The 124,859-nt window shown below is 32.2% G+C and overlaps 8 protein-coding genes and 1 pseudogene across 15 annotated transcripts; 1 reads left to right on the plus strand and 8 right to left on the minus strand.

The window, feature by feature from the left end:
• Positions 1–5,850: 5,850 nt before the first annotated feature.
• Positions 5,851–7,418, minus strand: LOC123213974 (protein COFACTOR ASSEMBLY OF COMPLEX C SUBUNIT B CCB3, chloroplastic). Its single transcript, XM_044633633.1, has 3 exons — positions 7,204–7,418; positions 7,079–7,122; positions 5,851–6,436 (listed from the first exon to the last, which is right to left on the minus strand). Exons 1-3 carry the CDS (start codon positions 7,244–7,246, stop codon positions 5,918–5,920), a joined length of 606 nt encoding a protein of 201 aa, XP_044489568.1. The 5' UTR covers positions 7,247–7,418; the 3' UTR covers positions 5,851–5,917.
• Positions 7,419–13,982: 6,564 nt separating this feature from the next.
• LOC123213975 lies at positions 13,983–19,912 on the minus strand. 2 transcript variants are annotated; one of them, XM_044633634.1, is made up of 6 exons: positions 19,689–19,909; positions 18,748–19,014; positions 17,687–17,821; positions 16,372–16,428; positions 14,991–15,125; positions 13,983–14,308 (listed from the first exon to the last, which is right to left on the minus strand). In XM_044633634.1, the coding sequence occupies exons 2-6, from the start codon at positions 19,009–19,011 to the stop codon at positions 14,243–14,245; spliced, it is 657 nt and encodes a 218-aa protein (XP_044489569.1). In that variant the 5' UTR covers positions 19,012–19,014; positions 19,689–19,909; the 3' UTR covers positions 13,983–14,242. The 2 variants fall into 2 exon arrangements, with proteins under 2 accessions (XP_044489569.1, XP_044489570.1); XM_044633635.1 differs by lacking the exon at positions 16,372–16,428 and having other exon boundaries at positions 19,689–19,912.
• Positions 19,913–21,747: 1,835 nt separating this feature from the next.
• On the minus strand, positions 21,748–30,711 carry LOC123213976. Of its 4 annotated transcripts, none has more exons than XM_044633637.1 (11): positions 30,562–30,711; positions 30,436–30,479; positions 29,477–29,740; positions 27,546–27,680; positions 26,696–26,751; positions 25,947–26,109; positions 25,599–25,666; positions 24,362–24,494; positions 23,837–23,929; positions 23,003–23,105; positions 21,748–22,383 (listed from the first exon to the last, which is right to left on the minus strand). In XM_044633637.1, the coding sequence occupies exons 1-11, from the start codon at positions 30,602–30,604 to the stop codon at positions 21,974–21,976; spliced, it is 1,512 nt and encodes a 503-aa protein (XP_044489572.1). In that variant the 5' UTR covers positions 30,605–30,711; the 3' UTR covers positions 21,748–21,973. The 4 variants fall into 4 exon arrangements, with proteins under 4 accessions (XP_044489572.1, XP_044489571.1, XP_044489573.1 ...); XM_044633636.1 differs by having other exon boundaries at positions 25,599–25,687; positions 30,562–30,710; XM_044633638.1 differs by lacking the exon at positions 29,477–29,740 and having other exon boundaries at positions 25,599–25,687; positions 30,562–30,710.
• A 3,267-nt stretch (positions 30,712–33,978) lies between these two features.
• LOC123213979 (large ribosomal RNA subunit accumulation protein YCED homolog 2, chloroplastic) lies at positions 33,979–35,732 on the minus strand. The gene is made up of 7 exons (XM_044633641.1): positions 35,325–35,732; positions 35,024–35,203; positions 34,775–34,864; positions 34,587–34,691; positions 34,415–34,495; positions 34,288–34,333; positions 33,979–34,210 (listed from the first exon to the last, which is right to left on the minus strand). The coding sequence occupies exons 1-7, from the start codon at positions 35,454–35,456 to the stop codon at positions 34,134–34,136; spliced, it is 711 nt and encodes a 236-aa protein (XP_044489576.1). The 5' UTR covers positions 35,457–35,732; the 3' UTR covers positions 33,979–34,133.
• Positions 35,733–36,596: 864 nt separating this feature from the next.
• LOC123213978 lies at positions 36,597–43,321 on the minus strand. The gene is made up of 13 exons (XM_044633640.1): positions 43,161–43,321; positions 43,018–43,079; positions 42,555–42,632; positions 42,349–42,424; positions 42,025–42,098; positions 41,761–41,862; positions 40,399–40,488; positions 40,196–40,270; positions 39,917–39,949; positions 38,754–38,831; positions 38,040–38,096; positions 37,295–37,383; positions 36,597–36,855 (listed from the first exon to the last, which is right to left on the minus strand). The coding sequence occupies exons 1-13, from the start codon at positions 43,213–43,215 to the stop codon at positions 36,840–36,842; spliced, it is 885 nt and encodes a 294-aa protein (XP_044489575.1). The 5' UTR covers positions 43,216–43,321; the 3' UTR covers positions 36,597–36,839.
• Positions 43,322–46,835: 3,514 nt separating this feature from the next.
• LOC123212821 (single-stranded DNA-binding protein WHY1, chloroplastic-like) lies at positions 46,836–55,683 on the minus strand. 2 transcript variants are annotated; one of them, XM_044632026.1, is made up of 7 exons: positions 55,357–55,675; positions 55,072–55,172; positions 54,616–54,708; positions 53,835–53,929; positions 52,715–52,788; positions 47,738–47,826; positions 46,836–47,232 (listed from the first exon to the last, which is right to left on the minus strand). In XM_044632026.1, exons 1-7 carry the CDS (start codon positions 55,595–55,597, stop codon positions 47,113–47,115), a joined length of 813 nt encoding a protein of 270 aa, XP_044487961.1. In that variant the 5' UTR covers positions 55,598–55,675; the 3' UTR covers positions 46,836–47,112. The 2 variants fall into 2 exon arrangements, with proteins under 2 accessions (XP_044487961.1, XP_044487962.1); XM_044632027.1 differs by lacking the exon at positions 47,738–47,826 and having other exon boundaries at positions 55,357–55,683.
• A 513-nt stretch (positions 55,684–56,196) lies between these two features.
• On the plus strand, positions 56,197–58,504 carry LOC123212926 (SNF1-related protein kinase regulatory subunit gamma-1-like). Of its 2 annotated transcripts, none has more exons than XM_044632169.1 (6): positions 56,197–56,352; positions 56,510–56,680; positions 56,780–57,222; positions 57,492–57,758; positions 57,834–58,006; positions 58,097–58,504. In XM_044632169.1, the coding sequence occupies exons 2-6, from the start codon at positions 56,512–56,514 to the stop codon at positions 58,377–58,379; spliced, it is 1,335 nt and encodes a 444-aa protein (XP_044488104.1). In that variant the 5' UTR covers positions 56,197–56,352; positions 56,510–56,511; the 3' UTR covers positions 58,380–58,504. The 2 variants fall into 2 exon arrangements, with proteins under 2 accessions (XP_044488104.1, XP_044488105.1); XM_044632170.1 differs by having other exon boundaries at positions 56,870–57,222.
• Positions 58,427–86,149, minus strand: LOC123213680 (annotated as a pseudogene).
• A 32,465-nt stretch (positions 86,150–118,614) lies between these two features.
• Positions 118,615–121,702, minus strand: LOC123213400 (probable LRR receptor-like serine/threonine-protein kinase At1g14390). 2 transcript variants are annotated; one of them, XM_044632834.1, is made up of 7 exons: positions 120,254–121,702; positions 120,035–120,165; positions 119,683–119,929; positions 119,400–119,596; positions 119,258–119,310; positions 119,068–119,179; positions 118,615–118,971 (listed from the first exon to the last, which is right to left on the minus strand). In XM_044632834.1, the coding sequence occupies exons 1-7, from the start codon at positions 121,518–121,520 to the stop codon at positions 118,738–118,740; spliced, it is 2,241 nt and encodes a 746-aa protein (XP_044488769.1). In that variant the 5' UTR covers positions 121,521–121,702; the 3' UTR covers positions 118,615–118,737. The 2 variants fall into 2 exon arrangements, with proteins under 2 accessions (XP_044488769.1, XP_044488768.1); XM_044632833.1 differs by having other exon boundaries at positions 119,683–119,926; positions 120,017–120,165.
• Between the last annotated feature and the right edge of the window lie 3,157 nt (positions 121,703–124,859).

A 124,859-nucleotide genomic window follows, 5' to 3' on the forward strand; every position in this document is an offset into this window, starting at 1 on the left:
ATAGTTACGCCTAAATAACATTCAAATTAGAATATTATGATTTATCTTATAAATACTAGAAATATCAATCAAATATTGTAGTTTCAAACAATTGCAAACTATAATTTTTCTAACATGTTTACATATATAATTTATTAGGGAAAAAAAAAACCACATATCATTTACCTCCAAAAATATGAAATAAATTAATTGATTTATTAAATAAACGAGCAAAATAAAAAATAATAAAATATTACAACTTGTAACAATCATATCCTTCACACATTTTCAATATGAGGTATGTTGAATTCCACTTAGTTTTAATATGTGCTTTTAATTTTTTTCTTCTCAACTCCATTGATTGACATAATTAATGATATGCTTGTACCATGATAGAGATGATGAAATATATGCAATGACATATTTAATTACTTGCATATGTTTGTTAGCCAAGCTCAAACTAGGGGTGGATACGAGCCGAGCCGAGCCCGAACATGGTTCAGCTCGTTTTCGGCTCGTTTTCAGTTAAGCTCAGCTCGGGCTCGTTTCGGGCTCGCCGAGCTCATTAAAACATATGTTCGTGTTCGGCTCGTTTTATAATTTAAATGTTCGTGCTCGGTTCGCCCTAACTCGTGTTCGTATCTACTAGCTCGGGTTCGCTCGGCTCGGCTTTAAGCTCGGGTTCTAGGTTCGTCAACAGTTAATATACAAAATAGAATGGGAAATTCTAGTACCTTTGAAATATAGAGGAGAGGAGATTTGCAAAAGATTTCTCTAGTTAGGATTTGAACTTTTCAACACTCCAATCTTTAACGTAATTCTCATGGAAACAAAAGGACCAAAACACCACAACGAACGACAAACGAGTCAGTAGCAACTTTTATTTCTCTTCTCTACCACCAGCAAATCAAATCAAAACGGCAAAAACATCAAAGCCAATGCCAAACTCGCAACAAAAAGATTGAACACCAGCAACAACAAAGAAATTGAAAATAAAAAAGAAATTCAGAATTGCGAACTTCATAAGATCCAAAAAAATTTTGCTGAATCCTTACTGAAACCCCCTTCTCTGGAGATTAACAGAAGACTTTATAATCAGAAATGATCATATATTACTCAATTTCTAAGTGTTTTAACAACTTCACAACCAACTATGAACCTTTAAAAAAAAAGTTCAAAAATGAAACAAAGAAGAAACCAACTCAATAATAGAAAGATGAAAGAATATTCAGCTGAGAAATTAACCAAAAACTATCAGGAAGTTTCCGTAGCTGTCGGCGGCTGAACGGTTTAAACTGTCAGCGAATGTAGGAGTCTGAACGGCAGCAACAGTTCTGGAGAAATGGGAAGAAGAAGAGAAGAAAATGTTAGGTTTTTTTGGGGTTTAATTAGAAGAAGAGAAGAAAACTATCAGGAAGTCTCCGTAGCTGTCGGCGGCTGAACGGTGTTGCAATCATGGTGGCTGAACGACGGTTTAAACTGTCAGCGAATGTAGGAGTCTGAACGGCAGCAACAGCTCTGGAGAAATGGGAAGAAGAAGAGAAGAAAATGTTAGGTTTTTTTGGGGTTTAGTGTAGTTTAATTAGTCTCAAACGGTGGCGTTTTTTAATGTAATATAAGGCCATCAAAAGCAAACTTTTCAACAGCTGTTACTGTGGATAATAGAAGCCCAACTCAACATAATGAAGGCCAGCTTAATAGCGAGCCCAACTCAGCTCGCCGAGCCGACCGAGCCGAGTACTACCCTGTTCGGGTTCGGGCTCGTGTTCGTTTTCTGATTTTTGCTTAAGCTCGTGTTCGTGTTCGTGCTCGTTTATAATAGGCTCGTTTCGGGCTCGTTCGAGCCAAGCTCGTTTCGAGCCCGAAAAAGCTCGCCTCGAATCCAGCCCTAGCTCAAACCTTGTTAAACTATTAAATTAATAATACGATATGCACACCTAATATGAAATAATTTTTCATTAAATGGAAGACATAAATGATTATACATATATTCAACAAATTTATCATTCTTGTTGGCATTATCAAAAGTAATTGAAAAAATAGGATTATTAATTTTATATTCCTAAAAAAATATTTGCTAATTCATTATAAATTGTAAGACCATCATATGGATATTCTAAATTTCTAAATGATTATAAATATATTTAACAAATTTATCATTATTTTTGGTATTATCAAAAATAATTGAAAAAATAGAATTATTAATTTTATATTCCTAAAAAATATTTGCTAATGCATGATAAATTATAAAAGCATCATGTGGGTATTCTAAATTTCTAAATGCAATAACTTTTTTGCATAACTATCAATCAGAATTAATATCATAAACAGTTACACAAAGATATCCTATATCTTAATTTGTAACAGTCCATAAATAAGAAATAATTGAAATAACATCATTAAAATTACTTAATTCTCCAATAACTTTTAATTTCGTTAATTCATAATTTTTCAAGATGTTTGACCTAAAAGTTGACCTGAAAATTCTTCTAATGTCAGTTAAACATTATTTTGCATCACCTATCCTTAAATTTCATTTTCTGCATAACTAAAATGTTTATCAGAAGCAACTACATATCTGATCATGTAGTCTCACATCTTCATTTGATCATAAATGAAGTTGACATTTCTCTCATGTGTCCGAAACTACTTGGACCTCCTGCTAAAGTGGCACTTAGAACAACGAACCGAGATCGGATGAATGCAATTTGTTTTCGTCCTTTGAGCTCATATGAAATTTTTTTACAGTAATTAGTAAAATGTCGATGAAGATGTCCTGTGCCACTTATACTTGCATATGTTAAACAAGAACCATAATGTTTACATACTGCTCGATGAATTAACTTTCCTTTTATCATTTCCTCTATTCAATCAAAATGCTCTCACACCATTGACGTTTGTTTTCTTTTTCTTTCTATTGAATAATGTGAACCTGTATCTATACTACTTTCACTTGTTGGTGCTTCACCTATTCCATCTTGTGCATAATCAATAATATCATCAATACAAATATGATAATATTTAAATGGATTGAATTCATTTGACATTGGATTCATTTGTAATATTTTGTAATGATAAAATTGAAATAAAAATGAAATTATAAATATAAAGAATTATTATTGATAAATTCAGATAGTTTTTAAAAGAGAGTTGATGAGAGAAAATGAGATTGAAAATGTAATGAAAGAATTGAGATTGAGAAAAAAAGAGGAGTTGAAGAAGAGTTGGATTGCTTTAATGGAGAAAAATAAATAAATTAAAAAATTAAAAAAAAAATAACGGCTATTGGTCGGAGGCTAGCAGACGGAAGGGCAGAAGCCTCAAGCAACTGAGTTTCTTTACAGAAGGAATTTTTTTAATTTTTATTTTTTTAAATAGTGACAAGTCGGGCCCCCCATGGCTTAATATTAAAGCCTATGGGCCGGCTCGAAAAGGGCCATGGGCTAGGCATGACACATTATAATGTCGGGTTAGGCCTTTTTCCATCAAACTTCAAATTTGTGTTTTGGGTCGGGCCTCTATTTGGCTTGACCGAATTGACATGTCTAGTCTAGTTCAATAAATATTATATGCAAAATGTCTCTATTTGAATAGGCCAAAGGACTATTTTCCACCCAAGTTTTAATGTGTTTCCAAAATCACACTCATGAGATTTGAAAAATTCAAAATCTCATTCATAGAGCAACTACCATTAGAATTTTTTGTTAAAGATAGAGGTAGAATCATAATTTTATTAATAATATTAAAAATATATAAAATTTAATATAGTTCCCCCCAAAGTTTTAAAAACTAACAACTTCACCCTTCCCAAAGTTTTCTAACTTTCAAAACTAACATTTTCCCCCTCCTTAAAACCTAAAGTTTATTTTCTAGTTGCTCTCTAGGTATCGACAACAACGCTTCAACCCATCATCTCCGACTATCAAATCTTCACTCTCTAACTTAAGAAGACATGATGAAAATACGTCTTCGTTGATTTTAAACGAATTAATGAAACTTCATCGATTCTAGATGAATTGACAAAGATAAGCGTCTTTGTTGATTCTTCTGGAATCAACAAAGATGCGTATTCGTCGCATCTTCTAGAATCACCAAAGAGATGAAGAGTGGTAAGAGATTTGTGGCTTGAAGCATCGTCTTTGGTGGCCAGAGAGCGTCTAGAAAATAAACCCAAGGTTTTGGGGGGAAAATGATACTTTTGAAAGTTAGAAAACTTTAAGCAGATGTGAAGTTGTTAGTTTTTAAAACTTTAGAAGAAAAACATAATGAATTTTATATTTTTTAATATTATTAGTAAAATGATGATTTTACTCTTATCTCTAACAGAAAATTTTAATAATAATTAGCCTATAGGTGGGACTTTAGATTTTTCAAACTTTGTGGGTATGATTTTAGCAATGCATCAAAACTTGAATGGAAAATAATCCTTCGGCCATTTGAATATCCACTCATTTACCCTCAAGGCGACAAACAACACAACAATTATATTAAAATGATTTCAAGCTATGATAAAATCTTGTGTTTCTCATATATGATTGATTCATATAAATGTGAATCTTATCTTATATAGTAGCACACTGTAATCCTTACATTATCACGCAAGCATCTTCTCTAAGTATTTTGTTTTTCTATCATCTATTGGATTTCATTGTTAATGTGTTTTAAATCAATACAATCAATTTTGCTGGCAATGCTGTTATGTGTGCATCCGTGTGTAGCTTGTGTTTAAGTGGCCATCCCACCTAAATGCTTAATGATGGCAACTTAAGATGGTATCAGAAGTTTAAAGTTTCAGCTATTCTCATCTGCATAGGATTTGTGCAAATTGTTCAGTATGAGGCGGAGACTCCACTTTAGATGGCTGCTGAGGTTCTGAGAACTAAAGTGTTGGATTTTCCTTCAGATATTTGGTCCCTGGTTATTGAAATGGTCAGCGGGGGCCTTTATGGGAAGACAAAATTTCGAATCTATTGGCTGCGGTTTTGAAGACTGTTGTCTTGTTTGTAGCTATTCTTTCGAACCAATGGTGGATTCAGAGCGTTGTGCAATGCTATGAGCTCCAACTAGGCCAAAACCACAAAGTAAATAAAGAATCTCTGTAGAGACACCAAAGCTGCTCACCTTCTAAAGGTCCCAGATGAGAAATTGAGTGAATGTGTTTTACAGCCACTGCTTGATCACAGTTCTTATTTGACGTCATTTGTATAGAAAATTGCAAAAACTTCAACCAGTTGCTGAAATGCTCTGTTTTTGTCTCCGGGGCAAGAACGTTCAGTTATACACTTTCTTGCTTCTTTCTCTCTGGAGAATCAATCAATCTTCACATGTTTGAAAATAATAATAATAATAAAAGGGGTTCCTAACAGATATCTTCAGGGTTGGTCAATTCTTGGTGGAACTGCTTCAGCAATTTATAACCCATGACTGACTGTAGACCCTGAAATATTTGTAATCCTTGTTATTTATTGTAAGTTTCACTATAAAAACTTCTTCTTCTTGTCTCCTATGGTTAAAAAATATGTGTACATTATCTCAAATGGACCCAACCTTTGAATTGGAGCCAGTCACTAGTTGGTTCCACTCCAATTTGAACGAGAACCTAGCTGAGGTAAGCCAGTTCTGTGATGCCAGCCGGCTCTGCTTCCAGACGGGATTTTGGCACACCGGTAACCCTGTCAAGAAACTTTTTGTAGCATCATTTAAATATTAAGTTGCAGGTAGTGCTTTGTATCTTGTGGTTCTGGGCTCGTCATCCTTAACAATAGTTAATTATACAAATATTGAACAAGAAATCAGGGTCAACAAATAACACGCCTTTTCAATATCTAAACATATCATTACAAATCTACATAAGAAGAGTGGACATGTAGATGAAATGAAATAAAAATAATTCAATCTCTCCTCCGAAAAATGAACACCACAACAAAAATATTAGCTATTAGTTAATTTGTTGAGAGGCAAGAACAAGAAGCCCTTGTCGTCCAACCAATATTTCACTAAGAAAATTAACCAATCCAACCCAAACAACAGGAGTAATGTCCACCCCTGCAAGGGGTGGAATCAACTTTCGGGTAGGGACAAGAAAGGGTTCAGTAGGGGCATAAACTAATACATATGGAAACTTCCCCAAAGGAAGCTTTGGGTACCAGGACATAATTACTCGCAATATAAATAGAAATGAAAATGCCGAGAGGACAGGACCTATAATACCGATAGCCAGCTTTGCTGTAGACGGGTCTAAATCTGCCAAAGCCAACTTCTCAATACTATTTAAGCAGCCTCCTGAGATGTCTGTCACAACCTCTAAAACATTATGAGAGTTTCTTGAAATAACAGCATTGGATGGTGAAGGTTCAACGCTCAGGAAACCTGCACTTCCCATGGAACAGCACGTGCGAAAAAGCGAGATTTTGTGGTCTCTATTTGGATTTCTTCTGATAGAACTTGCAAACCTTTCCTGCCACGAGAAGAACACTTAAAAGGCACAGCAGGGATGGGAAGCATTGTTTATTGAGTGTATTTATATCTATTATACTCTTTTAACACAGCTATTCTGAAGCACAGCAAAGCCCCAACTGTTATACAAGCAATAAGAATTTTTGGCACAAATAAGAAACCTTGTTTCCCCAATAACTTTTACCAGTGAATTCTATTTACATGATTGTTCTAATTCAGAGAGAACCTTAAGCAAATTTGCAACAAGATAACATTGGATGCTAATACTTGATATGAAAATCAAACCTGACAAATAAAATTACTGGTGTTTGGGAAAATGAACTACCTCAAGGTCCTTTTTTTATTATTATCATCAAAATTTGATATTCGAAACTTTGATATGCACCCAATTCTTCTAAACTCAAAATCATGATGAGATTAAGATTATCAAGATAATTTTCAATACTATCATTCAAGACAGAGAAGTTAAACTGGCATCATTATTAAGCTTACAGAGAATATAAAACAAAAAAAGCAATCATAAATTCCTCATTAAGGTAACTGGGAATGTAAATCTTAAGAGAAAATAATAATAATAAAATGTGGAGAAAGATTTACTCTTCAATTTAGAGAAAGAAAAGGAAAAACGCAGCTGGGTACTCACAGAGAGAGTGAAATTGTGTTGGCTGGGTATGGGTGACCAACATCCTACAAAACAAAATACTGTGAAATGGGAAGCCAAAACCAACGAAAAGGCTAACCGAATTCAGCTTATTAAATCAAAACTACCTTTACTATGAATCATGCTACCGAGAAAAACAGAGGTGGCCATTGGAGTCTGTCTGCCTCAGTTTTGTCCTTCCAAATCTTATCCCATATAAATTCAGAGATAAATATTCATTCGTCCCTAAAGTTCGGAGAAATTTTATGTCATCTTGTAAAATCGGAAAGTAGCATTACAGCCCCTATGACTAGGGATGGCAACAAAGAGAGGAGAGGAGATGACTATCCCTGTACTCATCCCCTTATAGGGTGGGACACATCCTCGTCCTCTCCCCGTAATGCTATGAAGTTATGAAAAATCTTTGTCCTGATCATAATAGATATTTTTGTTAATTATACTTTAGAAATAGGTACAGGACAAAGATGATATAGGGTGGGGAAATATTTACCCTATCTATGCTTTCTGGGATTAATTTTATCTGTGTCCCTATCCTCGTCAAGTGGTAGGGGTCCTTGGTGTTGAGATGGTTGCAACAGTGATAATAGTTCACAATACGACCACACCCTTCCCTTTGTTTTGTTTCTTCTTCCTATGCTTCTCTTTTTTTTTTTTGGTGATGTGGCCAATCACAGCTTGACCAACATCGTCATGTCGTGATTGGTCAGACTGTGAAATCTCTCACTTCTCTTTTTTTTCTTTGGTGATAGGAGTTGTGGTTGTTGAGATTATTGCGAGGGTGATGACAATACAAAAGTTATAGGGGGCTCTCGTTTTGAGATGGTTGCATGGTGGTAACGGTTTTGCTTTATTAAGTTTTGTGGGGGTGATAATGTTGCGAAAGCTGAAATTCATATGTTAAAATTCTGGGTGGCCCCAAATTTTGACATCTACAAGTTATGGTAAGATGTCTTGTGAATGTGTGACTAAACCTTAAATTTGCAACGAAGGTAATATTGTAAATTTTCTGGCGTCTACAGATTCAATTTCCAATGCACAGAGTTTGTTTTGTTTCTTCTTCCTATGCTTCTCCTTTTTTTTTTTGGTGATGTGGCCAATCACAGCTTGACCAACATCGTCATATCGTGATTGGTCAGACTGTGAAATCTCTCACTTCCCTTTTTTTTCTTTGGTGATAGGAGTTGTGGTTGTTGAGATTATTGCGAGGGTGATAACAATACAAAAGTTATAGGGGGCTCTCGTTTTGAGATGGTTGCATGGTGGTAATGGTTTTGCTTTATTAAGTTTTGTGAGGGTGATAATGTTGCGAAAGCTGAAATTCATATGTTAAAATTCTGGGTGGCCCCAAATTTTGACATCTACAAGTTATGGTAAGATGTCTTGTGAATGTGTGACTAAACCTTAAATTTGCAACGAAGGTAATATTGTAAATTTTCTGGCGTCTACAGATTCAATTTCCAATGCACAGAGTTTGTTTTGTTTCTTCTTCCTATGCTTCTCCTTTTTTTTTTTTGGTGATGTGGCCAATCACAGCTTGACCAACATCGTCATATCGTGATTGGTCAGACTGTGAAATCTCTCACTTCCCTTTTTTTTCTTTGGTGATAGGAGTTGTGGTTGTTGAGATTATTGCGAGGGTGATAACAATACAAAAGTTATAGGGGGCTCTCGTTTTGAGATGGTTGCATGGTGGTAATGGTTTTGCTTTATTAAGTTTTGTGAGGGTGATAATGTTGCGAAAGCTGAAATTCATATGTTAAAATTCTGGGTGGCCCCAAATTTTGACATCTACAAGTTATGGTAAGATGTCTTGTGAATGTGTGACTAAACCTTAAATTTGCAACGAAGGTAATATTGTAAATTTTCTGGCGTTTACAGATTCAATTTCCAATGCACAGAGTTTGTTTTGTTTCTTCTTCCTATGCTTCTCCTTTTTTTTTTTTTGGTGATGTGGCCAATCACAGCTTGACCAACATCGTCATGTCGTGATTGGTCAGACTGTGAAATCTCTCACTTCCCTTTTTTTTCTTTGGTGATAGGAGTTGTGGTTGTTGAGATTATTGCGAGGGTGATAACAATACAAAAGTTATAGGGGGCTCTCATTTTGAGATGGTTGCATGGTGGTAATGGTTTTGCGTTATTAAGTTTTGTGGGGGTGATAATGTTGCGAAAGCCGAAATTCATATGTTAAAATTCTGGGTAGCCCCAAATTTTGACATCTACAAGTTATGGTAAGATGTCTTGTGAATGTGTGACTAAACCTTAAATTTGCAACGAAGGTAATATTGTAAATTTTCTGGCGTTTACAGATTCAATTTCCAATGCACAGAGTTTGTTTTGTTTCTTCTTCCTATGCTTCTCCTTTTTTTTTTTGGTGATGTGGCCAATCACAGCTTGACCAACATCGTCATATCGTGATTGGTCAGACTGTGAAATCTCTCACTTCCCTTTTTTTTCTTTGGTGATAGGAGTTGTGGTTGTTGAGATTATTGCGAGGGTGATAACAATACAAAAGTTATAGGGGGCTCTCATTTTGAGATGGTTGCATGGTGGTAATGGTTTTGCGTTATTAAGTTTTGTGGGGGTGATAATGTTGCGAAAGCCGAAATTCATATGTTAAAATTCTGGGTAGCCCCAAATTTTGACATCTACAAGTTATGGTAAGATGTCTTGTGAATGTGTGACTAAACCTTAGATTTGCAATGAAGGTAATATTGTAAATTTTCTGGCGTCTACAGATTCAATTTCCAATGCACAGAAAATTGATAGTTTTGCCCTCTCAATCTTGCTTTTGCATTAATGGGGATACACCTTGGGTAAGAAAATGTGATTTATGTATGAGTTAAAAAAATATTTTAAGGTCAAACCTTGAATGAAAATATGTAAATTAGTCAAAATAAAATAAAACAACATAGTTTTAAGGTTAAAAGTTGTAACACATTTAATCTGAGCCATGACTATCAAAATCATCCAAAGTCACACAAAATGTATGACGAAAGTCTGGATTTAATATAATGATTAAAAATAAAAAAATTTAATGAATGGTGAAAATATAATCTTACCATTAAAGGTGACAACATATTAAATTGAATTCTGTGATTTTGTTTTATTGCTTGGAAATTCATTTTGATGTTCTTCATCTCATTTTTTAGGGAAATTAATTAAAATAAGCAGCCAGTTTGTCGCGTAAACATTTTTTGGTGAGAATTCTTAGCTTTTATTTTTTTAAACAAATCATATTTTTTATTCCAAAAATACCCCTCATCTTACGTCTCAGCGTTTACAGTAGCTTTCACAGTAGTTTTCACAGATTAATCTTTTATATTTTAGAGGATACGTATTAAGCTTAATTTTTCTATAATGAATAAGATTGATTTTTTATATGACAATTGATTCTTATATACTTTTATACAATTATAAAATAATGGATATACTGGACATTTTCTCTAAATGGTATGTTTTTTCAAGCGGATACGAAAATATGTGTAATGGTGTGTGAAATGGTGCGACAATGCTGAAGGGGTGTGTGGAAGGTGCGACACGTTTAAAAGGGTGCAGGTGCGTGGAAGTGTGCGACAATTTAGAAAGGGTGCATAAAGGGGTGCAGGTGCATGAAAGGATGTGACAATTTGGAAATGATGTGTGAAGGGGGGTGCGGCAATTTAGAAAAGGTGTGTGAAGGGGTACGGGCGCATGAAATATAAAATATATATATATATATAAAGGGGTGCATCCCTTTGCATTTCTCGCCCCTTTATATATAATATATTATATATTAATAATATAATATATTATATAAAAAATATATTATATAACCTTTATTTATAATATATTATTTATTAATAATATATATATATATATATATATTATATAATATATTATTATTATTATGCACCATTTTATATTTTCACGCACTCCTTTACATTTTTACGCATCCCTTCACATTTTCGTGCACCCCTTTATACTTTCACGCACCCTTTTATACTTTCACACACCCCTTCACAATTTTACGCACCCCTTTAAAATTTCAGGCACCCCTTCATAGTTTCACGCACCTCTTCATAGTTTCACGCATCCCTTTATACTTTCATATACCTCTTTAGCGTTGTTGCACCTTTTCACGCACCCCTTCAGGTTATTACGCACCCTTTCAAAATGCCACACCCTTTCATGCACCCCTTTCAGAAGCTGACGCACCATTTTAAGATTTCATGCACCCCTTAAGAGAATGATGCGCCATTCTAAGATTTCACGTACCTCTTAAGAGAATGACGCACCCTTTTACGATTTTATGCACCCCTTCAGATTTGATGCACCATTTTATGATTTCACGCACCCTTTTACGATTTCACACACCCTTTCAGAGTTGATGCACCTTTTTACGATTTCATGCACCCCTTCGAGTTGACGCACCTCTTTCATATTTTCACACACTCCTTCAGATTTTCATGCCCCCCTTCGCACCTTTACATTTTCTCATATTTTTGCACTCGCTTGAAAAAACGCACCGTTTTATGTTCATCATTATGTAAAGGTATAAAAGATATATAAATATCAATTATTACATCCTAAATTAATCTGTTTTTCATCTGTAAATTTTATTCATTACAGAAAAATTAAGCTTAATCCGTATACTCTGAAATATAAAAGTTTAATCTATGAAAATTGCTGTAAATAAAAAGAAATAGGATGAAGAGTATTTTTGAAATGAAAAATACCATTTGCTCAAAAAGGTAAAAGTTGAGAAATCTTGCTGAAAAAGGTTTAAGCGGTAAATCCGGTGCCTATTTTAATTAATTTCTCCATTTTCCAAAACATTCACTTGTCCTTTCAATTATTTCGCTTTTCATTATTCTCTAAATAAACATGTTCATTGTATTGTAAGCTCAATGAGCCAGTTACACATCAATGGGTTGGGCTGGGTCAACTCTGGCTCAGCCCATCTAGCTTTGGGTCAGGTTGGACCCTAAATGCCTACAGTAATGAGCCTTTGGGCTGATCGACCCATGAGTTTTTGAAGGTCCAAGGCTCGACCCTATATATATAGGGTTGGCCTGGGATGCACCGAGTTGGGCCGACCCATAATTTTTTTAAAATTTTAATTAAAATTTTAAAATACAAATTATTTTTCAATTATTAAAACCGAGGACAGTACTCCGAATATTTTATTTATAATCTCTCACTTGTGACGGAGGAATATCGTGGTTACATGATAAAAAATATTATAAGTTTATAACATAGTACAAATAAATTAATTCACATACTATATAATTACAAACATAAATAAAATATATATATATACACACACACACACACCATTTATTTACTTGTTCTTAACATCCAAAATTTTGAAGTCATTTAACATTAGATTTATTTGATATTAAATCAATTTGTAATATTTTGTAATGATAAAATTGAAATGAAAATAAAATTTTAAACACAAAAAATTGTTATTTGCAAATTCAGATAGTTTCCGAAAGAGAGTTGATGAGAGAAAATGAGATTGAGAAATTTATAAATAAAATTAGAAATAAAAAAGATTTGAATTGGTTTATATAGAAAAAATTAAAAAATTAAAAAAAAAATAAAGCCTTGCTTTTGCCATTTTCTTTTTTTTTTAAAATTTTTTAAATAGTACTGGCCAGGCAGACAACCCAAGCGCTTAATATTAAAGCCCACAATCTGGCTCGAAAGGCCCATGGGTCAAATCCATGGTGCTACAGAATCAGATCAGGTCTGAATTTCGAGTTTCGCGCTAGCCCACCAATTAGCTTGGCATAATTGACATGTCTATGCCAATATATGTGTCTTCATATTTTGGGCTAGCACCTAATCCTAAATCATGTCCATAGAGTAATCTCTTTGGGGCCGTTTGATTTCAGAATTTAAAGACTGTTTTGGTAATCTATCTTTTATTACCTTATTTGGTTTGTCAGTAATAAAATATTATAGTAATCTTCTATTACCAATGTTGACGTGACAGGTAATATAGACGGTAATCTGATTACTACATTCATCTTAGGTATTAAAAGATTACCAAGGTAATCTTGATTTTATTATAATTATATTATTATTTATTAATTTTTTGAGACAAAAATAAATTTATTTTTAATTAATATAACAAATAATATAAAAATATTTAAAAATAATTATACTTAAAGATATTTAAGTAATTTACTAGTATTTTTTTATTACTTTTAATCAAACACAATAATTATTTATACTTCCCAAATTTTATTAAACTTAGTAATCATTTATACCCTGTAATCTTTTAAGTAATCTATCTTCAAAATAATCTTTTTATTTTAGTAATAAAACATTACTCAAACTAAACACCTATTTTATGTATTTCTTGTTTTTGGAAACTAGCATTTCTTCCATTAGTAGAAAAACTTATCAATAAAACTATATACACCCACTATTAAGTATACAAATAGGTACGCTGATGATATGTTATCATATAATTAAATGATATTAAATTAAAAATACTCATATGATAACGCATCATATGTATACTAATTTGTGTAATTAAAGGTGTATACTTATAGTATTGCTCAAAACTTATTTGTTTACATTTGATATGAATAAAGAGCAATGTTTATACACCCAATTTTGAGTATTTAATTGAATACCCAAATAATATGTTATCATCTAATTGTGTAATTAAGTATTATTTCATTATTAATTCAAACTTATTTAATCATATGATAACTTTTACGTGAGATGACCTGTTGGAATAAAAATTAATAATTATCCTAATTATTAATTTTTATTCCAACAGGTCATCTCACGTAAAACCTTGATTTTTCTGGTGTCCCTACAAACCTATGCACTCCAAAGATTTTATCCACAAATTTGTAAAATGAAGAAGGCCGCAACTCCAATATTAAAAAGTTTAGAAGAAACTTTAATCTTACATTCTATAGAATGTATATACATCATTCTCATTCATTTACAGAACATACATACGAGGCAGTAGTAATATTGGGTGACTTCTAAATCATTGCCATAAGAAAACATCTAAAACTTTTTTTTTTTTTTTTCTGGAATTTCTTACAATGGAATTGCAACTATGATCAGATTTCTTACGCTTCTTTAAGGCAGAGAGAGCTGGTAAGAACATTTTTCCTTGTCCCACACGACAATCTATTTGTAAATCCATTCATTTGCACGGCCGCCAGATTCATCCATGTCTATGAAAATGCTAACCGCCTGCAGGGAATTTTAAGTACAAATGTCATTATAAACTAAAGAAAATCTCATATGTTATGACTTAAGTAATTAGTTCCTACAAATGTTTGATAAAATGATTGAGGATTACCGAGGTTGACTGAATATTTACCTATTTAATATGCAGTTTTTGGTAGGGGAAGATCATCAGTTACTTTTAGAACATTGCTGGCAAAGGAGCTTAATTATGGCAGGTGAAACACCTTCATTCTAATTTAGGTGTAGCATCTGGATTTTTTTATTTTTTTTGATTAAGTATCAATAAATATTCTTCCTGTTATTTGTTGAATGCATCTTTGGGTCCTAAGAGACAATGCAACATATATGTATTAGCCTAAAATAAAATTATAATATGATACATTTCACCATCACGAGTGTAAGCAACAAATATTCTAATATCTGGTTAATGTCAAATGATCAAATTTATCTTAGTGCATGACCTGCTAGAAAAATGGATAAATTTTACCAAGGGTCACATTTTATTACTCTCATTAAAAGCTCTATTTTCTCAAAACATGACTAATCAACAGTTTCTCCTCTTACCAAGAAGTTTTAAGGTTAAATGTTTCATTGAAATCACATTGTTGAACCTGAATCATTAATGAAACATTTAATGATTACAAATGAAAACATATATTATCTAATCAACATATCATAGTGTTACCTTCCCAATTCGAGGTCTTTCTTTTAGCTTTGCAAGGCTATTTCGAATATGTGAGACAGCTCCCCAACATTTTAGTGCATTTGCCACATCATCAAGCCTCAAAATATATTCTTCTTCCGTTAGCGGAAAAGATCTCTAAACAAAGAATAAAGAACTAAGATGAGTTTAAACTTTAATATACATGAACAAACTAGAAGTTTAATAGTTTTTCTATTGTTATTATGATTTTTGATAACTGGATATGTCCAAGTTAATTAATGATGATCATAGCAAGACTAGAAGTCTTTAACACTAAGGGAAAAAAGTAGAAAAATACATTGTCCATTTTTATTTATAGATTTATGAGTTTGGTCATTCCCACTAATTTTACCTTTTGAGTCAAATGTCTCCCTGTGTGTGTGTGTGTGAGATTCTAACTGACATCATCACTTCTAGCTAAATTACTGGCTCCAACATTGTTGTACCGAAGAATTGTCCACAAAGTAATCATAAACTATTATTTCCCCTTTGTTATTTTTCATTATTATTACTATCATCATTTTTTTTTTCTTCATGTGCAGACAATTTTAAGGATCCATTTGTTTTGTTTTTTGAAAATAATTTGCAAACATTTAAGATAAAATAAATAAATAAACAAATAAAGAGAGAGCATTGTATATCAACATTTTTTACATTTGGGCTAATTTTGATAGCCTCCAATAATCTTTGGTGCAATCTTAACCATACCTCCTATGGTTGTAAAATTATTTATAACCTCTCTTGTATCCATCACCCACTCCTCCAAAGCAACCACCCAACAATTGTTCCACATAAACCTTTTTGGTAAACCTCAATATGAAAAAACATTTTTAGCTTTTGAAGGCCAATTGAAAACTTCTATAAAGGACACAAGAACTTTGATCAAATTACTACAAGCCACTATATCAAATATCACAAGATAGTCAACTGCATGTGTATGTATATCCTTCAACTGACAACTAAGCTTTCAACCACGCCGCCAGATAGTCAAATCATTTGACAGAATTTTACAAAAGCCTCCCCTTTTTTTTTTTTAAAAAAATTGAATGCTGAAGTTAACGTTTGCGATTAGATTTAGCACACCTTTTCAACAAATTATGAAATCAAATGTTTATTTCTAGATTCAAGTTGCCCTATAAAATATTATCTTTTAAACCTTAATCAAATCCCATAGCTTAAATCCCTTACCGCAAGCATCTAAGTTCTTAAATAACTATTAAAGCTACCCTATATCAAAAGCTATGAAATTTATTAAAAACTCAAATTTTGTGATATTTCTGATACTTGGTCCTGTTACAAGTATATAGAGACATCAATTCAGTTCAATCTAGAATGAAATGCAAAACAGAGAAAATCTTCTCACCTGTTCCATGTATTTCCACATGACATTTAAAGCAAGAAGATTTTTTCCCATGAACTCCTACAATGGGCGTGCAAAGAGTAAAATGTGAAATAGAAAAATATTTACACTATCTGATAAAGATAACAACACACAAGATAAACAATCAAAAAGGCAAGTCAAAGAAAAAGGTAAAGCAATAAACAAGCTGAATGCTAGGCATGGAAAAGCAGTTTGATATATATTTGCCAACACGGGAAGGCTGGCTTGTTCTTTTAGCACTTTCCTTTCTCATACAAAATCATCATTCAATCAAGCTGAGCAATGTACAATTTCAGTTCTAGGAGAAAGACAAGTCCAATAAAGAATTATAGAAGAACTCTACACATGTTGACGGAGAAGTTATATATGAAACAATTTTTTCTTTAATTTATCCCCAAATAATGCAACCTCGGAGGTTTCAATTGTCAGTTCTAGTATTGAGGGGCAGATTACACCTATGGATTTGGTATTGTAGGTCAACCCTACCTACTCAAGTACCAAGAGTTAGGAGACTGTAAGAGGTGTTATGCTTAGGAATCAACAAGAAAACTTTTTCTACAACCACCGGTAGCATTTCTGCATACACTTCATCCTCATATGTGAAAATTAATTAACATAGAAGCAAACACTGCCCAAGTTTATCCATATCATCTTAATATTCCAAATAAGTTCCTAAGTGATTTAGTTTTAGCTGAGGCAAAGTACCAGTTTTCTTAAACATGTTTCTTTCAATAAACTTCTTGTTCAAAGTAATAATTTCAAAAATAAATACAATATTTCCAAGCATATAGTACTGAGCAAGTAGGGTTGGATTTGAGCCAAACTTTATAGAGTTCGAGCTCGAGATTTACGGGTGTTCAGTTTGTCAAGCTCACGAGCTTAAAAAATTCAATACAAAACGACGTCGTTTTAACCAATATACATTAAAAAGATGTGTTTTAGTAACAAGCTGAGCTCAAACCTCAATTGGAGCTCAGCTCTTTTGAAGCGAGCTCAAGCTCGACTCCGTTCGAATCCAACTCTATGAGCAAGAATGGTATAAAATGTACCAAGGAATATCCAAAAATCCTTACTAAACATTCAAGCAAAACTTTTTACATAAACGTGATAAAATGCATATCTATGCCATGCACATGCCAATTATCAACCTTAGGAAAAGATCACTAGCACAAATTTAAGTGAAAACTATGTACACATGTATATACAAAATAAATGACATAGTCATTTATACTGGGCATTAGGTGCAGCAAGAGCAATATGTTGATAACACATCCATCATCAACAATAGGGCACATACCTTTTTTATTAATTGAACATCATAAGACCTTCCATACTTGTTTCTAATAAGAGTTGCGAGATCCATCCCGCTAAAGGTAGAATCATCTACACCAACAATTTTTTCAAGATTCGCTCTTAGTGCTTCGCTATTCACCTACAAAATGGTAATTACTGCTCAACATTACAAAGGAATTGCATTACCACATTTATTGTACACAAACATGAATATCTTGCATATTAGCAAACCTTGACACAAAAATTGCCATAAGTAACCTTCCTGATTGCCCATCTTTTTTAGGTAGTCAAAACAAAAGGAAAGATCATTGGGAAGAAAGTCCCCACAGTTTAATCCTCATTGTAAAGTTTAAATCTTATTTTCAATAGATTTCTTGTTTAATCAACTTCATTAATCAATTAATTTGAAATGCTTACCCTCTCAATGGATATATAAAACTTTTGCTATTTACTGACCTAACTCTTAATCAAAGACCTGCAACATGGAATCTGTACCTGGTTAGTGAAGAAAAGAAAGGCAACTATTCTTTTTTCTTTTCTTAACCAGAAAAAAAAAAAGAAAGAAAGAAAGAAAGAAAGAAAGAAAAGCACGTGATACACGTATAAGATGTACGAGTGGTATGTTAAACAAGATGCAAGAGTTGATATGGATTATGCCTAACAAAAACTTCCATTGGTTTGATTTCTACTATCCCACCATAGATCAAAATCCATCCAAATTACCCAAAACAAACAACAAATTTCAACTAAAAAGGGAAATTTATAACTTTTCTCATTCTTTAATCTAGAGTAACAGTTTTTGTCACAAGAGTTCTAACTTTAAAGCTAATTTGAAACTCAGTAAATATGAAAAACATATGGAGGCCATTAAATCCAATGGTGGGTTTTTAAGGTTAGTCCTTCTATAAAATGTTATTGTAACAAAGTCAATCTATTCATACATCAAATTCACATAGGGAACTGTCATATGAGCATGTAATTTTTAAACTTTAGTGTTCTAGTTTGAGTTCAGATTTTACTGCAACAGAAAAAATTATTAACCTCAAAAGGGGAAACAACACATACCCCGTCTATTTTGGCTTCGGGTAATTCTTCCTCACTTGTCTTATCTTCTTCTGAGTCATCTGGTTCCTTCTCATCATCAATGGAACTAGAAAAGATTGGCCAACATCTCCTAAAACAGTAATAAATACCAGAAAGGTTTTGATTCTGGAAAGAAGTCAATCTTTTGGAAGGTAAATAGGTAATCTTATGAAATCTCCCTTTATAAAGATGATTCCCAATTCCAAGTGACCATTTGAAATGGTGGCTTGATATAATGCTTGTCATATCCTGTATTTGCAGAGTCATTACGTGAATTCATGAAAAACCAAGATAATAAGAACGCTATCAGTTTTTTGTGCTATACAATTCTGTCCCAAGTAGCTAAAATGATGATAATATTCTTTGTTAGTCTCGGATTTCTTAAGGGTTTGTAAGGAATTGCATAAAAAAATATTGCCAACAATTGTTTCAATTTTGCCAAGCTGTCAGAATACAGTTTATCACTCTCGATTTCTGATAAATTTATCCCTGGTGTATGAGTATCAATCTATTTATCACAAACTACCTTTAATTCAATTCATATGAATACAATTTCTAGAAAAATGACTGCAGGAATCCTCATTGTCAGCTGATAAAGATACATATGGATAGAACTTAACAAAAGAATGTTCAGGCAAATCCATAACCATCGTAAATCTAATAGGGCCATACTACCACGATGAAATTCTCAATAGATTATATAAGGGTTTCTACTATAAATGTTTCAGTTGAAGGTAGTTCTAAAGATTCTTCCATATATAGCCAAGCTGTGATTGAACAGATGAAACACATAGTTCAACAAACAGCTGAAATGACTCGGAGGATTTGGCACCTTACTTGCCCTTATTTATATTATCCATAGAAAAAGAATAATATTAAAAAAAAAAAAAAAACAGACAGCAAAGCTAACACAGAGCAATAACCTGGTGGCTTGGCAGGAAAAACTCTGACTGGCCAACTTATTCACAGAAAGAAATGGCTGTTTTGATTTCAGATAGAGCACGTTGGCAGAGGATTCAATCGGCTCTAGAAACGGTGGTGTCATTGATTTGGTTTATAGGATAAAATCAACATTCAACTGCCAAATTCGATACGCTTGATAGAGATCCCATGGCTAAGAAAATTAAGTTATAATATTTACTCGTGCAATCCATTAATTTTAATCGCGCGCTCCTTATCTACAAAAACTACGGGTTTTAACCTCCCAAAGTTTGGTCCTATTCTGCAAAAGCCCATCAGTTATAAATAATAACGCAGAACCCCTTCCTGTCAACAATGTTCGTATTTGTAATGGTGTTTGTGTCGCGTCTTGACTCAAAGTATTTACACATACTCAATGCATTGGGCAACGTTCAAAAATAATTCGAGTAGCTCTAAAAGGTTCTGAAAATAATACAATAGAAAGCTTTGGAATACTCTAAAAGCTTGTAGAAGTTGAGTGTTGAAGGTTTTAGAATCTCATTGTCCCTACACAATTTCACACCATCCTTGAACAATCTAGCTTCTTGTAGGGCTTCATCTCTCATAACTAGGATAGAGATATTATTTTTAGAGGGAATCTGGTATAGGCTAACATTTTCAACTTGTCCGCACTATATTTTTAATACTGTCTTCTAAAAGATCAATTTTATATACGTTTACATTATGACTTAAAGTTATTAGTTTCATTTTATCTTAAACTCATCAAGGGAGTGATTTTACCTTCTGACTAGATTGTGTAGGTATGACCTAATCCCCTTTCAATGCATCTCCTAGCTACATTGGACCCGTCTCATAGTTAGAGTGTCATTACAAGCGATAGCATACCCACGAAACCAATAACTATGCATACTCACACTTAAGAGCGTCATCAATCATGTTTACCCACACCCTTCTCATACCCACTAACCTTGGGCCATAACAATATTCTCTAGGATGTCATGATATGCTTACATCTCTTGAGATTGACAAATCTAGGTCACATTTTGTGCTTGGGGGCCAAACATTCAATTTTAGCCACAAGTTCAAAAGGTGGCAAATATCTCTAAATAGGTGTAGGATCTTTTTGTGCAAAACATTATACACGAGTGATATTGAAAGTGAGGATCAAATGAGAGTAAGTGTGAAGGTCTTGTACTTTCTTTCTTGTGACAATATAAATTCTCTTTAATCACTTTCTTTTTTATTTGATTATTCTCATTTATGATTGAGAATACAAAAAGACTAAGATACTTTAAAATTGAAGATAAACATTATGCAAGAAGTTTAAACTAGGTTAGGATAGTTGGTATTAGAATAAGGTTCATGGTGAACCAAATTGGATCAAAGTCGAGTTGGTACAAAATGAGATTTTGGGGTTACATTGAGGTTCTAAAGACAAGTAAAAGAGGATGTCAAGGGTGACGCATGTGACCAAGTATTTCAAGGGTTGTGAGTACATCAAGGAATTCTCAACACTCTTGTACTTAAGCTCTACCTACTTAAACACATTATTTATTGATAAAATTATGAGTTAAAAAAAAATGTTATATACCTTAAATAAAAAACACATAATATGGATGAAACGAAAGGTTGATTTAAAAAAAATCCGCTCGATTTGGGCAAAAAGCAGCTAAATTCTGAAAAATAAAATGAAATCACAAAGTGAAGATGGAGTTACTTTGCTAGGGTTAAGGGTAATTCAATGCTATTTCAACAAGCCTATTAATTGATGTGAAAAAAAATGCTAGCTTTCAATTAAGGAATTAGAATAGTATTATTTAATGAATTTCTTATAATTTTATTATTTCCTATAAATAAATTCTACATAAAATTATTCAAAGTTAGGAAGGGAACTGGAATGGACAGAAAAATTATGAAGTACACGTCATTTACATTGATGAAGCTTAAGTGGCAATCCTCTTCATGCCTTAAAAACTTCGTAAAAAAGAGATGTGTAAGGTTATATGGATACATTTGATGTGTTATCATGTGATTAGATATTACTTTATACTTAATTCAAAATACTACACAACATCTGTATATCTAATTGTATACTTAAAATATGTGTACATAATGTTATTGAAAGGAGAATGTACAATGATATTCCATTAATGGCACATTCTAAAACTGGCTCTGATTATAAAGAAATTTTTACACATGCTGAACCTGATCACAGACACGTTATATACAGAGAGAAATTGAGATATTAAAAGAATGGGAATCACTGCGGCCAACAATGTTTCCTAGTTCATTCTTCAATTTGAGGTTTCAACTTCAGTGGCTCCATGTTTCTAATAGGACATGTTCTTATATTGTGTCCTTTGTCTCGGCATAGCCGGCAAGTGCATGTCCTGCTTCTGGAAGGCAAAATATGTTCTTGTTCTTTGGTGCCATTACCATCATGTAACTTTACCCTACTCACTTGAGGGCATGTCCTACAGTTATGGCCTCTTTGATGACATATCTTGCATCTCTGATCATTTGTTAATATACCTTCATGATTGCTCGACCTTGTCTTTGGACAGGTTCTTCTGTTATGACCCTTTTCCCCGCATAACCTACATCTAAATCGCCTATCTGTCACACTATCCTTGAGTTCCGGACAATAGAATCTCCTGTGCCCCTCGCGTCCACAGTTTTTGCAGTAAAATCTCACTCCTGCATCGAAAAGATGAAAAGTAGACAATTAACAAGAAAATTGAATCATGAAAAAGGTACAATACAACTACACAAACTGCTCGTGCTTGTTCCTTCAGAATGAGAAATTCTTTTACATCCATTTGGTTTCACTACAGCTACAGAACTCACATAATTGGTCTAAATTGAGGTGGCTGCTAAAGAAATCATATGAGACAACTGTAGCAAATCTCAAATAATTGCTACAGAAATTAACATGTTTTCAACTACATATTAAGACAGAAAAATCCACAATCACAGCATACTTTATAGGCCATTGCTGGTAATTGAATATCAATGATATCTTAATCATTATTGCCAGTAACCATACTTCATTAAATTCTTTCCGTTACAACATTGCTAATTGTATTTCTGAAGGTAGCAGATAGCTTGGCAAAAAGTGGATGCCAGAAAAGATGGAGAAGTAAAATTGACAACCAAGAAGTTAGGTTCTAGTATAATTCAAGATCACTGTGGCAAACAAACGCTTAAAGTTAATTGGTCAATATAGTCATCTTATTAAGCTCTGGCAAACAAGGACAGAAAATCCAGTTTGACTAAATATTGTCACTGTAAATCTTAATGGAACATGAGAACTCACCTTTCATGGCAAGGCTTCGTTTGCGACGATTTTCTGGATCACTAAAGAAAGCTTTTAAAGCTTCAGAAGCATGTTTCCTTGCTGCTGCAGTTCCTTTTGCTTTCTGGATGGTAAGATATCTTGATCATTAAAATATATATATTTTTTGTCTCTGTTAATTTCAATAGTTTTGGAAATTAATGATTCGATATGCATTGCTTTTCATTTATCATAAATATAAATTAATTTCTAACATCATTTTTTTGTCGCTCAATGAAGAAATAGATGCCCTTAAGTTCCATTAACTTGAAGGGAAATCTGAAACTTCCTAATCATTTTAATTTTCTCTTATAACCAAACAAAGATATCTCATTAAATTTTATGCCACCAAACTCTATAGGGTTCAAATTTCTAATATTAAAATGAATTTTGAAATTTACATATAACCCAAATAAATACCTAGGCCTTTCCCCTTCTTTAGATATGAGGTCACCTTAATTACCTCTGTTATGTTTTAGAAGCTATATGATCCTCGACAAAGATCTTACAGTGCAGACAACACTATAGCATTAACTTTTTATGACCCAAACTCCAGATTATTCATCACCAAAAAGAATCTTTAGAAGCTTAAGAAGTATTCATATATTACCACATTTACTATTCAGAACAACTTAAGGCAAAACCATATATAAACACCACATTTACTATTCAGAACAACTTAAGGCAAAACCATATGTAAACATGATGTCAACTAGCTAACGTACATAATTAAAGATGTCAACACAAATGAATTTTCACTCATTGACTCATGTATAACCATAAAGCTCAAACTATGACAAATCTTAAAATTCATACCTTAATTGCAGCAACTCTCTGAGCATGAAGCTTAGGATCACGGTGGATAATCTTCATCCTCTTACTAAGTAACCCAGTTTTGGCGTTGAGGCTCTGCAATCAACTAAATAAGGAAGATTAATTCATGAATTGGCCAAAAGATGTAACTTTCTTCCTAGTTTATCAAGATTAGATATGAAAATAAACATGTCCAGACTATATCCAGTATGTCACTTTCAAAAGTTACAAAATGGTGTCTTCAGTTCATAGAAATTCATCTCAGCTGGCACTGGAAGAAATAATACAATTTGCAGGCCTATTAGTGAATCACATGCAATTTTTTATTGAAAATGGTTCATGGCCACATGAAAAATTTACAGATCTAGTCCTACTGGACTTCAAATGTAGACTATGCCAAATAATCATGTATGTAAACCAAATCGTATTGAATTATGTAAAGTACTATAGTGCATTTAATTTGCAAAATACGTCTATTGAATTTTATTGTGCTGAATTTGTTCAATTTAATTAAAGCAACCAACTTACTTTTAGTGATCGGCTTATCTTCAGTCCAACTTCTGGAGAAGGAGAATGGTAGACTCGCTTTGATTTTTTCTTCACATACACCTTTATATCTAAATTGTCCACTTTGTCATCATCCTTCACTTTGAGGGGAGAACTGAAAATAATGAGTAAGGGAAGACCTTAAAGTATCTATTTAATTATATATAAAAAATAAAATTATAGAGAGAATGAAAGAATAGAGAAAATTGGCTTTGGACTTTTAAAACACACAAACAAAATCAAGAAACATAGGATACCGCACACATACATATAGGTATCATCAAGTATTCTAGTACATAATATGTTTCACTGCTAGCCAAATTTCTTACAATGGATATTCATTCATAGAAATGCAAGCACGAGTTTATGAAAAAATGGCTGCAGAAGTAGGATGAGTTTATTAAATAATATATCTAACAGAAGTATTAGTGATTAAAACATGACAAAAATCCTGCCCAATCATTGCCTAGGGCTTAAATACATTGACTCAATAAGAAGTACAAAAACAACTAAATATGCTTTCTATATTATATGATCTTTTAGTTTGAAATGTGTTTGCATGATGAAAAGAAAGAAGCTACATACCAGATCTGCCTTAAAGCAAGGATGGATCTAGCTAACAGTGAGGGGAGGCTGATGACACCGCTAAACTAAAATTTTCCATCAATTTTCCTTAAATATCATTACATTCAATGATATACTCTGATTCAAATTTGTCAGTTCCACTTAACCAGTTGTTCATTTGTCAATGCTATTAACTATTTTATGTAAGTACTGAATTTCAGATGAAAATAGATTAATTTAATTAAGAATGGTATCCCCTGGAGGTAGGCTAATTTTTTAGATCTCTTGTGATGATACGTTAATCACTAACAATAATATTTAGGACTTCTTTCTATAATTTAATAATATAAAATTCAACATACAAGTTCAACTTGTATAATTATAGAAAAACATCTCAAAAGAAAACCATAATTGTCATTCGATAGGAAAAAAGATAATGTAAAAAATAATTTCTTAAATAATCAATTTATTTTATGCAATCCCCAAGCAAAATTATCCTAAAGGAATGAAAATTTTAAGTGTTTGTAGCTAGATGTTCATTTTCTCTGACAATATGAGAGTGAAACTACTGATATAATAAAAGAAGCAGACGGTAAGAACATGAATTTGGTAAACCAAGACGTATGCAAGATAAAAGCAGGATATAAGAAATTACATTGAGTGGGCCTTCTCCCATGGTTGCTCATCAATTGACTCTTCCCATATTACGCAATCCCCCAAGCACTGACGGCAGGTCATTAGACCCTTTTATGATTGATTTATGTCAATAGCAAGCATAACAATAGTAATACTGATATAATAAAAAGTTGACGAAAAGGATGGTGTTAACCATGGAGATACATCATTTTTTTTCTTCAAGATCAACACAAATAATGGGGAATAATACACACAATAAGACCATATAATTAGTTAAGGGGAACACAAAAAATTAAAGGAACTCACTGGCAAAATTTCCATGTTTATTTTGACATAGAACTAATAATGGGATTGCAAAAGCATGTACCTTTCCATTACATAAAGAACAGTCTAACCGGGATCTTTCTATTCCGCATTCTGTACAAGGATTGTACCCTCTCCCCCTGCAACTTGGGCAGGGAAACTCTCTAATATACTGACCATTTGGACCAAACCATGACCTTGGTTCTGGTGAACTAGAAGCTATATTCCTGAATGAGATTTTGTATATCAGAAGTCAGCACCACTTTCTAGGACAGAAGGCCAGTGAAAGCAAAGAGTAAAAGAGAGATGAAGCTACCATGAGCAGACCTCTCATTTTATGAAGCAGAGCAAAAACTCTAGTTTAAATTCAATATTTTTAACAAATAATGTGATAAGGTATTGCAAACGTAGATGGTCAATGTTTTATATCATATATTTGTATCACTTCACGGGGAAGCAGAGAGGAATTGGAAGAAAAAGTAAATTAAATAAGATATTTTACATCTAAATTATCTTTATTCTTAACCAGATTTATCATGCTAAATCAAGACAATTGGCCAAACTATCAATCATAGAAATATAACTCTTCTTATCCTTCATTGTCTCTAAATAAAACTTAATACATAACAAAACCCCAGAATCAGCATACATTTTGCCTAATCATTTTTTAAGAAACCAAACATGTAACCATAACAAGGATGTAAGCTTCCTATCAAGAAAGCAAGAATTTACCCACATGTGAGATAAAAGATTCAAACTTTGAAGGCATAAAATTAAATTAGAAAATGAAATTGCCAAATAAAAAGAAAGAACCTTGGTTTTAGATCAACCCCGAGCCCAAGTAACTCCTCAGAAGGATCATAGCCCAACTGTCAATAGAAAAACCCAGCAGAATAAGCAGAGACTTGATCAATTGGAAGATACAACACCACGTCCAAGTTGGTAATGACCAAGCATTGTTTCGGTAATAAAAATGGATCGTCATCTTTTACACAATACACTGTGCAAGTAATGAAGTTTATTCTCATCTTGGAGTGAAGAAAAAATCAAGAATGTTTTGTTCTTCGGGCTATTTTGAGGCACAGAAAGTCCAAAAGAGTGAAGTATCAATGATATTGTATGTTAATTCTTTAACGATGAAACAGTTGAGTAGAAATTTACCAAGTGAAAGATTATATAGCAGTGAATACTGCCCAAGTGTAGCCATAACATCTTAAATTGCCAAATAAGTTCCAAACTGATGCAGTGTTGGCTGAGGCAAGTTGAAGTTTTTCTTAAACATTTTTCTTTCAAAAAGAACCTTGCTCGCATATAACTTAAAATAATAAGTCCACACATAAATATGATTTTTAAGCATAGAGTTCATGAGCAAGAATGGTAAAAAATGTTCGGGGAATGTCCAATAATCCCTACTGAACATTCAAGCAAAATTTTTTACATATACATACACATGATAATGCACATCCATGGCTTGTGCACATGCTTATTATCACAACAAGATCATGAGAATGAATTCAAGAGAGAGCTATGTATGTTCACTTAGAATGTGGCGATGCATCTGGATAAGGTGATCTGAAAAATAATGTTATTATTTATATTAGGAAGTTGGTGCAACAAGCCCAAAATGTTGATATGACAGCCATCATTAACTTCATAGCAATACCTTTTTTATTAATTGAAAATCATAAGAGCTTCCATACTTCTTTCTAATAAGAGTTGCAAGATCCATGCCACCAATGGTAGAATCATCTGAACCACCAATTCTTTCAAGATTCTCTCTTAGAACTTCGCTATTCACCTACAAAAATGTAAATTACCGCTCAAAATTAGACTTGAAAGCACATTACCACAATTGTTGTACTCAAGCATGAAAATCTTGCATATTAGCAAACCCGAAAACAAAATTGGTCATTACTAATCTTTCTCATGCCATAAGTTCTTCCTTGGGGAGTGAAAACAGAAGGAAATGTTTACAATTAGATCTTTGGGAAGAGAAGTCCCACCAGTCTTTGCATGTTCTTTGTATTGGTATCAACGCATAAATGCTCATCTCTATCTGTATATGTTGTTTGATTAAGTGAATCTTCCTTCTAACACTTGAACTGGAGTCCGAGCACCAGCAAGAGCAAGAAAAGAAGGATGTCTCATTTTACTTCCTCTCTTCACCCTCCATATTTCAATCTGTAACTTGGTTTTTGGAAACTAAACACGTAAATGTTATTCAAGCTAAATATGCTAGTACAAATCTCTCCCATTCTTGGAGTGCTATGTGCCGGGAAGATGAAGAAACATCCCAACACTTCTACCATTGATCAGTGGCATCATTTTGTTGGGATAAACATAACATTGAAACAAAAATTCAGCGGGGTACTCCAAAAGATTGCTTTTCTTTTCTTATAGAGAATATTGAAACTTATGATAAAGTAAGGAAAGAAAAAACTCCATGATAATGTGTAGTCATAGCTCTTTTGTGGATGATTTGGCATGAGAGGAAAAACCAGGTCTTTAAAGAGAATAAAGGAGAGACATTGGCATTTTGTGGGAAAAATTAGATTTTTAACCACTCTATGAGCATCTAGTGCAAACGGAAAAAAAAAAAAATCTAAGATACCTCATTCTTCTTCAGTTTTTCACAACTAGCTAGGACTTTTAGTTGACATATTTTACATTTTTGAGGCATTGTGGGCTCATGTACTGAATAAATTACACATGATCTTTTAGTTTTTCTTGTAAAGATTCAGCGTTCTTACCATGGACACCTGGCACACCATTGTAAACTTTAATTCTCATTTTCAATATACTTGCTGTTTAGTTGTTTCAGAAAAAAAAAAAATCGATCATAAGGAACAACTCACTAGAAGTTAGTGGAAGTTAATATTGAAAATGGACTCCTCAAAAAAGAACAAATGCAATTTCTTCAACAAAACAACCACTAAAAAATAAAGGTTAAAGCAAGTTCACTGAAAAAATTAAATTAAAAATGCAGCCCTTGAAATAGATGCATGAAACTTTCGCTGTTTAGTGATCTAATTTATCAAAGACTAGTAGAAGCTACACCTGGCTGGTGAAGAAAATAAAGGCAACAAGTTTTTTTTTCTACAAAAGAAAGAAAGAAATAAAAGAGCATGGCATGGTATAAGGTCTGAGGGATATGTTAATTATGATGCAAAAGTTGACATGGATTACACCTATCAAGAACTTCCCATAGGTTAATTTTCTGCTAATCCTACCTTAAATCAAAATCCCTTCAAAATTACCAAAACAAACAACAAATTTCAACTAATAGAGCAAATTTACAATTTTTCACATGGTTTAATCTATAGTAGTAACATTTTGACAACATGAATTTTAATTGCAAGGCTAATCTGAAACTTGGTAGAGATGATTATCATATGAAGGTCATTAAATCCAATGTTATGCTTTTAAGCCTAATCCTTTTATCAAATGTTGACACAATGTCAATCCATTCATACATCAAATTTACAAAGGGAAACTGCAATACGAGCATGAAAGTACTAACTTTGGTGTAGTTGAAGTTCATGTTTTACTGCAACAAATGAAATTATAACTTCAAAAGGGGAAAACAAAACATACTCCTTCTATTTTGCCTCTGGGTAATTCTTTCTCACTCATCTCTTCTCCTGAGTAATCTGGTTCCTTGTCATTGCCAATAGCACAAGAAAAGATAGTCCTACATCTTCTAATGCAGCAATATTTACTGCAAAGGTTTTGATTGTGGAAAGAAGTCAATATTTTGTAAGGTATATAGGTAATCTTATAAAATCTCCCCTTAGAAAGATGATTCCCGATTCCAAGTGACCACTGAAAATGGTGGCCTGATGTAATGCTCGTCATCTCCTATATGTGTAGTGTCATTGTTTGAATTCATAAAATCCAAAAAGAAAAAAGCTGTCAGCTAAATTTCAACATATACAAAATAACATCAAATGGACAAATAAGTATTAACAAAAGTAAATAAGGTTTTCTTGGCAAGAGTGGAGACAAATAAGAAAGCTTGCAAGCAAAGTTCCCCAATAAGTGTCACCAGTGAGTTCTAGGTACATGATTGTTTTAATTAAGGTAAAGTCCTAATTCAGAGAGGACCTTAAGAAAAGTAGCAACAGGATAATTTTGGATGCTACTATTTAATATGAAAACCATACCCAACAAATAAAATTCCTGGTATTTGGCTTGCTCAAAGGGTCATTTTATTGTTATCTTCAACATTTGATATGCTAGTCTTATAGAAACACAATTTCGAATCTAAGCGGCTTTCAGCTTGTTTGGAGCTTCAAACACACACACTTTGAATGCACCCAATTCTTGAAAACTCAAAAGCACGATGACATCCAATATTTTCATTTAAGATAGAGGAGTTAAACGGGCATTCATTTTCTTAAACAGAGACTAAAAAAGACCCAAAGCAATCATAAAATCCCAAGCTGGATGAGTCATTAATAAGAATTAGGATTTTTTTAAGAAAAATTTACTACTGTTTTTCTACAGACAGGTAATTTAGAGAGAGATAGGGAAAAAAGCAGCCGAGTACTCACAGCGAGAGTGAAATTGTGTTGAACAGGTATAAGAGGCCACCATCCTACAAAACCAAAAACGCTATAAAATATGAACCAAAACCAGCCAAATGTCTAACCGAGTTCAGCTTGTTAAATCAAAATTACCTTTACTATGAACCATGCTACCGAGATAAACAGAAATCACCATTGGAGACGGTCAGAAATGTCCCTCTGTCTCAAGCTTGTCTGTCCATCTAAGTCTTATCCCATTAAATTTCAGGAAAAATAACACAGTAGTCCCTGATTTAGGAGAAAGTCAATATGGCCCATAAAAAGGGGAAAGTATCCTTATACTCCCTGTTCTTGCATGACCCTGGCTAGGGATAATACCATTTCGCTCCTTGTAACTTGTAAAACTGACACTAGGATTATGGAAGCATCATAAGATTGAAAAAGTGACTTGAGAACAACAAAGAAGATATGCGAATTCAGTATATAGATTTATTCCAATCAAGTTTGTAAATTGAGTAATACTATGTACACAAATAATAAACACAAATCTATGCACATAAGTTATTTTTATAAATTTAGATGAAGAAATTTTTTAAAGATTGTAACACCCCATTTACATAGTGTTTGCAAGCTTTAGACAATTGATTTATTATTTTTTTTAAAGTATGATGTAACAATAAGAAATTAATGGGCTAATGTGCAGATATTATTTCATAAGTGTGCAATAATAAAAAATTACCATAAAAACAGATTATTTGTTAGCTTATTTGTTATAAATTATTATTATATTTGATAAAAAGTGACAAGTACAAATAATTAGGTTAAAAGTCTTATTGCCACTCAAGGTATAGTAAAATCTCAAATTCCCACCTTTCAATTTTTAAAAACCCAAACACTCGTTTATAAATAAATTTTTGTTAAAAATATTTGTTAAGGTTAAAAGTAAAACTATTATTTATTAAAAAATTAAAGTATTATCACATTTTCCTTTTTAGGTTTAAAAAATTTACAATTTCCCCTAACCCAAAGTTTGAAAACTGACAAATATCCCCTAGAGTTTGTTCTCCTTCTCTTTGGCTCAGATTTGCAGTCTTCATGGGAGAGATAAAGTGGGAGGGAGAATGGTCGATGACCAAAGATGGCAAATTGGCGTTAGAGAGAAGATAAACAAACCCTAAGGGGGTATTTTTTTAGTTTTCAAACTTTAGGTGGGGGAAAAATTATAAAATTTCTAAACTTGGGGAAAAAATGTGTTAAAACTTTAATTTTTTAAATTTTTAGTAAATAACGGTTATATCCTAACCTTAATTGAGATTTTTAATAGAAATTTACTACTTGGGGGGTGTTTGAGTTTTTGAAAGTTAAAAAGTGAGAGTTTAAGATGTTACTATACCTTGGGTGGAAATAAGTCTATTGGCCAAATAATTATTATTTTGGTTAGAGATAATAAAAAAAATTATTTTATTTAAATATCCTTGAATATACTTATTTAAAATTATTCTTTATGTTATTATATTAATTAAAAGCAATGACATTTTGTTACTAAAAAATAATAGAAATAAAATTGTAATAAAGTCAAGATTACTTTAATAGATAATCAAATTACTTTTTTATTATTTATTATATCATTATTACTAATAGAAAATTATTAAAATAATTTATTATTTAATAAATTAAATAAGGGAATACTAATAATAAAAAATAAATTATGAAAATAGTATTTGTTACCCAAAAGAAGATGTGGAAAAATCAATCAATATATGGCGCAACTAAATATTGTGAGAAGGTTTACTTAAGACTAGGGCTGGATTCGAACCGAGTCTATTCGAGTTCGAGCTCGAGCTCGGCTCAAACGAGCTCAAAACAAGCTAGTCCTAAGCCAGCTCAAGCGAGCTTGAGCCAATGTTTTCGAGCTCAAGCTTAATTGTCAAAATTTGTAAATTAAAATTTTTGATATAAAACGACGTCTTTTTTGTGTAAATCTTTTTAGGTAAACGTACAACGGTTTTATCTTTATAGGCAAATTTATTTTTAATTCCAAAAATATTCTCTATCGACTTATTACGTCACTCAGCGATTTATGTCACATTCGGTTGCTTAAAATTTTCTTAACAGATTTAATAATTTTCTATTTGAACTATCACTAATTCACGTTCTAAGGATTAAAAATTGACAAATTTTTGTTTAGGTTTCAAATATAGATAGTAACGAAAAAATAGCATAGATGAGAAGAATTATAAGTATGAACTGACAATGTATCACAGTGCATATGAGACGTAAATGGTGCGTATAAGGTACATATAAGGTGCGTACATGGTGTATAGAGTGTGTACAAGGTGCGAAGGTGCATAGAGTGCCGGGTAAGTAAAGGATGCGGAGTGCATAAAACTCATTTTAAAATCTAACACACGGGGGTGCGAAGAGGGTGTGCACTCTCATCACACCTCTGTTATATATGTATTTATATATAATAATATAATATAATATTTAAAAAATGTAATAAATATATATAACAATATAATATATATTTAAAAATTATTATTATTATTTATATATATTATATTAATATTAAAATATTTAAATATTAAATAATAATATATAAATATATAATATATAATATTATAATATATATAAATCAGAGGTGCAATGAGGGTGTACACTCTCTTCGCACCCCATATATATATATATATATATATATATATAGAGAGAGAGAGAGAGAGAGAGAGAGAGAGAGAGAGAGAGAGAGAGAGAGAGAGAGAGAGAGAGAGAGAGAGATTTTAAAATGAGTTTTATGTATCACACACCCTTTACGCACCTTGTACGCACTCTGTACGCACCTTGTATACACCCTACACGCACCCTGTACGCATCCTGCACACATCCTATACGCATCATACGCACCCTGTATGCACTTTACACACACTATTTATGCTCCATACGCACTGTGATACAACGTCGGTTCTCACTTATCATTCTTCTCATCTATGCTATTTTTTCGTTATTATCTATATTTGAAACCTAAACAAAAATTTATCAATTTTTAGGTATGTTTTTAATTCTTAGAACGTGAATTAGTGATAGTTTGAATAAGAAATTATCGAATCTGTTAAGAGAATTTTAGGTAGCCAAACGTGACGTAAATCGTTGAGAGTGACGTAATAAGCTGGGAGAGAAGGTATTTTTGAAATTAAAAGTAAATTTGTGTATAAAAATGAAACCATTATATGTTTGCCTAAAAAGGTTTATGCAAAAAATTTTTTATCGATTTTAATTAATATCCCTAATTGAAATGGCATGCGAAATAAGGTTATCTTGGTAATTTTGAAAAAAAAAACCGAATTTGAGAAGAAAGAATATATACATGAGGTTTAATTTAAAGGATTTGAAAGAATGAGGACTAAAGAGTTATTACAATTAAATTTTAGACTTTGCATGCACAATTCAGGGTGGATTCAAGGTTAGTTGGCTCTTCGCGTGTGTCTGATTATTTAGCTTGGTTCGATCAAACTTAAAAAGAGTTTCATTTAAATAAGTTTGAATTTAAAGATTTTGTATTATTAAACTCAAGTGTGGAGGTGTTCAATTTGTTAAATTTAGAATGGGATGAAATGGCGTTATTTTAATCATTATTACACTTATAAGATATAGTAACATTATACTGGGACCATAACAGAAACAGGTTCCATAAAACATGCACATGATTGACATGAATAGTTAAATTCAGCCTAAAGATTTGCATCCCTCAACTCCAAAAGTCTTCCCCATCTCTTATCAACGGAAGCAGAATTTTGTGCACCAATATCTGCAAACACAAGTGTATGAGTCTAATAATAATGGTTTCTAGGTGTTACGAAATTGAGATCAAAAGCATGCACTCACATTGAATTTTAGGTTCAGATTTCTCACACGACTCTGAGCAGGTATCCTGAAGCAACACAGAAAAGCTAATTACTGAGCACACGAATTAGAATTTCACAGCAGTGGGCAAGTTTGTTCGAGGTCTTGCCTTAACTAAGGTGGCAAGGCGGATTGTATCCTGCACCAGTGAATCTAGTTCGGCTTTATATCCTGGTTTAACGTATATAACCTGCGCAAGTATCAGGTGTAATATTGTTAAAACATAAAGAAGAAGAAAAAGGAGATTCTGAAAATTAATGAGAGAGAGTTTGGAGACTTACTGAAGGATCATCGCCACCAATTTCAGGTAGCTCAAAATTATTATTATGGCGCTTATTGTTGTCTCTACTTGATAGTAAAACCCAAACGTTAAAGCTTGTATCTATCTGTTACACAAACAATTAGCTAGCCCATTTAAATACAAATAATATGATAAGAAAGCCAAGGGGTAATTGTATTCTTTAGTTACCTCTCTGCAATATGGGGAAGAACAGTTACTGCATATTCGAGTGAAGGAAGAGATGATCCTTCCATCTACTGATAAGCCAAAGCTGGCATGCTGGAAGAAGAAGAAGAAGAAGATATTAATAAATTAATGAATAAAAAACATATGATCAGTTTTACAGTATTCTCACAATTAATGGGAAAAATAGCTTCAGATGTGAATGTGCTATCAGCTATGATATAATTTTGACATAATGAAAAAAAATAAAAAGACCTTTTGGATGGTGAGGTTGATGGAAACATTTGCATTCTTGTCTTCAGCTTCAACCAAATCCTGCAATTGCAAATCCCGCAGAGATACAAAATACTCACAATTCCAATTCGTATGCCATCTTCCATCCGATGTTGATATGGTGATCAAAGGAGGCGGCCTTTTGCAACTCCTTTTCGTGATCTGTCAGCAGCCAGCACAACAAAATTCTATCTATAAGCAGGAACCGATGTAGGGTTAATTCGCCAAACTGAAAAGGTCGACGCCATGAACAGCGTCGGCCAAAGAGTTTAGTAAGTATTACCAGTGAGAAGTCATTTTTCTTGAAAGCAGCTGCGCAGAATCTGGATGTCTGAAGCTTGGGGGATTTGGTTGGGCATGTTTTGAAAACTTGGTTTATATTTCCAGCTGACGTAAAATGGATGGCTTCTGCCATTTCTCTCACTCAATGTAATATCTCTTATCTTCTTCAGCTACTGGCTCTTTGAAGATAGATATTAGATATATGGATTCCGCCCATCAACATATGTGAGGTATGGATTTCTGTCTTACAATTTAATCCAATAGAATGATATAATTTAAGGATGGTCCCCATTAGAGTACCATTGTTGCTTCTCGTAAAACAATTGTTGGTAGTCTTTTGTATTAAAACAAAAAAGTACACGCGTGATGATTCTGAGAGGACATCTGCACATTTACAATATTGAAGCTTAACCTAATTCCATAAAATTTTGGCCATGAAAATTAGGTTTAACAATTTGAAAGGTTGTTTTGATACTCTCTACGCTACCAGAGGACCTTTTTTCAGTTGATAGAAATCCGGAAGATCGACTATTTAACGCCTAAATTAAATCAAAATGACGAATTTTTACTTTGAAAGTTGAAAAATAACAAATTTAAATCGAATTCAAATTAAAATATTCAACTTCTTTTGAAAACAACTCAAACTCAAATTATAACAAGTTTAAGTCAATTTAACTTACAAACAAGATAAATAACTCGATTCAATTTAAACTTAACTCATGATTCGATTCAAATTATATTAAGTAATTGTTAAGCAACATCATTTTGTTAACAAGTCACGAATTCAAACTATAAATCTAAACCATATATTTAAATTATAGATTCAAATTATAAATTTAAATTAAATTTAAACCAAACTTGAATCGAATCATTTTCATTTTAACCGAACTCAAACTATCCTTAATGTTGACTCGACGAACTCAACTTGGACTCACACCAAGCTATTTTTCATTCGAACCAAACTTGATTCAAGAGGTATTCATACTAGACTCAGTTTGTACCCACCCCTAGTCACCATCCTCCAAACACCACTGCAACTCTTCTTTCTTCTGCTTCTCCAATCTTAAATTACAAAATAATGACAGAATGAAATCCGTCTCCAAGAAACTATTCCCACATCTTCTCCAATTCAAGAACTTTCTCGTTCTCCTGTGTGTTTGCAGCCTCTAATAACTCGATTGTTGTGTGATTAAATCCATAGTTTTATGAGCATCAACAATCCAATGGGTGAGAGGCAGGAAATTCACTTTCAAAATCTCACACAACTTGAGGATATAGAATGGTAGTACTGAATTTATAATAGCAATTTTTTTGACAGCAAAGGGTCCGCTGCAGCAACTACCACTAAACAACATTCTTAATTTTTCTTTCTCTAAATACAGCAATAGCCTGGTCATGCACGACATCCATTTAAAAAATAATACATCGAAAAAGAGAGAATTACAACTAATTACCATTTTTATTTCATATGATATATATTGTCTCATTATGAAGCTGTCCCCCTCTTTCTTCAATGCTATGCTGAAGTGATCCTGCATCATATTATCTTTAACAAGGTAAATAAACCAACTGATACATAAATTTTAGACTTCTATAAAATGGCACCACAGAATTTAAACACCAACATACACATGTATCATATTAATAATATAAAGCTTTAGAAGGTGAATAAAATTTAATCTTGAGGAATGCAATGGTTGTTGTGGGAGATCGGCACCCCCTTGGACAGCCAAATATATTATCATGTATTTTCATTCTTTTCCAAAAATTTTCTCAGCAATCAGGCAAACCATGGACACCTCTGACTTTAAGGCTAAAGTAAACACAATGTCAGAATAGAAATATGCGGTGAATAGCAATTGGTAACAACTCATTGAATCAAATGAGGCAACGTGCTAGCTGCCCATAAACATGTATGCATACACAGTTGTACATGCAATTTCAGATAAAGAAAATATTTACAATTCAAACCTTGAGAGTAGTCTTCGCTGGGGATCAATATTATCTGTAATTTTGTCATTGATAGTTTCATACATAGAATCTGAAATTCCCTTAAGTCCCTGAAATATGGTAGTACAAAATATTCATGCTGTGGCTGAGAATAAATATGAAATTTACAAGAATAAAATTATGTATACCCATTTTAGGTACACACTTATATGTGTCATTATATAATTAGGTAAGTTTAAATTAACGATAAAACAATACTCAATTATATGATGACATACATAAGTGCATACATATTTATATACCCAAAATGAATATGCATAGTATTGCTCATTTACAAAAGTGAACTAGCCTGAATCTGTAGTGGTTAAAAGTTTTTTAGTTCTACCACAAAGATGTCCAGTAAAACATCTAACAGTCACTAGCAAAATCTTTTTAAGATAAATAAGCACTTGCTTGCTTGGGGCAACACTATATATGGCTTTGAATTCACCGTTAAAAGGTCTCGTTAAGAGGCTTATCCATGGCATTTAATGATGGAAGTAGTTAACCACGGTTTAAGCCATCATATATTAATCTCCTTAAAACCTTTTAACATTTAATTTTTATTGGATTAAGAAAACCATTGTCTATCTATTAGCTAAAGTTTCAGTAGTTGCATAAAATTCCTCTATTCCCCCTCCTCAAAACCATCAATCTATAGGTGTTAAAGCATAAAATACTTGTATTCAAATAGAATTAAATGAATTCCTTAAATTTCAATAGATACCTTTAAGCGTGGAGCTTTGAGTAAAAGACGAGCCTTCTCACCAAGTTTAAACTTATCCTGCAAGAAAACGCCAATCAAACAGTTTCAATGCACAAAATTGCTATTTGGTTTATCAAGAAACAGTACAAGATGCAATTTTTAATACAACCAGCATTTGTGACCACAGCATGTTTAATAGAAGAAATGATCCATTATCTGCCAACAGGATGTCTACTAGGGTAGATTCATCACATACCCTTTACTGAACATCTATGAAACCTAAATCCTTACACTTGATCAGACTTCTGAGAACTTTCACTAAAAAGGTTGACAATTTCTACTATAGGTTTACATTATGGAGCTTCTGGAAATATAATTCTTAAATATGATTATATGGAAACAATTCACCTTATTCAGTATGCTCTATTAGATTGAGAATCAAATTTCTGATTAGAAGAATCTGTAACCAAATTCTCTAAATACAGAACTACTGTTATGCAGACTTAACATGGTTCCATAGTTTCCCAATTGTACACTCAGAGACACTTGACACATCAGATAAAGATGAAAATTTGACACAGATAGATTGCAGAACCCACCCAAGACATGATGCTTTTATTTCAATAAGCATGCATAACTTCGACAAGATATATCCAACTAGAATCTTAAGGTGAACACTTAAGAAATCAAAGACAACCATAAAGTTAAAATCAATATAACTACTATAGAACAAACCTGTATACTCTCAGGCATTTTCCCTTCTCTCCCATCAACAAGGCTACAAAGGTAGTACATACCAACATTCGTTACATCCTGTCACAAAGGAATTAACTACACCCTCAACACACAGATACAGTATTCAAATACAAGCAATAGTCAATGTCACTTGAAAATATAAACATAAAACTCAAAATTTATACTGACGATAATATGCACCAGATACCAATTGTCACATCAACATTAAATACCACAAAAACCTAAGAAAATTTAAAAATCATCCTGCAAAATGAAAAACAATAGCATACTTCACCAGTCTGCAAAACAAAACTAAAAAAATTACTAACTCATAATTAGTTAACTTTAATAATCAAACTGATCCACTGTAACCAGTAAATTATTTAAACTTCCATGCCATGATAACTGTCTAATAGAAAAATTTTCAGATATTAAGAATATAGGAGTGATATTCTTCAAATAATTCGAGCAGGGCTAGGAAATAGATACCTAAAAGGAAAAACTTAAAGTAGATTGTCAAAAACATATGCTACTCTGGAACAAACCCAAAAAATCCCAGTGTCAGCATCTTAGCAAAATGTGGTTTTCCTTCTCTTTTTCCTTTTCTTCGTTTACTAGCATTGCATATTAGTAATGCTTTTTTATTTTCATGCCCTATAGTAAGGTTTGGGACGTTTTGTTCAACTGAAAAAAGTGATTTAGGTATTTAATAGAAAATGAATAATCTAACAAGGAATAGAGAGTCATTATTTCAGTTCCTATTAAAAAAAGGTAGCCAAATTCCCAAATCCTAACGGCGGATGTCAATTTGGAAAACAGATGTCAACCAAAGAGAAATAAATGACCGAATTCAACATTTTTATTTCTATGAAAAATTAAAACAACCAAAAAAAAAAACACTTGGCAAACTAATCAATAATATCAATCAAATTTCTACTTACCAACCTGCTATTCATATAGATAATTAAAAGTAGATCATGTCTCTTATGTGATAATCTATATCACTTAACATAATGATCCCATATAATTCCATAACTGGCCAATATCAGTAATTGGGAAAATTAAAACTTAGAGCTATAGGTAGATATGTTTTCCTGCGCTCACTAGATTAAATTAGTTTTAACATACAAATAGAAAAAATAAAAATAAAACAAAAATTTCACCTGCTTGTATCCCAATGAATCTATCTTCCCATCCTGCAACATGAAAATAATTATTGCATTGAGAAAAGGGAAAATGGATACATGAATGCAAGCATGTAAGGAATTGCTCAGCACCTCAGGCAGTGTTGGCTGAAATTCAATGAAAAATATGATCTCAACTCTCTTTTGGTCTTGCCAGAAAATAAAGAAAATTTTAAGGAAAAAGAATCTGAAATGTGGGGACTAAATCAGAGACACAGCATGGCAAGTTAGATTGGATAACATCAAGAAATAACTCACCAAACCGTAAATCATGCTTTGCAAGTCCTTCAAACTATCTTCAACCTTAAAAAGATCATCACAAGCCTCCTTTACCTGTATCAACACCAAGCAATGCATAGTGTTACCTCATACGCCTGTCCAAAACACAATCACACATGTACAAAGCATGTGCACTCTCAAATGTTTGAACTACATGACTTCAATAAGAAAGAAAAGCTCACATTCTTTTGAATATCCTTTGAGATCTCATTCTGCTTTTCCACTTTATCATTCAGAGCCTGAATTCGCTGAGTCAAATGCTTCTTTGCCACCTTTTCAACAAAAGAATGCAATAAAAACATGTGAGCATATTCCATGATCGTGTTGGTAGCCTGGTACATGTAGCAAGTTAATAAAGTACTAAATAAGTTCCTCTTAGAAAATGTGTGTTGCCCGCTCAAACAAAACGTGGCACTAACATAAGTGTAAAACTCATATATCTGCTGAATATTTTAAAATCAAATTTAGCAAAACTGATATTACCAAAAGCTTTTTATGCCACAAGAAAAACAGACCATGGGTGCCATTTTTGGTTTTTACAAAAAGATCGTGGGAATCTTTCTTTCTACCACAGTTGTATGAATCTTTTTTTTTTTTTTTCCATATTGAACAAATCACGCAGAATTTTTTAGTATTTTGGTAAGTATCCCTGCCATTGTGCAACAGAACCTAGTTGCCACCATTAAACTATTAATGTCTCTTAATTCTCCTTAATATACTACTTATCTTCATATTAAGAATATATATATATATTCTGTCTGTTCATAACTACTGCTCATGTTGATTCTTTCAATTCTTTTCTACAAAGTATCAATGTTTTTATTGATTTCATATAAGATACAACTGTGATTGTTTGTTTTAGTTTCTGAAGTGGAGTTTAGATCTAGGTTTAATATGTAAGATCTAACTGACTTCTCAAGCTAACCTAGAAATTCAAAACACAAACATTCATTGACATAAAAAATAGTTTATGCCATCAATGAATTCTCTGATTGTGGAAGTTTATTATTAAAAAGGGAAAAAACTACTCAATAGTTATGCAGCAATTTATTTAGAAAATATTTTATTAGCCCAGTCTAGTATGAAAACTGCCTATGCCCATACATATGACAATAGCAAATTGAACCCACAAAAAGAAAAAAGCTTTTTATTTTTTTATTATTCAATAAGAAATAAAGAGCCTAAAGTAGAAGTCATTGAAGCACATATGTCCAGAGTTCAAAAATCCAAAATTCCAACCTCTGGTTGGAGAAGACCGTGCACTTACCAAAAACCAAACAGACTCATTATCAATAGATCAAATCCCAAGGAGCTCAGCAATACAAAAAAATATTTGTAAGGTAATTAGAACAGGCAACAAATAGGGAAAGCAATACTTCTGAACCATGAATCTACGCAATTGAAAAATGCTTTGAATGAGTCATTAGTGTTTATTCTTCATGATCATCTACTTATTTTACCAGAAATGCCCTCCAAAGCACACCCGAACTGATAAAAACTCTAGTCAAAATATATGTAAATGGAAGGAATGAAACTGAACTTACAGAAAGAGCTTCTGTAACATTTTCCAGATGGTTTGTCAAGTTTGAAACAGCAGCTGTCATACTTTTTTTAGTTACCCACATGAGATCAGAGAATGAAATACCCTAACAACAAAACATAATGGACAAAATCAGTCTCCTCAAAGTACACAGATCAAAAATCAAAAAAGTGAAAAAAGATACGCAACTCTGAAAAATGTTTAAAAAAAATCTGAATTGTTCACACAAGAACTGAGGACCATGTTAACAACAGCCTAAAGTAGGTACCTTCCACCACATGTAACCATAACCTAACGCCCCCAAAGTTGCAGCTGGAATTATAAGAGAAGTAGCACTATTACCTACACAAACACAAGTTGAGGAATAAAAAAACATCAATTAAGTATGGTTAAAACCAAAGAGAAACAATAGAACCAAAAAAATAAATAAATCACTTGATTGGTATTATTCAAAAACAGAATGCAATTAGATTTCCTTATGGTGAAGCCTTTCTAATATCTACTTACAATTAAATTTAAGCAATTGGGTACATCAATCAATTAACTGTTTAACCAATTTTTCATAAACACAGAAAGACATGTAAGGCAGTACCACCAGAAGTCCCATTAAGCACAGTAATCTGTCTAGTTGAGGCTATCTGCTGAAACTCCATTTTAATGCGCCGTATCTATAAGGAATTTCAAAAACATTGAATTATTACACAGTCTTCATATAAAACACACAGAACACAGAAAAAAAAAAAAAGAAAATATAAATTTATTAAGGATTCAAGCAAGCAAGAATTCTGTCCTGATTACCTGGGCAGCGATAGCATCAGAGGAGAGGTCAGAATCACCATCATGTCCAGCAGAATTTTCTAATCCCCTCACCAATTCCTGTCCAAAAACAAAAAGAAATTAAGACTACCGTGATAATCGATTTCTGTTTAATGCTATTTTTTATTATTATTTAAAACGTGAAAACAGCAATAACCCTTTTCAAGATAAAGGGATCCTAACTAACTGAACAAAACAAAAATACAGAATTTTGAACAATCGTTAATCCAAACATAACCAGTTAGTAGAAACGGCTTCTTACTAGCATGGGACCTAAAATCCCCTAATAATATCAACAAACGAAACTAGTAATTCAAAAAATAAAAGAAAACTGTTTGTTAAAGAATAAAAACTCCTCAAAATTCAACCAATAAGCACAAATATATTGCAACCAATCAATCAACAAATAAAAATTTAAGCAAACAGAAAGATCAGAGTACAATACCTGAAGTTTCCCCAACAAATCCGATAATTTACCGTTATTAATCAAGACAGTACCCGTGTATCCTACAAATAATTCAAAATCAGATCAAAACAGAGATGAACTGTAAATGAATAAATTATTGAGAGAGTGAAAGTGATTCATACCTGCACCAGCTAAAATCACTATTTTAGATAAACTAACTCCCGTTTGCATGGCCATGGCTGTGCCTGCTTCCTCGAAGTCAGAAACCCTAGACTAAAAACTCTAGGCAGCCCAGTTTCAGGAATCAGCTTTTCACTCTTTTTTCAGCCAAAAGAAAGCTGGGTGAATTTTTATAGCTTATCCTCATGGCACGTGTCATAAAACCCAACCCGACCTGGCAAAATTACAGCATGGGCCGAGCCTATAAAATTAGGCCCGGAGTTTCAGAAATACCTATAACAAATTACATATACTGTACACTCAAGGTTAATTTCAGTGTAAAAAAAAAATTATATATAAAAAAATATAGGTTCAGATTTTTTTTTATAATATTTTAAAATTTTAATTTTAATTTTCTTAAAAAATGACAAATTCATATTTTTTGTCCAAAATTTTCTATCAATTTAATAGATATATGATATGATTATATTTGTAATATACTATAATATATTTTAGATTTAATAATAATATATAAATTGTCAACCAATGAGTGGTCGACACATGGTCATACTGGTTACCTTGGAAAGAAAAATAACAAATAGCAAAAATGTGCACAAGTTTGAGGTTTTTTTTTTTTTGGTGGTTTTGGGTATGATAATTTTTTATCCTCGATCTATGTATCCCTGATCTATGTATCTCATATCTGTTTTTAAGAACATATTACAAAATAAATTTATGATTAGACGAAATGTTTGTTATAGTGTTCTCAAATAAAAGTAATTCACCAACAAGGAAGATAATAACTCATTAAAATGGACCATTTGAAAACAAAAATGTTGAAAAAAGGTTAAGATCACAAAAAGCTCACATAAATGAAAATTTATTTCTTACATAACTCCATATATTTGTAATAATAACAATATTTATAATTTGATCACTAAACTGACATCTAAAAAGATTATAATATATTGGTTTATCGTAATAAGGCTTACAAAAGGTCATCCAAATTGACTAGTATAAAAACCTAGTTAAGGTAAATATCTCTTTTTATTACAAATTTTTATACTTACAATTTACAAAGTACTAATTGATTCTAGTCATTTTAATTTATTTCTTTCGTAGCTATTTTCATTATAACATGTTATAAATTTAGAAAACAGTTTCTTGCCCGGATGTCAAATGCATATTAAATATATATAATATATACAAGGTGCCACAAAATTCAATTTCTAAATTTTTGAAAATAGTCACGATTTGAATGAAGTATAATACATCCAACATAGTTATATAATAAAATTACTAATTTATAATATAAAATAAAAAAATCGATAACAATAAATTAATTACAAATTAACAATAACAAATTAACTTCTTACAAATATATCGAGTCATTTAGTATTCATAGGCGCCATTAATAATTTGTTTACTTTAAATTTAACCAAAAAAAAAAAAAGAAAAATCTTACAATAACCACTAGCTTCTTGTTGTTGCCGTTGAAGAAGAAACATCGATCACAATATCAACAAGAGTTCTTTGTCAACAACAATTACAAATATAGTCATTAATATAATATGTCATCAGCTGTAGTAGAGCAAAAATAGTTAGGGTTAGATTTAAATCGAACTTATTCAAATTTAAATTTAAACTTGAATCGAACAAACTTGAAACAAACTTGATATGAATGAATCTAAATATAAACGTGAGCTTTGTATATCAATATAAATAAGTTCAAATTTAAACTCAAACTATACAGCTGAGCAGCTTCCTCAGCTTGTGAGCAGATTGGGCTCGCCCAACCCAACTCCCAAATGTCATGAAAAAATTTTAAGTTGAACAATATTGTCTCATTTTAAAAATTGAATGACAGGGCGAGAGTGTCTTTTTACCCTTTGCCTTTTCGCACGACTCTTCAGACATTTTCAGTTCTTCTTCAGTCTTCCATTCTGACCTTGTCTTCTTCTTTCGGTGTTCACTGTCTCCGTCTCCGTGCGCCCACTTCGTGTTCCAAACTCAAGCGTTCAACAATGTCAGTTCCAATAACAACGACGTTCAACAGTTCGACATGTTCCAATCACATAACATCTCCGTGTTCAGTGTTCAAGCAACTCTGTTTATGCAATATTTTTGCGTTCGACGACGACGACGAGTTCAATAACAATGAAACAAGCTTTGCTGTTTGTTATTTGAATAGTTGAATTTGTTAATTGTTTGTTGAAACTTATTGAATTTTAATTTTGGAATTAGGGTTTCTAATTTGGGGGTTTTTGCGTCTCTACTTTTCTGTGTCGTTGTGTTATGTGTTATTGTATTCTTGCCATCAAATGAGTTAAATATTTACAATTTTTCATTGTTCAAGGAAATGAAATTTCAAAGTGCATACTTACTTTTCTTCAGAACCATCTATTGTTTGAAGGGAGTCTATTACTTCCACAAACTTAGAGTAGATTGTTTTGAAGTTTTTGGCATAGAAGTTCAGTGGTTGCATACAGACTTCAAACTTTCTTCTTTTTCATTTTTTTTCTGGTTGTTAAAATGAGAGGTATTTGGACCAATATAATAATGCAAGCTTCTTTCATTTGTTGTTTGTACAATCATTTAAGAGGCTTTTGGTCCTTGTTGAGCCTACTAAGCTGAGCTTGCGAGCAACTCGCCAAGCTCGGCTCGAGTTTGGGTTCGTTGAGCTTAGCTGAGTCAAGCTCGCATGTGAGCAGCTCGCTTGTTAACGAGCATATATGGAGCATCCATTTTTTGGCTTGTCGAGCCCGAGTTTGAGTTTAGACTCAAATATTTATTAACCGAATTGAGTTTGAATATGTTTGGGTTTGATTCGATTTGAATCTAACTTTAAAAATAGCTGTCGTTATCCACTGCCGTCTTTGGCGTCACATGTCTTTAACCGTGAACAATGTCGATGACAAAATGTTTAAAAATAATGGCAGAAATTAATGTGAAAAGGTGTAGAAATTCGTTGGCAAGAGGATTTGGAAAAAAAAAAGTATTTATATTAAAAACACAAATCGTGAACCGTCAGAATCAGGTTGGACCTCAAACCTGGTGCGAACCACCGGTTCGCTTGTGGTCCAATATAAGTTTTAGAGCATATTCTCCCGTAAAGAAATTATCAATAAAATTACATGTAATCTTTACTTATTAAATAAAGGACATATGACCATTTGTCACCCAAGTTTGGTTAAAATGACCAAATTCTATTCTTTTAAATTTGAAAAAACTATTTTTCTATGTGTTTATTTTTATTTTTATTTTTTTTTTTCCATTTCAAGAATTCCGACAAATAAACATGACTTTAGCTTAAACAATTGATAATATCTATTATGGAAGAATAGAATAATACTATATATACCAATTTTAAATACACAAATATGTACTTATTTATACATATTATCACATAATTGAATATTACTTTATTTTTAATTAAAAATCACTCAATCATATCATAACACATATAAATATATACATATTTATATATTTACAATATATACATATAATTTTATTGAGGAGAATATTAAACCAGGTTTTTTAAATATATATATTATGCATGATCCAAATATGTAACTCTATCTGAGGCAATTTGGGTCAGCCATGTTAATTTTATGCTTCCAATCACCATCTGGTTTCTACAGTATTGAACCATAAGAATATTATGGATCACTAGCATGTAAAATATGTTAATAGTTAGGTTTACCAAAGTCATTTTTGTACATATAATTCTTATTAATTAAAATCAATGACCTGCATAATTCCTAAAATCAAACAGCCAAAGAACATGTATCATTACAAACGACCAAAGATTATCTATAAGCCTGTTCACACTCAGGAAACCAGAGGACAAACACAAAATTTTCAGGAAGATTTATCCAGTAGAACCCATACACATTAAAGAATGGCTAAAAAGATCAAACGGATATATTCTTGCACCAAGACTATAAGGTCCACTGCACTGCACTGCACTGCTCGTCACCGGTTCCATTCATGGTCTCCTCCATATCTGGGATTTGTGTTATTTGCATGGCTGGTATCATCTGGTTTTATTGAGTTTGCATAGGCATGCCAACCTAGAAGGTATGGTAATATATACTGCAACAAGCACGAGTCAGATTGTATTAGAAAATACTGTAATACCTGTGTCTATCAAAGACAGTCCACGTAGAACAGACAAAGAATTGTATGAAACTAACAAAGCAGTAAAATAGTACATGCCAGTAGTCCTAGAGCCCATAATGCAAGGAGCACTCAATTATATGTTTTTTGTTCAACAAATCAGCCTCCGTGTAGAAGAGGACAACATTACCAACTTTTCAGATCTCATAATAGAAAGCATAACTAGAAAATTTATTGACACTACAAGCTTGATTAAACTAGAAAAATTGTACTGTTTTAACTTTATATTCTTTTCTTAATCAACTATGATTCACACAATCTAGATTCTTATTTATTATTGGTTTTAGCCAACCAGCTTTTAAACTTAATAATATTTCCACAATACCTCAACTGATCATATCTTTCCTTGTCCCTACCAATAAGCACGCATACAAAAATACACAACTCAGTAGAAAAGAAGACAGAGGGAAGCATATCATACATTGAATGCAGAGACAAGGACCGTGTACTCTGCTCTTGTAATGGGAATGTAAATACTCTCATTGAGGTTGATAAGCTTGTTTTGAACACCTTCAAGTTAGTGCAGAACATAGGCAGTGTTAGATAAATATTGATTTAACCTAATCTGTTATTCAACTTATACACTTCAGGATATGTGAATTTATCAGCTTCTGGCACCAATAATAATATTAATTCAATGGATGATGGTATATACGGTCGTTTGGGCAAGATTTTAAATGCAGAGTTTTAGAAAAAAAAAAAATCAATGAGAAAAACAGACAGTTACTACATATTTTAAAAGAGTGTGACAAACTGATTTTTCATGAATAACTAATAACATATAACACATCCTATGTTTTACAAAAATGACATATATACTGTCTAAAATTGGACATAATTCTATTTTACTAGGCCAAAAACAATTGCCAAGAAACGCTCTAATAGGAAAATATGACATCCTAAAGCTTCAAATTGATATAAAAGCATCAAAAAGTAGCAAGTTGATGAAGGATGTGAAAATATTTGTTTGAATAATTTTTGTGTATATTGGTAATGAATAAGATACACCTATATATATAGTTACAATCAACTACAATTAGAAATACAATAAACTACTTTCCCATTTTGTAGATCACAATCCTAATATAGCTTTGATTATAATCCTAATATGATTTGTACATCTCATATACAACTTAACACTCCCCTTTAAACTGGAACATATAGATTATGTGCACCAAACTTACTACAAATAAAACCAACATAAGGACTCTTGAGAGATTTAGTGAGAATATTTGATAGTTGATCATTTAAGCTGACGTGACTAGTAGTAATGCAACCAGACTGAACTTTTTCTCGAATAAAATGACAATCAATTTCTATATATTTAGTCCTTTCGTGAAACACTAGGTTAGAGGCAAGATGAAGAGCAACTTGATTATCACAGAGTATCTTTATCTGTGACACTTCTGCAAATCTCAATCTTGAATCAGCCGTTTTAGCCAAATAAGCTCACAAGTTGCTAAGACCATTGCACGATATTCTGCTTTTGCACTTGATCTGGTTATAACATCTTGCTTCTTACTTTTCCAAGATATTAGGTTTCCTCCAATAAGAATACAAAAACTTGAAGTGGAACGTCTATTAAATGGAGCGTTTGCCCAATCAGTATCAAAATATCTGACAATTTGTGTATGACCCATGTTTTCATAAAATAAACCTTTGCTTGATACACCCTTGATATACTTCAAAATCTGAACAACTGCATCCCAATGACTATCACACAGAGGCTATAGATACTGACTAACGACGTTGACAAAGAAGGGGATATCAGACAGTGTGATGGTGAGGTAATTAAGTTTACCAACTAGTCTTCGGTATCTTTTAGGGTCTACACGAGGCTCCCCTTGTCCAGGTAAGAGCTTGAAATTAGGATCTATAGCTGAGTCTATCGGTTTGCAGTTTGACATCCATGTTTCTTTTAAAATATCCAATGCATACTTTCTCTGTGAGATAACAATACCTAAACTGAAATGAGCAACCTCTATACTAAGGAAGTACCTCAACAATCCCAAATCTTTGGTTTGAAAGTGGCTGAACAAGTGTTTCTTCTACTATGCAATCCCATCTTGATCACTTCCTATAATGATAATATCATCGACATAGATAACTAAATATATGCATTTTCTTGGTGATATAGGTCTATTGAAAACAGAATGATTAGACTCACATTGAATCATACCAAACTCTTAGAGAACAATACTAAAATGTCCAAACTAGACATGAGAAGATTGTTTCAATCCATATAGAGAGTGATGAAGTTCACGTACCAAGCTAGACTCTTCCTAAACTATAAAGCCACACGATTGCTTTATATAGATTTCTTTTTGAAGCTCATTATGAAGAAATGCATTTTTAATGTCCAATTGGTATAGAGGCCATTGTTGATGGTAGCCATAGATAAGCACAAGTGGACAAAAGACATCTTAGCCATGGGGGAAAAGGTGTCATAATAATTTGATACGAAACTTAGAAGAACCACACTTCAAAAGCTAGCTATTGAGATGGGAGAGCCCAAGGCCATATAAACCCCACACTAGTTGCCCATACTTTCCAATATGAGATCCAAGTCTCATACCTTGCACTTGGGATCCTAACATAATTCAACTCACAAGTCTGGGTGTACCTTTTTACCACCAAATGTGCCTTTAATCGATCAACCTAACCATCCTAACCAACCTTGACAGTATAAACCTAGCAACAACCAACAGTCGATTTACTTGGAGGCAATAGAATTAATTCCCAAGTACTATTATTATTATGCAAAGTAGTCATTTCTTCAACCATTGCCTAACGTCACTTAGGATTCGATAGTGCCTCATAAATATTAGAAGAAATGGAAACAAAAGAACTTGCAGACACAAAAACATAATATAATAGAGATTATTGATAATAATTAAGGAAATTATAAATTGGATGAGGGTTACGAGTAGACCACATATCTTTACAAATGACAATGGAAAACTGAACATCAAGAGGTAAGACCGCAACAGGTGAGGAATTCGGAGCAGGAAGTGTATCACCAAGAGCCTCATGAACACTATCAGAAACAATGTCAGTACCTGTAAGAGGAACATGAGCATCATCTGCAGGAGGAGGAGGATCTTCTACAAGAGAAGGAGACTGTGGGATAGGTATAGATAAGAGACTGGAAGGACCTCGATTATAGAGTCCTTTCCTAGTGAAGATGAAGGGAAGAAAGGAGAGATTAAAAAAATGTAACATCAACAAAAATGAAGAATCGATGTGTGGTTGGAGAATAACATTTATATCCTTTTTGAAGATGCGAGTATCCTAGGAAAATACACTTGATAGACTTGGTAGACAGTTTATCCTGATTAGGAGAACAAATATGGATAAAACACGTGCAACTAAAGATACATAGGGGAAAAGAGTATGACGACTGATCAAGACACAAAATAAAATGAGGTACCTTGTTTTGTAGGATTGAAGAAAACATCCGATCAATTAAGAAACTAGTAGTCAGCATAACACACGAATAACAGTGTTAAATTGTGTCTTAATTTTAGCACAAAATGATTAAAATGTGGATTATAATTTTGAATGAGATTTTATTAAAAATAACCAAGTGCAACGAAAATAATTATCAATAAATGTGACAAATACTAAAAACACAAAATAGAAGAGACACGACATAGACCCCACACATTGGAATAGACTGACTCAAACAAGGATGCAACTTGTTTGTTGACACGCCTTGGAAATGAACTACAAGAATGTTTTCCAAGCTGACAGGACTCATAACTTAAAGATTCTAAATTAGATAGACCTGATACCATTTTCAGAAGCTTCAATAAATTGGGATGACCCAAATGATTATGAAGGAGAGTTAGAGACTTAGAGACAATGCATGCTATAGGAGCAGAAGATAGATTGAGATGATAGAGGCCTTGTGACTCACGTCTTGTGCCAATCATTCATCTCGTGCCTTGGTCCCATATAACAACAGACTAATTATCAAAAGTGATAGAGTAATTTAACAAGCATAGAAGTTCATTGACAGACACAAGGTTAAAAGGACAAATGGTAACATAAAGAATAGAGTCTAACAGTAATGAGGTAATTGGATAGGCATGACCTACAGCTTTAGCAGTTATTTTGGATCCATTAGCTAAAGTAACTAATGACAAAGATATAACATTTGTAAAATGAAATAACAAGCGAAGGTTATTAGAATTATGTTCAGAAGCACTAGAATTAAAGACCTAAGGCCATAGAGGAGAAGATTGAGTAAGACATGCAACTGAATTACCGAAGTGAGTAATGGAAGCAATAGCTGAGGAAGACTGTTTATTTGCCTGATACCTGAGATATTCTTCATAATCAGCATTAGTAAGAGTCAAGCGTGGATGAGTGTGTCCTGATTTAGATTTAGATCCTTCAAATGACATGGTTAAGTCATTAGATTACACAAATTTGAGAAAATTAGAATCGACAATGATCAAACAAATCTAAAAGTGGCCAATTGACTTGAGAAGATTGAAATTTGAAAAATCGATGAGAATAGATTTTCCAATGATGACTGACAATGGATAGCGACGGGGTGCTAGGGTTTTGTTCGTCGATATCGTTTGAGTTTTGGCAGTGACTTGTCACATGCCTGAAAGAAAGAGATTAGTGACAGAAGCTATTGAAAGAACGATTGGCGCATGAAGGCACATTTGATGTTGAACGGCAATGAGCTTTAGGGGGTTTGCTAGAAATGGAGAGACAATTAGGTTGGTGTGGTTGGATTTTTGATCCTATACCGAGAGGATGATAGCCTGAGTTTCGCCAGAAAAGGTCATCGGAAAAAAAATCGGAAAAGTTTACTAGAAAAAAATTAGGGCTTCTAATACACTAGCTTTGGTACCATGTGAAAATATTAGTTTGAATCATTTTTGTGTATATTAATAATGAATAGGATACACCTATATATATTGTTACAATTAACTATAATTGAAAATATAATAAACTACTTTCCTATTTTGTATATCCTAATCCTAATATAGCTTTAATTATAATCCTAATATGATTTGTATACCTCATATACAACTCAACAAAGGACATGATAGAGTTGGATGTTGATTGTAGACTTACTCAGGTCCTTTGTTTTATTTCATGTAGGGTGTCTTGTCAAAAGAATTTTGGACTAATATTCTCCTTGATTACTATGCTTTGTTAAATTTGGGTTTTGGGCTGTTTATAAATTGGATACAAGTTATTTTGGTGTCATACTTCATTGGTGAATGAACTAACTGTTTCATTAAACCTCTCTACATTTTCCTTTAGTATATTCTCTCTTTTCTTCATTTCTCTTGTGCTTCTTTTTCTCTCGTACTACTTCCTTCAAGAATATTCCTAAACATGCTACTAATAATTCAAAGGAAAAGGGATATACTTAGGTTAAAGAAGTGGCCAGATCCATCAGGAAGCGGCTCCACCTTCAACACCTTCCTTACCTTGCCTTCCTCACTACAAAACATGAAACTTTAGTTAGAATATGCAATGATTAAACATAGAAATCATGCTTGACAAGATTGATTTAACAAAACACTCAGGTAACTTCAAATTTCAAGCCCATTGGCATCAACACGCATGAACATATTGCTAAGGCCAAGGTCAACAAGCACAACAAACTTCACAAAGTAGCCAAATCTAAATAATATGGAATTAAATAGATGTTAGATACACTTCTAAAGTAATGCACATCCTTGGGGTTGAATACGAAACACTTGACTTAATTTAAGTTTGCATGACATAATATTCAATTACTCAATTCAAGAACATTAAAAGAATTTATTACTTGGCATTTCCATTTTTACTAATAGATAGTGAGTTGCACAAAAAGAAGTATGATAGGATTAGGAAATAAATGAAATCATAACTAAAGATTATGATAGGATTGGAAATAATGTCATTTGAATTATGATAAGATTATGATTAAATTAGTTTGAGGGTAAGGAATTTGATAAGATTGAATTAGGATAAGATTTTAAGATATGAGGAAATAAAAGGGGCAGCATAAGGAGAAATCATGGGAGGAGAAAAATATGGTCTTTTGGGCAGCTTAGGTTGTGGGTAGCCTTTTAGGGCTGATTAGGAACTCTTCAGTGCTTCGAATGGCCGCAAATGGGAGGTCCTAACTCCTCGAATTGTTGGTTTATCCATTGTAAACCCTCTTTATCAATAAAAAATTTTTCTATTCTCTTTATTGTTTTTGTTTTTGCTATTATTTGATGGAATAATCGGCTAGGATCCTATAAAAGTATAATTTTTTTACTAGCCCTTTAACCCAACCTTCAAATCACTTGTTTCAAAATGGTAGAAAAGACAATGTCAGTTTAAATATAGGTTCCAAATCCACATAAATAGGTCTCCACACAACATTGACAAGTTCAAAGCAGCATATCGTTCAAGCAACAATAAAAAACTCTGAGCTGTAACACAGGCATAAACTTATAAGCAAATTCAAAAGTGCAACTCTAGTTCCCATGTCAAATTCAGCAAGTAGATGGTACCTTCTTCCCTTGAAGGGATCATGGAAAAATTCACAAGATTCTCTTGCACCAAGGCCAACCAAAGTTCCAATTTCAGTAACCGATAGTGAGAATACCTAGAGGCACGAAAAACAACCACAAAAATATTCACACAAATATAACACTCTTGCATAGATTATTTTAAACTCTTGACAAACTATATTAATAAGTAAAGGTTTTTATGGTTTTGTGTCAAGGCAGATTTTTCTCTGGGAAAATGAATTCCCAACCCATCAATAGTACTCAACATGAACATTAGAGCACAAAAGTAAAATTAATGAAGCCCGATTGCTTTGGAATGGTAATTTAATGCAGATTAGTTATAATAAACCCTTTAAAAAAATTAGCATAGAACCTGAACTGAAATTCTAAAAGTAAGTAGAAATACATAATTACTACAAAAATTTTAAAGTCTAGAAGTCCAAACAAATTCAGATATCGATCCATTACCTCAACCATCAAATCCAGTTGTGGTTGAATGGTATTATGGTTTGATCAACTTGAAAATAGTGGACCATAAAAAACAACTGCCTGTTTGTAAAACCATAAAGTGTTTGAAACCTCATTAATGATTTAAAAGTTTAGAATTATATATACTCTTTTGGCTTCAATAAGCACCACCACTACTTTCTCTAAATGACAGCAACCAATCTAAAGGATCGATTAGTAAATCCAAATGGTACTTCAACATGTCCAAAATTGACTGAAAATTCCATTTCTTCTACTATAATTTCTTTTTCCATCCACAAACAAAGGCATATACCTGCTTTCTACTCCAATCATATTGTCGAAGACTAGCTGCAGGAGCAAACTGCAGCAACACAAAACCTTCCTTGGATAATTTAAATGCCCCTGACTGTGGCCATCAACACAAAGCAACAGTCAAAACTCTTCAGCACCATGAAGGAATCAGTCATACTGTATATACAATGTGTGCATACAAATATTTCCATACAAAATGACATGACATTATTCTTCTATGACCATGTCATTCAACTTCACGTCTATTTGTTATGTTATTTATATGATACGAATCCATCCAATCATGTTGTGCCATGTCTATTGAATGTAAGCTTTGTATTCAGGATTTGTATGAGAAGTATTATTCTGAAAAAAAATATAGAACAACTTAACTAACCAGCTATTACAATGAAGGAAGAATTTCAGAAAATGAAAAATAAAAATAATGTATTAAAGCAAACATCAACAGGAACATTACATCTAAAGAGACAAATTCCGGTGCTCTAGGTTCCACTGTAAGGACTGCCTTCCCTTTGTATATTGAATGACCCACATAAACCTTCGGTGGCAATGTTCCAACTATACACATAATATAAATAATTAATACAAAAAAAAAATCACACTAAAAGCACATAAATTTCACTCGGAACTCAAATTTAAACTTATTGGATTTAGAAAATTTTACAATGCGATAGGTGATTGAAGCATGTGAGTCAAATAGAAAAAGGCAAAAAGTTAGGTCATTTAGGCGAAAAAAGGTCACCTGATACTTCAGTAGAAGATTGTGAACCAACAGTGGAGTCGTTGGGAGAGAAGGGGAAACTCTTTTGCTCATAGTACTCCGATTGACGGCATTTGACTGAAAGTTTGTTCTTTTTGATGTTAAAGAAATTTGCAGTTGAAGAGATGTAAGTAAAAGTGCAATGTTTTGAATTTGACAAAGAGTTACATGGGCATAGCTTAAGGTTTAGGGTTTGAGAAGATGAAAACTGAAGCTGCAACATTGTTTGTTTGTTTTTCTTTTCTGTGAAGGTTGCCGCTCATAAGCAAAATCAGAAGGAAGAGGCCGGATTTCCTGTTCCACGGTGCACCGTAAGAGAATCAGACTTTGGTCATGGAACTGCTCATTAATTATTATATTAAATAAAAATAAAATATTTTGATTTTAACAAATTAATTAATTAGAATAGAATTACAATAATTTTTAAAATAATTATACCTTCAAAGAACATAATAATTTGTATTATTTTAAGATTGTTTAGAATTTTTGTATTTTTAGAGATAAGTTATTAAATTATTAAATTGATTAAAAAATTAATATTTTAATATTTATTTAAGGATTAATACATTTATAATTTTGGTAAAAACCTAAACAATCAAATCCTAAAAAATGTAACCAAATATATTAATAAAAGTATATGATAGATTAAAGCATATTCAATAACTACTTTTGAAATCACAAAATGTAAATGATCTATTTGTGAAACCACAAGATGTTCATTTCAAATCTTGAGATCATATAGGTTTACTCAACCCCCTGATCGTTTTAAATAGGTTACAATAAACATGGTAACAGACTAGTAGAACGATTCAACAACAATCGAACTCGTTGGCTGTTTGCACATGGTTGTCTCAGTAATTGACACGTGTCCCGTTTCCTGCACGTGGCAAAGCTAGAACCTGTGCGTATATAAAAGCACCATAACTGTCATTTCCAAATTAGAAGGCTCAATCCAAACTTTATCATCAACTTTTGCAGGTATGTAAAATGCTCAACTTCTCCTCAACCATGGATGAAATTTGTCTGGATTTTTATGATTTAATTTAATTCAGTTTGGGGTTTTGATTTTTGACTATTACAAGTATGGACTTCATGAATCATGGTCTCAGTTTGTTGTATTATAAATGGATCACAGGCATGGCTCAAGCTCAAGACGTTAAGGAAACTGCAGATATTTCTAGCTTTGATAAATATTTTGAGATGATTCAGTCGAGGAAAAAATTGCCTCGTGCGTTACAGGAAACATTAACAGCTGCATTCCTGAGGATTCCAGTTTCATCTTTTCCACAAGTTCCAGGAGGCGAAGGTAACCGCAATTACTTTACTGCTTAATTCTAACTGGTTAATCCACCTACTATGAATCAACCGACTGTAACTGACTAGCAAAGAAAACGTCACTTTTCAGTGATTGAAATTATGGCGGACACATCTATTACTGATGCTGTGAAGATTCTATCAGATAACAAAATTCTATCTGCTCCTGTCAAAAATCCAGATGCGGGTACAGATACAGATTGGAGAGATCGGTACCTCGGGATCATAGATTACTCAGCAATTATACTCTGGGTTCTGGAGACTGCAGAACTTGCAGCTGTTGCTTTATCGGCCACCACTGCAACTGCTGCTGGGGTGGGTGCTGCAGCAGCTGGGGCTCTTGGAGCACTAGCATTGGGCATGACAGGTCCTGCTGCAGTTGCTGGACTAACTGTTGCTGCAGCAGGAGCTGTGGTGGCTGGTGGTGTAGCTGCAGACACAGAGAAAAGAAAAGATGCTCCTACAGCTGCTGACAAACTTGGTGAAGATTTTTACAAAGTTATCCTTCAAAATGAGCCATTCAAGTCAACCACTGTAAGCTTAATTCTGCATAGAGTCATATGTGGGAGGTTGCCTATAGTACCTCAGGCTTAGCTTTTAGCTCCTTTGTTATATTTGTCTCATTCATGTCCACCAAAACTATTACACCTGCTAAATTTTTGGAACCTGGCAATATGATTGGCACTTAAATATTGATTTATAAGATGGAATGGACTCTATAGAATGAGGAACAGAAATTGCTATCATCTCTTTTAACTGTCTCAAAAGCATGGACTAAAATGATGTTAAATATTATTTTGCAGGTAAGGTCACTGCTAAAGTCCTACCGCTGGGCACCTTTCATTCCAGTTGCAACAGACAGTTCTATGCTGAGTGTCTTACTGCTACTTTCAAAATATAAGCTGAGAAATGTACCTGTAATTGAACGAGGCAAGCCTGATATCAAGAACTACATTACTCAATCTGCAGTTGTTCGGGGTCTGGAAGGATGCAAAGGAAGAGATTGGTTTGACTGCATTGCTGCACAGTGTATTGCAGATCTGGGACTTCCTTTCATATCTTCTAATGAGGTGAAGATTTGATGGTTCTTTTTATGACATATGATAGCCTAAGCGATCTCCTAAATCTGCTGTTTTGTTGGCCAGGTAATCAGCATTCAGAGCAATGAATTGGTTCTTGAAGCTTTTAAGCAAATGAAAGACAATCAAATTGGTGGGATTCCAGTTGTGGAGGGACCAAATAAGAAGATTATCGGGAATGTAAGCATACGGGATATCAGACACTTGCTGCTTAAACCAGAACTGTTCTCCAATTTCAGGTAAGATACAATGCTTTTCCATGGGGGGACAAATTCCAGCAATTTTGATGGGTTGACTGAAGTTTTCTCGGCTATTTTTCTTACTTTTAGGGAGCTCACAGTCAGAGATTTCATGAATACTATCGTATCAACTACCCAAGATTTTGGCAGGGTGTTCCCACCAATAACATGCAAGCTGGATTCAACGCTCGGCAGTGTGATCCAAACACTTGCTTCCAAGTCTGTTCACAGAGTGTATGTAGTAGCTGAGGAGGAGGATGAACTTGCAGGTGTAATTACCCTAAGAGATGTGATCTCTTGCTTCATATATGAGCCTCCCAATCATTTCGACGAACATTTTGGATTTTCACCCAAAGAAATGCTGAGTAGATGATGGTTTTGTTGTTATATTTTTTTACATCATAAACAGACAGGATGTTCTCAGAATTGAAGTTGTTCTTGTTTCATGTAGTTTCTTTTCATGTTAGCCCCAATTGAAATTCCAGGGAGTTTCCTCAATGCTCTATCATTTACCATCTGTCTAGTCCATTTCACATTCTCCCACCTTCATAACCCAGCATACATATTCGGTAGAATCACCGAGGGAGTTGGGTTTCCTGCCTCCACCTCTGAAAGCTTCATGGCCAATTCTTCTGCCAGCATAGAATTCATGTTAAGACCCACAAGCACCAAGAGGAGAAAAGAAAATAGAAGCAGAAGGCTCCGCTAGTTCGTGAGCTTCATCTAGTTTTCCAGAACGATCTAAAAGGTCAACTAGACAACCATTATGCTTTGGACTTGGGTTGAAACCATAAACGTTGCTCATCATTCTAAATACTTCAGTCCTTTGTCAACCTGACCAGTATGACTACTTGCAGATAGAACACTAACAAAAGTTGCTGAATTTGGCTTCACTTGTTCCTCCTGCATTAAGTCAAAAATTTCCACTGCAGACTCAAACTTTCCATTTCTTCTATATCCAGACACCCATGGCGTTCCGATATGCAGGATCATCAGGCTTTATCTTAATTTGACAAAAAAAACTCTCCATTACGCAGAAGGAAATCCACATTTCATGAACATGAAAATTAGTGCCGTACACATTAAGTCGTCATTACCAATAACTTCTAATAAAATGCCCTTCTATCTCTCCTTTCCACGTTTCAGAGCAGCCATGTATGCACAACATTTTTCTAAAGTAAGTAAAAGCTTGGAATCCATTCCTTGATTGAGTGAACCCACTTATAATGGAGTTCCATGCTGCAGAATCAAGCTTAAGTCCTTCATATTCTATGTAGCAACCTCAGGTATGTTCAGGGGTAAGTTGGTCTTTTGACACGATCCAAGTTTTTAGGAGGTTTGATAGCGTTGAATTTTTAAAGTCAATGCAAAAGTCAAGCCTGTGGGATGACCATCCCTATGAACTGACAATTTTAAAAAATGCTCGTCCGATTTTCATGGAAGCCTGTCCCACTTGAGGGGACGACTGTTTGAGACATGTTTTCTAGTGGTTATAAAACTTCTCCATGTGTTTTGTTTAGGGTTATGCGTTATCGATAAAACTCCATGCGTTTTGTTTAGGTTTACGCGTTATTAACATTACTTCCATAAATCATAGAGCACAGAGAGATCTTAAGAGTCTTGGAAAGCTGCCAGAGCAGAGGAGTGCCACCAGATTCTTATCACACAAAGACTTGAGCATCGTTAAAGGAGAGGTAAGACACACTTCCTTACCCTTCAAATAATTTATTGCTTGTTTTGGTGAAAGTTCATATATATATATATATATATATATATATATTGAGTGGAATAAAATGATATAATATTGTTGAGAATACAATGAGTGTAGGATGTAAATTTGTTATTGTTACAATTATGCATGTTTTTATTGTTTATTAGAGACTGAGGGTTGGTTGGATGTACGTTGAACGTAAGGGGAGTGTGGGAACAAATTCAAATTGTTGGGTTGTCGAAGCATCGTTAGAAACGGTGAGGTTTTGAAAGTTTTAGAAGTGAGGGACGGTCGTCCCCTTTATTAGAGGGATAACTATCCCATCCGAGGTAGGAGATGATAAGGTCATGTGATAAACAATAGAATGGTGATTTAACTAGGCATAGTTAGAAGAGAATACGATTGTCCTTATTCACTTGGGACAACCATCCCTCATAGAGGCGAGGATGACCATCGTCAAAGGAGGAATGATCATCCTTCATATTAAAGAAGAGATGTAAATTATACTAAAGGTTAGTAAAGAGACAATTGCCCTCTATACGATATTAAGGGATGTTAGAGATGTCTGAGATGTCAATTCCAATCATGTTCAGATAAAAGGCGTTAGAGATATTCATCTTATAGGTATATGAGTTGTAAGAAACATCTGGGACGTTCGTCTCATTGATACACTAGTCATAAGAGGCGTCTGAGATGTCTACCCTAATTCTTAGTAAGGTATAAAAGGCGTCTGGGACGCGCACTTGATATGTATCTGAGACACTAGATGATACGGTTAAATAGATAGTCAAGTTGACCAAGGATATTCCAAAAAAACTCAGTGATTGTGTATGCCTATTGGGTGAATTGTCACTCATATGTTTGGTTTTGTCTTGTAGGTAAACATGAGGGCATGATAGACAGGGAAGCTAGTGAATCAACTTAGTGATGGTACAACCACCATTAGTGACCATTTTTATTTTAGTCCTTTATGTTAAACTACTTTGGGACCATCATTCATAATTACATTTTCCGTAAACTATGTATTTCACATTTTATTTAATAAAGTTATTGAGGTTTTTCATGAAATTATTTTGTTATACATTTATATGAGAATGGTTTCTATATATGTGACACATCATCCCAATAAATTACTCTTATGGGTATGATCTAGAGATAGACTGTTACATTTTTGGTATCAGTGCATGGTTTTGGGACCTTAATTGTGTAAATGGTTTTAAACTTAGGGTGCATAAGCATGGAGGCCTACGTGACGCTGATCTCTCATATGACCTAATTGTTGTAAGTATTATACCTGCTTTTATGGTTCTTGTTATTTCGTTGAGGTTTGGAATTAATTTTTGCAAAGAGACAAAAAATAGAAAAAATGAGGAGATCCAACCATTTGAATAATGTTCCAGAGAAGAGTCACTTTGAGACTTCTACACATATGCCAACACTCGCACTAGCTTTGACACCCGTTCCAACACCTAGGATGGTTGAGGTGTTAGAAATCAGGAACATCATGCATGAGGTGTTGAAGGAGCACTGAGAGATGTCTATCAATGTAGGATATGCAATAGAGGCATTAGCGACCTCAATCCAACCACCACCTACCCAATCGCCTATTATGCCTCTAGTGCAACAAGTGTTAGAGGCAAAGGGTCAGATGCATCCTATTTATGGGGTAACAAGCTAACACTAGGAGCTAGAGTTTAGGGGTACCACAAACCTAGTTGAGGCCTTCAAATTGTTAGATGTTATAAAGGAGACCATGGTTGTGTTCACTATAACTGACTAGGAAAAAGGTCAAGTATATTGCATCTCTACTTAAAAGGGATGCTAAGGCATGGTAGAGGCTTGTATGCATTACTCATCCTATGAAGGGCATAACATGAAGAGATTTCAGATGAACTTTCAATAAAGAGTACCGATCGATCGATGCCATAAGGTCCATACTAAAAAATTCTTTAATTTGAAGTAGGGTAATATGATAGTCTGAGAGTTCTCAACTTGCTTTAACACTCTTGTTGTGTATGCACCCGAGGTGCTCAACATGGTCTACGGTAGGATAAAGATGTTCGTTCTAGGGCTTTGAGCTGACTTAGTCAAGAAAGTGATGGAAGAAGATCATGCCCTTACTACTTATTCGGAGGCCCTAAACAAGGCCTTAAAAGCAAAGATTATGTTGGACAGGATGCAGACATAAAGAGGTTCAAGGTCGCAGGCAGTGTTTTTAAAACTACATTGGTGATTAAACTGGTTGTTTTACTGGTTCATGATTTGACCAGTTCAACCAGGTGAATCAGTCAATTTAATCTATTATCAAATTATAATAAATTTATTATATAATATCATCATAACAAATACATATTTTAAACATAAACCATATAAATTTCATTAAAAACAAAGTTGTACAATCATTAATAACAATAAAGTATATTTACTTATTTGAATCATAAATTTCAATTCATTCAAACAAAGACAGAAAATTCAAAAAAAATCAAAATAACAAAACAATTTCAAATATCTTAATCAAACAATTTGCACTATATGGTAGGAGCTCCAACCAATCTTCATTATTATCATGGTTATCAAATATCACCATTTCGTCATTTTCATCACCTATAAAAATATAATAAAGTTATAATTGAACATAAATTTGAAATCCACATAAACTTAAGAAACCTATTGATTTTAAACTAACCTTTAGGATCATGAGAACATGACTCTTCAGTGTCTTTTGGATATTCTTCATCAAACATATTCTCTAACTCATTATAGTCAAGTTCTCTTTCTTCCTCTTCATCCACAGCCCAAAACTCAGTTTTATTAATTGATTCATAATCGACAGGATCATATGACTTCTTGGAAGATACAATCCTATACATTGATATAAAAATATTATTCTCATTAATAAATCTAATATAAAATACATACATATATATGAACATGCAAAATCACATGAGAAAAGAAATTTAATTTTTTTATACCTATCTTTCAATCGCAAATTGTATTGAATATAGACAAGATCATTGAGTCTTTGATGCTCTAGCCTATTCTTTTCTTTGTGTGGATACATTCAAATACACTATAATTTCATTCATATCCAAAAGAAGAAGTTGTTTGGCTAAGAAGCCTTATTGCTAACTTTTGTAGATTTGGAGTATCCATCATTCATTTTTCATTAAAAAATAAGTTAAATGATCAAATCAACAAACATATAATAAATAAAATTAAAGACAATATTAAACATTAAAGCATAGATAAATTTTGATTCTTACCAGTTGAATACTTTTGCTACTAGTATAAGCTAGTGAACGAGAAAAGCTTTTCAGATGATTTCGATATAAACTAGTTTTAGCTAACAACTTTGACTTGGCACATATAATCTGCTTTTTAATCACATCCATCAACCCATTCATAATCTCTAGTTTTTTTTTTTCAAAAATTGTCTCGATTATATTAAAAGCTTGGTTCAACCAATATGTTGTAGCATGAAGACTTCGACGCAACATTTTATCCTATTTAGCATTTATAATGTTGGTGTAGGGCTTGCATAAATGCTTCTTATTTTTGAACAACTTCTTAATACCCAAGTGTGCCGTATACATCCCTTCGTAAGCATAACCTAAAACAGGTTTCCCATCAGAATCACAAATATGCAAAAGACATATCAGTGGAGTCATAATCCTTACTGTGATCAAACAATTATTCCAAAAATTTCCATTAAAAACAATTTGTTTAACCTTTTTACCTTTTTGCATCTTCGAGAATTTTTGTAATCTGCAGCAATAAGAAGAGCTTGCAAATTATCTTTATGATCATGTAAACTTTTCAAATCAATAAAATTGGTGGCAAACTGAGTGGCTTTAGGATGAATAATTTCTCTCTAATTCAGCCTTTTTCTTAACCAATTCAAAGTCCATTTATGATTATAAACAAAAATTGTTACCTTAGAAGCAAGATTGACCAAACTCTACACCCGAGACATTTCTCCTATGTCTTTCATTATTAAATTAATGCATTAAGCAACACATGGTGACCAACTAATGTAAGGAAATCTCTCAGTAAGTAAATGTCCTGTAGCTTTCTAGTTCGCTCCATTATTAGTCACCAGATGAACTACATTTTGAGGACTCACTCATTCAACTAGTTCTGCAAACAAATTACACAAAGTATCTGCATTTGTGAAGAAACCTAAAACATCAACTAATTTGACAAATGTAATTCCTTTAGGACAATGCACTAAGAAATTTATTAGAGACCTTTGTCTTGTGTCTGTCCAACCACCAGCCATAATGGAACAACTTGTTTCATCCTAAGTGCTTCGATAAAAGTCGAAAATCAACTTTACATGTTGCTTAACATCTTTCAACAAATTTACACATAAAGTATGATAAGATGGACCCTTATATCGATGATTATATTTGCTATCTTACTTATTACAGTTTAATAAAAAGGAGAATTCACTGCATTCATAGGATTACCTGTATCGTAAAACCATAAGAAAATTTCCAAGTAAGTATCATGCCTTAACATTAGGTTGAGAAAAATCACAAAGCATTTTGAAAAATGTGTCAATTCTAGCACTTGCTTTTCTCTTTCCTTTAAAGGAACTTAAAAACTGATGCTCAAAAATCTCTTAAATATCATCATGATCATTATATGATCCCCTTCTTTCTTTGGATTTTTCAATATTTTCTTGTAATGACTTTTCTATTTGAAATCGAACATCTCCAATAACCTTTTTACATGGATCAACATTACCTCTTTCTCTAGTTAGATGCTACTTCATTCTATTAATACTCCATCTGCTATTTGTTTTTGACAAAATTCACATATTAGCACATTCCTCCTATAAAATTAGTTTCCTTACTGATATACTTCCATGCTATATCCTTTTTTTGTTGTATGGAGAGTTTAGAAGATGCTTGCTCTCTAGATTTTGCCTTAGAAGATGGTATTGACCTTGATGATATGTTTTCCATTTCACAAAAAAATAAACTATCATTTGGAATGACATTATTATGAGCAAACACTTTCAACAAGGTAAAATAGACACACTAACTTAGACGTGTGATTTTTTAATCCTAACAAGAATTGGATGTTATTATAAGATATTTATATATTCCTAAAACAACATTATTTGATCAAGCAGTGAATTCAGTTAAGACTTTGAATGCAAATGATAAAAGATTGTAAAGAAAAAACATGAAATAATAACTTTTAAGACTTATTCTTTTATCAAAATTTGATCAAATGAGATGAGTTTTGACATTTTATAAACAATGATGTAAATGTTATAGTTTCTAAATGGAATTTAAAGTTTCAAATTTTAACCAACATAACAAAAAGCTTTTAAAATATTGAAAATGAAATTAAATATTTTGTAGAGAGCAACATGAGACCAAGCCTAGAAATATACTAACGACCTTTCTAAGAGATAAAAACTGCTGTTGAAAAAACAAGCTTTATTTTCAACAGTCAAAGCTGGTTTGAGCCGAAAAAGAAAAATATTAAATAAACTCTTGTAATAAAACTATGTGCATTTATAATGAGTACTAATTTGTGTATCAATGATAACATGTTACTATGTAATTAAGGTAATTTTGAATTAAGGTTAAAATATTCCCAATAATATGGTAACATATGATTATTAGTATCTAAATTGGTATTTCTTATAAGTACAATCCAATAAACTGTATAGTCTTAACATGTCACTAAGCTCAAAATGAAAATAACAAGACAATAGATTTGGTATCATTTATTTAGACTTTGTATGTTTTAAACAAGTTTTTCATTCTTTTAAACTACTTTGTAGCTTTTAATACCATGTGTACCTCTTATCGCTTATCACTATATAAAATAAATCACAAAATAAATAAATGCGACACTGAAGAACATTATATGGCTTCTTAGGCAGTACTTGGCTCAAAAACTTATTTCAAATAGAGATTATTATTTGAGTAAACAAAAACTGAAACATCAACGAATTTGAGTAAACAAAACTGTAACATCAACAGATTTGAGTAAACAAAAACTGAAATAGAGATCATTACTGTTTCAAATAGAAAAAAAAAGATTGAGACCAAAGTTACAACAAACCTATTTAAGTAAACAAAGAGATAAATAACAAATCAAGAAGAAGAGGACTTACCAGCAAGTTGAGCAATAACTGAGACCAGAGATGAAGAATGAATTACCGATACTACACTTAGGAGATGAGATGGAGTTGTGTTGTTAAATGGAATCACAAATTGGCAATTTAGGGTTTTATGTTAATTCAATTAATAATAATCTTATACATAAAAGTCATGTGGAATGAATAAGCTTTTTTTTTTTAGGAATTTTAAAGTCAAACCAGATTCTTTTAGTTCTAATTGGTTCGTCTGGTTTATCGATTTTGATCAGATTTGATTGAGCCAATTAACAAACCATGTTTTCATATAAACTAGACTGGACTTGGAGTTGGTTTCTAGTTGAATTGATTAAACTGATCGATTTGATCTAGTTTTGAAAACCATGGTCACAAGTGATATCCAAAGGAGTTAACTAGGGCTCAGTTCAGAGGGATTCAACTAATCAGGGATTTAGATCTATTAGGTATAGGAGAGGTAAGAGGATATTCGAGACAAGGGGCCCGAAGAGAGGGTACAAATATAAGAGACCCTATTATGAGGATCTTTCGATGTGTCGAGTAGGATTGAATATGTGTTTCAGATGTAATCAGCCAAGTCACTTCGCTAGATAGTGCCTTGACAAAGTTGACCTAACACTAACACCTTTACCATTACCAACACCAGCTAAGTGATAGAGAGGTTGTAGACAAGCTTGAGTCTATACAGTGGCCCAAACACAGGCTAAGACCAATCCTACGACAGTGACGGGCCAATTGCTCTTTCATATTGTTCTTATTTATGCTTTAATTGATTTGGGTGTAACCCATCATTTTGTGGCATAGGGATTAGTGTAGAGACTTAGGTTGAAGCCCACAGTAGTTAATCATGTTAGCAATGAAATGCTAGATGGTGATAAGATACTAAACGATGTTATGCTTCTAGACAAATAGTGACATTAAGGGTGGATCTAATTATATTTGAGATGTCTGACTTCGATATGATTTTAGGAATGGACTTTCTTAGCAAGTATGGAGCTAAGATTGATTGCAAAAAGAAAAAGGTCAAGTTAAGCCTGGATAATGGAGATAAGTTCGCTTTTGGTGATTTAACATGTTGATCAGTAGTGTTAAGGCTCGAAAGATGATTAATAATGATTGTGTGAGGTACTTGGCATATATAGGCAGTAAAATCGAGACAAAGGAAATTTTAAGTGGGTGACATGCAAGATATGTTCCTTAATAACTCATCGAGATTAACACAAAAAGGGAAGGTGGAATTTAGTATCGAATTGGCTCAAGGGATAATCCCGATATCTAGAGTACCTTACCACATGGCTTTAACAAAGTTATAGAAATTGAAGAAACAATTACAAGAACTACTCGACAATGAGTTTATCCAACCGAGTCATTCATTATAGGGTGCACCGATCCTCTTTATTAAAAAGAAGGATGGGTTGAAGAACATATACCTACTATCGAGGATTGATGACCTGTTTTATTAATTGAGAAGAGCTTTAATGTTTTCAAAAATAGATCTAAGATCAAGATATCATCAGTTGCAGGTCGTAAAGAAGGATATACCAAATATTGCATTTAGAACTCAACATGGGCATTATGAGTTTGTAGTGGTACATTTTAATTTGACTAATGCCCCAATAGTGTTAATAAATTTTATGAACAGGATATTCCAAAATTAGTTGAATAGTTTTATTGTAGTGTTCATCGATGACATTTTGGTGTACTCTCAAACTCAAAAAGATCATAAGTAATATCTAAGTCTAATATTACAAAGGTTGAGTAATTATATGTAGGATTTTGGCAAGAAAATTAATGGTTTTTAGATCATGTTCACATCATATGTAACAATGGTAATATAAAATTTACATGTTGTTTCAAGAAATAAAATATAGAAGCATGTAAACTATCTTGTACTTTGTAATTTGATTTCCAGTTAGAAAGCTTGAATCACTAAAATAAGTGATCTCTTAACTTGTACCCCTTAAGGAAGAAAAAAAAGGAAGAAAAATGGAAGCTTTCCTGGCAAAAGAAGAAGAAGAAGAAAAATGTATAATATTTTATATATTTCTCTCTCATTTATTAAATTAAAACTTGATATTTATCAAGTTAAATCATGTGTTTGATTCTCATTGGTTGATAATTAAGAGTAAGTCATAATTTAACACATGTTGAATAATTTGTGCCTAAAATTATTTATGTAACTTTCTAAACAATTTAAAAGGTGTAAAATAACAATTTTGCCATTTTTCTGAATCTTATTCAAAAAGCACAATTTTTATCTTCGGAAAGTGCTAGCTAACCATGGATAAATATTTTTAGCTTCATAACATCATTTTCTTTCTTGAAATATGGGTGTGACCTTCAAGGTTCATAGTGACGTAGCCGTGGGCCCTATATCGGATGATATATTTCATTATATCACTGTATAACATAAAATTGTCGTTAACCGATATACTTCATTTTCTGCTGCAAAACGAAGCTCCCACTGATCATGTGGTGTCATCTAGCAATGTCCCATGACCCCTATATCACAATGAAATACAAGCTTCATATAATGCCAAATGAATGTTTCTTACTCACACTTACCACATAGTCCAATCCCTCCGTTGTTATATCCCGATTAAACTTAGATTCATGGAATGTCAAAATCCAATATTTAATCTTTCCAAATATCAAGTAATACATCATAACGTGCCACATCAAAACTCTCTTCATGTGGTCTTTTATCTACATTGGCCAGTGTTTTAGATTTTTATATTTCTCGATATTTGTATGGCAACTCTAGAGTAGTTGAACTAATGAATCCCTGTATGATTATCACTTGTCCTTTCGCTCAAGCAACATATGATCAAAGCGGCTTCTGAATGAGACATGATTAGCCTCGTGGTATACACCGTATGAACCATACATTTCGAAATGAAGTATAACTGTGATATCTTAAGTTAAAAGATCTATACACTATTATGATTTATGATGTATCATTGACTACATATTAATACCTATGTGATTATTGTTCAACGGTCACATTCAATAAACAATATAATATAATAACTTTGACCAATTTTCTAATCATCAAATAGTTCTATTGTTTACCCATGTGTATATCCACTATGTCTAATATCATCTATTTGTATACTATGGTGATATAACACACACCCACTATGCAATACTATTGCCCAAACATATTGCTTATGTAAGGAACGATTTGATGACGTTTATTAAAACTCATCGGGACCTTTCACATGTCATATGCATGTAGCTAATATGGATGTAATATACAACAACAACATAGATATAAAAGTGACGTAGAAAACATGTGAAACATGATAAAACTCTTCTTTTATTAATAATGTATATGCAAGATATACAACCCTTGAAACCAATAAAGCGATTGGTTTTTAGGGCATATTCTAACAAGAACTCCCACTTGCACTAAAGCCAATCACTATAGTACCTAATGCCCATCCTTTCTAGATACTGGTCCAATAGTCTTTGCGTCAGTGCTTTAGTTAGTGGGTCTCCAAGATTGTTCGTCGAATCAATCTTCTGAATGACAATATCTCCAGGTCTAATGAATTATCTTAAGATATGATATTTTTGCTGAACATGCTTTGACCTTTGATACGTTTTTGGTTTCTTTGCCTGTGTAATGACACTAGTATTGTCACAGAATATAATTATTGGTTGACTCATCTGAGGAACCACGCCCAACTTTGTGGCAAATTTACGTATCAAATGTCATCTTTCATAGCTTCTGAAGCGACAGTATCCTCAACTTTTGTAGTGAAGTCTATAGTAGTCGATTGTTTGACACTTTTCCAACTGACTGTGTCTTCATTACAAACAAAAACAAATATAGATGTAGACTTTCTATCGTCTACATTTGACTGAAAACCAGAATCTGAGTATCCTTTGAGCATTAACTCTGAACCCCCATAATCTAGTATTAACTCTTTAGTCCTCATTAAATATTTCAAGATAGCTTTTATTGTTGTCCAGTGTCTTTTTCCAGGATTTGACTTATATTTGCTTATTGCACTAACTACAAAAGCAATGTCTGGTTGTGTACATAACATGGCGTATATGAGATTACCTACTACCGAAGCATAAAACACCTCACACATTCGTTATCATTTCTCATCAGTCTTTAGACACATATCTTTTGATAGATGTGTTCCATGAGGAAATGGTAGAAAACCTCTCTTAAAGTCTTGCATGTGAAAACGTTTCAACACTTTCTATATGTACAACTTTTGAGATAAACCTATTAATCCTTTCGCTCTATCTGTATAGATGCGAATACCTAGAATATAGGTTGCTTCTCCTAGATCCTTTACGGAAAAAGATTTTGCTAGCCATAACTTAACCTTAGTCATAGTGCTAATGTCGTTTCCAATTAATAATATGTCATCTACATATAAGACTAGGAAAACGATAATTTTATCCTTATCCAATTTAAAGACACACAACTCATCCAGATTCTTAATGAAACTGAATACTCGGATCGTTTCATCAAACCTGATATTTTGAAGCTTGTTTTAATCTATATATAGATCGATGTAGTTTGCACACTTTATGTCTCTCAGTAGCGGAAACAAAACCGATTAGCTACTCCATATAGATATTTTCCTCAACATACCCATTGAGAAAAACAGTTTAACATCTATTTGTCATATCTCATAATCATAGTGTGTTGCGTTAGCTAGTAGGATTCTGATAGATTTAAGCATCGCGACTGGTGAAAAAGTCTCCTCATAATCCAACCCTCATTTTTTATTATAACCTTTAGCTACCAATCGAGTTTTATAAGTTTCAACTTTTTCATCCTTGCCAATTTTCCTTTTGAAGATCCATTTACATCCGATCAAAACTATTTCATCAAGTGGATCAATGAGTGTCCATACTTGATTGACATTTATAGATTCAATTTCTGAATTCATTGCCTTTAGCCATCTGCCAGAGTCAATATCTAATATTACTTCTTGGTAAGTTTTTGGATCCTCTAGATGTTTAATTTCTCCTATTAGAAGCGATTCAAAATCCTCTTTTGTTAGAAATCCATATCTATCGGGAGGTCGAGACACTCTAGTAAACTTTCTTATTTGAGCCAATGTAGTTGGTATAGGTGATTGTATACTTGGAGGATTTACCTAAATAGGCTCGGTTATTGGCTCTTTAAACTCTTTTTCGAGCACAATTTTCCTTCATGCACCACCTTCCTCTAAAAACTCTTTCTCAAGAAAATGTGCATTTCTACTGACCAAAATCCTTTGATTAGAGTGAAAGTAGAAATAATATCCTAAACTTTCTTGTGGATACCCGATGAATCGACTCTTTTCTACTCGAAACTCCAATTTATCAGTTTTAATCACTTTGACAAATGTTGGACATCCATAGATTTTCAGGTAGTTTACACTTGAAAGTCTACCATACCATAATTCGTATGGTGTCTTTTGAATGGACTTTGATGGTGCTTTATTTAGCACATGTAGTGCTGTCTGAAAGCATATCTCCATAAATAAACTGGCAAGTTAGTAAAACTCATCATAGATTGTACCATATCTAATAAAGTATGATTTCTCCGTTCAGACACACCATTATACTATGGTGTGAATGGTAGAGTCAACTGAGATAGTATTCCTTTGTCTCTTAAGAACTCTTGAAATTTTGTACTCAAGTATTCACTTCCACGATCTGAACACCAAACTTTAATATTCTTTCTAGTTTAGTTTTCTACTTCCTTTTGGAACTTTTTAAACTTTTCAAAAGCTTCAGATTTGTATTTCATCAAATACAAATACCCATATTGAGAATACTCATAGATAAAGTTAATGAAGTATGAAAAACCTCTTTGGGCCATTTCATTAAAGGGGCCATACACATCAATGTGTATCAATTCTAATATATTTTTGGATCGCTCCCCTTTATTCTTAAACGGAAGCTTGATCATTTTTCCTCAAAGACAAGATTCATAAGTAGGATAGACATCTGAACCCAAGGAACCTAAAAGTCCATTTTCTCCTAATTGTCGAATCCGATCCTCTCTAATATGACCAAATCTGTGAGGCCATAGAACTATTGGATTTATTTGTTCTCTAGTTCTTTTAGATGATTTGGAATACATAGTGCTATGTAAATCAAGTTCTACCACATACAAACCATTTGTATTAATAGCATTTTCTACTAATCTATTCCCAAAATAAATTAGACATTCATTTCCATTAAATGTAAACTGATAACTATTTTCACACAAAACTGGAATAAAGATGATATTCCTTATGGCATTAGCAAAATACAAAGTTTTATACAAAGTTATTACATGCCTAATAGGTAACTGTACACTAGATACACATACAACCTCTGTGGAAACTCGTGTCCTATTGACCAGTCTCAGTGTAATCTCATCACATCTTAAGGTAGATCTATTCTGCAGATGCTGTAAACAAGCATAAACATGTGAAGTCGCAGCAGAATCTAATATCCAGGAATCAATGTTTGAATTAACATTTAATTCAAATTCAATTACATAACACTGATATGTACCTGTTTTGCTTTTTCTCAGATTATCAAGGTATAGAGGGCAATTTCTCTTCCTATGCCCCTCTTGGTTGTAATAAAAGCAATTGCTCTTCTTCTGCTTATTTTCTTTCTATGGAACAGATGGTTGTAGAGGCTGAGAACGTGATAGCCTGATGTTAGAACCCTTAATCCTAGAAGGCTTGGTAGTGATTTTCTTAAAACCTTTTCTTTGTACTTTTGGTCCATTAGATCCTATCTGTGAACCTCTCATCTAAGATTTTTGAGCTTGCCTCTTTTTGCCTCTCGTGGCAAAGGTAGCTAGCAACTCAGCTGGTGTTTTCAGAGTTCATTAATGCGAGCATATAACTGCGAACTCGTAAGTCAACATCTACCCATTCAGCATAAGCCCTTTGCTCTTCCTTAGGGGCATCAAAGTCCACTGCTGATAAATGTGCCTCTAAGACTTAAACCGACTTTTCAAGATTGAGAACAATTGTCAGATTTCTCAGCCAATCTGTAAAATTGGGACCAATAAGCACATGCAAGTCCATCAATTTTAGGAGTATATTGTTTACCGTTGACATTTTGAGATTCTATATCATAAGAGAGAATGCTACAAGAAATAACAAATTCATTAGTAATTACCAATAAACCTAATCTTATTAGCTCCCACTATTTTATTCAAATCTTATACTTCCTCAGTTGAAGGTTCGAAAAGTTCATTGGATCACTTTCTAGTGGGGAATAAAGTTCTTATCAAACTTGACAAACCGCACATAATAGATCTAAGTCCGTCAAGCTCAATAAGTAGGAATCGATTTCCTTTTGCATTCCAAATGCAAACTATGATTCATGTGAGCCTCTAGCTTTGAGCACCGCACATAATAGATTTAAACACTCTAAACTAGTCAAAGTCAACCCATCATGCTTTTCAAATATAATACCCTATCACTCATACATATAATAGAATCTAGGGAATGACATAAAATAGTACTCTAGACACCAATCGACTAATTTTACACCATATGACATAGTATCCATCACATAATAGAAATCTAGGATTTCTAGCCTTATGACGTAACCTTAATCGACCCACAATGGAAAGCTTGAATTTGATATTGAAAATTTGAGAAGGATTTTATTATTATTAATTAGGTTTAGTTTATATCTTGAGTAGTCTAGTATGTATTCTCGGATACGTATTTGTTACCTAAGATATGTTACTAAACCATATTCTTATAATTTATGCCATTTAAAACTTTTCTAATATCCTAAATGATATTTGTAAGAATATTTCATGCCTAAAAGTTTTAGTTCTCTAAAACACAAAACTATGTTTTATATGCCATAAATAAATTACATGATAATATAAAACAAAAAACTTAGGCATGCTATTGAACACATATCAACTATATTATTCAATAATCAAAAGAAGTCATATTTTCATACAATTTAACATATCACATATCTAAAATATACATTAGGTTGATCATGCATATAAGAGATCCAATATCTTATAACTTAATCCTAGACTAGCAAACTTGAGTTTTTATTTATGTATCTAAGACAACATATATATCTAATATGTTAAGTCCATTTCAATCTAGCATACATAATGTTAAGCATTTAGATGCATGATGTTTACCATGTCACAATGTCTCATATATAACATACACATGTCACACATTAATACTATCACATATACTTATAATAACATGACATTTTGGGCATCATATTAATATTTGTAACACCATAGTCAAACATTCAAACATAGAAATTAAATTTGTAATTTGGTAAACTTAACAAATAATTTACCATACTTTATGCTCTTTATTCAAGTTTGCTAAAACACAAACACATCCAATGTTTGGTGTCTACAAGATCAAACCATAACAAGTATAAAAAGTAATTAAACCAAAATTTTATATTTCATTTTTCTTGAAACCAACCATGAAACCCTAACTCTTGATGTTTCCAAAACACATACCAAGTTCACCAAAATCTCACTAAATATGTTTCAATTCATACTTAAACATGAATAGATTTTTGAATGACAAGTTGTAAAATAAATACATAACACATGCCTAATGTGAGCCAAATTCACAAGTGTCATGCATTTCACCAAATCATGACATATATGAATCATTCATCACTCAAACATAATCCATCTCACCATGCAATAATTATTCAAGCATGAATATGGTTACTCATAAAGTAATTTATCCAATCCAAGCTATCAAGAATTCAATTCTCAATCAAACCAAGTCAAATACTAGTTTTATGAATTAATAACAATTCAATCAACATTGAATGTTATCTCCATCAACCAAACATATGGAAATCATGTCAACTTGTTCATGCCCTTCACCAAGTCACACAAACTAAGTTTCTTTAAAACACATTCCATTGTAAAGTCAAGATTAAAATTCATGTGTCTATCATAACAATCATATAAAAATTATGATTAAACCATTAATTTTTAAAAACACCCAAATTTCTAAAATTAGGGTTTTTTTTTTTAATTATGTCAAAAGTTATCCAACATAATTTCAACAATTTAAAACTTCTCAAATGCTATTAAGGCATTCCTAATAACATATGTACACTTGGTTTGAGCCAATCACACATAACAAAACTTATATCTTAGGTTTTGATCACCAACACTTCCAAACACCTGAAATTATGGTATGTTCTGGTCATTCAGGGATCAAACTCTTGCTCTGATACCATTTGTAGGATTTTGGCAAGAAAATTAATGGTTTTTGATCATGTTCACATCATATGTAATAATGGTAATATAAAATTTACATGTTGTTTCAAGAAATAAAACATAGAATCATATAAACTACCTTGTACCTTGTAATTTGCTTTGCAGTTAGGAAGCTTGAATCACTAAAATAAGTGATCTCTTGACTTATACCCTTCAATGAAGAAAAAAAGGAAGAAAAATGGAAGCTTTCCCAGCAAAAGAAGAAGAAGAAGAAAAATGTATATTATTTTCTACATTTCTCTCTTATTTATTAAATTAAAACTTGATATTTATCAAGTTAAATCATGTGTCTAATTCTTATTGGTTGATAATTAAGAGTAAGTCATAATTTGACACATATTGAATAATTTGTGCCTAAAAGTATTCATTCAACTTTCTAAACAATTTAAAAGGTACAAAATGATAATTTTGCCCCTTTTTTGAATTTTATTCGAAAAACATAATTTTTATCCCCAGAAAGTACTAGCCAACCATGGATAAATATTTTCAGCTTTATAACACCATTTTCTTCCTTGAAATATGGGTGTGACCTTCAAAGTTTATAGTGACGTAGTCGTGAGCCTCATATCGGATGATACGTTTTATTATATCACTGTATAACCTAAAACTGTCGTTAACCGATATACTTTATTTTTCGCTACAAAACAAAGCTCCCACTGATCATGTGGTGTCATCTAGCAATGTCCCATGACCCCTATATCACAATGAAGTATAAGCTTCATATAATGCCAAATGAACCTTTCTTACTCACATTTACCATGTAGTCCAATCCCTCAGTCGTTACATCCCGATTAAACTTGGATTTATGGAAAGTCAAAATCCAATATTTAATCTTTTCGAATATCAAGTAATACATCATAACGTGCCACATCGAAACCTTTTCATGTGGTCTTTTATCTATGCTGGCCAGTGTCTTAGATTTTCATGTTTCTCGATATTCGTATGGGAACTCAGGAGCAGTCGAGCTAACAGATCCTTGTATGATCATCACTTGTCCTCTCGCTCAAGCAACATATGATCAAAACGGCTTCTGAACGGGACATGATTAGCCTTGTGGTATATACCGTTTGAACCATGCGTTTCAAAACAAAACACAACTGTGATATCTCAAGTCAAAAGATCTATACACTAGTATGATTTACGATTTATCATTGACTACATATTAATGCCCATGTGATTATCATTCAGCGGTCATGTTCAATAAACAATATAATATAATAACCTTTGACCAATTCTCTAATCATCAAACGGTTCTATTGTTTACCCATGTGTATATCCACCATGTCTAATATTATCCATTGATATACTATGGTGATATAGCACACACCTACTATGCAATATTATTGTCCAAACAGATTACCTATGCAGGGAACAATTTGATGACGTTTATTAAAATTCATCGGGACCTTTCACATGTCATATGCATTTACCTAATATGGATGTAATATACAACTACAACATAGATATAAAAGTGACGTAGAAAACATGTGAAGTATGATAGAACTTTTTTTTTTTATTAATAATGTATATGCAAGATATACAACCTTTAAAACCAACAAAGAGATTGCTTTTTTTGGGCATATTCTAACATTGTCTACTAAGTTTTCCAACTGTGAATTTGGTTGGATCAAGGGACCTTTTTTGGACACATGGTGTCAACAGAAGACATATTAGTAGATCCGAGCAAGATTGAGGTCGTGGTAGTATAGTGGAGACCAAGGTCAATAAAGGAGGTTTGAAGCTTCTTTAGATTGGCTAGTTACTACTAATGGTTTATAGAAAGTTTTTCTAAATTGGCTCAACTATTAATTGAGTTGACCCATCGGGATGTATCTTTCTAGTAGTCTTAGGATTGTAAATAAGGTTAGATTAGAGCCAAGTCAAGCTCAAGCTTATCTCGATTAATAGAAAACAAGCTCGAGCTTGAAGAATTATTGCTTAGTTTGAGCTTGTACCATTGTTGATATAACAAAATCTTCATCGAATTCTCGCTCTTTAAGAATCTCTTTTATCCTAAACGCTTCTTGAAAACACTTATTTGCAGTTGTATACTATGACCTAGAAATTGATTTTGTTATCTCATCAAATATTTCTAAAAAGTCACAAGCAATCTCTAATATCTCACACTCTTCCCTTGTCAAGCAATACATATAACTTGATTCAACAAACATAAAACAAAGAAAGACCTCTCTAAACTACAGCGCTGTAGTCAGTGTTTTGTAGGTATTATTCCATTGTGTAGCATAATCCAAAACTAACTTTCTCTCTTTTATTCCATACTACATAACAATTTTCACAAAATGTTTTTTTCTTGCATTACTAGCTGTTATAAACTTCACACTCTCCCGAATATTGTCTATGATAGGTTTAATTATAGCCACCCATCTTGAACTAACAAATTTACAATATGGATAGTATACCTAACATGGAAAAGTTTTCCATCACATAACAAAGGTCTTTGCATTTGAAAATCTTCCTTCAATCTGTTAATGTAACTATCGTTTGCAGTAGCATTGTCTACTGTGACAGTTTCCACCTACAAAAAAAATTAATGAATATTAATGAAATTACATACAATAAAATTATACATGTATTCTTAAAAACATTTTGCAAAGGTGATTTTACCTTATTTTCAATAAACACTCAAAAATTGCTACTGCAATGTCTATTCCTCTCATAGGATAAGGTAGGTGCACAAAATTTATAATTCATTTATTTAAGGACCACGACTGGTCCACCAATGTGCCGTGATTACCATATATTCAATATTTTGATGATTTAACTTCCAAAGATCAATAGTAATACTAATCCTTCTGGTCTCCTCAAAAGTCTTCTTCAACATCAAATGTTGTGCTTGATAAACCCTAATGCAATAAGCTTTTACTTGTTTCCTTCCAATTTTTTTGTAAAAAGGTTGAAAAATGTGACAAAAATTAATGAAGTCGGGATGCTTAACTATATTAAATGACAATTTATATATCATAACCAGGTGAGCTAAGACCTCTCAAATCTAAAACACCAACACCATAATCATTGCATTAGTTAATATAATTAATTTCATAGTAACAATAAATGTTATTAATCGAACTCAAACTTACCTTGAGATGCTTATAATTCATGTTTGTTTTCACCATGGTTGGAGTAGTTAACTCTAAGCTTGAACGCTCAAAACCAAATATAGTTTGTCCCCCCATAACTAAATCTTTTCCCATAGCTTTCTTCCTCTTAACACATTGACCTATATGTTGTGTCAAATGGGTAGTAGCCTTGGTCTTTTGCAATTTCAACTTTTTCTTGTAATACTTGCATACCATATATGTAGTATCTCCAATAATAACAAACATCTCTTCTGGAAAACACTTCTAAACAATTGATATTTTCCTTCTCTTATTAGATGGAATAATAAAAAGTAGTGCTTTTGTTTGTCTTTTAGTACGTACAATTGCTTCATCTTCTTTAGCTAAAGCTGAAACATCAAAATCTTCTTTTGCAACTATATCAACATCCATATCATCTATTCCAACCATTTGAGTAGGTATACATGCGTCAATTTGCACTAACTTTCTCTTAATGGATGCATGTGTAGAAGGAGCCATCATGTTAGCTGTAGATGCTTGCGATAAAGCTCAACTTGCTCTAAATGGTTCTACTCTTCTTGATGTCATATTTTATATCACAATCAAAATTAGATGATTAGCTATTAATATAATTAAAATAAATAAAATAAATATAGACAATTAAAATAATGAAGGATAAATAGTAAAAACATAACTCGGACAATTAAATGAGCTTTAGTAGCATTCTTTGTACTTGCATTTGTTATAAAAGTTGAATATCAAGTCAATTTTGGATTTGGAATTGGGAAATTGATTAGTTCAAACATAATCCAAAATTTATATTCAATGAACATTGTGTCCAATTGACAAAGATAGTTATGATATATATTGGTTTTACTCTACATTTTTTTGGTACTAATACAAGAAAATTTGCTGATACAATAGTTTTTTTCAAACTTGTTTGGGTTTTAAATACTATCTATATATGCAACAACTTTTTAATTTCATGACCTTATTTGTTTTAAATAATAAAGTTTAACTTCAAATAACAATTTAATACAACATGACCTTATATGAATAAATAGCTAAATGAATATTAAAGATGAAATAAAAATAAATAGCCAAACTTTTTATTGAAAGAAAATGCCGACGTCCTAAGAATTGTTGAAACATAGATAAAGTTGGTCTTTTAACCATTCAGAGATTCAAGTCAAACTTAGTTCACCAAATGACTTCAAATTCTTTTAGTGGTATCTTTGATTTTGTTTGCACAATTTTAATGTAATCACTACGATTACAAGTTAAACATTTGGTGATGTCATGTTTGTGCTTTACTCGGACAAATTCTCAAAAGCTAAAAGGGTTAAAGATACCACTAAAGAATCAACCAAATGCTACTCTTTGGAATTGTTTTACTTTGCATTAGGCTATGATTAGCTAGATGGTTGACAACAATTCCATGAGTTTTTTTTTTTTAGCCAGTAGTTTCAAGTTGAAAACGTAAGGATGCAAACTAAATCTATAAACCTATTAGACACTGAATTTTCACTTCTTTGCATGCTTCTATCCAAATCTAAAGCCTCTACTATCTAATTATAATGTACGTAACCTGAAATCATAGTAGTCCAAGAAAAGTTGTCTCTTTGAGGCATTTAATCGAATGTTTTTCTTGCTTGTTCAAGAAACCCCATTTTCATGTAAGTAGAAATCATAGTGTTACATGAACACATATCTCTTTCACTCATTGCATCAAAAACTTTCTAGGCATCCACTAAACTCCATTTTGCATGCATATCTAGCAAACGATTAGATATGAAGACACATAAAGTATTATCACAATACATAGTAACACAGATTTAGTTTTTAAAACACAAATAAGAAAGCATAGACAATTATCAATCTAAAAAAAAAAAGTACTAGCAAACACATAAAATAAAACTAAATAACACAAAAACCCCAAATTAGAAATTCTAATTCCAAAATTAGGGTTTCTAATTTAGACAAACAATTAAAAATTCAAGTAAACAAATAACAAACTTGATATGTCTTCTGTCGTTGTTACTAAACTCGTCACCTCCAAATGTGAATGCTAGACAAATAAAAGTGCCCCAGAACTGAAAGTAGAGATAATTCGTCATCGGAATGGAACAAAAGAAGTGCTCAATCTTGAAAGGTAGAGAGAGTTGACTGGATACTGACGTTATCAATGAAGATATTGAATGATGAGGTTTTCTTAAAGCTAAATGATAAAGAGTTTATAGAAAGCCAGAAGATGTGTGCGTGAGATGGTGAGAGATTGAAACTTGAAAATTGAAAGCAAAGCCAAAATGAAATACACTTTGACTTTTGACAAAAAAAATTATACTAAAAAGTTACACGAGAGACAACAAAAATATTTATTTATTCAAATTTAAATATTTTCTAATTAAAAAAATCAAATAAAAAAATTAAAAGTGCACTCACAGAAAAATTATGGGGAAACAACTATTCTTCACAAACTCTACCCTGACGTTTTTCGTTAAACCCTTGTACCCTCTCCAAAAAGTCATTGACCAAACTCTTAAATTCAGAACATTCAGATATGGCCAATTTATCTGCCAAATCGATGAAAACGAAGAAGAGAAAACTTTCCTCTCAACAAGAGGAAATAGAGCCAACTAAAGCCTACTGTATCAATTTATATTTACTAGAGAATGAGTTAGCAAAAGTTGAACTTGAAGTTGAGTAGGACCAAAAGCTAGAAAAAGGCCTCCCCTAAAATAATTTAAAGCTGATTCTTTTAATACAGAATAAAAATATTAATCATCAGAAGCTTGGGTGAGCTTAACTGGGTTGTGAGCTACGTCAAGCCACTTAGGTGATTATTCAAGCTTGGGCTTGAGCTCAATTTTAATATCAAACAAAACATGAGCTCAGTTTGAATCCAGCCCTGATTATACAAATAGTTTCTAGACTTTGAAGTAGAGTTTTACCATTGCCCCAATTCTCACCTTACCTAATAGTGGTAAGGAGTATGATTTGTATACAAATGCATAGCAACAGGGGCTTAGGGTTGTTTTAATGCAGTGATGTAGAGTAATTGCATGTCTCCTATCATTTAAAAGAATATGAGATTAGGTATCCGACCTATGATTTGGAATTGGTTATAGTGGTTTTTTCTCTTAAGATTTGGCGTTAGTACTTATTTAAGGTGAAGACTAACATGCACACCAACCATAAGAGTCTAAAGTACTTCTTTACTCAACAAGAATTGAACATGAGACAATGTTGGTGGTTAGCGTTGGTTAAAGATTATGATGTGGATATCGGGTATTATCTTGGTAAAACTAATGTTGTGGTTGATCCTCTAAGTTGGAAAGTAGTATTGTCTTAGATGACAACAACCTCTAAGTTACAACAAGAAATCCTACATAAGCAAATTCAGGTAGTTACCAAATTGTTGGCTAGGTTGGATATTAGGTCGATCTTACTTAATGAGATATGTGCCAAACATGCCACAGATGAGTGTTATGTGTAGATGATCCAACAAGTTACTGATGGATTAAAGCCAGATTTTAAGATGCTGGAAGGGTTTGAGATTCAAAGATAGAGTTTGTATTCTATAGGATGTTGAGTTAAAAACTTAGATTTTGACTACGATACATAGTACACTTTACACTGCCCACCCTAAGAGTGTAAAAATGTATCAGGATCTAAAGAAATCATTCTGGTGGTCTAACTTAAAAAAGGCAGTAGCAAACTTTATATTAAAATGCATGGTTTGTCAACATGTTAATGCGGACCATTAGCTTCCATCAGGGTTATTGCAACTTTAACTATTCCAAGTGAAAATGGGAAGAAGTCTCGATAGATTTTGTAGTAGGATTGTCAAGAGTTAAAGGGGGATACCATGCCTTATAGGTCATGGTAGGTCGATTGACCATGTCAGTACACTTTATTCTAGTGAGAGACAATATGGATATTGATTGATTGGGGTAGATTTATGTTAAAGAAGTGGTGAGACTTCATGGGTTCTGAGAATGATTGTGTCAAATAAAGACACTTGGTTGGTTTTAACTTTCTAGCAAGACCTATAGAAGGCTTTGGATACTCTTTTATCTTTCCATACTATTTATCACCCCCAGACAGATGCTTAGATAGAGAAGGTTAATCAGATAATTAAGGACATGTTACTTAGACCATAGGGTAAATTGGATAGATGTTTTACCTCTAATGAAGTTCGTGTACGATAATAGCTACCGAATGACTATTCAAATGGTTATATATAAGGCACTTTATAAGAGAAGATGTTGATCTCCATTGTATTGGGATGACATAAGGGAAAAAGATAAGTTAACAAGGGCTTTGGGACCCAAGACAACCTAGCAAATGATTGACCAGGTTAGACTGATTCGAGAAAGAATGAAAGGGGTCCAAGATTGATAAAAAAGTTATGTTGATTTGGAGTTTAAGGTGAGTGACCATGTCTTTGTAAAGATTGCCCTATACCGCCATGTAATGAGATTTGGTTGAAAAGGGAAATTAGCACTTGATATATTGGCCCTCACCAGGTATTAGAGAAGATTAGTAAAGTAGCATAGAGACTTGCATTACCAACGAGCATGAGGTGGATTCACAATGTGTTTCATGTATTATTGTTGCATAAGTGTTTAGGTGACTCAACTTAGGTTGTTTGCTCCAAGGTTGTAGAGCTAGAGGATAGTTTGGTTTATGTGGAGTGCTTAACTTGAATAGTAGATAGACAAATTAAAACACTCATACATTGATAGATTCTTTTTGTAAAGGTGTAGTGGCAGAATTATTGGATCGAAGAGACTACATGGGAGATTGAGGAAGATATGAGACAAAAATATCCCCAATTGTTCGATTGAATTTTGAAGACAAAATTCTATTAAAGGGGAGGAAATGTGGCAACCTCAGGTATGTTCAGAGGTAAATTGGTCTTTTGGCATGATCTGGGTTTTCAAGAGGTTTGACCATATTGAATTTCAAAGTCAACATAAAAGTCAAACTTGTGGGACACTTGTGTCTGGCAATTTTAAATTGTGCTTATACAATTTTTTCAATACATGTCTTAGAGGATGCCCGTCCCACTTGAGGGGACGACCATCCTAGACATGTTTGTTCAACAGTTATAAAACTCTTCCACGTGCTTTGTTTAAGGTTACCGTTATTAAGCCTACTTCCGTAAATCACAGAGCGTAAAAAGATCTTGAAAGTTTTGGAGAGCCACTGGAGCAAAAGAATGCCACCATATTCTTGCCATGTGAAAACTTGAGCATCGTGGGAGGAGAGGTAGACACACTTCCTTACCTTTCAAACGATTTATTTTTTGTTTATATATATATGTATGTATGTATGTATGTATGTATGTATGTATGTATGTATGTATGTATGTATGTGTGTGTGTGTGTGTGTGTGTGTGTGCTGATGTTGCTGTTATTGAATTGAGTGGAATGAAATGATATAATATTGCTGAGAATACAATAAGTGTAGAACGGTGCATGTTTAGTTGGTTGGGACTTTAACTAGGCATAATTAGAAGAGAAGACTATTGTCCTTACCCACTTGAAATGACCATCCCTCATAGAGGCGAAGACAATCATCCTTGACGGAGAAATGGTTGTCTCTCACGTTAAAGAAGAGGTGTAAACCATACCGAGGGTCAATAAAGAGGTGGTCGCCCTCCATATGACGTTAAGGGATTTAAGATACGTTTGGAATGTCTATTCCTATCGTGCTTAGATAAGAGGCATCAGGGATGTCTATTGTAATAGTATATGAGTGGTAAGAAATGTTTGATACATTCATCTTATGGGTATATGAGTTGTAAGAGGCAACTGGAACATCTATCTCATTGATACACAGGTTATAAAAGGCTTTTAGGACGTCCACCTCGTTTCTTAGTAAGGTATAAGAGGCATCCCATTTGATATACGTTTGAGACGCTAGATGATATGGATAAATAGATAGTCGGCCTGTCCAAGGATATTTTAAAAACACTCAATGATTGCGTATGCCTATTGGATGAATTGTCACTCATATGTTTTGCTTTGTCTTATTGGTAGACATGAGGGCAGAACAGGCGGGGAGGCTAACGGATCAACTCAGTGAGGGTGGAGCCACCATTAGTGACCTTATTTATTTTAGTCCTTTATATTAAATTGTTTTGGGACCATCATTCATAATTGCGTTTTCCGTAAACTATGTATTTCACATTTTATTTAATAAAGTTAATAAGGTATTTCATGATGGGTTCTGTATACATGACATGTTATCCCAATAAATTACTTTTAGGGATACGATAAAGAGATAGGGTGTTACATTCTGACTGTTGAAATAAGTCAACGACCTTCTTACCTCGATTATTAAACATCATACATGCAACCATCGAAACCATAAAATAAAGTTCCTGTGTCCATTTAGTTCTTTAATTACAACGTAAGCCCAGCGCCAACAGCCACATTTTGAATAAACGTCAACAAGTGCTGTACACGCCACAGTATCAAATTCCATTTCCATTCTCCCTGCAAGTCCATGAATCTGCCTACCAAGCTGGAGATACAGAATACTTACACAAGCAGAAAAAACCGTAGAAAGAGAAAGTGGATTAAGTTCTTCATTTAAACACACCCTCATCTCCCTGCGCACATCAACGCCACTCATGGAACTCCATCATGCAAAAGCCCAGCAGCAAAAGCATTATAGCTAACAACAATCTTATCAATCTTGTAGCCAAAACTATTTCTTTACCATTTGAATACAAGTAAACAATGTATTCGCCGCGTATATATCCATCTCCACACCTTACTTTATGGCCAAGTAATGCATTCGCATGTTATCTTCAATACTGTCACAGCCAGACAAAACACCGGCTAAAGTAAGCGAATTGGGCTAAACAATCCGAGGAGATCTTCTTTGAAAACCCTCATACCTTCTCCGCAATATCCACTTTGTAAATATCGAGAAATCATAGCTTTCAAGTAAGGCAAAGTTTCCCTTGAGGCATTTGGTGGAACGTCTGGTAGAAACTAAACCTAAAAAAAATTTAAGAAAAGATGTACAAAATTAAGAGGAAAGAGACATGACAGTCGAATCATGGATTATATCATATATTATAAACTAAATTTTTATATTATGTATTGTATACCGTATGATAAGATACATCTTTTCAAATATGATAATAATAAAATAATAAAAATTCTAAAAATTCAGTTAAACTTACTTTTCATTGTACTTTCTACTTCAATTTAATATCATAAATGTTACCAAAACATAACGAAAGTACTAAAATTATCTTATCCAATTATAAATAGTTTAGTCATGAAATATAACAAAAGAATTTAGAATTAAACTTTATCACGAAAAATAAGTAATAAATAAAAATGTGTAGTTATATATTAAATACCCAAATTTACAATAAGAAAATCATCCTCACTTTTAGTTTTAACATATATATTTTTTATTATTATATCTATTAACCAAATCATAATAACTAAAATAGTCCACACTGAACATTTTACTCTCAATCATTCAAAGGTAAAAAAAAATTGATAAAAAAATATCACGCTAAAAATATAACATTTTCCTCTCAATCATTCATATTATTCCCAAGATCAATGTCAATATCTATATATTCACTAATGTTATTATTATCATGCAAAATGGGTAATACATCTTCTTATTGACTTTCTCTATCTTCTTCATGCATAATTTCCAATCCATTATCTTCAATCACTTTTTCTTTACCTATTTTGTTGTTAGTATTCAAGTTCCTTAGTCCTATAAAGAAATCATCAAACAATCAATATACATAGTATATTCAATTTTTCATTAAAAGGATTGCTAGATTAACATCACCATAGGATATACCTCTAGTTTTTTTGTTGCTAGGAGCACTTTCATCTATGTTGAAACATTCTTCCATCCATGAATTATCATCCGACAAGCAAGAGTCTTCTTTTTCCATAATTCATTCATCATCGGATTCTATATTCGATAAGCATAGTGAATCATAAGCCTCTCCTTGCTCCTTCCTAAGTTTTTCTTATTTCTAATTGAAGATTATATTTAACAAACATAAGGGCATTCAATATTTGTTACTTTAAACGATTCATTCTCTCATAATGCACATGTTTAAATGTGTTATGATTTTTTTCACAATATGTGGCGCTACATATAAGACTTAATATCATTACAACAAGTGTTTGTATTTCTTTGCAGTCTTTACCACAACTGTCCCTCCATAAAAATATTTAAAAATAAAAAAGTTATAAGCATATAAGTAAAGTATGTTAATATGCTAAAATGAAAAAAAAAAAAAAGTAATAAACATATAAGCAAACATACTTGGTTGTTTTTTATCTCCTGTTAATATGACCTATCCATTTCAAATAATCCGACTACTCATTTATACTTATCAAGTTGAGGATCAACTTCAGTTCTTGTTTCCACATTTAAATACATCTTCTTAATCAAATTTTATATTTATTTTCAAATAATGTGAAATCATTTTCTATTACTTATATTCGTATTCTAATTAAAAAAAACTTTTCATTTTATCAGTGACATTACGTTGGGGTTTAATTTCTCTAGTTACGTTTTTTTGGCTTATCCGTCACTTTATTTGGGATAGTTGTCGCTCATATGCTCTGCCAATATAAACACTAAGAAACTTGCGTGTGTGGTCATCTAACAATGTCAGTTATTATTTTTTTGTTTTATTTGCTACTCTAACTTTTGTTTAATGTCTAATCAAGCCTTTAAAAACTAGATCAGGACATGAACTATTTTAAGTACTAGTTTTGGTCAGACCAATCGGATTGTTTTGATCGACCGGTCTAATTGGAGTTTTAATTTTGTGTAAAAACCTGAAAAAAAATTATGTCTGATTATATATGATTTACACACTAAATGTTATTATATGCATAATTTTCAATTTAAACCTTGCAAAACACGTGTTGAAATACTATTACATGTGATTTACACGCTGAATTTTATTTTATATATAATTTTCAATTTAAACCCTACAAAACACATGTTAAAATACTATTACAGATCAATTATGTAATATAACTATTACAACACAAATCAAAACAATATTCAAACCTATTACATTAAATAAAACACATGTACAAATTGAAGTTTGAGCAAAAACACAAATCCAATATATGTATTCAACATAACATTACGAATGGAGTAGAGATCCATAAAATTACAAATTTGTACCATAAAATTACAAATCCATAACAATAACAATAACAAATATTGATACATGTTGTCGTCAACCATGCCAAGCGTCTATTTCATAAAAATTAGCCTATCATGTCATAGTGATAAAATTACAAATCCGTAATAATAACAATAACAAACCATGCCAACCATCTGATTCACAAAAATTAAAATTACAATAACAGTGACAACCTGAACCTACGAATTTGTTGTTGCCCTCGAAGAAAACTTAGTGATAGCAGGCTTTTTGTAATTCATCATCGTTAATTGTTGTTGTCAACTGTTGAAAAATAACCGCACTTGAACTTGCATAACACTAGCAATAGTCGCCTATTTGTAATTCATCATCGTCAACTATCGTCTAGCATTGTCAGCCATTGTCCTCACACTCTGTCAGCAACCAGCGTATCAAGTCTTCAAATAACGTTGACAATTAGGCACACAGCAACAACGATTGAAAGAGCTGGAAAATTCGGGATTTGTGAGTTTGATTTATATGTTTTTTTAATTGAAACCTATCCAGGATGAACCAAATTGAACTGTGGACCATTATTAAGCTGCTGGTCCGCCCACAATTCACTTTGAAAATTAGTCAAAAATGGTTCTGTTACTATAGAAACTGCTACAGTGGCTAGTTCACTGGCTAGTCGATCAGTCTGAGCTGGTTCTGCAATCCATATGTCTAATAACTTTAGTTTCCATTTTGTTTTTATAATTTTGTTAATTGTTTTTTCCTTTTAAAATACATTGCTAATAACAAAACTTAATATGTTTTAAACAAAAAAAGTGTTTAAACAATTGAGATGAATTCACTTTTGTAGATTCAATTGGGTAAGAATAGGTATAATGTAAACTCTACATAAGAGACCCTATAGAAGCATGAGTTAAATCAGACCTCTTACTTGTTCTTAAGAGATCTCTTGAACAATGTTTACATTGAACCCATTCATTCTCATTTGAATTTACAAAAATAAATTCATCTTAATTGCTTGAATATCTTTTTCTGTTTAGAACATATTAAATTTTTTCATTAACAAAGATTATTAAAGGGAAAAATTAAATTAACAAAATTAGAAAAACAAGATGAAAATTAAGTTGTTAGACATTAAACAAAAGGTAGAGTAGCAGATAAAACTATAAAAAAAAAGGAAAAAACAAGAAGTGACATTGCCTAAAGGCCACGAGTGCGAGTTTTTCAATGCTTATGTTGGTGGAGCGTATGAGTGACAACTTTCCTAGATCAAGTGACGAGTAGGCCAAAAAGACGTAATTAGATAAAGTAAGTTTCAGTGTGACGTCACTAATGAAGTGAAAAGTTTTCTTTAATTATAATACGAATATAAATAATAAAAAATGATTTTACATTATTTGAAAATAAATACATAATATAATTTGGAAGGTTAGTCCAACATTTACGGTTGTATTAATTGGAAAGTAAATATAAATTAGTTAAAATTAATAATTAATTTTTTAAAATTAATTTAGTAATAAAAAAACAAGCACAAAAAATAATTGAAAAAAATACAAAATTGTTAAACAAATGAAAACTAGGTTGTTATATAATATTAAAATTTGATTTAGATTTAAGAGAGTTTGAGATTGAAATTGAATGAAGAAAACATAGGGAGAGATTGAATAAAGAAAATGTAGAGAGAGAAATTGAGAAATTATGTTTTGGATTTTGTTTGGAGAGTTAAGGGATGAGGGTAGAGGGTGTAACTCCCCTCTTCAGATACATACTCTTACCTTAAATATGTACACAAGGAGATGTGTTAAACTCTCCTACAATATATGTAGCAAATAATAAATAATATGCATGGTAAATAAAACACTCCCACAATCCCTAAAAGGTGCATTTATTATTTAAACTCATATCACAAAATCTAAAATTTAAATATTCACATGTCTGAAATCAAAATCATGTAAACCATAGTGCGTAAGTAAATATAAACAACCCAAAACACGTAAATATAATCCAAATGAGTAAATGACTAAAATGCCCCTACCTCATACGTCTCTCCGAGATGACTCTCCCTTGTCATTTCATTGCTCCACAATTATACCTACAAAATCACAAAAAAGAACGCGGTGAATGAAATACACTTAGTAAATAAGTGACCTCTCAACATTAAACAGACAATATAAATAATAACTGTAACACCCGGATTCAGGTATGCTAGTGAACTCTACTTCCAAAATTACCTTTAGAGTTGATTTTATAACTTGTTGTTTAAAGAAATTGCAAAATAATTATAGAAAACTACTAAATGAGCAATAATTTTTAAAGGGGGTAAAATGGTCATTTTAGAAGGATTTAAGAGACAAAGTGAGAATGAAAATTAAATGGCACACTTGAAATTATATGGTGGTGCTAAGGGTTTTTGGTAATTGGCTAAGGATAAAATAGTTATTTATGGAAAAGGTTAAGGGCAAATTGGTCCAAAAGGCTTATAAAACCCATAACCTATTCATTTTCTTCTTCCTTAACCGAGAGTCTCCATAATTTTTAGCTAAAGCTTTCCTTCAAGCAAAATTCACCAAAAAATCTAGCTAAACCATCTAATTTTCAAAGCCTCCAGTTATAAAAAGTGTAGATCTATCAATTCTTGTAAGTTCTAAGGTAAAAAATTTAATTTTTAAGAGATGTCTAGTTTAAGGTTTCGATGGATGATTATATTTTTGGTTGATTAAGGTTGCTAGGAAGAAGAAAAGAAGGAGGATAAGCTTAAATCACCTAATTAACAAAGAAAAGGTAAGAATTTCATATTTTACATACTTGAAGTAATTTGAGTTAGGTTATTTAAATAACCTTTACTTATATAAATTTGTAAGGTATTAGAATTAAGGTGATTTATGCTTAAAAGGATAAAGAAATTAATTAGGATTCATGATGTAATTTTTGGCCATAAGGGTATTTTAGACATTTCATATTCCTAGGGTTAGCTTAATGGATTTTGTGTGTTGAATATATGAGAAATGATGAATTGATGAAAGAATTTGCATTAAGGGTAAGCATGTAATTTTATCCATAAGGGCAAAAGTGTCATTTTATGTGATGTAGGTTAATTTTTACTTAATTATGTGCATGATATGTGGAATAACCCTTATATTAAGCCTATATTGTATATTTGAAATTAATTTGATGCATGAGATATATATAAATGGATGAGAAAATAATATGATATTTGATAAGGAATGAAAAGAATAAGGGAAAATAAAGAATGGACATATTTCATATTATGGTTATACATGCATACATGAGGAATCATAACATATGCATGATTTCAGAAAAAAATAAAGAAAGAGGAAAAACATTTCCTAAGTTATGCATGTTTTCGAAAAATGGAAAATAAGTGCTTTTGGTTTAATAATGACTCATATGATACAAGAAAACAGAAAACATGCTTAAAATTCCTTACATACGAGCTGTACTGTATGGACAGCAAAGAAAGCTATCGGTTGTACTATATGAACAATAAAGAAAAATATCAGCTATACTATGTGGACAGCAAAGAAAAATATCAGTTGTACTATGTAGACAACAAAAAAAAAAATAGTGAAATATGTGTGTAAGAGAGAATTGTACCTTGTATGGTGACTGTAAGTACTATCATATATAATCTAAACTGGTCAATGAAAATATTTGAAAAAAAAAAAAAAAGAGAAAGAATTAGCAAATATTTTATGAAAGTTATTTGCATCAGAATCATGCATGCAAGCCTATGTGGCTGATAAAGAGTTGCAGCAAAGGTTCCCGGGGAGCACTAGTGAGACATGCGGTTGAGGGAGGAAGGCACCATATTTTTGTTAATATATATGTTTTGATGTATATGTGAATATATGCATATATGTATATATATATATACTTGATGTAGATATTGGTGGATATGTATATATTTTGTTTCTTATATGTATATATGTGATTGTGTATAGCTATATCTATATATGTATATATATATATAGCTAGTTATGAAAATTAGTTATAAAGTTTATGTGGATGATAATTTGTATGATGATTATTATTATGTACTTATTTTATTAATTGTGATTAAGTTGATAAAAATCCAGTCGGTTAGTAAGACTGGTTTATGTGAATTGCTAATTTAGAGTGTTACAAGGCATAACTAAAAAAGAAAAAAATATTCCCCAAGCCCTCTAAAATAGGGGAACTCTTGCCGTTTTTCTGTAACACACCTATTGATTAAGAGATGTTACAATAACCATAAATCCTATTAGTGTCCTATATCCAATCTTACTATGGTAATTCGGATGTTTTTCTAGCATCCTAGATGCCTATCTGAGTTATTTCAATCCCTAATGCTCAATCTCTAATAACGATGTCATCTTGGATGACTAATGCCAACGATGTACATCAGCATTTTGAATGCATAGTGAAAACATGAGATATCTCATATATCAATCATAAAGTACACCCAATATACTTGCCAACCGAACTTTGGGCTATGGATACCATATCACAAGAGTAAGACCTTGGGCCTTTCCCAATATTTCACAAGCATCCTAGTCACTAAAACAATTAATGTTAACGCATGTATGAGCATCCTAGATACTAAGGCCCCCCCAGCGTTGGTGCATAATAATCAAATAGGTACCAAGGTCATACAAATTAACCCTAGTGTTTTCATAGAAATGAATAATGCATCGCTTTTAGTTTTGACTTGAAATCGCCACGGTTAGGGTCCATAGCGATTTCAAGTCAAACACACAGTCAGACACCCCTAATTCCCTTTTGTGTCCTTAAACACATAGTTGGGCACCTAAAAATATTTTCAACCTCATTTTGCCTTTATTAGGGTTTTATCATCAAATTTCATATATTTGTCTCTCGTAGGTGTAAACTAGTCATTATTATAACCATATACGAGTATTACAACTTCATACAGACATCACTAACTTCATACATGTTTACTTCCATAATTTCCCAAATGTACGTGGTCATGTACCTTACACACACGAGAGAGTACTTATTCCACATACATGACCATGCATCTAACTAATATGGTTCTGCAATCTATCGTTGTTGCCTATGACTCACAAGTGCATAAGTCAACCAAGTAGTATAGACAGATGTTGGTCCCATAGGAATTGCGTGTTAAATACTAATTTATTTTGTAATTCAAATTAGCTAGAGAGACTAAATTTTTAATCCAGAAAAATAAATAAATGCAGAAAATTAACTAAAAATCAGCAAAGAAATTAATAAAACAAAATATTAAAGGACTAGTTATCAAGCAAACTTGTCTAGGATTTAAGATTTCACTGTAAATCACTTGTAATTGATAATGGATCAGATCTAAAGCAGCAAATTGATGAGAACTTTATAGGCAATTATCCTTAATAACTTAATTCTTCTTTTGAAGTTGATTAAACATGTAAAGATTAAAAAATTATCTACTTTTATGGTCAAGTATTAATCAAAACCTATTAAAAACCTCTATGATGATCACAAAATCCTTAAGAAACCTAAATCTATTTCTAAATAAAAACTCTAGGATTAGAAATTGTATGAACTAATTGATTATCCATCTTTCATGGGATAAAATCAATCTATAAACAAACTAAATGTTAGGTCCAAAACACTAAGTAAGAAATAAACTCACAATCACTAAATTAAGCTTCATCAACATTAAATTAAATAAAAAATTTGTCAACAATCACAAAGGTTCATAAATCCATCATAAACTCTAGATAGAAAATTTATCTACTCATAACCATCATAATAAATCCACAAAAATTAAATCATGTTCAAATTGGAGAAGAAACAGTTATCAAGAAGAAAAAGTTTGAGAAAACTCTTAGGTCTTCAAGCTTGATAGGATTGATCCTCTCTAAGTTGATTTTTGAGCTTGAATCTTGAATCTTCCTCTTGGTTCTTGTGGTTTTCTTTTGAAAATTTTTTCTTTTAGGTGTTGTCGTTGTCCTCCCCTTGATAAAGAGATGATTTTTTTTTATAGTACTAACCAACTCAATCCTAATATATTCTTTGTGTTTTTTTCTTTTTAATTCCCGTCATCAATTATGCGCATAACTAAATCGATTATGGTCATAATTGACTTCTGAATTACTTTAATAATTTATGCTCTTTTTTTAATTTTGATCCTTTAATTCTTGTCCCGATCAAGCCTGAACCTTGTCAAATCATTTAAAAATATTATTCAAAGTGTCAAATAAGATTAAATTTTAAAAGAGAACTAAAATTAAAGAAAATTAATCAAAATAAGCTAAAATTTGCCTAAAACGAACTAATTAAAAACTATAAATGTGTATAAAATACACACAACAAACTCCCCAAACTTAAGATTTTGCTTGTCTCCAAGAACAAAGGAAAGAGCTATTTGAATGGTATGAATAAGATGGTCGAAAATTTGAATTAACCTTATGCAACCAAAAGCAAAAATCACCCCTTCAAAACTCTAAATGCTCAAAATGCTTAATCTCAAATCCAAAGTAAACAATATTCATAAAGGTCAAACTGAGAATGCACACAAAGATCAATCATAAACAAAACTATTGCGCTTAAATTAACATATATGTATTTAGCAACCTCCATGGTCTCTAATTGAAATCAACAAAGTCCCATATGCAAAATCAAATAACCTATCTCTACTAATAAAGATGCAATGCATTTCCAAAAGATTAATAAGCCTTTATTAAAATTATAATGTGATTAGAGATATGGGTTAAAAAATAAAGGGATAAAGAAATTAACTAATAAACATGAACATACTATTAATGAGGAAAATGAACATCTATATGATCACAAAATAGAAATTAAAAGAGAAATATGAATATAAATTGCACTAATAACACGTACACAATTTTTTTCTTTTCTATTTCCTTTTCCTTTTTTTCACATAATATTTTTTCTTTCTTTTTTTCATTTTCTTCTTCTTTTTCTCACTTTTTTTCTCTTTTTTTTTTCATTTTTTATTTTTTTATACATGTATAAATATATATATATTTCTTTCAAATATCTCCAAAACTTGTTTCTTTACATATAGAAGGGGTAAATGTAACAACAATAATTTGATTTCATTCCTTTTCTTCAATCTCCCTTTTTCAATTGATAAAAAATCTCATGTAAATCTATTCAATTCACCAACAATATAACTCATGTAAAGGATATGATTAATATATATATTGGCTAGGTGAGTCAATGTGGGTTAAAACAAAAAAAAATATTACTACTATGATTGAAACATGAATTATAAAACTCAAAGGGCTAACTAAAGAAATAATAATATGTACGAGGGTTAGTGGAAGATTGGCTATTTAAGCTAAAATATATCAAAGAAATGTCTATATCATGTCTTTTATCAATACATGCAACTTTTATTTTGCCTTGAAAGATTGAGTGATAAGTTCTAGGACTTGTGAGACACTAGAAAATATACTTAAACACAGATAAGCCACTTTAAGTAAATATACACAATCTTGAAATGGTGACCACATGCATAACAAAAATCCAAACAACAATTGTAAAAATCGAAACCATTTTACTAGTCATGAATACCCTTCACATCTATTGCTTCTCAAGAACAAAATTTAAATTCAACTGCATAAGGTTTATCAATTATTAAACCATCAGGGTATTATTTAGAAACATGACCAAAGATAGCAAAGGTTGGGCACTAATTTTTGATTGGAAGGAACAGAGCAATTAAAATGTAGAAAAGAAAATCAAACTTAAAAGGAAGTTGATGGGCAGTACAAGAGAAAATGAAGTAACCTAAAAAATACAAAAATGAAAGCCAACAGCTGGAGAAATAAAAATTAACCTAAAATCTAAAAAAACTAAAATCCACCAGCACTTAGGACAATTTTGTCCTCAATGTTTGCAAATAAAAATAAAGCATACCTATGTGGAAAGAGAAATTGCAACGAAAAGGGCAAGGGACTTCATGGGAGTGCAAAAATCAGTTGGATTAGGTTTGCAACCTATGCAAGCTGTGGCAGAATTAAACAATGAAACGAAGAATTCTAAAATTATCGTTGTTGGATTTCTTTGGTGCATTTGTGGCCTGCCAAGCAAAATAAAAAACAGTGGCAACACCTTTAAACTTTGCATAACCGTTTAAACAGTTAAAACATAGGAATACTTAAACATTCATAGCACAAAAATTTAAATGACAACAATATTTACACACTGGCAACTCAAATAAAATGCACCATGAACAATACAGCAACAAACCTGCCAAGAATGAACCAAAAAAATTTAGCAATGACTTTCTCAAAGTTCAGATACATTTTTACACTCTTAGGGTGGACAGTGTAAATGAAACTAGGAGCCACTGTAAGAATACTTGATGCGAACCTTGCAAATGAACAATGAGACCCTACATGCAAGCAAAGAAACTAAAAACCCAGAAAAGCTAAATTAGATTTAAAATTAAAGAAAACCTTAACCCAATACCTATAATTGACACGAACTAAAAGTATAAAAATCTTGACCCAATGAATATAAATAATCACAAACCAAAGGTATAAAAACATTGACTTGGTGTCTATAATTGACATGAACCAAAGGTATAAGTTGACATCATACTCTAGAATAGAAAAGAAGGATAGTGATAAGTCATATTTGAACTTATTAAGAAAAATATTTTTGATAAGTTCATGAGTTCTCAAAAGAACCAAGAGAAATTATCTCACAATTTCATTATGTCAATGTGTATCATCTATCTTAAGACTTACATCCTTATTTATAGTGATAGTCTAAATAGAATAATAACAAATCTAATTTCTAGGATAATAAAAATCCTAATTTGAGTAATAATCCTAACGTGATTATAATTCTTAAAGAAAATAAAACTAAGACTTTTAAAATAAATAAAACTCCTAAACAACTAGAAAACTAGAAATACTAGGAAGCTGAACTTCAATTGAATTCTTTTGCTTTCTTCAAATGAATTTTTGCCTAATCAAGCTTCCATTTCGTATTTTGACTAGTAAAAAACGTCATCAAGCTTTTGTCATATCATCTCCCATGTGTTTGATGGTCTTCACGTCATTTTCCATGTCATATTTGATTGTGATGTCATGCTTCTTATCTTTAGCTTTTGTTTTGAATATTTTTAATGTTATCTAGCCTACCACACGCTTGTCAGAGTTCTTCATTATTGGATTACATGTTCTTGGTCTTCCATGGATCACATCATTCCCTCTCTCTTGAAAAGCATTTGTCCTCATATCATCACTTTAAGTGAAACTTTTATGTTGGCGTGATGACATGATTGTAACATATAAAATACGTTAGAAAGGACCTCAAACACTCTTTCACATGTTTTAACTTCTCTCCAAAAAAATAAAAAGAAATATCACTTAATCACTCATGTTTGCACACTTTAAATCGGTTATTTTTTAAATTTCGTTTTGTTTCTTTTTTTATTTCATTTTTTCATTTTTTTTTTTTGTTTGATTTAGAGTTGAGCTTTGGCACCAAACTGATGCAAAGCTCAATAATAAACTATGAGATCTTAGATGTAAACAAGGAAGCTAGAAATTCAGAAAGGCTAAATTAGATTTAAAATTAAAGAAAATCTTGACCCAATGCCTATAATTGACACAAACAAAAAGTATAAAAAACTTGACCTAATGATTATGGATAATCACAAACCAAAGGTATAAAAACGTTGACCCGATGTTTATAACTGACATGAACCAAATGTATAAGTTGATGTCATACTTTAGAATAGAAAAGAATGAGAGTGATAAGTCATATTTTAATGTTATGAGAAAATAGTCTTGATCAGTTCATGAGTTTTCAGAAGAACCAAGAGAAAATATCTCACAATTTCATTATGTCAATTGTATCATCTACCTCAAGGTTTACATGCGTATTTATAGTCATAGTCTAAATAGGATAATAACAAATCTAATCTAAATAAGATAATAATAATCCTAATGTAATTATAATTCCTAAAGAAAATAAAATTAAAACTTTTAAAACAAATAAAATTCTTAAACAGTGAGAAAACTGGAAATACTAGGAAGCTGAACTTTAATTGAATTCTTTTGCTTTCTTCAAATGAATTTTTGCCTAATCAAGCTTTCATTTCATATTTTGACTAGTAAAAAACGTTATCAAGCTTTTGCCATATCATCTCCCATGTGTTGGATGGTCTTCATGTCATTTGCCATATCATACTTAACTGCCATGTCATACTTCTTACATTTAGCTTATGTCTTCAACATTTTCAATTAACTAAGAATTAAATTAACCAAGCAACCAAATAGTTCCAACCAAGAATTAAACTAACTAACCAAGCAACGAAATGACCCTAAAGATCCAACTCACAAATTTTTTTTGGATAGAAGCTATTAGAAATCAAGTTGTTCGGAAGCCTAACACTAAAAAATGGAATCATTAAAGAAGTGGCTTATCAGATATCTGAGAGGTCCCATTCATTGCCAAAAGAAAGAAATGTTGAAACTAGAAAAGTGCTTTGTTATTAGAGAGTTGAGAGGTTCATTTTGTTGTTGGAGAAGTTTGCTTTATTCCGAGAAAAGAGTGCTGCTATTAAAAGCTAAGAAGATACTCACTAATAATGCTGAAAAAGACTACTAATAATGTTAGAAACTAAGGGAATAAGGAACAACTGATGATATTTCAAACAACTTGAGAAACCACCAATAACGTCAAAAAAAGAAAAAAAAACTAGGGAGAACCACCAAGTAGAAACCTATGATGGACGTCAAGAACTACTAGCATTGAAAAAAAAAAATAGAGGGTCAAGAGAGTGTTTTCCCTTTGTGTGAGAGTGAAATGAAAGTTTTCTAAACTAAAGGGTGGCTACTATAATAAAATAAAATTAAAAAACCTAATTCGAAGGGTGAAATAAGTTGTTTGTAAACTAATAGGTGCAAAAGGATATTAAAAGTCTAATACCATATGGAAAATTGAATGAGGTAAATTTTTTATGTATTGTATATGATACATGACTAAAAATATACATGAATCTTAAGAATATACAAAGAAATAAATCATATACAAAATGAAAAATCAATAATAGGGAATATATTTAGAATATATTTTGAATTGGAAAATGTTTTGAATATATTTTAATAGTTACAACTTCAAGTTACTCCAATATGGAATTCTCAATCAACTTTTTTCCTATCTTTCATTAATTCTCACGCAATGTTGAAGCCTTCTCTAAGTTGTGTATAAGGACTTTTAGTGTGGATTCTCTAACTCTCAGTATAGTACCACTTTCTTTACCTTGGAATCATGAGGTAAATAAGGTATGTGTAGTGGTGGGTAGCTATATAAAGCCTCAAAGGGGGACATGTGTATACTAGTATGGTAACTAGTACAATACCAATATTTAGTCGAGGATAACCATTGGAACATGAGTCTGGAAGGTCACCAACCATGCACCTCAAATAGTTGTCTAAGCATCAATTTACAACCTTTTTTGGCCATATGTTTTAAACCTGACAGTTCATGTTATCGGATTATATTCATGTTCTTATCATGTCAATTCAGGTTGTATGTTGAAGACCTTAAACTCGAACTTGACTCAAAATAGAATCGTATCGAAAATTTTCAACTTTAAATTGAATTGAAATATTTTCGAGATGACTTGGCCTAACTTGAATTAACCCAAACTATATAATAGGTGAAGTTGTGTCAAAACATAACATGTAACAACATGATTTGTTATAAAGCAACACAATTTGTCAAATGTCAAGAAGTAATATGATTTGTTACAAAATAATACACAAAAAAACATTATGACACGAAATGATATTTTGTCAAAATAAAATTGTTCTATTTTAAGTTAATAATAATAGTTTGCTTATTATCTCTTCATATGATCAATTGTAGAGCTTAAAAAAACAGAATATTATAATCAATAACCCAAATAAGTCTAAAACTTCAACTTCAAAATAATACAAATGATAACCAACAAAATTAATGACTATTTGTTAGATATTTAAAAATTTTAATTTTTAATCTATTTGACAAATGTGATTGTCATAAATATTAAAATAATTAATAAGTATATAAATATGATAAACCAAATATAATAAGTTCAAATTAGTAGTACTTATAACATACCAATAACAAAATAATAATAATAATAATTTTTTACAAATTTATAAAAAAAGAGTTATTAAATTAAAATACATCTCTTTGGGTGATATAAATTTAGTGTTTGTTGATGTAATGTCGATTTATTAATTGGCTCGAATTAGAGAATCGAGATTTTGTGGATAGAAACTTTTTCTCTCATATAAAAAAAATAAATGATATTAAAGATTTTTTACTGTTATGATGTAATGCAATATTTTATTTAAAATTTTTGGGTTAGGTCAGATCAATTCAGGTTGACTTCATATTAACCTGAACTATTTTCATGTCGAAAATCATAATTCTAACTCAATATTTTTTGTATTATGTTGTGTCAAGTTAATGGGTCATTTCAAATTTTGTCAAGTCCAATATGTTTAAGAGTTGTATGCAATTGAGAATTGAAACCCTATTCCCTGTAATTTAAAGAATTTTTCAAAACTTGCTAATAGTGATAAATGATCCATGTAGCTTATAAACATTGTCCAAGAACATTTGAGCTACTGTTTGGATCAAGAATGGATGACTAAGTCCTATGAAATAGACATATTTGGTTAACATGTCCATAACTATCATGATGACTAATTTACCATAGGATTTTGGTGATTTTTCCTGTTTGAACTAGTAGTGGTTGTAACAAACCTAGAGATGCAATATTTTTAGCTTTATATCATTGGCACACTTAACATTTCCTAATATAATTTCTCATCGACTTCCACAATCCTTTCAAATAAAATGCAACAATCATTCTCCTAGTATGAAGATTAACTATGAATGTCCTTTTATAGATTAGTCATGGAACACCCTTATGAGTTCTTGTTGGAGCTTCCAACGTTTACTCACTACTAACTTCCCATTCTTTCTCAATTGTCCATTTGACCATATGAGAGGTAAGGTCATTTTCCTTATGTAATGATAGCCTACAAGTATGCATTTTGTTTTTAGCTACCTTCTGTTTTGTTTAAAAATTCCCTAAACAATATGGCAGTATTCAGACTGTGTAACTCCAAATGTGGAATTTTGGATAAGGCATTAGCAGATGCATTAGCTCTTCCCCTTTTGTATTTAATTTTATAATTAAAATGCATTAATTTTTCCACCCAAAGTCTATTAACAATGAGTGGTTAATTTTTACTCTAAAAGAAACTTAAGGCTTTGGTGGCTAGTATTAATTGTGAAATGTTGATTTTTAAATAATATTCCCATTTCCTAACAACAAACATAATGCTAACCATTTCTTTCTTATAGATTGATAAAAACTTATTTCTAGGTGATAAGGATTTCCTAAAGAAGGCTATTAGGTGGCTTTCTTGCACTAAGACTGCACTAATTCCATCACCTAAAACATCAATCTTAATTATGAATTCCTTGGTCAAGACCAAGGTTTTCTTTTAAGTTGTTCAAAGGCCTTTTGAGCCTATACATTTTATAAGAAATAGTCCTTTTTAACAAATCAGTAAATCGTCTGACCATTTATCCATACCTTCTAATAAATCTCTTATAATACCCTAAGAGGCCTAAAAATCCTCTTAGTTGTTTAAGGGTTTTAGAAGTGGGTTAATCTTTCATAGCTTGTACTTTGTAAGGATATGTTTTGACACCATAAAAAACTATAACAAATATTTGATTTGTTGACCTCCAAAAACACACTTGCATCTTTTGGCATACAATATATTCAACCTTAGGTTATTAAAGATAGTTTTAAATGTTTCATTGTGTCACCATTGTACACTAGGATAACATAAAAGCAAATGAAAAAAATTAAATAAAATAAAAACTCCATGGTGTGGTTTTAGAAGGATTTCATATGTTTTGGATGGTGGAAGGAGCATTGGTGAGACTAAAGGGCATTACCATGAATTCATAATTCCCTTCATGAGTTTTAAAAGTTGTTTTCTTTATTGAGATAGGATCCATTATAATTTGCTAATATGTTGACCTCAAATCTATATTGGTGAAAATTCTAGGCCTTTTATGTAACACCCTTCTCCAGATATATATCTTTACTTGGAATATATATTCGAAGAGACTTGTTAACCTAAATTCACTTACATAAAGCATTCAGTGAAAACATGCATGATAGTTAATGAATTCCCACAATCCCAAGAATCTATTAATTAACTCATATCACAATATCCATCATGCATAAAGAAATAAAAAAAACTGGAGAACCCTAAACAAGATACCCCGTTTTAGATATAAAATTTATGAATATACAAAAACACTCATTGGGTGTTTTAGATTTATTCCTACATTAATGGCTCATCCAAAACTTTATGTGATTTGAAATAGTATGTTATCCAACTCGGGAGGTAGTACCTTGCTATCCATGTAAAGCATGAACATGAGAGAGGTAAATCCAAAGAAAGAGGCTGCTAGGGCTCATTAGTTGGATTAATATATTCAGAGGAAGTAAAAAGCATAGAAACTTATAACTAGGGTTTCTATATGTTGAGTTTTATATTTAATCTTAAACACATACTTTAATTTATATCTGTAGGTATCTAAACATGACTGGAAGTTCAATTATGCATAACACTATTGAACACTCACATGTATAGTTGGTATGTAAACAAGCACAACTAACATTCATCAAACACTTGCATAGTCAACACCACAAGTATGTGTTGGTTGACATGGCATAAAGTTTGCATGGCTAGTACCATACCCATCAATTGCACGACTAGCATATTAACATGCATGGCTATGCACTTGGTTAAAGCATGGTAAAATTGGGCTTTTTAAGCTAAAGGGCAAACCCAGTTTATTCGTAATCTCTCTCTCTCATAACCTTAAAAACAAGGATTGTCAACAAATAATCTTCACTTTTGAGTTCGATTAAACTTCTTTGTGTGTGTAACCCATAAGCTCTCTATCGAGCTAATAGTGTTTAGATTCAAGTTAAATCTAGAGATAGACTAAAATTAGCCTTTAGCAAAGCATCATGGCCATTTGGACGACAAAGTGTCAATAGACATCCATAAGCTTTTACAGTATTATAGTTATATACAATTCAATTCTTTCATTAATAATATCTCTCGAGACTGATACATACACATCAATGACCAACACGAATTTGGCTATATCCTTATCTTACTGTGGCCACAGATTCAAGCACTCATGGATGTCATTTAGTATTTTCATATGAGATATCTTCTTTTATGCTCATGAGTGATGAATCTTTTATTGATCAACTATAGCCTTTATTTTTCTCACAATATGTCTACCCACTACCTTTATGGTTACTCTAACTATAATGACACATTGGATAGTGTCAAACCATACCGATTACACAAGACAATTTGATGACCTTAAGTCAAAAGATCACATGCACTTGTGGTGTTTAAAGGACTTATTCCATAGACGTTGCAATAATTATCTATATGGATATCATATAGTTAGATTAGTCCAATGAATATGTCTACAATGTGTACCTATGTGTGTACCAAATTGTCTATAAATAGCTTTAACACGTGAGAACTGTCACAACTTTTCAGTAGGGTCATTCAACACTATGATAATCCTATCATCATTACTTGTACCCTTATTCATTGTAATGTTGAGATTACAGACATTTCTAGAATGACAACTTAATATGTTCATAGGGTTCCATAATCAGTTATTTGATTTTCTCATCATAGTTCTACCATTCTAAGCGTATGTTATTCATATGATTATATAATTAACACATATGAATTGAATAATAGTAAATCCTTTAATTAATGGTTAATATAAAATTACATCTACAAATGTCAAATGTTAATGGTTCTAGGGCACCTATCATAATAATCTCATACTTGCACTATAGTCAATCGGTTATATATCTAATGTCGAATCTAGCTACATACTTGTACTATGACATATATTTTGTTAACAGGTCAACCAAATTGTCATCTATATCAATCCTTCTCACTATTTGTATATCATCTCATTAAACAATCATTGTTATTTGTATGCCACTTTTTTGAACAATCTTTTAGATCAGGTGATATCATCTGATTATGGGTTTGGACCTTTGATGAGATCGTGGTTCCTTTGCTTAAGTAATCGTTTCATTATTGTCACAATAAAGCTTAATCAACTTGGAAATACTTGGAGTTACTCTAAGTTTATTCATGAACTTCTTGATCCATACAACTTCATTTATCACTTTTGAAAGGATAATAGACTCAGACATTATTGTGGAAACAACCATTGTACTTTGCTTAAAGTTTTTCCAGCTAACTACACTACCATTTAAACAAACACAAATCCTAATTAGGATTTATAATCATCTCAATCAGTTTAAAAACTAGCATCATTATAACCTCTAATAATGAGTTCAAAATCCCTTTCATAAACCAAGAACACATTTTTAGTCCTTTTTAGGTACGTTAGGATATTCTTGACAATTATCCTATGTTTTTTACCTAGAACAAATTAATATTAACTATAAATGTTTAATGTGTATAAGACATCAACCTTTATATATAGTATAACATACATGACTGATTTTATAGCCGAAACATATGAGATCCTACTCATCTTATCTTTCTCAGATTGTGTATGTAGACATATCTCTTTTAAAAGATATACACCATGGGACATAAGTAAGAATCTTTTTTTGAACTCTTATATATTGAATCTAATCAATACCTTGTCTATATACTTACTTTGATTTAGGCCTAGTAGTTTACACTCTCTATCTTTGTAAATTTTATTCTCAAGACTGTAGGTTGTTTCTCTTAAGCCTTTCATGGAAAAACACTTGGATAGCCGAGCCTTTACCAATTACAAGTTTGGTATGTCATTTCGAATAATCAAGATGTTATCGACATACAATACTAGAAATGCAATTACACTTTTACTGACCTTTTTATACATACATAGTTTATCTTTGTTTTTGACAAATTTGAACTCTCAAATAGCTTCATCAAATGAATGTCCTAACTTCTCAAAGTCTATTTAAGTCCATAAATGGATTTTTTTAGCTTGTATACCTTTTCTACCTATCTAGTAAGAATGAAACCATCAGATTGCACCATATAGACATCCTCTACAAGTTACTATTTAAGAAGATAGTTTTGACATTCATCTAAAAGATTTCATGGTCATAATACGTAACTATAACAAGTATAATCCTAATAAACTTAAGCATAGTGATTGACAAAAATGTTTCATCATAGTCAATGTTATACTTCTGAATGAAACTTTTAGTAACTAATCATGTTTTATAGGTATGCATGTTACATTCTATATTAGTTTTTTTTTTTTGAAAACCCATTTGTACCTTACATGTTTTACCTTTTAGGTGCATCCACCAGAGTCTATACTTAGTTTTGGTAGATGAAATCTATTTTGGATTTTATGGTATCCAACCATTTGTTAGAATTTGAACTCAAAACAACTTTGTCGTAAGTTTTTTATTTATCGTGGATGACTAGTACATCATCATGCTAAATCAGGAGAAAACAAAATCTCCTTGGCTCATGACCTACTCATGTAGACCTATGTAACTCCTATGTGCATTGAGATTATTCCACCTAAGGTGGAGGAACTCCCTCATCATAATGAACCATCTGTGATTGCATATCATCCTATCTAAAATTTATGGTATCTTATGGTACAGAAACTTCATCGAGTTTCACTTTTCTTTTATTGGTTCTCTTGAGAATAAATTTCTTCATAAAGAACACATTGATTAGAGCAACAAAGACCTTTTACTCCTCTGAGTAGTAGAAGTAGTGTCACTTAGTAACCTTTGGGTACCTTAAAAAGATACACCTTTTAGATTTAGCACATAACTTGTTTAAAGTAAATTTTTTGACATAAGCTTTACAGTCCCAAATCCTTAAGTAAACTAGATTAGACTTTCCCCAGTCCATAACTCATGTAGAGTTTTATCTGTAAATTTAGATAGGACAGGGTTCAGTGTATAGGGAACAATTCCTAGAATATAACCCAAAAAGACATAGGCAGATTAGTAAAACTCATTATGGGCCTGAACATTTCTATTAAACTCCTATTCCTTTATTCAAATACACCATTATGTTGTGGTGTACCAGAAGAAGTGAGTTGAGATACTATCTCATTTTTCTTCAAGTATTCTCTGAATTTAACACTTATGTACTCACTTCCTCAATCATTTTAGAAAATTTTAATTTGTTTTCCAAGTTGCTTCTCTACTTCATTTTTGAATTTTTTAAAATCATCAATAAATGTGATGAAGTAAACTTCTTCATATCTCCTATGAACTATCATAGACCCATGCATATCATTGTGTATGATCCCAAACAATTTAATCACCTTTTTATTGTGTGTACTGAACAGTGCTTTGGTATCTTACTTAATAGACATGATTCACATTTATCATATGATTGGAAGTCAAATGATTACAAAACTCTTTGTTGAAGAGTCTTGACATACGTTTCAGTCCTATGTAGCCTAGCCTGCAATGCCACAGATATATGGTATTCATATCATTCAATTTTAATTATTTATTATTTTATACACTGAAAATTTCATTATCCAGTTTTAAAATATAAAAACCATTATATAATTAAGTTATTCCATAAAGAATGTTATTTAAGTTGATAATTATAATATCACTACCAATTGAAAATAAATATCCATGTTTGTACAAAATAGACAAAGAAACTAAATTTCTAGAAACAAAAGGAACATAATAACAATCTTTTAATTGTAAAACTAGCCTAATGGACAACCTAAAACAACAAACCCCTACAACTAATGCAATAACACGTGCTTAATTTCCAACACATAGGTCAACCTCTCATTTGGCAAGCAATACTCTGCCATAATTCTTGCATATTAAAACAAATATGAGAACCATATCCTATATCTACAACTCATGACGAACAAGGAGAATAGTTTATATCAATGACAAACATACTTGAAGTAGAGGCTTCAGCTGTCTTCTTCTTCTTGTTCTCTAAAAAGGACTTGTAATGTCTCCTTTAGTGACTTACCTTGCCACATAGAAACAAACAACATATCAATTTCTAACACCACCTGTAGGTTGAGTAGCAATATCGAGTTGTTTCTTTGCTTTGGACTTGGGCTTAGCCTCAGCCTTGTTTTTTCCTTTAGTCTTTGATTTATGTGTTTAGGCTTAACCACACGTATATTAGTCAAAGCTACCTTTCGTACCTCTTGTTCAACTTATCTGAGTATGTATAACAACTCTTCAAAGGTTTTCTCTTTTTCATTCAAGTTAAAATTCATAATGAAATTAGCCTAAGACTTATGAAATTTCAACACCAAGTTAATAGCAAGCTCATTATTTATGATGAAACCCAAGCTCACTAACCACTCAATGTAGCCTATCATCTTGACCAGATGAGGGCCAACTTGTCCTCTCTTAGAGAGTTTACAATCAAATAGCACATTTGACAACTTATGTAGTTCAACCCCTACACGAGTGCCATATAACTCTCGAAGTTCTGTAAGTATGGATTGTGCATTTATTTCCTTATATTGTTTTTTAAGCTCAAGTGACATAAAAGTCAGCATGAGACACTAAACTACCATGAAGTTATCAAGATACTTGTAAAAAATATATTTTTCCTCATAGGTAGCATCGGGACCAAACTTAAGGGACAATGACCTCCCAAGGATATACAATTTCTTTTCTTGATGCAAAATAATTTAAAGATTTTTGTACTAATAAGTGAAGTCGTTTCTAGTGATCTTATTTTCTTTTTCAAGAATGGATTTATAGGTTGGGTTTGACATGATGATTTTTTGATATACAATTTTACAAATAAAAGAATTAGTAATTTAATTATTAATATTCATTTTAATTATGGTTTTAATTAATTAAAATGCTTCCATTATTTTTCTCAAGCCAATAGTCCTCACTAATTTACTCAAGAAATTTCGTTAAAATTTTTAATGGATTGAGATCCCATCGTACTAATTCTCTCTTTCACTTTGGAAAATAAGTTTCAATTAATTAAATAGGTAAATTTTAAATTAATCACCAAAAGCACATGATCTCAAGTCAAGTGTTACCCCAACAATCATGCGACGTCAAATGTAACTCTCAGTATTAATGGGGTAAATATTGTATATCTCCTTGCACCAACAAACGCATTCCTTACTCATGCCTTTAATATACTTCACTTTCGCTTTGATGAACAAGCAAAGTATATTAGTTAAGTCGGACTCAATATGAACAACTCCTAATTTTTCACCTAGTAGAAATGTATTATTCGCTTTGATGAACAAGTTTTCAACGAACAGAGGCTTACTTAAGGCATTATATTGGAAGATACTAATTAAATGTTAGACTTAATATTTAAATTAAGGGTTTTATTAATTGGTCTCATCAAATTTTAAGTTGTATGTTTGGTCATAATTGCAAAATAAAACCTACACATACATTCTACAACGTAAGAATAATACGTGCTAGTATTTAACTGTAACTAATGTTAAGCCCCTCAAGCCAAAAGGAGTTTGACTAATCAACTTAGGTGAATCTTTATCTTCAAGTGTTCACACTTGTGTTTTCATCTCTAGTCTTTAATAATAACATAACTTTATTTCCTAGTTACAGATTTTTAAGAAAATAAAAATAACTTAATTTAAAGAAGAAAGAGGATAAAGGTAAGGCGTGCAAACCCTATTTAAGAATTACAACCCAAAAATGAAATAAATAAAAAAAAATCCATAAAAGTCCATTGGCTGTGTAATAGGCACCATGCGTACATACATGTGTATACCAAATAAAAATTAAACTTTTAATTATTATTATCCCAAGTATCAATTTCTTTTAGTCTTTGAAAGTTTGCAAAATTATAATTCAACCTCTAAGCTCAAGAAAATTTCTATTCAATCCTAATTCAATAAAACATGACTAAATTAATATTTTCAACTTTGTTGGGCATGCAGGCAAAGTGTCCAGTCGTGCATTTAGAATTCAATAAAATTCCAGAAGCTTGTACGATTAGATGGCACAACAAAGAGACATACGCATGGTTATAAATCGACCAAGGTGCAAATTGACACTATACAAAGGTCACAATTGGACGAAAAGATATCCAGCCATTTATTAAGGCTTGATGCTAGCAGCTCTTGACTCCCACCATGCACAGCTTGGTCCCAGTCGTGCATGGTGGTTTTTTTCCAAAATAAAGATTTTTTGATTTTCCAGTGACAAAAAATCCAAAAACCTTCTGTCTTTCAAGCAAACTAATTCGTTAAGGTGAGGGAATATGACATTTAAACTGTACTGACTCTAACAACAACCCTCAGATCATGCAACAACACGATTCAATGTCGATTCGTGCAATAACACGAAAGCTATGGTATTCAACCTATTTAGAACCCACATATTTCAACAAAACTCAAATAAAATTCAAAAGACCATCACTTAATAATTTAACATAGTAGACATTGTATATGATACTTAACAAATCATGCAACAACATGATTGTAAATCATTTTTACCAATTTTATTCGGTTATGATTAATCTCAATTACATGTAATCAACATATAAAATTAATCAAAACTAATTGCAACTTTAATCTTTCATGAAAAGTATGCTAAACAATGGCTCTGATATCATTGTAGGGTTTTTAAGACATCGTTAACCACATTGTAGCAAAATTAAAAATTAAAAAAAAAAAGCTTGAAGAAACCTAAATAAGATACCCACTTTAGACGTAAAATTTATTAATATGCAATAACACTCATTTGGTGTTTTAGATTTATGCTTGTATTGATAGCTTTTCCAAAACTTCAGTTGAATTGAGACAGTACGCTATCAAACCCTTGGGAATCAGTGCCTTGGTATCCAAGCAGAGTATGGACATGAGAGAGGCAAATCTAAGCAAAGAGGCTACTAAAGCTTTTTGGGTGGATCAATGTGTTCACAGGAAGGAAAAAGCATGGAAACTTATGACTGTGGTTTCTATATATTGAGTTATGTATTTAATCTCAAACACATGCTATAATTCATATGTGCAGGTATCCAAACATGCTAGAAGTTCAATCATGCATGACACCATTCAGCACTTACATGCATGGCTAGCATGTAAAAGTGCGACATTCATCAAACACTTACATAGCTAACAACACAAGTATGTGTCAGCCAACATGGCCTAAAGCTTACATAGTTGACACCACACCCATTAAGTGCATGATTGACATATTAACATGCATAGTGGTGCACTTGGTCAAAATGTGGTCAAACTGGGTCTTTCCAACCCTAGTGGGCAAACCTAATCCATTTATAATCTTTTGTTTGACCCTAAACGCTATGATTGTCAATAAACAATCCTCACCTCTGAGTTCGATTCAACTCACTTATGCATGTGACCCATAAACTCTTTATTGAACTGGTAGTATCTAAATTTAGGTCGAATCTAGACATAGACCAAGATTGGCCTCTAGTAAAGCGTCATAGCTAACCAAATGATAAAGCATTAGTATACATCTTTTAAGCTTTTACAATATCACAGTTACATGTAATTCAATGCTTTCATCAACCAATATCTTTTGAGGCTAAGTTATAGAAATGTGTCTATCTTAGTGGTTCCTAGTATGAACTAATACACATCAATGATGAACATGGATTAAACTATAACCTTATCTCACCATAGCCATATTTTCTAGTAGTTATGGATATTATTCAGTATTCTCATGTGAAAATTTTCTCTTATGCTCAAGAGTAATAAATTCTCTATTGATTAACCATAACCTTCATGTATCTCACGATATGACCACCCATTACTTTTATGGTTACTCTAATTACAACGACATATTGGATAGTGTCAAATCATACCAATTCTTACACGAGATAGTCTAGCAACATTAAGTCAAAGGATCACATACACCTATGGTGTTCAAAGGACTTATTTCATAGACACTACAGTAACCATTTGTACGGATATCCTCTAGTTAGGTTAGTCTGGTGAACACATCTACAACATGTACCTTTACGTTGCATCAAGTTGTCTATAAACAGTTTTGACATGTGAGAACTGTCGTCACCTTTCTATGGGGTCATTTAACATTATAATAATTCTATCATTATCACATGTGTCATTGTTTATTGTAATGTCGAGATTATAAACTTTTCTAGAATAACCACTTAATGTGTGCATAGGATTTTCACAATTAATCGTTTGATCCTTTCATCATAGTTCTGTTATTCTAAAAACATGTTATTTGTACGACTGTATAATTAAACATACATTAATTGAATAACAGTAAATTTTTTTATTAATTATTAATATAAAATTACTTTTATAAATGTCAAATGCAATTGGCTGTAAAGCACTTACCCTGATAGTATCAAGGGTATTTGTCTTTATTAACCCAACAACTTATAAAATTGCTCTTCTTTAATTAGATTCATAACTCCCTTTTCCCGCCCTTGAAAAATTTGCATGTGACTATTAAGGTGAAATTAGGTTTAACTTTTTGCTAGTATGGGTTGTTATGGGATACATTTTGACTTCAATACATATTCATTAGGGTAGGACTTTTAGTCATTGGTCTAGATAATCTTTAAGAGCAAATATTGTAATTTCCTTGAGCTTAGCTAAGGAACATGCTGCAATAACTGTTTTTGGCTTAAACATCCTTACATGCATTTGGAGTGCATCTACCAATCCTTAAAGAAGAAACTAAGGGTTTGATCTTCACAAATTCCATTTTTAGATATAATTCATCAAAATCATCAAGATATTGTTAAAGAGTACTTGTCATAAATTATGCAAATCCGACAATAGATCATTATAGGCATGACTACTAAAATAAGCTCTTATTGTTTGAAGATACTCATCTCATGTAATTGTCGTATCTCCCCAAGATTTCACCAAGCTTTGGTGCCACTGAATTGCTTTTTTTTTTTATAGATGTAAGATTGCAATCTTTGCTTTTTCTTCCATCAATGTTCTATCAACTTTAAAAAAAATATTCCTCTATCATGATCTAGTTATCAAAGTCCTCTCCATTAAATTAAGGGAAATCTAGTTTAGTTACATATCTCCAAGGCAATTGGAACTCCATTTGTGCTTTGAAACTTTCTCCTTTTGTTCTGTTAGTGGCATTCATGTGTGAGATATCCTGTTTATGTTAGAGGCTTAATCTATTTATCATCTTTTTTATTTCATTTACTGACTCCTTCATCACCGTCTGATGTGGACATTCAAACTCTTATCTTAACTCCTAAGCTCTTGTACCGTTAGCCATAGTGAGGATTGACTGCTTTGATACTAATGATACAAACTAAACTTAAAATAATTTCCAAAAAGTATTTACAAAATTTAAGGAGTAGAAGAAGAACAATTAGAGAGAGAAAACTATGATTTCATTAAGAAGAGAGTTTTTGAATCTAATTGCAAAAACAAAAATTCATTTTCCCCTACTTTTGATTTGTTATTCTACTAAACATTCAAAATTATGAAAACAGTACTACATAGTTGTAATTACATCGTTGCTTCATTGCTTATATTTCTTAAAAAATTTATACAATTGTATTAACACCTTAACAACATCACTAAGTGAATTAAGTTTCTGATACAACATGCAAATATACATTCATTCATAAAGCCTTAACAGCCTTTAGTGATTGAATAAGCCTTCTTCCGAGTTCATGTTTCATGTAGATACTAGGACACTACCTTCAAAAGGTTGGAAAATGTTTTCTCCAAGCCATGTAAAGAATGAAAGAGCCACCCAACACAGGTTTATGGTTTCTAACACCTTATGGTTCTTGAAACATGTTCATGAATCATATCTTCAAAATGAGATCTTGGTTAGGTCTTTTGAGGTATGTTGTTTGAGGTTTTAAAATTTTAATAGATATTATTTTACCTTGTTGGTATTTGACAACCTCGAAAAACCTTATAGTCATGTCATGTCTAATTTGTCAAGTTTGTTTTCCGATGTACTTCACTTCAATCTCACCCATAACGTCCTTCCTTTGAAACACACTTTCACTGGTGTCTCTTTGTGTTTTTCCTTCTAATACTAATATGCCATTTGTGGCATTGACCTTCATTCCTTTATGAATTTAATTTTTTCCATATCTTCACTTACTTTCATCTCTATCACATGTCCTTATTCCCCTATCCTATCATCAAATACCTCTGCCATCAAACCATTCTTTTCCTCTTCCATATTCGTCATCATTCCTCTTTGAGTTATTATCACTAAATCTAAAAGTAATATTCACGAGCCAATCACTAAATTAAAGCTCACTGCTTAACTTGCTACCTCTGATTATCTTGACCCCGCCTCTGTCACTCAGGCCATCAAGGTTTCTAAGTGGTGTCATGTCATGTCTAATCAGTATGACGCTCTTGTTTGGAATAAGACATAGGCATTTGTTTTGCCAAATCCAACGTAGAATCTAGTTGGTTACAAGTAGATTTATCATACTAAGTATTTATCTTATGGCTCCGTTAAAAGGTACAAGGCTCATCTAGTTACAAAATGGTTTCATCAAAGCCTTATGGTCTTAAAGAGACTCCTTAAGCCTAGTATCATAAGTTACAACAATTTTTTATCACTTTTGAATTTACCTACTCTCATGTAGATACCTTTCTATTCGTTTTCAACAACAGTGAGAATATGATTTATCTTTTGGTTTATATTAATGACATTATTGTTACAGGTGACAATGATGGGCTTGTGTAAAATTATATCCAACTATTTGCTGACTAATTCTCCCTCAAGGAACTTGGAACGTTTACTTACTTTCTAGTAGTTAAATTGGTTCCCTATTTCATGCTTATTTTTGTCTCAACACCAATACAAAAAGAATCTTCTTGCTTGAAAATGCATGAACAATGTTGAACCTATTGCTACACCTATTGCCACTACTCATAAACAAACACTTCACTTTAGTATAGTACTATCTGATCACTCTAAGTGTTGTACCATTGTTAGTAGCCTCTAATACTATCCCTTACATGCCCAGATATTGCTTATATGATAAATAAGCTTTCTCAGTTATGCATCAACCCACTACTGAATACTAGATAGTTGTTAAGTAACTATTGCACTATCTCTATAGGACCCTAGATCAAAAAGTTGTTCTCTATCGCTATTGATCCTTTTCTTTCCATGCGTTCTCATATGCAAATTGAGAAGGCAACAAAGATGATTTCACCTTTGCTAATGTCTATCTTGTCTACCTCAATCACAATCCTATTTCTTAGAATTCTAAGAAGCAACAAATTATGGCTCACTCCTCTAACAAGGTTGAATATCAATCTATTGCACCCATTGCAATTAAGCTTAATTGGATTTGTTCTCTTTTTACTGAATTTGGTGTTTCTCTTCCATAGAATTCAGTGATCTATTGTGACAATATTGGTTCTATGAATCTATGTGCTAATCCAGTCTTTCACTCTCATATGAAACATGTGGCTATAGATTATCACTTAATTTGTAAACAAGTTCAAAATGGTGCTCTTCGAGTGACTTCTCTTTAGTTAATCAATTAGCAAATGTTCTCATAAAACTGCTTTTGTGTGCTCAATTCTAGTTTATTATAGACAAGATTAACTCTCCTTTAAAAGCTTTATCTTAAAGGGCATAAAAAAGGAAATTCCTAAATTAAGAATTCATATTTTCTTTTATTTTTGCCTTGTCTTTTTGTATAATTAATTATGCTCATAATTTTCAGTTTTCTATTATTAAAATTTGATTTTCCTAGAATACGATTACAGTTGTACATTATATATATTTTGTTATACCTAATGTAAAAGATATGTAATAATTCTTCTTTCTCTTAATATCATTAAGATAGCTTCCTTGGTTCAAAAGCCAGGATCAAATTCCTTTTTTGTTTTTTTTGAATTGTTTAGAAAATAAGAAATATTGATATGATGTGGATAGTCGTATAAAGTTTCAAAATGAGGCATTTGAATGCTAGAATGACATGATGTATTGCACCAAAACTCTACCAAAACAACCATTGAACCCACATACATGGCATATCTCTTGTCATACATGACATCAATTCACAATCTCTGTTTGTCCATCCATGTAAGGATGGTATGTTGTCGATAGTACTAGCTTTCGCTCTCTAGATTATTATGTCATTTTTGCGATTATTTTGAGTACTTTTCACCATAAACTTTACACACCTATTTATAGATATGAAAAGCTTAATTTTGAAAAAAAGGAAAACTAAACTTTATATGAGAAGGACCTAGTTAATTAGGGTAGAGTCCATCCAATAAGGAACAAAACACAAAATTCCATGGTATAATGACAATAATTTGAAACTCAAATCGTATAGGTCGGTTCAACCAATTTGAGTAATGAGAATTTACCATTGGGCAGTTGAAAGCCTAGGTGAACATTAAATTGACCAAATCTTTCCAATTCCTGGTTCAATTGTTAAGTTACCTTCAATTAAATCATTGTACTTACACCAATTTAAAAATTAGGAAAATTATTGGAAGTGGGACTCAACCCAAAGGACTTTTTATAAGAAAATTTCATAAGACTTGAACCTAAAGTTTTATAATAAAAAATTATAATTAGACTCGAGCAATACTCAATTGGAAATTCAAATGATGTATCGTTATGTGATTTGATGTTATTTTATCTTTAATTCAAAATCATCTAATTACATGTATGATAACACATTATCAAAATATTCAATTAAATACTTAAAAGTGAATGTATATAGTTTTATTGAATTGAACTTACACTCAACACCTTGCAAAGGAAGGTTGACAAAAGTGATTATCAGGCCAAATTCAATTTTCATTAATTATATATTTTATATGTAATGAGTTAAGTATATAAAACCGGTTCAGATGTTATTTTAAAATTTATTCAAATACTTCACCAATTTGGCTCGGGTGTAGACCTGGTTTGATTTTTAAATGGGCAATAATGACTGTTAGACCTGGCCAGTCACTGGTTTGGTCCGTGAACCGGATCGAAATTGACCCAGATAAAACTGAAAGAATCGGAACCAGATTGAACCGGAACCAAAACCAGATTTTGATGATTCGGTTCCAGTTTATCTAATTTTAAACCGTAAAGCTGTCAGTTCACATCCGGTTTATGAACCGACAATTTACATCTTTTGAACTGGTAATTTTATTTTTTCGAATTTTTTTATTTTTTTAAATTTGAAAAAAAGGAACCAATGGTTCCCTATTTCAAAATCTTTTGCAGGGGACCGTTAGTCCCCTATATATTTCAAAAAATTTTTGTAGGGGACCATTGGTCCCCTACATTTTCCAGAATTTTTGCAGGGGATCGTTGCAAAAATTCTAAATTTCGTTTTGACCCCCCATTTTTAAAAAAATTTTCTTTTAAATTTTTCCTATATATCCATTCAATCTCTCAACTCTCCCACTAAATCTTTCAAACTCTCTCATTCTCATTCTTTCAATTCTTAATACTCTCTCAATCTTTCAATTAAATTCTCTCAAATTTAATTAAATTCTTTCTTTATTTTTTATTAATTCCAATTTCTATTTTTATTATACAATTCATAATTAATTATAGAATTTATTCTTATAATTAATTTCATTTATTATTTATTTATTATCTTTCATAATTAATCATATAATTTATTTATATAATTAAATTTATTTATTATCAAAAAATAGCAAGTAGTGAAAATTTTTCTGATAATAGGAGATTTGGTCAATATTCACATATATCAAATGTGAATGAAAATCAATTAATAGATGATTTTTCAATACAAGAAAGTGAAAGCCACTATGTAGAGGTGGAGCAGCAACAACAATATCAACAATAGGTGGAGATGGAACAACACTCCCAAAAAATTTCTACCTCTGATATTTTCAAGATTCATTTCAAAAAAATACAAAAAGAAGATGATAATTTTGAAGTTGCTTGCAATTATTGTAAGCAAATTTATAAATTTAAATAGGGAGGTGGATACGGGATGTTTAAAAGGCACTTGGAGTCGAAACATCCAGAAAAAATGGGGCAAAGTCGAGGTCAAACACAAATAATCGGGTATGATTCTACACATAAATCTTTATTTATTTATAGTGATAATAAAAGGAAAAATTTACAAAAATGATAGCAATAGATCATTTAGCATTTAGTTTTAGTGAAAATTTAGATTTTAATAATTATTGTAAAACTGCATTAAATAATGCACATAAAACTATTTCAAGAAACACATTAAAAAAAATATTATTTAGTGTATATAAAAAAAAGAATTAATTCAATGTTTTACAAATTTTGATGGACGTGTATCTATATATAGTAATATTTGGAGTGACCATTGACAAGTTCACTCTTATATAGGTATAACTTGTCATTAGATAGATGACAATTTTCAATTACAAAAAAGAATTTTAGCATTTAGGGTGTTTGATGACTGACATATGACCAATAATATTTATAGAATAATTAAAGGAATATTAGAAGAATATAAATTAGTTTATAAAATTTTTTCAATCTCATTTGATAATGCACATTCAAATACAACTTCAATAACTAATTTAATTAAAATTTGTAAACCCAATTTAGGTGGTAAATTTTTTCATATTAGATGCGCATGTCATGTATTAAATTTATGTGTACAATATGGTTTAAATTGTTTTAATAATTATATTAGTCTGATAAAAATAACAATTTCATTTTTATGGACACATCCCAAAACTATGAAAGAATGGGATAAATTTTGTAAACAATATAATAGAAAACCAAAAAGATTTCATAAAGATGTGCCGACTCATTGCAATTCAACTTATGAATTACTCAACAAGTCTTTTGATTATAGAGATTTATTGTGCTAATTTATTTCACAATATGTGCCACAGGTTACATTATATCCTCAACATTGAGATATTTGTAAAATAATTTTAAATGTATTAAGAAATTTTAATGATGCAACTTATACTTTAAGTGAGGTTTATTATCCCACTTCTCATTTGTTTTTAAATGAAGCCGCTAATATTATTGGGGCTTTACAAGAAGCCGAACAAGATGTTATTCTTGAAGAAGCTATTGTTTTAATGAAAAAAAATGGTTAACTTACTATAAAACAATTCTAGAATTTTTCTTATTGCTTGTTTTTTTTATCATAGGTTTAAATTAGATGGTGTTACGGATTATTTCACATTATATTATCAATGTTTGCAATTAGATTGTGAGGATGAAGTTAATATTCCATTAACTATAACTAACATTATGAATTTAATTAAAGAAATTTATGTTGAATATTCATTAATTTATTGTAACCAAGGTGGTTATTCTTCTTTTCTACCACCTATTGCCCTATCATCAATCTAAAATATGAGTTATGGTGATCGTATTATGATGCAAAGGGGCAAAAGACCAAGAGGAATATTTGGCTCCACCTCGGAGCTTGATATTTATTTAACTACTATTTTAAGTTTGGTGACAACAATATAGGTAAAGACTTTCCAGTTCTGGAATGGTGGAGTCGACATGCATAAACCTTTCCAACATTAGCAACTATTGCTAAACAAGTCCTAGCAACACTAGTATCAATTGTTGTAGTAGAACAAACTTTTAGTCAAGAGAGCAATATATTGGATGAAAGACGATCAAGTTTAGCTCTCGAATCTATTGAAGCCCAAGTATGCATGGAAGATTAGACAAAAGCCAAATTACGCCAACAAGATATAAAAGTGGATTTCAATGAAGAATCGTTTGATTTAACTATGGATAGTTCGATGATGAGAAATAATAGTCGAGATAGCGGGGTGAAAGATAAGGTAAGAGGGTACTGCCGACTATCGGATATGCAAAGGTAAGAGAACTATGTAGACTTTGATTCTTCTAAACCCCAAGAAGATACATAAGAAGTTTAATTGAAAAATAAAGTTCAAGTCTTTCTTTTAATTTTCAATTATTGTAATTAACAATTTAAAAATTAAATCAATATCGTATATTAGAATTAACAGTTCAATGTCAATTTCAAGCCAGGGTCATGAACCGAAATCATCGGTTTCGAACCGTGGTCATGAACCAGAACCGTCAGTTCTGAACCGGTTACAAACAGTCCTATTACGGTTTCGGTTCAGGGTTCTTATTTTTTTGAACCGTGGCCAAGACTAACGACTATCCATTGTGATATCGAAAGTTTGCTTGCTGTGTGTTGAAGCCGACTGGATTAAAAAAGGAAAACCAAAATTAATAATATAAAAAAGGGTCAAACTGACGATTACTGTAGGACATAGTAGTACAAATTCATGAAATATATATATATGTTACAATGGCATAAGTGATGAAGGAACTAGATATGGGTATTAAGATTTCCGCTGCTGGTCCATCCTTCCTGTACTTGAATTGAATACTGCAAATTCCATAAAGCATCTTCTATTGATGGACGCCTGGCGGAATCCTTGCAAAGGCAGTTCATGGTTATTTCAACTGTCGTTCTTAATGAGTCATATGCATAAGTGCCCCGGACTGAGGGGTCAGCTGCTCCCCGTAACTTTGATGGAGATTCTGCTAAGCATTTCTCTAGCTGTGGAAGGAGTAACGAAACAAAAATAGTCAACTGAATTGGAGCTAGCGTTATTAAACCAGATGAATACCAACCAATATAATGTATAAGAACTACCTCTAGCTTCAACTCATCCAATTCACGGGTGGATTTGATCGGCTTTCCTGTAATAACTTGGATAAGGATAACACCTAGCTGATAAACATCTTCCTTTTCAGCATCTTCCATGCTGCATAAAGAGATGATTAAATAAGTAGATGTGATATGGATGTAAGAGAGAGTGAGTTTTGAAAGAATTTATTGATACCTTCCAAGGTGATTGGAGACATCTTGTCCATTCAGAGGGCTCTCTGAACCTCTCTGAAAAATTCGAAGAGCAACCATTAACATTTAACAATTAGAACAGAAAGTGACAATCAAGCTTCATTGAATTTGAATTAGTTTCTCACCTTATTTGATGGCATTGGAATGTTATAGCCACTTAGTTTTGCAGTAAGAACCTCATCCAACAAGATGTTGTCAATCTTCAAATTGTTCCCAAAAATGCCAGGTGCAATTCCTGTGTGCAGGAACTGAATTCCTCTTGCAGCACCAATAACAATTGCCATTCTTTGTGGCCATTTTAGCAGCTCCTTCTTCCTCGAGTCTGAAAAATTAAAATAAAGTACTTTTTTTCCCAAAAAGATTTAGAGCTACTTTGTCTCTACAATATGATCTTTGCCACTTGCTTACCTGTTAGGTACTCATGTAATGATCCATTTGATATGTGCTCGAAGACAATAAACACAGTGCTTGCTGTGTTGGGATGATCTTGGTAAGTAACAATGCAATGTCCTAGAACACTCACTAAATGAAGATGCCTCAGCTTTGACAGTACTTCCATATGTTGCACCAGGCTCTGCGGTAGATGCCTCTGCTTCAGTTTTATGCATTTCACCAAAACTATTGAACCATCTGTAAGGCAACCTTTGTACAGCTGCAAATGTGAATTCTTGTTTATTTGTCATGCCTGGAAATCAATCTTGTTTATTTTATCAAACACTTGAAAGGACATGATTCAATTTACCTGTCCCTGGGATCCTTGTCCCTGGGATCCTTCACCCATTAAATTTTTTGGGTCAAAGTTGTTTGTTGCATCTTCTATTTCCTCCAAACTGAAAACTCGATATGGGGGAAGCCCTATTGCTGCTGACCTCATTGTCTGAGGGACTCTTCCTGCAGAAATTGATTGATTACTTCATTGAACTAGAAAGAAAAAAAATTCAAGCAACAACAGCGCGAAAATTCAGAAACACAGCCTTACTTGAATCATTAGCTCGTTTTGATGAGCTACGAACAGACATTTTATCAGCAATAGATCTCTCATATTTGCTATCTTGAGCTCCAGTTTTTTCTGTTGACCTTCTTCTGATAACCAAAATCAGCAAGCCCAAAACCGCTGCTATTCCCATTATGCCTCCAATGATACCCAGAATTACTCTTAGTTTGGTGTTGGATTCCTGCTTCTCACTCTTATCTGGAGGCTTCACTGCCACTGCTTCTTTATGGCAAAATGAAAATGGATGCTGAAGTTTTGCGTTCGCATCAGACAAACAATTCCATGAACTTATAACTGTTAAATTTCTGTTAGAAGAATTTGATGCAATACATGAAGGCAGTTTTCCAATGAAAAGGTTGCGAGAAATATCTAGAAAGCTAAGCTTAGCACTACACGATATGTTCAGCGGAAGAACTCCGCTCAATTGGTTTCTAGCCAAACTGAGATATTCAATTGAAGAAAGAGAGAAAAGGAAAGATGGGGCTGCTCCAAAAAACATATTGGAAGAAATGTCCAAGTGTTTCAGCTGATCAAACTTGTTGAGTCCTAATGGAATGTTAGATCTCAAAGAATTATTTCCCAGTATAATTCTTTGGACATTGTTGGCGAGTGAAGGAAATTTAGGACCAATGTGGTTGCCACCCAGATTCAGTTCTTGGAGAAGTTGTAATCTCTTGAGATCTGGAACACTCCCATTCAACAAATTATCAGCCAAAACAAGACTTGTAAGATTTTTCAATGATGTAATCTCCTGAGGAATCTCTCCATAAATAAAATTTGAGCTGATGTTTAACAATTGAAGCGACCAAAATCTACTGATCTTGGAAGGTAACGAACCCCATAACCCTAAGGAAACGAGTGAGAGCACTTTCAAATTAGAAAGCTTTGTTACAGTAGTGAAGAAGGCATCAATGTCAAAATTAGCAGAGAGGGTTTGTTGAGATGGTGAAAATTTCTGTGAAATTAGTTTTGAGAAATGAGCGGGAGAGCTTTTGTTTCCAACAATGGTTAATTCTGTTACTCGATTATTTAAGCAGACAATGTTGAGAGAAGGAGAATAAGGAAGATAACAGAAGTTGGTCCAATTCGTCCATCCCTGAAGAACCTGAGGATACTCAAGAAGCTTCTGAACTTGGAAGAGAATTCTGATTTCACTTGAACTCAATGTTTGTCCTATTGACACTGGAACCATCAGAACCAAAATGACTGTAAAAATCTTCATACACAATGCAACAACCTTCAATTTTTCCATTAATTTCAATAGAAAAACTCTCAAGAAATAATTAAAACCACAGAATTTTCTCACGTTGATATCAATACGTGTATAACTTAAATGATTTTCTTGGGAAAATTAAAGAAACCTGAAGAATTTGAGAAAGTGGGAAGTTTTATCAGAAGTGTATCACTGATAGTAAAGAAGGGATCTCAGTTCTGCAATGAAACATTAAAACGTGTAATTAATATATTATGGACAGTTGGGTCCCGTTGCGGATATCCTGAGTAAATGTTGGCAAAACCATTATATTAAACTGCATGCGAGTAATTTGAACGGTGATTCTCCGGAACCAAACTTAGAAGGAGAAAGTCAACTGAGTTGGGAATTCGTGAGAACCTCGGTGTTGACGACGCTCACAATGGTATACCCATGAAAATCTCCAAGTCACGCGCCTTGAGCACGTGAGGTTCCTCAAGGCTAGGCTACAGTGAAGTGATGTATAGTTGAATGTTGACCGTGAGCGTGCTTTTCATGATCTTGATGAAATCAATCACGACACGTCATCATGTTTGAAATAACGATTATAACAGAACTTAACGCCAAAATATATGATGTTGTGACAACCGAAAAAAAAAAAAAAGGGCATAAAAATAGGCCAAATGAGTATTTTTCATCAAAGGTTAAGTGTGAATTCAATTTTTTACTTGTTAATTATTAAAAAAATTTATATTTATCTCTCTATTAAATTTTACTGTTGTTGTTTAGAGTAAAATTGTTATTTATTAAAATATTTTTAAAAACTAAAAATTTATCATATTTTTCTCTTTAAGTTTAAAAATATATAGTTTTATTTTTAACAATAACAGTAAAATTTAATAGATAATTGGTATTTGGATTATTAGGTTTGGATCTACCCATGATAAATTGATTTGATCTAGTTTACTTTAACTGCCAAAGGTAGTTAGTGTGAAAGTTATTGGCAGTTAGATATTTATTTAAATGCTCGAACTACCTCCCTAAATTAGATGACGATATTTTGCATAATAGAAGAAAAATTCATCTTCTCTTGGAACCCAAAAACATAGAGAGATTATGTCTCTCAAAAGGAATGCAATATTTGGGCAAATGGGGTCATGGAAATGATTCACGTCAACACCTCGTGTCATGTTCGAATGGATTTTATCGCAAACTCAAAGCCAGGTACATATTTTATATTTAGAGAATTTATAGTATTCATAGAATATTATGTTTGGCATGTTTAAATTGTTTCCAACATTAGTATTAGAGCGCAGGTTGCGAATATATCATGTGTTTTATGAATTAAATAATGTATTATGTGCAGTTATCATCTAAATTTTGATTTATGATTAAAATTATGTTTAAATTCATATTTTGGGCATAAATTGAATTCAGCCAAATTGCATGAAATTGAATGTTAGAAACATGTTCGAATGAAGCCTAGATAGTTTTTACATGCATTAAGATTAAAATCTCGGCGAATCAACGCTAAAATCAATGAAAATTGAGCCAAAACGAAGACATTAGGCATGTTTGTCTTCCTTGCGTTTCAACGAATTCCGACAACATTGGCAGTGGAAGTTGGAACAAGATGATTCCTTGTTGACGAAGCTTTAAAAACCTTATAGGCTCACCACCGGTGGTTGGTCGAAAGGCTGCCAATTTAATGGCCAAATATTTTAGGGTTCATCACAAATTAAGGTCATAATCAGGTTGAAAAAACCCGATTACTCGACCCATTTGTCAACGAGTTGGTCAAAAGTAGTCGATCAACAGGTCAACCCGCTTAGTCAACCAAGCGACCTGACCCAGGTCTCAACTCATGGGTCAGATGACCGTCAATGGTCAACGTTTAATTGGTGAATGGTCAAACTCTAGTTCCTGACGTGTGTGAGCGTGTGAAGGCTCGTGAGAATTTACTCCCATGTGTGGCAACACGTATGGCTCAATCTCGGTGCTTAAACATGCGTGCAGGCTCTGCTTTGGTGCTTGCAACATCAACTCGGTTCGTGAAGACGCATAGAACCTTATTTCGATGCGTGATGATACTTAAGCAACATTTTCCGGTGTGTTTTGGCGCCTAAAAACTTTTTTTCGGAGCGTAAGAGTTATGTGATGCTCGAATCTATGCATGAAATGTGTTTCATAGGTCCTACAACACAAGAAGACATGTAATGCCTTATTCCGGTTTCTAAAAACACATATTGGTATTTTAAAATACATGTTTCTAATTTATGCAAGTTTATTGACTAAGGACCATCACATTATGTATATGATGTGATTATCTGATGATCTAATAGTGCATGTTGAGGCTATATATAATCTGTCACACTCTATTAATTAGAAAAGAGATAGTACATAGTCTAATTATATCCGTACATGACTATTAGCCTCGTAATTAATGATCTTGTTTGGGACAAAAACTCAAAAAACTTTTGAGATTAATGTGTCAACAGCTTACAAAAGAGCAACACTTAGTAATGTATGAGAGAAAATCCACCACTTTGACATTATTCCTAAACTAATAAAATACGAGATATTTGACCTACTACAAATTTCATAGAAACTTTATCATAAATAAAGTGAGTCTGAAATCGATACGGGTTAATAAAATAGTTCTAGTTATAATAAATAATGTATTTGATATATCATATTTTTTATATGTTAAATGTAGGAATTCTAAAATTGATAGAATTTAGTGAAATTGTCATTTGGAATTAATATTGGCGCAATTAAATTAAATTTTAAAATGTCAAACATCTATGCCATGGAAGATGATTAAGAACATAGTAAACTTTCAATTTTGTCTCTTATGTGAGATATTTTAAATTTTAAAGCATAATTGCGATATTAATGTGTATTTGATTGTATTGATAAAGTTGTGTCTTATATATATCTTTGTGATCTAGTTAACCATAACATTCTAGAACATGATGGCTGATTTGAATTAAAACGATACTAAATAGGGATAATCCCAATGTGTGACATTTAAAATACACAATATCCTAGATAAGCAAAAGGCTTTGGAGCCCATAGATCAGGTTAAGATAGAGTCGCAGCTGACTAAAGGATAGAAACACAAATGTAGACACATATCACGTATGTAAGAAGCAAGACTCACTTCGTGTGATATCTTGACTCATTCCATGAATAACATTCTAGTTCACGAGTACCAGTAATGCTCAACTGCATATACTATAAGTATGGTTTTGATTAACTGTCAAATATGATAATCGAACTGAAGTCAGTTAGGCGTAACCTGACAAATGAATAACAGGTTCATGTAGTTGAGTGATCTCTTCCTAAAAGAAGGAGCGTATGAAGGTGCATATGACCTACAATGAGGATAAAAAAACT

The sequence above is a fragment of the Mangifera indica genome, chromosome 4 (assembly GCF_011075055.1).
Source record: "Mangifera indica cultivar Alphonso chromosome 4, CATAS_Mindica_2.1, whole genome shotgun sequence".
Taxonomy (NCBI): domain Eukaryota; kingdom Viridiplantae; phylum Streptophyta; class Magnoliopsida; order Sapindales; family Anacardiaceae; genus Mangifera; species Mangifera indica.

What these genes read in the sequence shown, in the direction of transcription:
- LOC123213978 (XM_044633640.1), bottom strand. Translation starts at nt 43,215, where the DNA reads ATGGCCATGCAAACGGGAGTTAGTTTATCTAAAATAGTGATTTTAGCT. An exon ending in ATGTTACAGAAGCTCTTTCT is followed by an intron (nt 40,489 to 41,760) that starts GTAAGTTCAGTT and finishes TTTGTTGAAAAG; the next exon opens with GTGGCAAAGAAGCATTTGAC. An exon ending in CAAAGGATATTCAAAAGAAT is followed by an intron (nt 40,271 to 40,398) that starts GTGAGCTTTTCT and finishes GTGTTGATACAG; the next exon opens with GTAAAGGAGGCTTGTGATGA.
- LOC123213976 (XM_044633636.1), bottom strand. Translation starts at nt 30,604, where the DNA reads ATGGTGATTTCTGTTTATCTCGGTAGCATGGTTCATAGTAAAG. An exon ending in GGGGTTGATCTAAAACCAAG is followed by an intron (nt 26,110 to 26,695) that starts GTTCTTTCTTTT and finishes AATCTCATTCAG; the next exon opens with GAATATAGCTTCTAGTTCAC. An exon ending in AGAGAGTTGCTGCAATTAAG is followed by an intron (nt 23,106 to 23,836) that starts GTATGAATTTTA and finishes CTTACCATCCAG; the next exon opens with AAAGCAAAAGGAACTGCAGC.
- LOC123213974 (XM_044633633.1), bottom strand. Translation starts at nt 7,246, where the DNA reads ATGGCCACCTCTGTTTTTCTCGGTAGCATGATTCATAGTAAAG. An exon ending in TAGCATGATTCATAGTAAAG is followed by an intron (nt 7,123 to 7,203) that starts GTAGTTTTGATT and finishes TTTGTTTTGTAG; the next exon opens with GATGTTGGTCACCCATACCC. An exon ending in AACACAATTTCACTCTCTCT is followed by an intron (nt 6,437 to 7,078) that starts GTGAGTACCCAG and finishes TTCTCGTGGCAG; the next exon opens with GAAAGGTTTGCAAGTTCTAT.
- LOC123213979 (XM_044633641.1), bottom strand. Translation starts at nt 35,456, where the DNA reads ATGGCAGAAGCCATCCATTTTACGTCAGCTGGAAATATAAACCAAGTT. An exon ending in TCAACCTCACCATCCAAAAG is followed by an intron (nt 34,865 to 35,023) that starts GTCTTTTTATTT and finishes TTCTTCTTCCAG; the next exon opens with CATGCCAGCTTTGGCTTATC. An exon ending in GCCTTGCCACCTTAGTTAAG is followed by an intron (nt 34,334 to 34,414) that starts GCAAGACCTCGA and finishes GTGTTGCTTCAG; the next exon opens with GATACCTGCTCAGAGTCGTG.
- LOC123213400 (XM_044632833.1), bottom strand. Translation starts at nt 121,520, where the DNA reads ATGGAAAAATTGAAGGTTGTTGCATTGTGTATGAAGATTTTTACAGTC. An exon ending in GACAAGGATCCCAGGGACAG is followed by an intron (nt 119,927 to 120,016) that starts GTAAATTGAATC and finishes TCACATTTGCAG; the next exon opens with CTGTACAAAGGTTGCCTTAC. An exon ending in ATTACATGAGTACCTAACAG is followed by an intron (nt 119,597 to 119,682) that starts GTAAGCAAGTGG and finishes TTAATTTTTCAG; the next exon opens with ACTCGAGGAAGAAGGAGCTG.
- LOC123213975 (XM_044633634.1), bottom strand. Translation starts at nt 19,011, where the DNA reads ATGACAAGCATTATATCAAGCCACCATTTCAAATGGTCACTTGGAATT. An exon ending in CCGAAGCCAAAATAGACGGG is followed by an intron (nt 17,822 to 18,747) that starts GTATGTGTTGTT and finishes ACCATTTTGTAG; the next exon opens with GTGAATAGCGAAGCACTAAG. An exon ending in TGTGGAAATACATGGAACAG is followed by an intron (nt 15,126 to 16,371) that starts GTGAGAAGATTT and finishes TTCTTTGTTTAG; the next exon opens with AGATCTTTTCCGCTAACGGA.
- LOC123212821 (XM_044632026.1), bottom strand. Translation starts at nt 55,597, where the DNA reads ATGTTGCAGCTTCAGTTTTCATCTTCTCAAACCCTAAACCTTAAGCTA. An exon ending in ATGATTGGAGTAGAAAGCAG is followed by an intron (nt 53,930 to 54,615) that starts GTATATGCCTTT and finishes TCGTGCCTCTAG; the next exon opens with GTATTCTCACTATCGGTTAC. An exon ending in GATCCCTTCAAGGGAAGAAG is followed by an intron (nt 52,789 to 53,834) that starts GTACCATCTACT and finishes CATGTTTTGTAG; the next exon opens with TGAGGAAGGCAAGGTAAGGA.
- LOC123212926 (XM_044632169.1), top strand. Translation starts at nt 56,512, where the DNA reads ATGGCTCAAGCTCAAGACGTTAAGGAAACTGCAGATATTTCTAGCTTT. An exon ending in AGCCATTCAAGTCAACCACT is followed by an intron (nt 57,223 to 57,491) that starts GTAAGCTTAATT and finishes ATTATTTTGCAG; the next exon opens with GTAAGGTCACTGCTAAAGTC. An exon ending in CTTTCATATCTTCTAATGAG is followed by an intron (nt 57,759 to 57,833) that starts GTGAAGATTTGA and finishes TTTGTTGGCCAG; the next exon opens with GTAATCAGCATTCAGAGCAA.